Consider the following 132,949-nt stretch of genomic DNA (forward strand, 5'->3'; position numbering starts at 1 on the left):
AGACGGACGCCCTAACCACTGGGCCAAGTCCGTTTCCCTCATAAATGTTACACAAATGGAAGCATACAGTAAGTGACCTTTGGAGATTGGCTTTTTCCCTTGGCATAATGCCCTTAAGATCCATCCAAGTTGTACATATCAATATTCCATTATTTGTATTGCTGAGTAGTATTCCATTGTACAGATGAACCAAACTTAACCGTTCAATACTGAAGGCCTTTTGGGTTGATACCAGTTTGGGGTTGTTCCTGGTTACCATTAGTTTGAACTTTTAGGGAGCAGACGTGACTCAAGCAATTAGGCACCTCCTTCCCACACGGGAGATCTGGGTTTGGTTCCCAGTGCCTCCTGAAAAAAGAAGAGTGCATAATGAAGGGAGAAATAAGTAAATATAAATAAATAGTTGGAACTTTCATTTTGAAATAATTTCAAACTTACAGAGCAGTTGCAAAAATAGAGCAAAACCAACATTGAGAACCCTCACTCATATACCCAGATTTAACAGCTCTTAACATTTTCCCCATTTGTTATGTCATTCTTCCCCACCCCACCCTTTTCTAAACATTTGAGAGTAGATTCATACATCACACTCCTTGAATGCTTAAACTTCTGTGGGTATTTCTTAAGAACAAGGATATTTGTATATGTAACCACAGTAAGTACAGCTATCGAATTCAGGAAATGTAACATTGATATAAAGATTACAGTCTAAATTCCAATTTTTAAATTTGTTCTAATAATGTTCTTTGGGTATTTTTCCCTCCATTATTAGATCTAGTCAATCATGTATGTATTGTATGTAAGTATGCATGTACGTATTTATTTTCAGGAGGTACTGGGGATTGAACGCAGGGCCTTGTACATGGGAAGCAGGTGCTCAACTACTGAGCTACATCCGCTCCCCAATGAGAGTTGGGTTTTTCGTTTGTTTATTTGTTTAGTTTTTAGAAGGGCCTGGGGATTGAACTCACGACCTAGTATATGGGAAGCAGGTGCTCAGCCACTTGAGCTACATTCATTCCTATCATTATTGCATTTAATTGTCATTCTCTCTTTAGTTGCTCATTGAAAAAAAATGTAGCATATATACAACCTAAAATTCCCCATCTCAACCATCCTCAAGCATACAATGCAGTGGGATTAATCACATTCATAATGGTGCTCTACCACCATCCAAAAATTTTACCAGAATGTTTCCATCACCCTAAACAGAAACCCTACTCTCAATCTGCCTTCACTTCCCAGCCCTCCTCCTCCTGGCCCCTGGAAACCAGTGTGCTAATTTCTGGCCCTACGTATTTGCATATCCTGGTTATTTCATGTAAGTAGACTCAGACAGTATTTCTTCTTTAGTGTCGAACTCATTTCACTCAACATGATATATTTAATGTCCAAGTTGTAGAATGCGTCAGAACTTCATTCCTTCTTACAGCTGAATCATATTCCTTTGTGTGTAGATACATTTTGTTTATCCATTCACCTGTTGATGGACATTTGCGTTGCTTTCACATTTTGCTTATTGAGAATAATGCTGCTGTGAGCATTGGTGAACCGCTATCTGTTTGAGTCAAGTGGGATAAGTTTCTGTCTTTATCTGGTTTTGGAATCAGGGGTTAATGCCAGCTTTATAAAATGAATTGGGAAGTGATGCCTCTTCTATTTTCTGGAAGTAGTTGTGTAGAATTGGTGTTAATTCTTCTTTAAATGTTTGATAGACTTTTATAGTGAAACCGTCTGGGCCTAGAGATTTCTTTTATAGAAGCTTTGAAATTACAATTTAAATTTCTTTAATAGTTATAAGACTATTAATATTATCTATTTCATCTTAGGTGAGGTGTGGTAGTTTGTGGTTTTCAAGGAATTTGTCCAGATTGTTTTGGTCGTGGACTGTGTAAGCGTAGAGTTGTTTGCAGTCTTCCCTTATTTCCTTTTACTATCTGTAAGGTCTATAGTTAATACTTTCTCTTTCACTTCAGATACTAGTAATTTGTGAATTCTCTTTTTTTCCTTCTTCGTCTTGCTAAAAATTTATCAATTTTTTACCTTTTCAAAGAATCAACTTTTGATTTCATTGACCTTTTTGTTTTTCTATTTTCTGTATAATTGATTTCTGCTCTCATCTTTATTACTTCTTTCTTTCTGCATGCCGTGGTTTTATTTAGTTCTTTTTTCTAGTTTCTTTTTCTAGATTATTGGTTTGAGAACTTTCTCCTTTTTCAATAAAAGCATTTAATTTCTCTCTGTGCACTGCTGTTTGCTGCAGTTACCCATTTTTATGTGTTGTATTTTCATTTTCACTTAATTCAATGTAATTTTTATTTCCCTTGAGACATCTTCTTTGATCCTTGGATTGTTTAGGAGTGCATTGTTTAATTTCCAAATGTTTGGTGCTTTTCCTCTTGTCTTTCTGGTACTGATTTTTGGTTTTATTCCACTGTGTCAAAGAGAATAATCTGTATTATTTTAATTAACTTTGTTGCTATTTGTTTTATGGCCCGGGATACGGTCTAGCTTATTGAATGTTCTAGTGCACTTGAAAAAAAAAAGTGTCTTTGCAGTTGTTGGGTGGAATGTTCTGCAAATGTCAATTAGATTCTGTTGGTTGATGGTATTGTTCAGGTCTACTATTATACCTCCTTGCTGGGTTTCTGTCTAGATTTTTAAGTTCCCAACTATGACTGTGCATTTGTCTCTTTCTCCTTTCAGTTCTGTGGGGTTTTCTTTAACATACTTTGAAACAGGTATTTGGTACAAACACACTCAGGACTGTTACGTCTTCTTGGTGATTTGACTTTTTTATCATTATTTAGGGATTATTACTATTTAGTGTCCCTCTCTAACTCTGGTAATTTTCCTCAGTAATGTCCTAAAGTCTACTTTATTTGATATTTGTATCCCCACTTCTTTTAGTTTCCCATCTGCTGAAACAAATACCATACAATGGGCTTGCTTAACTTTGGCTCCTGGTTTTGAGGCTAGGAGAAGCCCAAAAGCAGCGCATCCACAAGGCGATGCTTTCCTCTCAAAGGCGCGGCCTTCCGGTCAGCCAGCGGTCTTTGGTCAGTGGCTTTTCTGTCACATGGCAATGCACATGGCTCCTCATTCTCACTGACTTTCACTCCACCTATAAGGGCCTGCAGTAATTCAGATGAAAGGGCAGCCCTGATTCAGTGGCGTCACACCTTCACTCAAGTACCATCCTGAAGAGGTCTTATTTACAATGCGCCTACGCCCAGCGCGATGCAAACCAAGGCCAAGAGCACATCCAGTCTGGAGAGCACAATTCAGCCCTCCATACCACTCCAGCTTTATTTTGATTGTTATATTATTTTCCAGACATTTAGTTTGAAACTACCTGTGTCATTATATTGAATTCCTGTAGACAGCATATCAGCTTTTTAAAAAACCCTCTTTTGCCAATCTGTTTTCTTTGTTTTACATAGACTATTTACATTTAATGTAATTATTGATAACTACAACCTAATCTGCCACTTATTTTTTTTTCCTGCTACCTTTGTTTTTCATCCTTCTCTTTTCTTTTTCTTACCCACCTACTTGAATCTTTTCTGTAGCCGTCTTGTCTTTAGTTTTGTTGAGTATACCTCTTAATAACAGCATTTTTTTTTCATGATTGCTGTAGGGATTACAATATGAATAAAACTTAGTCTACTAACTGACTTTTTTTTTTTGCTAATTGACATTTTACCATTTCAAATGAAATGTAGGAATCTTTTAGCTATTTAGGCACCTTTACCCTCTCTGTTTTATAAATACATAAATATCTTTTTTTATATTCATTGAGAATAGCATTAGACAATATTATAATTTTGCTTTCAAATATTTAACATTGTTTTTAAAACTCGAGAGGACATCTTCAAGACCTGGTGATAGATGGTGGTTTCTTAAACCTTACACCCAAAGCACAAGCAATGAAAGAAAAAATGAATAAATGGGATTGCCTCAAACTTAAACAGTTTTTTGATTCAAAGGACTTTGTCAAAAGGTGAAAAAGCAGCCCACTCAATGGAAGAGAGTATTCGGAAACCACGTATCTGATAAGGGTTTGATATCTATGTTTCAAGAGGTCATATAACTGCAATAAAAGAGAAAGCAATCTAATTAAAAATGAGCAGGGAAGCAGATGTGGCTCAAGTGATAGAGCATCCACCTACTATATGGGAGGACCTGGGTTCGATCCCTGGGACTTCCGGTTGAAAAAGAAGAGAAAGCGTGCCTGCATGGTGAGCACAAGCGCCCGTGCAAGTGAATCATGCAGCAAGATGATGACTCATCAAAAGAGAGACAAGGGGAGAGTAAAGATGAAGCACAGCAGAAACCAGGAACTGAGGTGGCACAATTGACAGGGAACCTCTCTCCACATTGGAACATCAGAGGTCCCCAGGATCGAATCCCAGTGAATCTTAGAGGAGAGAAAATGAGAAGACAACACAGACAGCAAAAACAGCAGGGCAGGAGGAGGGGAAGGAGGGAAAATAAATAAATCTTAAAAAAAAAAAGGGGGGGGCAAAAGACAAACAGACATCTCTCCAAAGAGGAAATGCAAATGGCAAAAAAAGCACATTAAAAAATGTTCAATATCACTCACTATTGGGGAAATGCAAATTAAAACTACAATAACATATCATCTCACACTTCGTAGAATGGCCATTATTTAAAAAAAACAAAACAGTTAAGTGCTGGAGAGGATGTGGAGAAATAGGAACACTCTTTCACTGTTGGTGGGAATGTAAAATGGGGCAACCTCTGTGCAAGACAATTTGGTGATTCCTCAGGAATCCAAATATAGAACTGCCAGATGATCTGGCAATCCCTCTACTAGGAATATATCCAGAAAAAACTGAAAACAATAACGCAAACAGACATTTGCACACGATCTTGATAGCAGGGTTATTCACAATTGCCAAAAGATGGAAAGCAACCCAAGGGTCCATCACCCGAAGAATGGATAAACAAAATGTGGTCTATACATATGATGGAATACTATGCTGCTGTAAGAAGAAATGAATTTAGGACACACATGATAACATGGCTGAACCTTGAGGGCATTATGCTGAGTGAAATAAGCCGACACAAAACGACAAATATTGTATGGCCTTACTAAAATGAACTAAATTCGAAAAACAAACGCATGGAGTTAAAGCATAGAGTATGGAGATTGGATGAGAGCTAGAAGGGGTACTGATGCTTAATGTATATAGAATTTTTAATTAGCTTGACTGTAAATGTGTGGAAATGGATAGAGGTGATGGTAAACATTACAGTGAGTATAAGTAACACATCTCGTTTATAAATGAGATTGTGGCTAAAAAGGGTAGTCTAGGGATGTAAATATCAATTGAAAGAAAACTAGAGAATAATCTAGGGACTGAATAACAGTGAACCCAGAGGTGACTGAAGACTGTGGTTAATAACTCAAATATAAGAATCTTCTTCTATGAACTAGAGCAAATGTGCCTCACTATTACAAGGTAGCAGGAATATGGTGATGCACGGGAAAAATACAATTAATGTAACTTATGGACTACAGTTAACAGCAATATTCTACTATAATATCTTGCATCAATGTCAAAGAAAAAAGCTACAGACCTTGGAGAGAACGTATGGCCTTACTGAATCCTAGATTTTGGACTTCTGGCCTTCCAAACCATTCTTGTTGTTAAACCAATCCAGTGTATGGTATTTGTCATAGCAGCCTGGTAAACTAAAACAGGAAGATTGTATCTGTATGCATAAATGTGTGCATATATAATTATTTTGCTTTCTAGGGTCCAAAGGGCATGAGAGCAGTAGAGTAAAAGTTGCCATGTAGGGTATTTTTTGTGTTTTTGTTTTTTTAAAGATTTATTTTTTATTTATTTCTCTCCCCTTCCCTGCCTCCCCCCCCACACACCAGTTGTCTGCTCTCTATGTCCCTTCACTGTGTGTTCTTCTGTGTCTGCTTGCATTCTTGTCAGCAGCACCGGGAATCTGTGTCTCTTTTTGTTGGGTCATCTTGCTGCGTCAGTTCTCCGTGAGTGCGGCGCCACTCCTGGGCAGGCTGCACTTTTTTCGCTCTGGGCGGCTCTCCTTACGGGGCATGCTCCTTGTACGTGGGGCTCCCCTACGCAGGGACACCCCTGCGTGGCACAGCACTCCTTGCGTGCATCAGCACTGCGCATGGGCCAGCTCACCACATGGCTCAGGAGGTCCTGGGTTTGAACCCTGGACCTCCCATGTGGTAGGTGGATGCTCTCTCCATTGAGCCAAATCTGCTTCCCATCATGTAGGGTTTTTAATGGGATGGGGATTGGAGATGGTAGAGACCCCACCAGAATTTGGGGGACCTGAAAGAAAGAAGGGCTGGCCATGCAAGGTGGCTCCTTTCATTGTGGGCAGTTGACGCTGGGTGAGGGTGGGAGCACGGTGGCCTCCAGGCAGTCACACTGCCCACGTGTCGACTGGCTTTCTGCAAAGTGAGAGCTTCAAGAGACCCAAGCAGAAGCTGCCTGCCTTTCTTCACTTAGCCTTCAAAGTCATGCAGCACCTGCAGTTACACATGAGCCACTAAGATCAGGCCAGATCTGGAGGGAGGGGACAGACACACTTCTCGGTGGGAAGAGTGTCAAAGAATTTGAAGACATATTTTAAAACTGCTGAAGTCTGCCCTTCGGCCACAAATTATAGACATTCCTCCCATGTGCAAAAGACGCTCATCTCTTCCCACAACCTTGAAAGTTTCATCTATTATGCATCAGGCACAGACCCAAGGTCCAGGATTTCATCATCTAAATCAGATCCAGGTGTTGTGTTGAGGAGGCCGCGCCGCTGTGGCGCTACAGGAACTCTCAAGCACTTCTAAAGGGGAGGGAAGCAGGTGCAGCTATTTGGGAGGGCAGTATACGAGTATTGAGAACTGCACTGTCCATTATGATAGCCACTAGCCTCGTATGCCTATTTAAATTTAAATGACCTTAGATTAAATAAAATTCAGTTCCTCTGCTGTGCTAGCCAAATTTTAAGTGCTCAAGATGTGGCTGGTGGCTGGTGCATGGGACAGGGCAGAACTTGAACATTCGCATCATCACGGAAAGCTCAATAGGAACAGCGCATGCTGATTCGACAGAAGACTTGGTTCCTTCACTCAGGGATCCTAAACCTGAGTCTATGTGTTCATACGGATTGTCTCCAAAGCGGACACTGAGCCAAGGACACAGGCGGTTTATTTAGGAGGTGTTCCCCTGTACTAGAAGAGAAAAAAATCTATTAAAGGGTGCTGAGTCTAGACTAGGGTGAGGCAAGTGAGGCACCAAGGGTGCAAAATTTAAGGAGGCGCTCGCTCTCAGGGTCTGCACTTGCCTGAAAAGGAGATTGAGCGACTCCTTAAATTTTGCGCCCCAGGCACCTCACTTGCCTCACCCTAGCCCCAACTTTGAAAGTGTTACCGCTATGACGAGCTCAGTCACCCTGGGGAGCCTCTGAAGTGATCAGTGATGGAGGATTTGACCCACTGAGAGAAAGAGAAGCCAAAGTTGCTGTTGCTGTTGTTGTTTTAGGTTCCAGGACCCGGAATTGAACCCGTCGGGACCTCCTGTGTGGGAAGGTGGCGCTCAACCACTGAGCCACGTGCGCGCCCCTGAGTTGTTTTTCTCGTTTGTTTGCTTATAGCTCGTTTTTTGTTGTTTGTTTGTTTGTTTGTTTGTAGGAGGCAACAGGGACCTAACCTGGACCTCCCATGTGGGAAGCAGGCGTCGACATTTGAGCCACATCCGCTCCCCGAAGTATTTCTTTGCTGCCTCTCAACCCTCATTGGTTGAGGACTGAGGAGGCTGGAGGGGCAGACATTAAATCCTAGCATTTCCCGTCTATTCTGCATGCAGACAGGAGAAAAACCTCAGACGGAGAAGCAGGACCATGCGGGCGCCGGGGCTGGGAAGTGCCAGGGCGCGGACAGGAACTGACCCCACGTGGCAGGTGGGCGCAGCAGGGGGCCCAGGGCCCTGGTGGGGGCGGGGCGCCAGCAGGGGTGCCTAGAACCCCCCCCCCAGGGGACAGGTGTGAGCATTAGGGTGGTGGGGAGCTAGAGGCCACCTAAGCGTCTCTCACTTGGGGGACAGATAGTAAGCGTGCTGTGTGCGGCCACGGAACACGCTGCAGCAGAAGCCGCGACTGGGTGTGCGCACAGCGCTCGGCGCCTGCGCAGAAACGCAGTGTTGAGTTGAAAGAAAGGGAGGGAGGGAGAAGTAGCGGGAGATTGATGGCAAAATTCCATTTATGGAAATTGCAAACACACACACAAAATCACAACTTATAAAGATACAGCTATGCATCTGGGCAGCTATGTGTCAAGTGCATTCGAGTGGGCGCCTGTGAGGGGGTGAGGTGGGAGTGGGGCTTGGAGCTTGGCAGTAAAACTTTTGAGGGTCTTTCATGGATTAATTGTGTGACCAGGTTAGGATCTGAAGAGTATAATGGATAACTTTCTGTACCTAAGGGCCAAGAAAAAAAATAAGGAATGAAAAATAAGAATACTTGCACATCAGAGCAATTTCCTACCTGCTACGTAATTATACTTACTGGCGTGTTGGGGGGGTGAGGATAGACCCACTGCCTGCCTTCTGGAAGCCTCCTCGCTGCCTTCACCCCAGGCAGCCGCTCTAGTCGCTGGCGAGTGTTTTACCCCCAGTGACTAAGGAGTTACTACCCCTTCTATGCTACCCCGAGAGAGGGAGGAGAGCCTGTGGCTTCCAGAAGATTCCCACCTTATATCGTGGCACATAGAGAATAGGGGGTAAGTTCATGCGACTCTGTTCAAACTTCCTTTCTGCCATTAACTAGCTGTGGGACCTTAGGCAAGTCACTTTACCACCCAGTGACTCAGATACTTCACCTGTAAAATGGGGGTGGTTATAATAAGTCCTCATGGGGCTTCGAGGAGGAGGAAATGGACAGGCTTAAGCCCTCCCTCCGCCACGCCGGCAGCCTCCACACATCCCCAAGTCCCTGCCCCGCCGCCAGAGTCCTCGAGCCAGTTTCACATCCCTCTACCCGATCAGGGGCTCCCTGAAGTCAACGAGCTGAAAGTTTCCCCAAGGGACCCTACACTGGAGGTTCTCCGGGCACGGAGACGTCTCAGAAACAAGGCTTCCTCCTGGACTTGAATTTTAGTTTCTCTTTCCTTCTTGGCACAGACCTGGGTTCACCTGGCCCCACCCACACCTGTACACTCATGCCATTTAACTAAAAGCAAAGATTCCAATTTCCCTTTGCCTTTTCGCTTTACACACATCAGCAGGGATTGCCCGCGCAGCCTGGCTAAAAAGCAGAGCCATGCAGCCGGGGAAGCAGTTCCGATTTGGCCATGGCTGCAGCTTGGGTCCTTGTGCTGGTGGCCGTGATGCTGGGCTTAGCCAGGGCAGGTCCTGTGCCCACCTCCAGACCCACCTCCGCCAGGAAGGGCTGCCACATCGACAGGTTCAAAGCTCTGTCGCCCCGGGAGCTGGAAGGCTTCAAGAAGGCCAAGGATGCCGTGGTGAGCCCTTGCGCCGGGGACTGGCCGCCCTGCCGCCGCGGGCTAACCTCCACCCCTTCTCCTCTGGGTCAGCCTCCAGCCCTCCTGCCGTGAGCTCACCCTTACCCTTGTTTTCTAGGAAGAGTCACTCTCGCTGAAGAACTGGAGCTGCAGCTCCCGCCTCTTCCCCAGGACCTGGGACCTGAGGCAGCTGCAGGTGAGTTGGGAGTCGCCCCTGCCCTCATCTGGTCCTTCTCCCCTGAATCTTTAGGTGGCCTCTTAACTTGCTTTAGCTCATCTGTCCCTCCCTCTCTCTGATCTCCCCTTACCTGTCCTGTGTACCTGTTCTCCTCACCTTCTTCCTCCATTCTTCATCTCCCTGCCGGCTCCCACTTGCCCGTGTCCCTCCTGTGGCCTTCTCACCACTGCTCCCTTCTTCCACACGTCCCCAGTCGATCCCTTCACCTTGTTTTGCTTTCCCTTGTCTGCTCTCAGCACTGACCCCCCTTTCCCTCTTCCCTGTCTTCCTCAATACGGACTCCCAGCCATCTCCTTCATCCTCTTTCTTTCCCTGCTCGTTGAGCACCCGCCCCTCTCTCCTAGGCTCTCTCACCATCCCCTTTCCACTACCTCCCTAACCTGTTCTCTTCTCACCCATCTGCATCCCCTGTCCCTTCAAACTCTGTGACCCTGTAAGTCCCCTTTTACCTGTCTCCTCTACGTTTCTGCTTCACCTGTATTCCCCTCATCCACGTACTTCCTCGTGTGCGCCCTTCTCACCTGGCCCATCACCTGGCCCTGTCATTTGTCTCCTCCTCACCTCTTCTCATTTGCCAATCACATGTCCCACATCACCCATCCTCCTCCCCCACTCTCCCTACCTGTCCCCACTTACTTCTTGCCTGTCCTTCCTCACCTGTCCCCCCTCACCTGTCCCCCTCACCTGTCCCCCTCACCTGCCCCCTTCACCTGTCCCCCTCACCTGCTCCTCTCACCTGTCCCCCCTCACCTGTCCCCCCTCACCTGCTCCCCTTACCTGCTCCCCTCACCTGCCTGCTGTCTCCTCTCCTCAGAGCTGGGAGCGCCCCGTGGCCTTGGAGGCTGAGCTGGCCCTGACGCTGCAGGTCCTGGAGGCCACGACCGACTCGGCCCTGGGGGCCGTCCTGGACCAGCCCCTGCACACGCTGCGCCGCGTCCGCTCCGAGCTCCAGGCCTGCGTGAGTGCTCGGGGCGCCCGGGCCGCGGCCGTGGGCTGGGACACCCCCGCTTCGCGCTGTCGCGGCCTCACCCCGCCCTCCTCTGCCCGCAGGTCGCCGCTGGGCCCGCAGCAGGCCTCAGGCCCCAGGGCCGCCTCCGCCACTGGCTGCGCCGGCTGCACGAGGCCCCAAGGAAGGTGAGTGGCCGGCGGGGCCGGGGCCGAGGTCCTGTGTGGGGGGGTGCCCGCGGCCGGGCAGCGGGAAGCCACCGCCTCGCCTCTCCCCAGGAGTCCCCGAGCTGCCTGGAAGCCTCTGTCACCTTCAACCTCTTCCGCCTCCTCCTGTGGGACCTGAAGTGCGTGGCCGGCGGGGACCTGTGTGCCTGAGAGCCTGGACCCCCGCACCCCGGCCCGCCCCGGGCTCCACACCGTATTTATGCCTTAATTTATTTAGTCTCACCTGGGATTGATGGGGCTGCGGCTCTGACTCAGACCCATAAGAAATGTTTATTTTTCTACTTTTATACAATATGCACAAATAAACTGAGGAATTGGAACCTACTGTGATAGGTGGATCCATGCGTGCGGTGGTGGGTCTGTGACTGAGTGTGGATGTCTATACGGTGTGGCTAATACGCATGGCTGATTGTAGACATTTGTGTGTGCCTGATGTCCTGTGACAGTGTGTGTGCATCCAAGTGAGTGTCTGCCCAATACCTGAGTCTAACTGTACACATACATGTCCATGGGTGTGCAAGTGTGTGTGTGTCTTGTTTAATCTGTTTTCAGGAAGTACCAGGGGTTCAAACTGGGACCTCGTACATGCAAAGCTAGGCACTTAACCACTGAGCTATACCTGCTCCCACTGTGTGTGTGCTTTTATGCACATGTCTATATGCCTCTCTCTCCCTGTCGTAGCACAGGTGAGAGTCTATATCAATCAGGATGCTTTAGGCTGCAAGTGATCAGAAAACCCAATTCAAATAGCTAAAACAATAGCAGGCTTATTATCTCACACAACAAAAATCAGTTGGCAGGGTAGTTCTAAGGCTGGTTAATCATTCATCCAATTACGTTATGGGGGAATTAGGGTCCTTCCCCTTCTCTTGGCCGATTCTTACTCTGTCTACCTCATGGTCCCAGGATGACCACCAAAGCTCCAGCTGGCACAGACAGCAATCTCCAAGCTGTAACAAGCCACCCCAACCTAATGGAGCAAAACAACAAACATCTTATTATGCTCTGTGGGTCACAAATTTGGACAAGGCACAGTTGGATAGGTTACCTCTGCTTCACAATATGTGGACCTTGATTTTCCCCCCCCCCCACAGCTCCTAAGAGCAAGGAGAACCTTTCCCAGAAGCTCCCTGTTGGATTTACATGCGTATCACATTTGCTAGACTTTAGTCAAGTGCATAAGCCTAAATCAATCACTGGCAAGGAAACTGGAATTCCAAAGATAGTCTCAGACCAAACAAGATTCACCCTGAGGCTGGGAAGACGGGGTGGGGAGTAGCGGGGCTGGCCTTCCCTGAGAGCATGGCCCAGGAACGTGAACACCTGAACAAAATTAGAGCTTGCTCAGCCAGGAAGAAGGTGGGAAATGGACCTCGGTAAGCAGTCTAAAATGGCACCCAGAGGTTCCAAGGTTGTAAATCTCTTGCAGGAGTGGATCCCCAAGGGCAGTGTTGCTTCTGTTGTTAAAATATTGAAATACTAGCCTACCAGTTGGTAAATGGCCATTTCCCAAGAGGTCCCTGAGTGATTCTCTTCCCACACACCCTGTCCCTCCCCCAGGATGCCCAGACCTCCTGACAATTCAGAAACTCAAGTGTTAGTACAGGAAGCAGATTTGGCTCAATGGATAGAGCATTGCCTACCACATGGGAGGTCCAAGGTTCAAACCCAGGGCCTCCTGACCCGTGTGGTGAAGCTGGCCCACACACAGTACTGATACACGCATACAGGGGTGCCCCCCGTGTAGGGGAGCCCCACACGCAAGGAGTGCACCCCGTAAGGAGAGCCGCCCCATGCAAAAAATGTGCAGCCTGCCCAGGAGTGGGGCTGCACACACGGAGAGCTGACACAGGAAGATGACACAACAAGAAGAGACACAGATTCCTGGTGCCCCTGACAAGAATACAAGCGGATACAGAAGAACACACAGTGAATGGACACAGAGAGCAGACAGTGGGGGAGGGGGGAGAAAAAATTTTAAATTAAAAAATTAAAATCTTTTTTTAAAAGTTAGTACCCGTAACACTGTGAATGTAATTAACATCACAGAATTGTATGTTCAAAAGTGGTTAAAATGGAAAATGTTATGTTGTATTTATGTCCCCACAATAAAATAAAATTTTTTAAAAAGTGTCTGGTACAGGTCGGGGGAGGGCAATGATGCAGGGGATAGGAAAGGTGTCCCAGGATCTGCCCCAGTGTGTGGCCAGGATGCATTCTGATTTGTCAGGATGCCAGCTGAGTTTGCATATCATCTCCAGCTCGTGTACAGTGTGTGTCATCGTGGTTTTGTCTTTTTTTTAAGCGACCACAAATTCTTTGGCATTCCTTCCATCAAGGGGTGAGGTCAATGTCCCTTCTCATTGAATCTGAACTTGTGACTTGAACTTCAACCAGTATCTTGCTGTGGAAATAAAGCTGTGTGATTTCCAGCACTAAGTCACAGAAGATTGTTGAGCTTCGACCTAACTCTCTTGGAACACTCACTCTCAAGGTGCTTCTTGGAACCCAACCACCATGCTGTGAGAAGCCCAAACCATGTGTAGAGGCCACATGTAGATGCTCCAGTTGACAGCCCAGCTGAGCTCAGTTTTCTAGCCATCCCAGCTCAGGTACCAGGCATGAGTGAAGAAGGCGCCAGCTGACTCGGCTGATTCCAGGATCCAGCTACCAGCAACAAGCCACCTTCACTTTGCCCTCATCAAGTTCCAAACCCACAGACGCTGTGAACATAATCAAATGATTTTTGTTTTATGCCATTAAGTTTGGCTTGTTATGCAGCAATGGATAATTGTAACAGTGGGACGGCCACCGGCCCATCACAATCCATTGTAGGGTACGTCATAAGAAATGTATTATCAAGAGTAGTATCCCACTGAAGGTTCTGAATGATTGACTTTTTCTCCTGTTACAGGAGTTTCAGAATCATACGCATATTCCCCCCAAGGCTCCCTCCTTTGCCTTCTTGAGTGTTTTCTTGATTAGGAGGCAAGGGGCTGGAGGTATAGCTATATACTTGGACTTACCAGCCCACACGGCCGCTCCCACCACACTCTGAGGTCTATGAGTGGCAGATTTCATGGGCTGTCCATCCAAAAGCAATTTCTCCTCTTCTCCCTTGTTAACAGAACCCCACTTTGAGTCGGGGTGGGGGCATCAGCAAAATGCCCAGACCAGGGCATGAATTTCTTTCCTCTTTGTTGGATACCTGTTTTCCCAGATTCCCTTGCAGCTTGGGGTAGCCATGTGACTACAGGACTTCTTAAATAATTTAATGTAAAGAATGTAAAACAGTACTTGGCACAGTGTAAGCCCCATATATGTGTTTGCTGTTGCTACTCTTATTATATATTTTTCCCATGTCCTCTTGTTTCTTTCCTTCCTACTTAGTTCATTAGTATGAAGATGTACCTACCTAGAATTGTGGCCACCAACCCGTAACCCTGAGTCAACGAGCCTAGGATATGAAGTTGTCATTCTAAGGAAGGTGGAACAAAAGTGTAGGTGATTGGGTCCTTGGTGATAGCCATAAGCCATTACACCAAACCCCAGAATCTCTTAACTTAATAGATGAGATAACCGAATGTCTTTAATGCTCAAGTCATGTTAATTGGGTTTACTGTTTTTTGCAGCCAAATGTATTCTCACAAATTCATCTCTTGTGTGCCCAGTACTGAATCCAGAGAAGGTGGACAATTAATATTTAATAATAAAATTTAGTCATATAGGACATGTTTGATTTCAAGCATATTACGGCCTTCATCAGTTATGAGTGTTGCGATGGAAATGAGGTTGCAAATCTCTGCTTTGAGAGGCTGAGGCCTTAGAGAAGGGATTTTGAACTGGGAATATTTTGCTTTTGCTTCCCAGCATCCATTTCTCCTGGTTTAAAAAAAAAAATGCCTCCATTTTCCTTTGGGGAATGACCCCCTTTCCCACGCCCTCATTTGGTTGCGCACATGACTCAGTTTGACCAATTAGAGCTCGCCATCTCCAGAGTACTGTGAAAAGCCTTCCCTCGTCCTTCCTCATAGGGGTTTTGTATAAGATGTTCCCTCTGTTTGGGCCATTTCCACAACTCTATCGCCATCATAATTGGTGCTTTATATACCCATCAAGGTTTCCCATCCTACTTTCCCCTGGTAACGATTTAGGTTGAACCATATGAGACTGCCAATATTCTAGCATTTTTGACCTACAAAAATGGAAAGTTCATAAGGTTAAACTTAACATTTAGCAAGCCCCCTCCCCGAAGCCATACAACCTGGAAACCTGACTTCTACTTGGCCAATGAAAGCATGCCATCCTTTTAGATGCCACGATTAGTACATGTGACCCTGGCCAGGCCAATCGGAACTCTGCACTGAGACTTTTCATTTAGAACTGGAGGAGATGCCATTTTGCCTCTGAGTTTTAGTGTCTATGTAAATGAGCATGCATTTTCGCCACTAAATGCAGTTGAAGGGAATGAATCCAAGCTGAGACAAGGAGATATGGTGGAGAGAATTAGTCTTGGTAAGGCGGATCTGGGTTCCAGTCCCTGAGGCCCTTAATTCTGTTTCCTCTCCAGCCAGGGGAGCAAACAAATGCCTCCTTTTTATGCCTAATCTGGTTGAGCTTTCTGTCACTTGCCACCAAGAGACCCTGACTAATAGAACTCCCTGATCCTCTATCCTGGGTCAGGCAGCTCCTCTATATCCCACCAGTGTGTACCCTCTCCAGTGTGGCCCCCATCCCAGCCTGATCACTGCAGCCTCTGCTCTCCCTTCTATCTGTCTGAGCTCCAGGACAGAGTTTGGGTCTTCTTGGTCACCTAATCTCCAGTGCCCAGCACAAGGCCAGGCACAGACCAGGTGCTCGAATATTCCACTTGGATGATATAAGCCCTCTCCCACAGTGAACCTGTTCCTTAGGTTTGAAGCTCTTAATTTTTGAAAAACAAAACACGTTGTTGGCATTGATAGATGCTTACCTATTAAATGAAGGCCTGGGGTTACAGAAGAAAGAAGGTAAATGGGGCATCACCCGAAGGGCTGGATCTTGGACCATGTGGGCGCCAGAATATGCTGATGGGTGGATAGCAGTTCTTGGTCTTGTTTTTAAGGTAGGCATGCCCCACCCAAAGCTGGGTCTCCACGGAAATCAAACCACATACCTTCCCTGCAAAACTCTCCCTTGGCTTCCCATCACTCTGAAAATATGATCTCGACTCTTCACCACAGTTCACGAAGCTCTGCAAAATCTGCTCCCTGCCTGCCTTTCCCACTTCCTCTCCTTCTACCTTACCCCACTGCACACTACCTCCAACGTACCAAGTACACTCCTGCCTCAGGGCCTTTGCACACACTGTTCCCTTTTGCCTGAAATGCTTTTCCCTGGTTCTTCCCACAGTGGATTTCTTCAGTTCCAATATCACCCTCCCTGACACCCCCAACTGAGAAGGCCTTCCAGTCATGCCCTGTCATGCCCTGTCCCATCATTCTTTGTATGGCACTTATTTAACATCAGACACTATTATTTACTTATTTGTTTCTGTCTCCCCGCTCTAGAATATAAGCTCCACTGGACAGGGTTTCCTTTGTTTATTTGTTTTGTCCACTACTGTACCCCCTACACAGGGCTGGGCATAGAGTACACGCTCAAATCTTTATCAAGTGAATTGGAGACCATATGGTCTAATGGTTAGGTGTGCTTTGCAGGCCTCAGCTTTCCAATCATAGTTCTACTGCTTACTGATTGTGTAATCTTGGGCAAGCTCCTTAGCCTCTCTGAGCTTGTTTCCTCATCTGGAAAATTGAGTCCACACAGTACACGTCTGTGGCAGGGTTTACATGCAATCATGCTTAGCCAAGTAACTCTATTTCATAAGGCTTATGTGCCAGGGGCTGGGTTGCCTGCTCTTCACTCGTGCAGCACAGAGGGGCTGTGAGAGGGCTGGGTGTGCTGTGAGCAGGGCTGGGTGTATCTGAGAGGGAATCTCGATGCTGGAGAGAGCTAAGCATGGCTGCGCCCCTGGGGGAGAAGCCTTCTGGCCTGTGAGTCTCCTGAGCCTCTGTCCTTGCTGCCTCCCACCCTGTCTGCCCAGCTCCATCCCCCTTCCTCCTGCTCTCTGTTTCTATTTCTGTCTTCTCTCCTCCTCCCCAGGCCTCAGGGGCCCCTGGCTGGCATGAAGCCTTCCTCCTTCCTCCCCGGGATCCAGAAGGAGCTCTCACTGCAGGGACCCCTGCAAGGGCTGGGGTGCCCCCTCAACCAGCTTCTCCTCCACCCCCACCGCTCCCCTCAGCCTCACCTAAGACTCTCCCCTCCCCAGATCACCCTCCATGCCCTTAGCAGTCCCCTTCTCCACCCAGGAGCCCTCGGATTCCAGAGCCTGGAGCAGCCAAAGAGCCTCCCTCCCCCGCCCCCGACTCCACCTGGCTGGCTCTCGTGACCCACCCTCAACTAAGGTCACTGCGCCATTTCCCAGCCTTTAGGCACAGACCTGGGGCCCACATAGCGGTGGTAAGGGACAGCGTTTGAGGCCCAACTGCCTGCTCCACTGTCTTCTCACTGGGGGCCTTGGGTGTGTGACTGCACATCTCTAGGAGTCAGTAAAATGGGACCAAAGATATCTAATGCACACAGCTGATGGACTTCAGTGGGATGAGCTGTGCTTAGCACGATGCTGGCCTGTGGAATGAACACTCAATAGCTGTTCCGCAGGGGAGTATTATGATCAAGAGGGGCAGAAGCCAGGCTCTCTGCCTTTAAATCCCAATTTTGTCAGCTTCGGGCTGTGTGACCTTGGACAAATTACTTAACTCTTCTGGGCCTCATTTTCCTCACCTGTAAAAATGGGGGAACAGTACCAACCTTCTAGGGTTGTGTGAGGGTTAAATGACTTAAGACATGAGAAGTGCTTTGACCAGTGCTTGCACATAGTAAGCACTCAGGCGGTAGCTATTATCATTTTATTTTTATTATTCCCCCACCTCTAAGTCTCAGAGGATAGGAGTCTGTCTGCCAGTCTCCCTGGCCCCAGTCAGCCGTCCTTCCTTCAGTCTCACTCAGAGTCCTTGTGCTGCGATCTAGGTCACCCTCCCCTCCAAGACACACACAGACACACACAGAGGTCACGTGGGGCGGCCTCAGACACAGAAAAAAGTTTAATTCTGCTGCGGCGGAGGGTCCCGGCTCCGTAGGGAGGGGGATTTGGTTTTGGACTTTGTTCATGTGGGGAGTTATCTGGGGGACAAGGAAGAATTGGGGAGAGTCTGGTCCTTCTAGTGGGACCTGCCCAGGAGAATGAGTAGTGGGAGGAGGAAAGCAGAAGACACAGGAGACTGGATCAAATACGGGAGGGCAGAGGGAGGAGAGGTGACAGAGGAAAGGAGACACCAGGTGGGAAGGACAGAGACATAAGACAGACAACGAGGAGCGGGGTGGACGTAAACGAGGGGAACAGAGAAAGGGGGACCCCCAAGCCAGACCTGACGGGACCAGGGAGGTGAGGGGGCGGGGTGGGGGCTCTGGAGGCCGCCGCGGGACAGAATGGGATCTAGTCCAGCCAGATACAAGAAATTGGCCCCTCGCCCCTGCCCCGGGTCCCGGGCGGGGGGAGGGGGCTCGTGTCTCAGTGCTGCAGTGTCGGGGGGGCCCTGCCCCTCCCCGCGCTCCGCTGTGTAAGGCACCGGCTCCAGCGAGGTCCGCGAGCGTGCGGGGGGAGGGGCAGGAGGGGGCGAGGAGCACGTGGGGGGGGGGAGCCCGCGGCCGCCCCTCCCCGCCGGGGGCGCGAGGCCCTGGCCTCCAGCCGCAGCCCGAGGCCGCCCCGCCGCGTCCCGGGGAGCGCAGCGCGCGGCTCGCGTCCAGTCCGGCGTCCGGGCGCTGCCTCTCCCCGGTGTCCGGCCCCGGGCGGCGGGCGGCGGGCGTCTGGCCGGGGGCGCCGCGGGGTCCCGGCGGCCGCGCGCCGCTCACACGGTGCTCTCCAGCATCCACTCGGTGCTGGTGAAGGCCAGGCGCGCCCTGGCGGAGCCCAGCCCCAGGTCTCCGTCCTCCCCGGCCGCGCCCCCTCCAGCCCCGTCCAGGTGCGGCGTGGACCGGTGGCGCTTTGTCCGCCGGGCGCGGCGCGGGTAACTGTGGCTCTGGAAGAGCGCCCCGTAGTCCCCGTCGAACGAATAGCGCTGCTGCGGCCTCGGCCGGGCCGGGGCCCCCCCAGGAACCAGGGCCAGGGTGGGAGGCGCCGAAGCTGGCGGCCCCAGGGCCCCGGAGCGGCTCCTCCGAGGACCCGCCGCGGCCCGAGGCTCCTCCGCGGAGGTTTCCTCGGACGGCAGCAGACACAGCGAGGTGGCCGAGCCACCCAGAGCGCGTCCAAGCGCCGCCTCGGGCTCGGCGCCCGCCGCCTCGGCCGCCCCCGCCGCGGGCCCCACCTCGCGCAGCGCCTCGTAGCGGTCCTGGGCGGGCGGCGCCGGGGCCTGCGCGCCTGCGCCGTTGGTCTGCGAGCACACGTGGCTGACTCGCGGGGGCGACCTGGAGGTGCCTTTCGCGCGGCGGCCGTCTCCGTCGCCGTAGACCTTGTAGCGGATCATGAGCAGGACGATGAAGACGAGGACCGAGGCGACGATGACACCCCCGATGGCGATGATCATGGTGCCGCCCAGGAAATGGGCGCGCAGCGGGCGGCAGGGCGCGGGGTCCCCGGCCGTGGTGAACTGCACGCAGCCCACCACGCGAGTGGCCGGCAGCGCCGTGGCCCCATCGTCGTAGACCGCCAGCACGCACAGGTCGTAGGCGCGGCCCGCAGCCAGGTCATTCACCAGGAAGGTCTGGCTGGTGGACGGGATCATCCTGCGGGAAGAGGCGGGGTCAGGGCGGGCTCAGTGCCACCCTAGGCCATCCCTTCATGTGCCAGACCCAGCTGTGGTAGAGAGCGGACACCAGACCACAAACCCCTACAGGTGTCTCCCCTCTGCTGAGACACACTACCCCATGTCTGCATGTTCCGCCCTCAGGGGGACACCATCTTACTCCTACAGGGACAACGGATGCCGTTCTTGTTCCTTGTTTCTACATATTCCTGCCCTTTCTGGGAAACCATGATATGGGCCACTCCCCCTCATCTTCATGCCCCATCTTTGGGTAAACCCAACCGCTAGCTGTGTCCTTTCCTCCTGTGGCAATTTCCAAGCCACTCGTCTACATAGCCCCATCCATTAAGGGAGCAAAGTACAAGTCACGCCCCTGCAAGCTCCACGCCCTGCCACAGCCACAGGGGGATGTTCCCCTACTGTGTCCAGGGCCATGTCCACCCTTTGCATGCCCTGCTCCTTGTCCAGATATTAGAGGCAACCCCTGCCCCCATCCTGTACAGGCAGGAGACACCAAGCCATGCTCCCAGGTAAGTTTCATCCGTACTTGAGTCAGCATTGCCAAGCAAGCCCCTACACGGCTACAGGCCACACCCTCAAAGGAGCGGTGTAGCGAAGGGGTCAAGCTGACAAAGTCTGGAACCAGACTACCTGGTTTTGAATCTCTCCTCTGCCACTTGCTAGCTGTCACCTTAGGCAAGTTTCTTAACATCTCTGTGCCTCAGTTCCCCCCAAGGAGGCCAATCAGGGTTCCTCCATCATAGACCTGGTGCCTGGCACTCAATAATGTCACCATTACTAGAGAGCACCCCACCCCCTGCTGGCCAATAATCCCTGCTGTGTCTCACACTCCGCTGCCAAGCACATGGATCAGACCCCCCCTCTGAGCACGAACACCACTAGACCCCTCTTCTCCTTCCTTTTTTTTTTAAAGGAGATACTGGGGATTGAACCCAGGACCTCATATAGTAAAGCAGGTGCTCAGCCACTGAGCTACACCCACTCCCCTAGACCCCTCTTCTGGGGGGCTCGGCCCTTCCACCTGGCCTCCACACTTCCAAGTGGCCACACCCAGCCTCAGCCACGGCCACATTGATTTGCCCGCCCAGCAACCACCTCTCAGCTCTCCTACCTTAGTGGGTCACCAGAGGCAAGGTGCGTCCCCTCCACCACCGCCCCCTTGTCTGCATGGGACCAGGCCGAGCAAAATCAGCCTCCTCCCAAGACCTCGCCCCCATCCCCAGGCCTTCTTACCTCTTAGGTGCTTGCCCTTCCCCTCCAGCGGGGCTACCTTCTAGTCCTGGAGCCCTATCTCAGGTACCTCATCTCCACAGGGTTCCCCCCACCCACCAAAAGTCACCCTCCAACCCAAGGACTTGATGTAAGGTCCAACCCCCGCATAAAGGCCCACCCACTCCCACGACCTTTGCTTGCCATTTCACAGACCACTGCCACCCCAACCACCCCCAGCCCCCTAGCTTCCAGGCTTCTCCCTCATCTCCCCTCTCAGGTCCCCTTGGATTCCTCTTCCTTCTTCTCCCAAAAATAACCAGTTGCTCGGGGGTCCCCATTTTCAAGGACAGAAGCTGGCTCTTTAAGAACGCTTGAGCCCATTTGTCTCTAATTGGCCAGAAGGCCCAGGCAAGCAGCTGAGTAGGCTTCTGGTTGGATGTCACCTCCACCCGTGGCAGCAGTGAGGAAGTTAACCCCTGCAGCACCATAACACAGGCATCTGCAGTGGGGGACGGAGGCCTGGAACTGTGGCCCCAAGGGGAAGGGAAGAGTCCCAAGGTCTCTGGCCCAGCTGGGGATGAGAGTCACCAACATCTGCATATATGCGCCGTCTGGGGACTGTGAACATTCTCCAGCCCCCTCCACTCACCTTCCCTTCCCAGTGTATGGTGGCCAGGGGTCAGAGAGAGAAGGAAAGAAGCAGACAGGTGGAGAGTCACAGAATCTGAGAGTTACTACAGAAATGCCTCATCCATCTCCATCCTTGCCTGGCAAACAGTAGGTGCTCAATAAATGTGTGTTCAATATAAAAAAGGCAGGATTAGGAGTTAGGAGGCAGGGTTGGAATCCTGGCTCTGCTACTTTCTGCGTGACCTTGGGCAAATGGCTTCACCCCTTGCACTTCAGTTGCCCTGTCTTGAAAACGGGAATGGGGTGCAGGTGGGGGTAACAACACGGCTTCAAGGGAGAGGTGGGAAGGGGGAATGAGGCAGCATCCTTGGGAATACCTCATAAAGGTTTTGGGTTTGTTCAAGTGCTTGCCCTAAAGGCGGGTCTCCAATCAGGCTCCCTCGGCCCAGGGCCTAACACAAGCTCAGGCATGCAGTAGGCATTTACTCAGTGTTGGATGCCCAGGAAGGAAGACAGGGAAGATGGATTAGACAGAGACAAGGGAAATAGAAACTCTTATACATTCAATCAACATTAGAAAAGCACCCACTATGGGCAGGCACATGCCCAAGAGAGCCCCGGGAAGGTGGAGATGGAGGCAGAAGGTCAGACCTCCCTGCACAGTTCTGCGCATCCCTGGGGTCGGAAGGTGGAGACCACCTCTGGCCTCTCTGGTACCTTGGAGGGGAAGTCAAGCACAGGGCGAAGCAGTCAGCAGGCATGCTTCAATGTGCAGACACAGGGAGGAGGAGAGACGCCCTCACAGCCAACAACCATTATTAAGTGCCCACTGGATGCCAGCTGTGGCCAAAAGCGATACACAAAAATATACTGAGATGAGAAGACACAGCGAGGCCGAGGCAGTAAGCAGTTATGCCATCTGTGCTTCATCTCCCTGTGCTGTCAGCTCCCCGAGGGCAGGGGCCGGGTCTCCTGGTCTCCCTATGTCCCCAGAGTCCAGTGCAGTGCCTGGCACAGAACAGAATGAGGGCAGGGAGGAGAGAAGGTGGCGATGGACACAGAGGCAGAGGCGAGAGAGAGAACTAATGGCGATGATGGGAGAAAGTACCTGTTTAATGCCTGTCTATACCACCCAGGTCTGTCCATACCAAGGCAATGGCTTCAAACCCATTGTGGAGGGTAGAAACCATATTTCAACTTTTCTCGTATTTTCCATTTTCTATTTCTATAATGTACTCTATGAATTGGTACCATAGCACTGGCATTATAATCTATAAATATAAATACAACTGTAACTATATTTCATGCTCCAAAATGCTTAACTAACAGGCTACACAAGCAGGCACCTTTGGCAAGCAGTGACGGAGACCACGTGCAGGAGAGAGCAGGGTGGTTGGCGCCCCGCTGTTGACGGTTAGAACTCCAGTGCCCAGCCCTGGCTCATGTAGGTGCTTAATGAAGGTTTGCTGAACGAATGAGAAACAGAAAGAGAAGGAGGGACAGGAAAAGAGAGGGAGATAAGGCCAATGAGGGCCCCGAGCAACTCTGCATGGCCATCTAGAACCAGGGCTGAGAGCAAGGAGGTGGGGGGAATGGGTGGACGGGAGGGAGGGTCCCTGGAACTTAAAGAGGAGGTCCTGGGACGGCGCCACCCACCTGTAGACCAGGGAGTCATCAGCCGAGCTGTTGTACTGGACCTGGTACATGCGGATGCCCGGCACAGGCCGCTGGGCGGGCCAGCGGATGAGCACGGAGTTCGAGGTAAGCTCGGCCGCCACCAGCCGGCGCTCGGCCGCCGAATCGTTGGCTACGGGTCGGCCCGGCGTGGCGATGTCGGAGGAGCCGGGCTCGGTGAGAGGCGGCGGGGCAGCGGGCGGCGGCGCCATGAGCGGGAGCGGCACCACGCACACCTCCACCGGCGCCGTGGCCTCTCCCGCCGCATTGGAGGCGATGCAGGTGAAGGTGCCGCTGTCCCGCAAGGTGGTGATGGTAACATCCAGCGTCCCATCCCCCCGGACCCGGGTCCGGCTCGAGTTCCCCAGCAGCCGCCCATCGGGGGCCACCCAGTGCACCACCGGCTCCGGGTCGCCCACCGCCCGGCACCGCAGGCTGACGGCCTGGCCCTCGACCACCAAGGCCCGGCCTCCCGCCTGCCGCGTGATCAGGGGGGGTTCGCACAGGAACTCCTCCTCGGGAATGGACCAGAAGTAGCGGTCCGTGAGATGCTCCGGGGTGGCGCACGTCTCCAGGTCGTCCTCCCGGGTCAGCCGCCGCAGCCAGAGCAGCTCGCAGTTGCAGTGCAGGGGGTTGCCGCCGAAGCTGACCGTGAGCGGCGTCGGCGGCTTGGGCCCCGCGCCCTGGGACCTCAGGAAGAGCCCGTCGGGGGGCAGTTTATGGAGGCGGTTGGAGGTCATGTCCAGGCGCACCAGTTTGTGCAGCTGCACGAAGGTGCCTTCGGCGATGTGGTCGATGAGGTTGTGGTCGAGCGTGAGCGTGTTCAGGTTCACCATCTGGCCGACCGCCTCCCACGGCAGCGCCTCCAGGTTGTTGTAGGACAGATCCAGGTCCTCCACGGTGGCCAGGAAGGCGTCAAAGGCGGCCGACTCCACCCGGCGGATCTGGTTGTTGCCGAGGATCAGGTGGCGGAGGTTGCCCAGGCCGCGGAGCTGGTCGCCGCGCACCTCGGCCAGGCGGTTGCTGTCGAGGTGCAGGGCGCGGAGGGCGCGCAGGTCGGCGAAGGCGCCGGCGGCCACTTGGCCGATGGTGTTGCGCGACAGGGTGAGGTGCACCAGGCTGCTCATGTTGGCGAAGTCGCGGCGGCGCACGGCCGCGATGAAGTTGTCGGTGAGCCGCAGCTCCACCACGCGCCGGTCGATGGCGGGCGGCACGAAGAGCAGGCCGGTCTTGGCGCACAGCATGGTCAGCGTGGGCGCCACGTTCTGGCAGATGCAGCGGCCGGGGCAGGGCTGGCCCCGAGATGCCCCCGCCCAGAGCAGCAGCAGGAAGGGCAGGGCCGCAGGCGGCGGCGAGAGGGGCGCCGAGGAGAAGGGGCCGGGGGCCATGGTGCCCCGGGCAGGCCGGACAAGTGGGAGGGGAGACCTGCAAGGCGAGGACAGGCCCTGGGCTGGCCTGCTAGGGGTCTGAGCCGGACCCCTCCTCCCGAGGACTGGGTCTCCTGGGACTGACAACTAGTTGGCAGCAGAATAAAACAGTCCCATGCCCAGGGGTAAATTGCCTCTGCCCCACCCCTGAGTGTCCTCCCCCCTGAACCCACTCCACCCCTCCTCCAGGAGCCCCCAGACACGCCACGCTTTCCCAGCTGGAGGGGTGACGCCTGGCCCAGCCCAGGTCCTCTAGCACCCACTACATATTTTGAAAATCACTGCCAACTAGGTTTCAAGGCCATGGATTTCAAAGCCATACTCTTCCCAGGGTTTAAATTCCAGCTCCCACACTTACTAGCTATGTGATCTCGGGCAAGTGTCTGAACCTCTCTGAATCTTGGTTTCTTCATCTGTAAAATGGAGATAGAAACAGGCCTTACCTCTGTGAGGATTGAATGGATTAATAAGCATGGTGGAGTTAGAATAGTACCTGGTACATATGATATTCTCAAAACATGTGAGCTATATCATCATCATCATCATCATCATCAGTGTGTAAGATGTGCCAGGCAGAGAAGTGTGCACTGTTATTAAAAGCAAGTATTGGGAACAGATGTAGCTCAATGGTTGAGCACCTGCCTCCCATGTATGGGGGGGGGAGGCAAGTGTTTTACAATCAAAGGGATCCAGATTCAAATCCTGGCTCCCCACCTGCTAGCTCTGTGATACCAAATCAACGATTTCCCCTAATTCACCTTAATTTCCCCATTTGTAAAGTAATAAAAATAATAGTGCCATCTTCCTTGGGTTGCTGTGAGGATTCAGTGAGTGCACTTCTGGGAACCACTAGGCACAGGGCTTGGCACACAATAAGCACTCATTAAATGCTAGGGGTTCCCCCCTTGGCAATGGCTGGGAGACTTTGAAGGTGGGGGTGGCGTCCGAGGAAAATCCATCAGTCTCCCTGCTTGGCCCAGGAAGCCCTTCTCTGCACCCAGCTTTCCCTGGGCTCTGCTGAGCTCCCGAGCAGGGGGCTCACCCCAGCGGGCACACACAAGGCCTGACATGCTCGGCTACGACCACACGTGCCTACACGCACACACACTCCCACTATGCCTCTGCTCCAGGCAAAACCTTCCGGCGGGGATTCCCCCTGCGGCGGCTGCAGCCCACGATGTGTCAGCTCCCATCACAACACCGGGTGGGCGGGGGGTGAAGAGGGAAGGCTGGGAAGGGGGTGTCCCTGAAACTGTTTTCACCCCACCCCGCCCTGCACCCTGGCCCCCGCTGGCCCACCTCCCAGGAATCTGCCATGCAGGGCTGTGGCCTGGTGTGCCCCGATCCTTCTGTCCAGGGGGAAAGGGGCTGTGGACACGGAGGTGGGGAGACCAGGAGAGTAGGAGAAGGTGAGGAGAGGTAGGGAGAGGCAAGGCGGAAGGAGAACAAGTTGGGTGGGCAGAAGGCAGAGAAGATTCGGGAGAAGCAGAGAGACAAGAAAAGTCTGAAAGGAAGGTGAAGGCATGGAGGGAGACTGAAGCAGAAAGAGAGAAAAGCAGAGGGAAGAAAGGGCCACATAAGGAAAAGAGACTGACACACAGAGATGCAGAGAGATGGAGGGAGGGAGACAAAAAGAGAGAGAGGGAGAAAGAGACAGACTGAGGGAGACAGCACCTGGGCTGAGAGGGAGGCAGAGGCGGGTTCAGCATCTCAGAGCGGGTCTTCACTCCCTCTAGGACACTCCTCCAGGATTTCCTAAGTTAGGGGCCCCAGCTCTGCACCTGCTGGGCTGGGGGGTCTCTAGGGGTCAGAACCCTGATCTGGGAGCCAGGGGTACAGAGCCTCACCTCCCGCAGCTGGGGTGGAACTCACTGTGTAGGACTAGTAGCAGCGATGAAAAGAGCTAACGTTTATTGAGAGGCAAGGTTTCCTCACAGGACAGAATCTGGACCCGACTGCCAGGGTTCACACCCCAGTTCTCCTGCTGTCTGACCTTAGGCGAGTGATTTTTCCTCTCTCTGCCTCAGTGTGCTCATCTGTAAAATGGGGACGCCTGCGTCTACTTCATAGGGTTGTTGAGAGGATCAAATGAGTTCATACATTGTAACCTGCGTAGAATAGTTGCTGAGGGGAGAAATGTTAGCAGCCATGAGGATGACGGTGACGAGGCCGGCGAGGATTTATTTTCCCTGGCTCTCTCTCCACCACAGCAGGCCAGACTACAGACCTTCCCAGATACATGTGCACACACAGACAAAATGCTAAACCATGTCCACCCGACTCTCCATGCAGGTGCCATGCCATGTCATGAAACTCACTTGTACCCTTTACTGAAATTACACGGAAACTTCCCTTTCCAGACTGCCTTGCCCAACCCGAGAGGGGCAGCCTCCTGCCTGGGACCCCCACCTGACCCCCAGAGCCTCCTGGTCACCATGCTAAGCATGATACTCCTGGCCTTGTTAGCACCCCCCAGCCTGAGGGGGCACCTGGCCACACCTTGCACTGAAATCCAACAGGCCAGGGCTCCAGGCCTCCAACCTGCTGAGAACAAGCCCAGTCACCCCGCTTCTCTCTCTCCAGTCACAAGGGCCCCACTCACCTCTCTTCGGGGAGTCAGGGCCTGGGCCAGTACCTGCAAAGGAACAAAACGTCCCTGTTAGCATCCTTCTGATTCCTCTTGGGGCACCAGGTTCTGCCTCAGAGGCCATCTCAGTCAAGGAAGTCCCTGGCGTGATCACTCCCTCAGCCTTCCTGCTGCAGGCTCTGCACGGTCTCGTGGGAACCAGAGAGTGGTATCCAGGGATCTCAGGACTGGTCACCCTCCAAAAAAGAGGAGCCCAGGACTTTAGCCTTTTGTCCTCTGAGGTCTAAGGAGGCCAGGGACACCAGCTCCACTTCCCTTAAGATCCTGGAGTGCCAGACTCCTGTCCCCTCCTCCCTCCAGCCCCTCCTCCTTCAGATCCAGGATTCTAGGCCCCCAGCCTCCTTCCTCACACCCAGGAATCTGGAGCAGCCCCTTGTCCTTCCGTCTTGAGGACCCAAGAGTTCAGGTTCCCAGCCCCCAACGTCAAAGCCCTGAGCGGTATAGGTGGCTGAGGAAGGGCCAGAGATCCCCATCACCACGCTGCCCACCCCAGCCCACGTGTGCAAACCAAACCCACAGCCTACAACCCAGGTCTCCACACCGGGATTTCCATGGACACGCCAGCGTGGTCTGTGCTCCCCACCTCGGTGGGCCCTGGGCCCGGGGTGTGGACACACTTGTCTCACAGTCCCCAGGCTGGACCCCAGCATACCACAGGCCACGTCACATGGGCCCCGATCTCACTGGGCCCAGAAGCGGGGCCAGCCTTGTGCCAGGGACACAGAGACATGTGTGCGTACCGCCTTGCACATATATGTTTGGACAGTCCCACTCCCCAGAGACAAAGCACTGCAATACAAACAGACTTGCAACATGGACAGACACATATCCCCAAGGTTGACACACCTGCACCCAACCACACAATACCACACTTTCCCTTGCATATTCATGCACACAACAGAGAAACTCGCATGCCCCCTTGCAGACCACCAGGTACATGCACCTATGATAGATTTACTCTTGCACACTCACCAATACACAGGAGCACATACATAACGGCTACACACTTGTACAACCAAAGATACACAACTGCACACTCTTAAATGTCCCAACACACTCATACAACTTCACAGATCCCCATGATGCTCCTTCACAAAGCTAATACATTCCTACACCAACAGATACACCCATGTGCACGCTGGCTGATACACACCTCACACACGTACACAGCAGTACACACAAGGCCCGACCAAGCCCACAGACACAAAAAGACCCACCTTTGCCCAGCCTCTCTGAGATGTTCACTCAGACACAAGCTCACACAACAGCCCAGACCCCTGTCGGGCGGGATTTACACACTTAGAAATGCTCACAAAATACCAAGCCATGGAAGCAGAGTCAACAGACAGGCACGGACACACGGACATGGACACACATCAAGGCACCCCTACCCCACCTACCTCCCAGGCCAAAGAAATCCTCACACCCTTCCCAGCACATCTCACCCGCCCACCCCCAAAGCCAGGACAGGAGCAGGCCAGAGGTCGGAGTTCAGCAGGTGGAACCTGGGAGGGCTGGGGCTGGTCCTGGGACCTCATCCCACAGCAGTCCTTCCCCCACCAGCAGCCGGGGTCCCCCAGCCCGGCCATATGCATGCGGGCAGCCCTGGCGCTATCTGTGGAGATCTGGCTGGTGGGGGACTAGGGTGAGGTGGGTGGGGAAGGGCCGGGTCCACGACCCCCCCCCCCAGGGCCCATCTGTCCATCGCTGGGCCTCTTATCCCTCCATCTGTCCACCTCTCTGCCGCCCGTCTCCCTCCCCTCCCCCAACCACCGGGAAGGGGAAGGCATGGCCGTCTCCCCCACGGATCGCCGGGGACCACTCTAGCTGACTTGGACCGAGGGAGCGGCGAACTCCCCTCCCCCAAACCTACACGGAGGCCTGGACCCACAATGCGCAGAGCCCCAGCCCCGGCCCGGAGCCTGACGTGAACGCACAGACCCACACCCTCGGAGACACAACCCGCAGACACACGCACAAATGGACACCCGAGCGGGCACACCCGGTTACACAGACCCTCGGATGGACATCGAGCCCCGACACAAACACCCAACGCAGCTAGCCGCGCGCACACACTCGCTTGGGGGGGGACCCACACCTGGGCACACAACCCACGCACACACACCTGCACACGGCCCCTCCGATGGGCGCGCGACAGCCCCCCAGACACACCGCCGGAGGGGCAGCCACTCGGGTGGACACACGCACACGGCCGGCCACACAACCTCGGCTCGACAGCCAGCACACACCCGGATGGCCACACCAGCCGGGCGCCGCACACGCCGGCGCCGGGCACACACAGGGCCGCGCGAGCGCACGCCGGGCCCGCCGCAGCGCCGCGGACACACACTCACACGCTCGCGCGCTCACACCCGCGCTCACACCGGCGCCCCCGCCCGCCGCCTCCCGGGCCGCTGCGGGCCGCGCTCACCCAGCCCGGGGGGGCCCCGGGCCCGGCCCCGCCGCCGCCGCCTCGCTCCGCGCCATGGTGGGGGGAGGGCCGGGGGAGGGGGCGCGGTGCCGCGGGGCCGCCTCCCTCCCGCCTCCCGCCCTCCCTCCCGAGCCGCCGCCGAGCTCCGCCCTCCGCGCCGCCCGCCGCCCGAGCCCCGCCGCCGCCACCGCCGCAAGGGGGGAGGGGGCGCCGACCGGAGCGGGCGGCCGCGGCGGCCGCAGACACCAGACCCCGGCCCCGAGCCCCGGCGCGGACCCCCTTCCACTGCGGAGCTGCCGGCGGCCCGCCCCCGCCCCCGCCCCGCCCCCAGACCGGTCGGCCTCCCGGGAGACCCCCAGACCACGCCCCGACTGGCCTGGAAACCCCAGATCTCCCCCACGGACACCCCGGACCACGTACCAATACCCAGAGGGACCTCAGACCATGTTCCAAACCCCCTAGGACCACACACCACGCCCGGTACTCCTTGGTGACCCCCAGACTATAGGACTATACCTCACACCCCATCAGGGATCCTGGACCATCACCCAACATCCAGCAGGGAGTGCAGACCATATCCCAGCACCCAAGGGGACCCAGACTACCCCACCAGGGACCTTAAACCGTACCTCAACATCCAGGGGGAGCCCCAGACCACGCCCTGTCCCCTCAAGGATCCCAGACCACACCCCAACATCTGGGAGGATGCAGGCCGAAGTCATCAGGGAGGACCCAGATCAGGCCTTGCCCCTTTTGGGGACCCGGACCATGCTCCCCAACTATCCAGAACCACAAGCCACACCCATTCCTTCTTGGGGACCCCCAACCATGTCCTTCTACCCTGAAAGACCTCAAACCATTCCTTGAGCCCCAAAGAGGGGCTCCAGGCAATGACCTAACTTCTAGGGGCCCCTGAAATGTCGCTTTTTCCCATGGGAGACCCCAAAGTTTTCCCATTCCCCCCAATGGACCCTAGACCACTCTCCAAACTCCTTGAAGACCTTACACCATTCTCCCCTCCCCTCCAAGGCACCTCTTGTTTCTCAGAGCCTGATTTGCTGCCCCCCCCATCTTTCCCATTCTACTTCTCCCCAGTCCTACCCCCTGGAGGGCTCTGACACTACCCTGTTCCCATTCTCTCTCAGAGGCCCTGCAGACCCTTCCCCCTCCCTGTGATTTCCATAAAGCCCAGGATTCCTGGCTTCTTCCTTGCTTGGACCCCTTTGCCCAACCCCTCCTCTTAGTGAACCCCTAGGCCCCTCCCTCAAGCCTCACTGAGTATCTCAGGCCACTCCATTTTTTTCTGAGATCCCCACGGGGCCCCCAAACCCAGCTAGGCCTCCCTCAAAATCTGTCTTATGGCAGCCCTCCAGCTCTCTGGAGTCCCTGCTGCTCCCCGCTTTTGGAACCTACTGCATCAAGGTCCTCTCCCAAACCCTTGCCCTAAACTTTTGCCAGCCACCTCATCACATGCAGGCTGCCCTGCCCACCAGACGGAGCTTACCTCCCTCTAGTGAATCCTGACCTCATTCACAATCCCACCAGTCTCCAGACCTCACCACTGTCACCACCATCACCCAGGAACCATCCCACCTTCCAGCATGGTGCCCTCTACTGGGGCTTGGTGATCCAAGACAGGGAGGAAGGGGGTGGAGGAAGGAATATGACAACAAAAGCAGACACATATTTAGTACTACTGTGTGCCGGAAGTGGTTCTTAGAGCTTCACATATTATTTCATTCAATCTTCACAATAGCGAGATGAAGAGGTTCCCTTATCCCTATTTTACAGGTAAGGAAAATTGAGGTACGGAGAGGTTAAGTCGCTTGCTCAAGATAGCAAGTGTCAGAGTGAGGTAGAGGTGAAGGAGTTAGAGGGTGGGAGCAGGCCTGGGCTGGACAGACTGGAGAGGGGAAGCGCAAGAAGAGAGAGACTAAGAGGAGAGCCAGAGATACCCAGGGAAGGCGAGACAGAAAGCACGAGGCCCCATGAGCTCCAGCCCCTCCAACCGCTTGCTCCCATCCCCAAACGTTCCCTTACTCTTGTCTTACAGCCTCACTGATGACTTTTCTATTCCTCCAACACACTCAAGATGTTCCAGCCCCCGGACCTTTGAACGCCTTCCTCTTCCGTGGCTGGTTCCGTCTTTTCATTTGGGTCTCAGCTGAAATGTAACCTCTCAGAGCAGCCTTCCCTTTCTGTCCCCAATTTACCCCACCCCCACCCCCACAAGGAAGTGTCTCAATGCCTGCAAATTACTTTGAAATATATTTAAAAAAAAAAAAAAAAAGATAGATTGATGGATGCTTGGATGCTTGTTTCAAAATTTTCATAATAAAGATTGAAATGTTTAAAAAATCGAACAGGACTCTTGTAGAGACTAAAGAGATAAGGAAAAAATAGCCCCAACATGTCTTACCATTTCTAGCTATCACATCATCTCATTTTTATTTCCCTCAAAACATTTATCACTCTGAAACGATCTTGGGTGTTACCTATTCATGGTTTACGTATTTGTTTATTGCTTATTATGGAATCATTGAAATGTAAGCCTCTTGAAGGGAGTGGTATCGGGAGCAATTTTCTCCAGAGCCCAGAACAGTGAGCGGCACACAGTAGGCACGCAGTAAACGTTCTTGAATACCTCTTGGGAGAGGGCTGAGGACCTAGGCCCACTCCCGGCCTCACTTCAGGATGCACACTCGGGAATAAACATGACCTCCCTGCCCAAGGGTCTTGAAAGGGAAGGGTATACCCCAGCGGCTGGGGAGCAAAGGGACTTGTTCAAGGTCATGTACTTACATAAGGTCAGGGGCTGGGAGTCGGCCTGAAAAATAAGAAAGTCAGAAGTGGTAGCAGAAAATGTGCTTATTTTCTGGGGCTTGTATCTTCCTGTCCGAGACTGACACAAACCTGAAACCCAGCCCATTCTTCTACAATCTAGGCTCCGCCCCCAAGCTTGGGCCCCACCCCCGTCCCCTAGGCCCCGCCCCAAAGCAAAAAACCCGGCCCTATCTGGCCTAAGCAACACCCCTCAGGTGTAAGTGCCTTCCCTCCGCCCGATCCCCGCCTTTCCACCTAAGACACCGCCCCCAAAATATGTAACCTTCAGTCTTGCTCAGCCCAGGCCCCACCCCTCCACCTAAACCCCACCCCTTCACCTTAGGCTCCACCCCGAAACATAAGCGGTCAGCGGTCCACGCTCAGCCCTTGGAGGCTGGGACCTCCACTCTCAGTTCAGATCTAAAACCTGGTTTCTGCCCATCCAACATGAGCCTTGCTCACATTCAAGGTTAGGAGAGGGAGTGCCCCAGGGGAAGACTGGGGCCTGACATGAAATACTAGGGGGCATGGGGGAGGGGATGTGGCTCAAGTGATCCCGGGTTCTACCCCGCGTACCTCCTAAAACCAAAACAAACGAAAAACTAGGGAGCATGGATGTGTGGGGACCTACAGAGAACCGTGGTGGGAAGAAAAAGGTGGTCCCCAGTTTGTACCGCCCCTCTGAGGATCCACCGCAAACCCAAAGCCACACCCCACTGTACTAGAGCCTCATTGAGTAGCACGTGTTCTAATTGGTCTTCCCACAGTCCCTCTTAGCTATACCCACTCTGCGCTGGATTTCCCGTCAGTCACCCCGACTGATCCGTGCCTGCTTTCCAAACTCCTTGTGCATTGGCTTGCTCACAATCAGGAGCCTGGATGCAGATATAAGTTCGACTTTGGGTGGTGAGAGGAAGGAGGAGGAGAAGATGGTTCCCTGGACCCCCTTCCTAAGAGAAGGGTGGCTATTGGCCACAAGATTTCCTTAGGTTTCATTTCCAACTGTACATTGACTACTGGCCCTGTGACCTCGGACAAGCATTTTTGGCTTCTGTGCCTCATTTTCCTCATCTGTAACATGGGGAGAATAATGGTACCTTCTTCCTGGGGTATTACAAGGATTAAGTGAGTTTAATACTGTAAAGTGCTTATAGCAGTACTGGCACATAGAAAACCCTCAGTAGGAGGGCTAGCCATGATTATTCATTTGATTATGTAAGTACAAGACCTTGAACAGTCCCTTTGCTCCTCTGACGTCCGCGGGCGTGGAGCCCTTGACCTATTGACTGAGTGACCTTTCCTAGCCTCAGCCTTCTTCTTCCATCTCCAGCCGTCGGCGACCAGGGCTGTGATCAGAAGCACAGCCCAGTCAGAAAGATCGGGGTGGGGATGTGCGGCCAGGCTGGCCTCAGAGAGGAGAGGAGCTCCCCCACGGAAAACTGGGGGCAGGAGGCATTTCTCTGCAGTCCAGTAGAGAGGGACTATCCTGAATCCCTCAATGGAGGGCTGGTCCTGTCTGGGGACATGGGGGCAAGGATGGCACAGGGCACCAAGGGGATCCTGTGTTATAGCTGGGAGGGAAGGAAGGAGGTGGGAGCTGGGCTTGTGGGCCCTCCCAGGGCTGGGGGAGGGACAGCTCAGGCCCAAGGTCACTGTGTCATTGTTACCATGGCAATGGCCACCTCTTTACAGAAAACCTGGAAAGTGAGGGGGTTATGAGGGGAGCTCCCAGGGCCCTGGAGAGAGGAACGACCAGAGACATGGAGGAGAAGCAGAGAGAGGAACAGAGAGAGACAGAGAGAGTGTGATTTATCTCTGGGAAGACCTAACCACCTTGTAATTCTCAGAGCCTGGTACACTGTGGGTGCTCAATAAATGTCCCTCAGAGATGCAGAGTCTGAAAGTGTGAGAGAGCAAACTCTCAGAGATACCACGAGGAAGAAAAGAGGAATCTGGAGGGGAGCTGAGTGGGGTGTCCTTTCCCTTCCCTCCCTGCCTCCTCAACCTCACACCCCTCCAGGGGTCCACTGAGGGTCCTAGATCCTCTTCAACTTTCCCAGCCATAGGCCCTCAGGCCCACCCAAGGACACAAACCACCTACCCCCAGCAATTCCTGAGCCCCAGAAGCAATTATGTTTGATCCTTCAACAACTCTTCCACCTTTAAATTCTTCCTGCCTGGGGGCTTAGCTGAGAAAAGTAGCATTTGTTGCCAGCTTACGCCTGCTGTCCCCACAGGGGAGGGGAGGAGAAAGAAGAGGGAAACAGGCTCTCTGCCTCCTTTATTCTCTGGACACAGGTGTCCTTGTTTCCCTTGGGAATGACCCCTCCGTGGATTCAAAGGATATTCTCCTCATTCCTCCAGGAGATCCAGACCACCCCACACTCCCAGGAAACCCTTACAGGCCTCCCACCCTTCCTTTCGAGATGCAGGTGTCATCCAGGCACACAGCTCCAAGTTCCACTGGGTCTGCCTTCCCTCTGCTGGCCTAAGTTGGGTACTGCAGGGACTGCTGGCTAGAGCCCACCAGTGATGGGAGAAACAGAGCCAGGACTGAGGATCTGTGGGTTCTTGTGTTTTTAATTTCTTTAGGGTCTTGGATGTGCAGATCCTAGAGGACTCAGGCATCCGGAATCCTTGTCCCCAGCCCAGGGGTCAACGAAAGAAAGACAATTTTTCTTGGAGCCAGGCCTCTGTAAGGTCATCTGTGGTACGGATTTCGAACACCTGGGCAGGGAGAGGTCACAGCATTATGATTCACTTCAAGAAACGAGATGCCATGGACTTCTGCGATGCCCCCTCCTCCACCAGGACCAAGGCGCCTGCACCACCGACCCCTGCCTCCACCAGGTCCTAGGAGTCCTGGCCCTCAGCCCCCTCCGCTCCAGGAATCCAGGCCCCCAGCCCCTCGGCCCAGGCCCCAGACCTTTGTGAGCTCTGCCGTCTGCACCAGCCTGTTTTTACTCCCCGCATACATCATCTGTTGTTCCGGCTTGCAGCCTGCAGGAAGAGAAGAAGAGAGCATAACCGGGAGAACTTGGGGGGTCTTTAGGACTCTAAGAATGTCCTGCAGGCCCTGGGGTATTCTAAGGGTCCTAGTTGCTGATAGAAGTAGGTTGCTGAAGGCTATTCTCAGTTTCTAGATTTTGAGGGGGGGGGTACTTGAAGTTATTCTAGGGTTTCCTAGAGATGATTTAGGGGGCACAGAGGAATTCGTAGGTAAAAGGCTGATTTACGGCTGACTTATGCCTCAGGACGGAGGAAGATGGGTTCTGGTGTGAACTGGAGCTCCTACTGCACCTCACTGCCCTCCCGGCATTCACACACACACACACCATCACTTACACATGCCACACACTCACATTCTCGCCCAGTCACACCCACACTCACACATATTCTCACACAGGCACTCAGGTGCCTGCACACATTCGCACCCTCAGACATAGTCACACACACTCAGACTAACACAGGCACCCCCCCACACTCACACACAGCCCCACCACCACCACACACAGGCTCACATGCCCCACAGATGGCATTCCCACAAGGATAGAGCTGTGTCTCACCCACGGGGCTGGAGAAGATGAAACACAAAGGGTAGGACACTCGGCCATCCTCATGCACGTACTTGTAGCTGTAAACCACGAATCTACACCAGTGAAAGGGAATTCAAAGTCAGGACAGCTTAGAACCCAGGTCCCACGCCCATCAGCTGAGCCACAACCTGGAAATCTTGACTGAGGCTGAGAACCTAGAGTTAGCGCCGGGGGCCCATAGTACTGGCCTCAAGACCAACAAATGATTAATAGAAAATAATAGGAAGTGCTTATTTGACTCTCCCACTAACCCTATCAGGTAGGTGCTATTATAATTCCCTTAATGCAGATAGGAAAGCTGAGGCCCAGAGCGGTGAAGCCACTTCATCAAGGTGCAATAGAAAAAAGATTTGAACCCAGGAAATTCAGTGCCACAGTGAAGTGCTCAACCACTATGCCAATATCGTCCAGTGTTCTAGAACCCAAGCTGAGACCTGGCCCAGCTACATAATTGGTGGGTCCAGTGCAAAATGAAAATGCAGGGCTTCCTGTTCAAAAAGTGGGCCAAAAGCTTTTCCCTCTCTTCTGTCTCTCTAGCCCCATCATGCTGTTTTTTATTTGCTGTTCAAATCTTGTGCTCTCTTGGGCATAGCGATACGCTCAAAGGGATTGCAGATCCCCACAGGTGCCTGTAGAGGGCGCCCTGTAACTCGTTGTGCAAGATGCACGCTAGACCCTGCCTGGCCCCACATCTGCATTTAGGGACCCCCACTCTCTTTCTGGACCAGGCAGGGAACCGGTAGCTGAGAACCCGTCCAGGGAGGCAGTGGGAAGTGGAAATTGCATGTGAGCTCAAGCTTGAAGCCCCCAGCCCACACTCCATCATCCCATCAGATTTCATTTACAAACACAGACTCAGAAATAAAATTATTAAGAATTCCAAGATGGCAGCCTCAGAGTATCATCCCCGAAGTGCGCAGGGGCAGGGGCCACTGTGCGACTGCCCTTGTCTTTGGCCCACACAGCTGAACCTGGCTGACTTGTGAGCCTAAGATTGAGGCCCCAAATCCTAAGGGTACCAAAAATTGATCCCAGTCAAGATGGAAGGGAAGTGGACGTGGCTCAACTGAAAGAGCGTCCGCCTACCATATGGGAGGTCCAGGGTACAAACCCAGGGCCTCCTGGCCTATGTGGTGAGCTGGCCCACATGCAGAGCTGCCACGCACAAGGAGTGCTGTGCCATGCAGGGGCGCCCCCATGTGGGGCTCTCCCACGTGCAAGGAGTGTGCCCTGCAAGGAGAGCTGCCCCACATGGGGAAAAAAAAGCACACACGGAGAGCTGACGCAGCAAGATGATGTAACAAAAAAGAGACACAGTTTCCTGGTGCCACCGAGGGGGCAAGTGGACACAGGAGAACATACAGGGAGTGGACACAAGAGAGCAGACAATGGGGGATGGGGGGAGGAAGGGGAGAGAAATATATAAAATAAATCTTTAAAAAAAAAAGATGGAAAATCTAAACAGACTCTTTTCCACAGAAGATAGAAAGTGTTCAAAGAGCCACACCCACACCCACACATATATACACAAAGCACCCTGCTAGTGTGGCTTCCCAGAGGATCCTACCTCAGCTTTCAAGGTTAAAGAAGTCTTTTGATACCTAAAGTATTCCAGATAATTGAAAAACAAGGAAAATTTCCTTCCAAAAAAAAAAAAAAGTAATATTGAGACCAAAACCTGACCACGTTTGTACAAAAAAGAAACTCAAAGCCAATACCACGTATGAATATCAATGTAGATACCCGCAATGAAATGTTAACAAGCAAAAAGTCCTAGGATATGAATTCTTGGTCTCAAACACAGAGGCCACGGATAAGACTGGAGCTCCACCCGTCCTTGAGTTTCTCCTCTATGGTCACCCCTCTCCCCGTGGCCTGACTGCTTCCCCTTTCCCCCAGCATACCTGGGCTGTCTCTCTGGCAACTCCCTTTTCAGTTCTTCTGGGGAAATGTTCTGGGACAAGAAAACAGGGGAAAAGAAAAGTCTGGGCTGCCTTCAAATAAGCACTTACTGTGTGCCCAGACCCTGTTCCAAGAAACACACATGGACATGCGTGGACTGAACTCCCCCAGCGCCCTGTGGGGCAGGCCCTATAATTATCCCCTCTGTTTTACAGATGAGCACGCTGAGGCCCAGAAGCGTTAAGGGACCTGTCCAAGGTTGCACAGACAGTAAGCGGCAGAGTTCACATTTGATTCTGGGTTCAAACTGTAACCACTTCATCACACTTCCTCTCCGAGGGCCTGGGGAGCCCAGCTCTTAGCCAGTCCCCAGCCCTGCTCAGTTTCCTTGGACCCCTGATAAATCCTTGCTGAATCATTATCACAGCATTATGAAGTAAGCCTTATTATCATCTCCAGTTGACTGATAAAGACACTGAGGCCTAGACAGAGTTAGGTCTACCTTTCATAAGGGATTTCTGCTAGTTTTTTGTTAACTTATCTGGAAACTCTTTCATTTAAGTGCCAAATTATTATTATTTGCTTTATTGAGCATACTGTGTGCCAGAACTTGTTCTAAACCCATTCCAAGGATTAGCTCATGGAATCCCCAAACAACCCTTTGACGTAGGTACTCTTGGCATCACCACCTCACAGACAAGGGAGCACGGGTCCAGGCAGGTAGTCTCTTTCCTAGGGTCCCACAGCTGACCTGGGACTTGACCTCCAGTCCTTCTGGCCTCAGGTGCCAAGCTCTCAGCATCTGTTCCAGCCCTTTGGGTCTCCCAGTCCCACCCTGGACTTCTTGGGGGCCCCAACCAGCCCAGCCCTCACCTGGAATTCTTCCTCCAGCACCACCATCTGCCGGTCTTTGTCCACCTTCACTGGGGAAGGATGGTACACAGGAATGAGATGCCTCTCCAATGGGGGACACTGGCCCAGCCTCCCTGCTGGTCACCACCCCCCTTCCCGTCCTACTGTGGAGGAAGATGTTACTCACTTATTATGGCCGCGTTGTCTGTTTCTTTGCGGAAGCGGAATTTCCTCAGCTTTTCCTTTAGCTCTGGGTCCACCTCACACACCACCAGGGAGTCAGACTGCCAGGGAGGCCCAGTAAGAGCTGAGGTGACCTGACTTCAGTACCTGTCCCCCTTCCCTAAACCTCCCAGTTTTTGCATTCACTAATGAAGAGAAGGGCCACACTAGCCCTTATGATGCCTTTAAACAATTAGGAAACAGCGCCCCTTCCTTGGGGCAGAGGCTGCCTCTTGCCAGGGCACCCAGCCTGGGGGAGCAGAGCCCCCACCAGCCCCCTCAGTGGAGACCCTTGCGCAATCCCCAAAGAGCCTCGGATCCGCCTGCCTGGATCTAAACTCAGAACTACATCTTTATTTCCGTAGCCAAACCCCTGGCCTCCAGTCCCACAGCCTGACCTTCAGGCAGGTGCCCTCCCCGCCCAGCCTCGGGCCCCCAGCCCTTCCCATACAACCCCTGGCCCCCTGACCATGACTTTTCTGTCCGAAGGCCTCTTCGTTTCTTAGTTCTGCTGTCTTCTAGGGGTGGGGATCAGAGCTGTGTGGGGTGGGGTGACGGGTAGGGGGAAGGTTTCATCCAACACCACATCCTGTTTATGCCCTAAATGGGACAACTGTCACAGAGGGCTCCTCCCCTCCTTCCTTCCTCTCCTGTGCTAGGACCTCCCAGTTTGGCAATCACTCACACCCGGGTTCGAATGCTGCCTTACTCTGTGACCCTCGCTAAGTAGCGTCACCCCTCTGATTCAGGATTGTGGTGAAGATAAAAGAGCTTCACACATCTCCCAGCATGGTGGACATGCTCACTAAGCAGCACCTCTTAAGAATGAGCTATTTTGCTCTTCCTTTTCTCTAGGAAGACTTCCTGAACTTACCCCCATCTGGGATATTTGAACCCCAGAATAGGAAAAGGGAATGTAGAGATTTTTGCTGAGCGTCCATTATCTTGATGGGGAGGTGGAGACCAGAAAGGAGATCCGCACTCTCTGGGTAGTGGCAAATTTTTCCCTGCAGTTGTTCAGCCTCATGGGCTTACAGTGGCTTATAAGGCCCTACAACAATGTGTTCGATCCTGTCAGACCAGTATCCCCTTTTTTTTATTGAGAATATTTTGCATTGCCACCTTTTCCATCCTGAAATGAGATTCCTAGATAATGTAACCTACTTACACCCATAAATTTTTTAAAAATCAATATAATGTCCTAACTGTCATATAAAGGAGAGATAAAAGGGACATAATTTATAAGAAAATTATACGATTTCCACTGAGAAAATATAAGCAAACAGAAGAGAATTTTCACAGGCTGCCCTCCCCACATTGACTCACCCGCTGTGCTACTCCCCTCCATACTAATGGACGAGCATTCTGGCTCCCCGCTTCCACTCGCACCTGGGATCTCACCCCCCTCACCTGCTCAAGGGCGTCACTGCAGCTATTGTCCCTCTCCCTTCTGCATTATCAGTGTCCCCATCCCTACTGGATGTTTCTCCTCAGTCTATACATGGTGTTATTTCTCCCTTCTTAAAATCTAAAAGCGCTGTCTTCTGTCCAGCTACTGCCCCACTTATTTCTTGCCCTTTTCAGTGAAGCTTCTTGTAAGAATCGTTCACACTTGCAGCTTCCAGTTTCTGCCCCCAGTTCTCTCTCTCTCTCTCTCTCTAAGCAGTTAAAGTCTTGTTTTAAGGAATGATCGATCTATATAATTGCCGAGGCCACTGGGTACAGACAAGAGAAGGGGAGCTTCTTTCTTTAACAAAGTCTTGATACTCTCCTCCTCCTCGGCCTGGAGTCACTCCTCACAGCACTTGTGTGCCTCCTTGGTCTTGAACGTGCAGTCCTCAGCCTGGTCAGCCAGGAGCTTCTTGTCGGCCTTGTCTGCTTTCAGCTTGTGGATGTGTTCCCTGAGAATCCGCTTGTTCTTGAACCCATTTCCTTTCACTTCAGATACGGGCTGTGATATACGTGGTGGTCAGTCTTCTTAGACTGACGGTATCCTCTGAGCAGCCGGCGTGGAATTCTCACCCTCCTCAGCCAGGTCACCTTTCTCAGGCATGTGAGCATTGGCAGTACCCTTTCGCTTACCTATGCCCAAATGCCTGTCCTTCTGGCGAGCCAAGGTGTTTTTCCAGCATCAAGCCCAGGAATGGACATTCACAGATGAAAGGCCCATCTTTGATCAGCTTCTGAATCTGCTGATGGGCGTTGGTATTGATGATTTCATTGGTCTCATTGGGATCCAACCAAACCTTCTTCTTGCCACCGTGGAGGACACTTCTGAGGCCTGTGCATACTTATGGCTGCGGCTGCAGTGCCCAAAGGAAAGAAGCCCCAATTTTCACTTAAACCCTCTCCAATCAGACTTTCACCCCCTCCGCCCTGGTCAAGGTGACCAGCGACCTCTATGGTGCTAATTCTCAGTCCTCCTCTTACTTGCCACTTGTCAGAGGCATGGCACCATCAATCGCTCTTTGTTCCTTGAGACGCTTTTGTCCCTTGCTTTCAGGGAAGGTTTTTTCTTACTCCTCTGGCTGCTCCTGCTCAGTCTCCCTTGTTGTCTCCTTCTTTTAACACTGGAGTCTCCCGGCTCAGTCCTTGGTCCCCTTCTCTTTTTCATCCGACTTACTCTCTTACTGATATTATTCAGTCTCTTGGCTTTCACTGAGGATGCTCAAATTACTTCTCCATCCTGGACTTCTTCCTGAACGCTGGGCTCTTACATGAAAGGCAAACTTGACATTGCCACCTGGATGTCTTAGAGTCTTCCTTGACCCTTCTCTTCCCTCTCATAAGCTACACGAGATCTTGTCAGCTCTGAACTTCAAAATATAACCAGAAACTGCTCACTTCTCACCCCTCCACAGTCCCTGCCATGGTCCTGATCATCTTCACCTTCTGCCTGAACTACCCAGCGGCTCCTCACTGTTTCCCTGCTTCAGCCCCACCCCCCACAGTCTATTGTTTACAAGTTTGCCAGAGGGATCATAATACTGCTATAGACAAATGACATTCCTCCTCTGCTCAAAACCCTACCATGGCTCACTCCAGTAAAAGCCAAAGTCCTTACAATGGTCTTCAAAACTCTAAATTTGTTGCCACCTTCTCCTCCATTGAGTCTTAGACCTTGTCTTCCACTCTCCTCTTTGCTCACTCCACTCCAATCATTCTTTTGTGGTTCTGTGAATGATCCTGCCACAGGGACTTTGCACTTGTTCTCTTTTCTAGAACCCTCTTTCCCTAATATCCTCATCATTCACCCCTTCATTCCTTCAGATTTCTGTTCAAATCTCACTTGAACAAAAAGTTCTTTTCCTATCCAAAATAGTGCTGATCCCAAGTACTCCATCCCCTTTCCTTACAGTATTTATCACCACATTACACTGTACGGGGGAAGTGGATGTGGCTCAAGCAATTGGGCTCCATCTACTATATAGGAGGTCCAGGATTCAATGCCCAGGCCTCCTGGTGAAGGCACGCGGGTCTATGTGGTGAGCTGGCCCACGCAGAGTGCTGGCCTGCGTGGTGTTCTGCCCCGCATGGGAGTGCTGCCCTGCGCAGGAGTGCTGGCCCACACAGAGAGCTGGCGCAGCAAGATGACAAAAAGAGGCACAGAGGAGAGATAATAAGAGTCTCAGCAGATCAGGGAGCTGAGGTGGCACAAGAGAATGACCACCTCTCTCCCACTCTGGAAGGTCCCAGGATCAGTTTCCAGAGCTGCCTAATAAGAATACAAGCAGACACAGAAGAACACAAAGCAAATGGACACAGAGAACAGACAATGGAGGGAGGGGGGAGAAATAAATAAATCTGTAAAAAAAAAAAAAGTTACATTGAATGTATTTACTTATTTACTGTGTCCCCCAACTAGAATGTATACTTCATGAAGTCAGGGATTTTTGTCTGCCTTATTCACTGTTGTATATCCAGCAGGTTGAGGACCCATTTTAGGTACTCAAGAAATATTACTGAATGAATGAATAAGCTGGCATCCATTGAACACAACCATTCTACACAGTGGGGAAGTTAAGTGTAGGGAGTAGTAGGTGGGATTTGTGATGTCCCCCCATTCCTGGCTTGCTATGGCCTCTCCTCATAGGGCCTGTGATGCTAAGCTCTCCTGGATTTCTTCCTCTCTCCCTGGCTCTTCCTTCTCAATTTCTGTTTTGAGTATCTATTCCTCTGCCCAAACCTTAGATGTTTCCTTTTCTCGAGGCTCTGCCGGGTCCTTGTCTCTATTCATTCCTCACACTCTCCTGAGCTAGCTCACTAACTCCCACAGCTTCAATTACCATCATTAATGATCCTCAAATCTTGCCTCTGGCTCAAAGTTCTTTCTTATGACCCAGCCCCGGGGGATTCTGCAGTCTCCTGGACACCTTTGCTGGGTGCCCCAAACTGTGCTCAGCATCTCCTGCCAACCTGCTGCTTCTCTGGGAGGCCTCACAGCCCTCCAATTTCCCAGCCAGAAGGCCTCCTCCTATACTGCAAACCCCCTCTCTTGTTGAGTCTGCCCTAGCTGCCTCCTGGACTCCCAGACTCGGGTCACACTCCCTCCAATCCCACCCTCCAAACAGAAGCCGGAGGCATCTTTCCAAAATCCTCAAATGACCAGGGCCCTCCCCTGCTTGAAGACTTTCCATGGCTCCCTAATGCCCTCAGGACAAGTGCAGACTCCCTCAAATGAACAGGGGGCCTGCGCTCATTTCTCACCACTCCCTGCCTTGAACCGTACACTCCAACCTGACTACCTTTCTTGTGGTTCCTCTATTAAGCCATGTCTCTGTCACCACAGAGCTTTCTAATTAGTTCACCCTGATTCAGGAAAGTTTGCTGAATAACTAGATTACAATAATAATAGCAACAACCCCCTTTATTGACCACCTTTGTGTTAAGCGCTGTGCACTCATTCCATCTTTCGGTCCTGGCAGCAGGCTCAGAGGGCGTGCGGTGAAGTGAGGAATCTGAGACTTCCGAATCTTGAGTCCAAACTCTTAACCTATGCGGTCAGGGGCACCGTTGGGCAAAAGCCTTCGATGGGCCTTGAGCGATGAAAGGAAGGCCTTGATCGCCAGAATAAGGAATTGTTACTTGGTTCGTGACCACTGAGGTAGACCGGCACGTGACTGCCCCCTGCGGGGCAGGAGGCCAGCTGCCCGGCTCTGCCAGGCCCGTTGCCCTTGGCAACAGGGCGCGCGCTCCTCCCCTTCCCCGCCTCCCTCCTCGGATGGCCCTCAGCCTGGCCGAGTGCCCATCACCCCCAATTCCGACCAATCCCGGGGAGGAGGGGGCGGGCCTCTCGGGCATCGTTCAACCCCCGTCCCTCCAATCTTTTCCGAGCCCCGCCTTTCGCCCCGCACACCTCCCGCCTTTCGGACTCGCCTGGTCGCCCGTTGGCTGGCACGCCGTTCGTCACCTCGGCGTCAGCTAATGGCGGCGCGCGGCGGCTCCGTCGGGGCGGGGCCAGGGGCGGTGACGCACGGCGCGGTGACGCAGCGCGGCGGCGGCGGCGGCGGTGGTCGGTGCGGGAGGAAGGAGGGGAGCTCGCGGGCCAGAGAGGGGGCGACGGCGGTGGCGGTAGCCTGCGGAGGCCCGAGCGGCGGCGGCGGCGGCCGAGGCGGTGAGTCTCAGGCAGGGCCGGGCAGACAGCGGGCGGCGGCGGGTCGGGGCGCGCGGGGATCACCTCAGGGCGACCCAGGCCGCGCGGGCGGCCCCGCCCCCTCAGGGACCCCGAGCCGCGGGCGGCGGCGGGCGCGGAGCGCGAGCCTCCGGGGTCAGGGGCACCTCGGGAGAATCCCTCGCACCCGTCCCCGAACCTTCTCGCCGGCCCCTTCAGAAGCTTCTCTCCCAATTTCTCCTCGGACCCTCAGATCCGCAAGGGGTCCAGCGGGGGGAGGGGACACTCTCATGAACCCCCCACAGATCTACCTCAGACGCGTCCTTGGAGGGCATCCCCATGGGCCCCCCAAATCTATCTGAGAGACCCCCCTGAAAACCTTCCGCATCTCTCTTGTAAGGTTCGAAAGACCACCCCTTGCATTTCAACAGTCTTTTTCAGAGACCTTCTTCTTGTGTCTCAAAATCTTCCTTAGAGAATTCCCTCCAAATTTCCCTCTCCCCTCCTTTATCCAAAAATATTTCCCAGAATCCTCCCTCACAAACCCTAAAACGCTTCAGAGTCAACCTGAAATCTCCAGATCCCACCCCCACCCCCACCACACATTCCAAAACTCTCCCCAGAGATCTGCTTGCATATCCCAACATCTTCCTCACAGGCCCTCTGCATCTCCTCAGACTTCCCCCTCATGTATCCTAAGAATTTTCATTCCCACCTGCCCCCATTCTTGGAGATTTTCATCTCATGTCCCCCAAACTTCAGAGCCCCCCTTCAAAATACCCCTGATTGTACTCCCCCCCCCCAATAAAAATATTCCTTAAAATACCCCAGATCCCAAAAATTCACCTGGAGGGCCCCACCCCCTACTACCATATTGCGTCCAACTGTTATGCACACACATCACCTCCTCCCCTGCCCCCATCACATATCCTAAAAGTCATCCCTGGGATTCCTTCCACAGATCCCAGAAGTCTTTCCCAGAAATCTGCTCGTGTCCTCCAAATATCTCCACCTTGAAATGCCATAGAGATCACCTTTACATACCCTAGTCTTCCCACAAGACTCTTCTCAATCCTAAAAACCTCTGCTAGAGACTCCCTAAAATCTCTAGAGAACTTTTCTCCTATATTCCAAAGCGTCTTTCAAAACCCGTTTTACATATCCTAAATCTCTCACAACATACACCACATATTTCAAAAGTTGCTTGTTGTCCCCAAAATTTCCCTTATAGCTCCTCTCCAATGAAACCCTTCTCTAGAACTCCCTTTACATAATCCCTCAGAATCCCTCCTTTGTAGATGAACTTTCTAAATCCCCTTTACCTCCTCGAAAGACACTAAGTTCCTCCTCATAATCCTTCTGAGATGCAGTTTTTCAGGACCCCTTCACAGATATCTTCTCAGAGACCACAGACCCTCTGAAATCTTCCTCAGCAACCCCTCCAGCTCTCCTGAAATATCCCCTTGAAATCCCTCCCAGAGACCCTCTTGATACCTCTAGAATCTCCTGAATCACCCCCTAGAGATCTCCTGCCTAACTAAGAGAACTCTCTCCTTCATCTCTCTCCCTCATCTTCTGGATTCCACTGTAGAACAAGACCCCCCCCCCCCCAATCTCCCCTCAAAATAATCCTCTGTGCTTTTGTCCCTAGAAACTCTCCCAGAATTCCTTCTGTGAAACCCTCCACTCTTCTCCATACACCCTTTTGTAGATTTCACTCAGATTTCTTCTTGTCTGAGATGTCTGCAGATTTTTTCCTAAAAGATCCGTCATCCCACTCCTGAACAGTCAAGGCCTCTATCAGAAAACCACACCTCCCCTAGTCACCCTTGAGAGCAGGGGTTCTTAACCTTTTTTGTACCACAGACCCCTTTGCCAGTCAGGTGAAATAAATAATACTGTAATTTAATTATTGCATACATTCATAAATGAAGGAAATGCTAGCTTTTCAGCTAGAGGTCAGCAAAAGAAAAGACAATTTGCTTTTTTTCAATTCAAGCTCATGGACCCCCTGAAATCTTTCCATGGACCCCTGATTAAGAACCACTGCTTTAGTGAAATTTTCCCAAAATTGCCCTGCCTCAGCAACCTACCCCCAGTGCTTCCCAAGAGTCCCTCAGAACACTCTTCAGATTCTTCCTCTGATGTCCCTAAGAAACCTTTTTCAGGACACTATCCAATTGGCTCCCTTTAGATTCCCTATTTATAGCACCTTCATTTCCCGCATTCTCTTTCCTCTAAATTCACCTCAGAGACCCTTCTCAGGTACTCTCTGAACTACCTTCAGAGGACCTTAACCATTATCCTCACAGAGGCCGCCAACGTCCTCCTGAGTTCTCACATTGAAGAGCCTCCCTATCTCCTTTCAAAGATCCTCTGAGAGACCCCTCCCCACTTGAAATCCCAATCCTCGAACTTTGTTTCAAATCATTTTTTAAAGATTTATTTTTATTTATTTCTCTTCCCTCCCCTCCCCCCTTGCCTGCTCTCTGTGTCCATTCGCAGTGTGTTCTTTGCTTGCATTCTTGTCAGCGGCACTGGGAATCTGTTGTCTCTTTTTGTTGTGTCATCTTGCTGCGTCAGTTCTCCATGTGTGCGGCGCCATTCCTAGGCAGGCTGTGCTTTTTTTGTGCCGGGCGGCTCTCTTTTAGGGGTACACTCCTTGCTCATGGGGCTCCCTTACACAGGGGACACCCCTGAGTGGTACGTCACTCCTTGCATGCATCAGCATTGCGTGTGGGCCAGCTTACCACATGGGTTAGGAGGCCCTGGGTTTGAACCCTGGACCTCCTATGTGGTAGGTGGACGTTCTTATCACTTGAGCTAAATCCGCTTCCCCAGATCATTTTTCGTAGGCCCCATCCTCATAGACCCTTCCTCTTCAGAGACCAAGAGACCCTTAACACCCTCCTTGGAGACTCCTTAGGACTCCTTTCCCCTTTCTTTTCAGAAGCTTTCCCTACTTTTCCCCTTTAAGGATCTCCTCAGTCAAGGATCCCTTCACCTGTGGCACTGGTTCTCAACGTGTGGTTCCTGGACTTCCTGGACCTGCAGTGTCAGCATCACCTGTGAACTTACTAGAAATGCAAATTCTTGGGCCCCACCCCAGACCTACCAAATCAGAAAATCTGAGAGCAGGGCCTAGCAACCTTTTAACAAGACTTCTGGTGATTCTGATGCACTTTAAAGTTTAAGAACCACAGAAAGCCCTCTGAAAGATTCCTCAGGGTATACCTTCTGTGCCCTACTAGCCACCCTCATTTACTTGGGAGTCTCCATTGCTAAGTCCACATCCTCCAGAAAGACTAATTACCCTTCCTGAAAGAATTCTGGCTTCTCTATGATTACCCCACTCTCTGAGCAGTTACTTCAGATTCTGTCTTTGAGTGGTTGCATATCAGGTTTTCCTCAGCACCTTCACTTTCTGGCCTCCTCTCTTTCTGGCCCCCGTAGCCTTTGTTTTTCTACTGCAGATTGCTGCCTCCTTGAGCACACATGCCCATCTCTTTTCTCTGTCCATCCCTCTCCACATAAGCTCCTCCCTGCTCAAGTGTTTCCCTCATCTGTGCCTTGCTGCCCAGAGCCCTTCACCAGGACTTCTCTTAGAGCACCACTCATCTTCCCCCTTGATTCACTATACCCGGAGCTCTGAAAGTTCAGGGATGTGTCTTGTTCCACTCCAAATCCTTCAGGGTGAAACCTGCTCTAACTTACTGAAAATCACTAGAGAATGGGCAGCTCTTCCTTCTGTATTTGGCCAGAACTCCCCCAAGTTTCTTATTCAGGTTCAGCAATCTTCCCTGTCTCCTCCCCTCCCCTCACCTCCTTTCTTCTCTCTATCCCTTTGCCTCTCCTCATAGGGAGGCTTCTTCCCTGCTTGTTCCTATCCATTTCTGAGCTATACCAAGTTCTCTTTCTGGTGACCCGCCTTACCCCATCCTGGTTGGCTTCTCACCTTCCCTCAACCTCTGTAAATCTGGGGTCTCAACAGGCCTCTCAACTTTATCTATGGGATTCTATTTCTCTATGGCCAAGAAGAGAAAAGGAGACCACAGGATTAATACTGGGCCCTGTTGTCAGGGGGCTCACAGTCCAGTCGAAAGGATGGGCCGGTACATGGGACAGAACATGAGGTACAAATTATATGCTGTGTAAATTCAGCATTGAGAGGGAGTCCTGTAATTGGAAAGACTTGATGGGAAAGGTGGTATTTGGTCTGGAAAGTGTTCCATAGGAGTTGGGACAATGATAGCTTTCAAAGTAAAGGAAATAGCTTAAGCAATGGTCAAAGACAGGAAAGCCTCCTTAACTCTCTCATCCATGGCATGTTTTCTCATCACCTAATGGACAAATTTGAAGGCAGTTCCTTTCCATCTGCATTGCATTGTAAATAGATTGTGACTAACATTAATAATAGTAGTGGCTATTATTTATTGAATGCTCACTATGTGCCAGACACTGTTTAAGTGCTTTACGTGTATTTTCTCGTATAATACTCACAGGAGTCCAATGAAGTAGGAAAACTAGGATTATTCTCATTTAACAGATGATGAAATTGAGAAGTGTCTCTCAAGACAATGCTGCCTTGGGTCAGAGAGTTGGATTTTCTGCCCAGATAGGGTTGGGAATAATCAGGCACCATATTATAGTAAAGTATGCAGACTCTGGGGCCAATCAGGATTTGCTTCCTGTATCACCATTTACCAGTTTTGTGACCTAGGACAAATTACTTTACCTTTACTTTTCTGGTCCTTAGTTTCTACAGCTAGGAAAGAAAGGCAATAATGATATTCTACTTCATAGAATTGTTATAAGGATTAAAAGAGTTTGTATATGTAAAGTATTAAGAACAGTGCCTTGCACAGAAGTGTTCAATGTTAGTAAAAAAAAAATAGCCTATATCAGCCAAGACTCTAAACACATAAAGTGACAGAATCTTAGCTCAAGCTGGTTTAATCATAAAAGGGAATTAATTGGCTCGTGTTAACTAAAAAGTTCAGTGCTAGGATGGCTTCAGGCCTAGCTGCTTTCAGGAGTTTAAACTGTATTTTTAGAAACTTCTCCCCATTTCTTCACTGAGTTAGCTTCACCCGCAACAGGCTAAAGATTTGTGGTGGCATAAATGGCTGTCAGCGACCCCCATTTAAATCTACCTCCTTCTCAGTCTTAAGGAAAAGAGCACTCTTTCCTGAGCGTGCTTGGGATGGGGGGACTGTTTAAAAACTGTCTTCCCTGAATAAATATGAGAGGATAACTGAAGAGCCTAACAGACATGTTTTGGGTTCTGTACTCTAGAATTCAGTCTCTTGCTTTCAGAGTCCCATAGGACTGTGATTCTATCCCATGACCTTTCTGAGTGTTGGTGATAGTTCCCTTCTGGCCTGTTCCCCAGTCCTAGTCATTCTCTGCTGTAGTTGTTTGAGTCCAAGACAAGTTTATGGCTAGTCTCACCTAACCAGACTTTCCTTTGGGATATCCCTAGGAAAGGCAGGAATGAGGTGAACTACCTGGTGTGGTAGTGGCATCAGGGCAATGAAATCTGAAAGTGCTGGTTTTGTTCCCCTTAACTTCAGCTTTGGGTTCCCAGGGCTCAGAACTTTGGAAGAAGATTAAGAAGGTTCTCATGATGGAGCTTTATTTTATTGTTTTAATGTAAACTTGTTGAGTAGAGTCTAGTTTGAGGACAAGTCACAGGATAGCAGTATACAGAATATGCAGGTCTTATATGTCTCTAGCCTGCACTCATTTAGTAAACAATTTATGAAGTACTTACCATGTGCACTCTCCTAGGTGCTGGAGGTACAGCAGTGAATAAAACAGTCAAGGTCCTGGAGCTTATTTCTGATGGGAGAGGATATACACACAAATAAATAAGAGAAATGAGATAGTGATAAGTGCTCTGAAGGAAACGAAAGAGTCATGTGATAGTGTCAGGGTGGCCACTGTAGATAGGGTGGTCTAAAGTAGCCTCTTTGAGGAGGTGACAGTTGAGCATAATAACCTGAAAGATGAGAAAGCACTGGTTGTGTGAAGATCTGGAAATTGGACATCGATGCTAAACATTGTGGCATGTGGAGAAAGGACTGCTTCAAGGTGGGGACATTTCTCACATATACATATTTTTTGAGAGTCTGCCATTTGCCAGATGTTTTTTGTTTTTTTTGGTTTTTTTTTAAAGATTTATTTATTTATTTAATTTCCCCCCCTCCCCTGGTTGTCTGTTCTTGGTGTCTATTTGCTGCGTCTTGTTTCTTTGTCCGCTTCTGTTGTCGTCAGCGGCACGGGAAGTGTGGGCGTCGCCATTCCTGGGCAGGCTGCTCTTTCTTTTCACGCTGGGCGGCTTTCCTCACGGGCGCACTCCTTGCACGTGGGGCTCCCCCACGCGGGGGACACCCTTGCGTGGCACGGCACTCCTTGCGCGCATCAGCACTGCGCATGGCCAGCTCCACACGGGTCAAGGAGGCCCGGGGTTTGAACCGCGGACCTCCCATATGGTAGACGGACGCCCTAAATACTGGGCCAAAGTCCGTTTCCCCCATTTGCCAGATGTTGTGCTAGAACTTAACTGTGCTTGGAGATGTGGCAGTGAATAATACAGCCACAGTCTTCCTTTCCATCATAGATCTTACAGTCCAGACATTTGAGGAGAGCTGCAGCCTTTGAAGAAATACCCCTTGAGGGTAATATCAAACCAGAGACTCCTATTGGGTAGAGGAGGAAGATTGTGGCAAATGTGAGCTCAGATCTTATTGATGAGAAGGAATCAGCCATATGGTCATCTGGAGGGAAAAATATTTAAGATAGAGGGATCAGCAGGTGCAGAAGCCCTGAGATATGTTCAAGGAACAGCAAGGAAACCAGTGTGGCTAGAGCTTAAGTGAGGGAGAGGGGATGGGGTTAAAAGAGGCTAACTGAAGCCAGATCATGTGGGGCCTTGTGGGCCATGGGAAGGAATTTAAAATTAAATTTACAGAATTGGAAAGCTATAATAGGGTTTTTTTTTTTTTTTAAAGATTTATTTATTTATTTAATTCCCCCCCCTCCCCTGGTTGTCTGTTCTTGGTGTCTATTTTGCTGCGTCTTGTTGCTTTGTCCGCTTCTGTTGTCGTCAGCGGCTCGGGAAGTGTGGGCGGCGCCATTCCTCGGCAGGCTGCTCTTTCTTTTCGCGCTGGGCGGCTTTCCTCACGGGCGCACGTGGGGTTCCCCCACGCGGGGGACACCCTTGCGTGGCATGGCACTCCTTGCGCGCATCAGCACTGCGCATGGGCCAGCTCCACACGGGTCAAGGAGGCCCGGGGTTTGAACCGCGGACCTCCCATGTGGTAGATGGACGCTCTAACCACTGGGCCAAAGTCCGTTTCCCTATAATAGGGTTTTTAAAAGCAGAACAGCGACATGATCTGATTGACTTTTTAGACAGTTCACTTTATTTTCTGGGAGGAAAGCAGGCAAGATTGGAAGCAGAAGACTGAGTCAAGAGGCAACCAGTGTGACCAGATGGGAAAGGATGGAGACTTGAATCATGGTGGTGACAGTATAAAGACAGAGAATTGGATGTATTTCAGCCTGGAGAAAACAACACTTGAAGGGGTATGAGAAAGGGAGAAATCCAGGATGGTCATTTATTTCTCACTTCTCTATGAGAGGTATTATTATTAAACCTATTTTACAGATGAGAAAACAGTCATGGTAAAGTGAAATCACTTGCCCAAAACTATACTGCTACCAAGTGATGATTGTATTTCCAACCCAGGCATTTTGGTTCCATAGCCACTTGGGTTTTGAGAAATAAAAAGGAGGGTATGTTTAGCTGATATTAAGAATAATCAAGACCATTGATTGTACACTTTGAATGGATTGTATGCTTTATTAATGTAACAATCAAACCTAATTGTTGGATCTAAAAGAAGAGGAAATAGTCAAAGATGACTCAAAAATTGTGAGTGTTCCGAGAGGTGGTAGTTGAATATTCAGAAGTTAATTACTTTCCTAAGTGAACAGATTAAGTATGGAGAAGGGAAAGAAAACTGAGGATAGACTTTTTTTGTATTGGAGAAGTTGTGGGTTTTCAGAAAAATCATGAAAAAAATAGAGTTCCTATATACCCCCCTAAACACATAGAGTGTTCCCTATTCTTAACATTTTGCATTAGTGTGGTTGGTACCTTTGTTACAACTGATGAAAGAATATTATTATAATTAAGTTATTAACTATAGTCCATGGGTTACATTAGCTTTCACTGGGTTGTATGATCCTGTGTTTTGTTTTTAAATTTTTATTTTAGTGGCATATATATTCATTCATCGTGTTGTGCTACCATCTCCACCATCCATTACCAAACTTTTCCATCACCTCAAACAGAACTCTGCACCAATTAAGCATTAACTCACCATTCCCAATCCCCACCCTGGCCCCCGGTAACCTATAGTATAGTTTCTGATTCTATGACTTTGCTTATTCTCATTATTCCATATCATCGTGATCAAACAATATTCTTTTGTGTCTGGTTTATTTCACTCAACATGATGTAGTCAATGTTCATCCATGTCACATGCATCAGTGAGGATAGACTTCTGAGGGATATGGTCATCACATGGGTGGCAGGGAGGAAAAGGAAGACAGAGTGATACATGGGAGTGGGAAGAGGGAACACTAGCTTCCTGTCTGCAGCAGGGGTTCCCAGTCCCCAGGAGCTCTGCCTCGCTTCTCCCCACCCTTACCTCCCTTCCTCAGGACCTTTCATACAAAAGCCTCTTTTTTGCTGAGGCAATAGTATACCTATTTTATGTACATAAAATTTTTGTACATAATGTTTTTGAAAATAATGGTTCTTAGAGAAGTTGGACTCCTGAGCTTCTGACACTTTCTTGGTTTTGTCAGGTCAAGTTAGGTAAATACCCTATTACCTTGTTCATGAGGTATGAATTCCCCAAAGGCCTAGATGGTTGCTATACAAGGTTAGTAGGACACCCTTATTTATCCGGATCTTGGCATTAAAGGGGTTATGCATGCTTAGGCCCAATTTTCTTGGCAGTGGAAAGGAGGCTGGAGTAATGTTGTTAAGAGCAAGAGAGTTCTGAAGCCAGTCTGCCTGGCCTTAAGAAATCTCAGCTCAACCATTTTCTAGCTGTATGTGGTCTTGGGTATATGACTTAGCTTCTCAGTACCTCAGTTTCTCCATCTGTAATATGAGGAATATATTTATCTTCCCTAGATTTCCTAGGGTCAAATGAGCTCATTCATAGAAAGCTGTTTGCACAGAGACTGGCACTTGGAACTTATTTAATGATGTATGAAGCACAGGCTAAGCATCATGCTAGCTATTTTTTTATACATTGTTTCATTTAATTCTTACAAACTTCACTAAAGAAGAAACTGAATTACTTGCTAAAGATCAACACAGCAAGTAAGGAGCAACAAGAGACCCAGGGTTTAGGCCAGATCTGACTAACTTCAGTAGAACATACAGCTTCTGAATGAGGAGAGCTGACCTCCAGAGGTGCTGCTTGACTGAGGGCCCCTTCTCACTGTTTGGGGCCAAAGAGCAAACATTTTTCCTTAGAGCCTCTTAGGCATTTTTTTTGGCCCCATTTCCCACCCTCCAGAGTTGGAAGATGCTCTCCAAGAAGGTTACCTGGTTTCCCCCTCAAATATGGCAGCAGTGCTGCTGGCCATTTGAAAGGGTTTTGCCCTCTCTTATCTTTCCTCAAAGGCAAGGAATCATTTTTGGTCACGTGAGGGTTCTCCAAAGGGAACTCACAGTGCTGGTGCCAAAAAACAGGAATGGATGTTTGGCAGTCAAATCCACCACTGTGAAATGCTACCACAGTGAGAGGCCTTGGGATAGCCAGGGCTGATGCCTCTTCCCCAGGTGGTTTCTCCAAGCCAGGTCTTCCTCTCTCTCAGCTGCCAAGCTGCAGGAAAGGAGGTAGTTGGGGGCCTCTGGAATAAGGCCATCCAGTTCACCTCTCCAGTCACCATCCAGATCAAATACCCAACATCTTTCTCCTGTCCCGAAGACTCAGGAACCCTTCTTTTAGGGGTGACTTTTTCTTTCTCCTTTGACGGTGTATACTTTTAAAGTGACTGTTTCTTTACAACCCTCCAGTGAGTGTTTACTCTGGGATTCTCAGGGCTATCCTCAGCCTCTTAGTTCCTCTCCACCAGTCATGTTCCCTGAGTAGTGGGGTGGTTTGAAGGTGTGATTCAGAGTGGCCTGAGGGAAAGACTTCTGGTCTTTTTGCTATTTGTATCTATTCCAGGGACCACAGGGCACAGGTTTTGTTTCTTCTGCATAATAGCTATTTAGTTGCTATGTTCATTTGAAATTGTTTCCAATATTTAAAAATACAGGTTTTTTGTGGTTTTGTTTTATTTTGTTTTAACTCTAAATTTCCAGCTCCTTTTAATTAAAACAAAATGCTGAGGTCTAACAATACTGGACCCAAGTGGCAAAGTTGATTAGAGCTGATTAGTGACTTCTCCCTTTAGATAGGGTGTGGAGTTTGCAACTTATAATATTCCCCATTGGTCTGCTTCATTCAAAACCTGGGCTTATAAGCCTGTAAGTGAGACCCTTCTCTGTCCCAAGGTTTTCCTTCTAGCATTTGGGTTGGGGGAGGAAGCTGGATTTATGTTTAGTCAACAGCTTATTTGGGGATCACAGTGCTGTTGCTTAGGAAAACTAACAACCCGGTGAAAGCATTTATGGGAAAGATCATACCTAACTTTGGCTTGTTTGTGGATTTGGTCATCTTTCTTGCCGTAAATGCTGTTTTAGCATATCAAACCTCCTGTCACAAATGTTCCCTCTGAAATAGTAACATATCCTTCTGTCTTATGAGTTGCCACCCAATGGAGGAATCCCTCCCACTCCCAAGGGATGTTCATCCAGCCTCTGCTTGACCACTTCCAGCAGCCAGGGAGCTTATTACCTCCTCACATAACATCCAATTCCATTCTTGGACAGATAAATTATTTTGAAATTCTTCCTTATGTTGAGGCAGCTGCTGCCTCCTTGGGACTGAAAACCACAAAGTACTGGAGCTTGGGAGGAAAACTGATTTTTTTCAGGCATGTGAGCCGCCCCTCATACATCTTGTATCCAGGGCAAACATTGATAATCAGACACAGGACTCTTTCTCACTGAGCCAGAAAGTAGAATGCAGCCTTAACATTTTTTTAAAGTTAAATTCGACCTTTTTTAAAAAAAAACACGAAAGCAATGTGTCCATTTGCAACTAGTGAAATAGTGCAAAGTTATATAAAGAAAATGGTAATTATTCTTCCTTATCCCCAATATAACCAGTAGGATGTATCCTTCCACACTTATCTCTAAACATATACAAACATAGATATTCATATATAAGCTATATAGGAATTTTTTATGTGACTTTCTTAAACAAAACTGGCATCATATTGTTTACATTACTGTGCTGCTTATGAATTTCCTGCCATTCTGTAGTTGTAGATCCAACACTAGTTACAGACATATAAAGAGAGATAGATGTATATTTTAAAATCTGTCAGGATCAAACATGTTTTTAATATTTATATAATATCCCATGATGTGAAGTGTGCTCCAGTTTATTAATCATTCCACCATTGGTAGGTATTCACATTGCTTCCTTTCTTAAGGATCCTTCTCACCACAGTGCTCAAGGCAACCACTACCAATTGATTGGAGTTAGCCTGTGAGGTAAACTATATGTCATGTCTGATCCAATCCAACTCCCTTATCTGACACATTTAGGAGAGTGAAGCAGACTAGATCAAAGATCAATGTGATTCAGTGTCTGGGGCAGGACTCACACTAAATTTTCTTGACTTTCAACATTTCCAGTATCCCATGTTGCCTCTCACATAGAGCAGCCTACTCTGGTTCTCTCCTATGGAGTAAAAGAATAAATCTAATTCATCTTTTGTGTGTTCCCCTTCAGATGTTTAAAGTCAGTTATGCCGTTCCCCGAGTCTTCTCTCCTCTAGGGGAAATCTCCCCTGGGCCTTGAAACTTTTCTTTTAAACGAGGTTTCCAAATCCCTTTTGCCATCCTATGGGCTGTTCCTTGTTTTCTCTTTTCCCTGGGGCTGTAGAAATCCCAGGTTTGGTTTCCATGCTTGCCTCCTCCATTTTTAGCTAGGCATTCATTCAGCAAATGTATATTGAGCACTTTCTATATGCCAGACATTGTTCTAGGCACTGAGTGACCAAAACAGACTATAGCTTACATTTTTGTGGAAAGAAACAACAAACACAGATAAGATGATATCTGTGGGTGCGAAGTTATATAAAAGAAATGAAATAGTAATAAAATAATGTGATCAAGGGAGAGACTCCTTAGATTTGATGGTCAAGGAATATGTCTGAAGAAGTGACATTGAGCTGAGACTGTGGAGCCAAGTGGGAGCCAGCCGTAGACGGGATTCCAATGAACGAGAAAGAACTTGGTACAATAATTGTTTGGAGAGGCCATAGGAATTCTGCAGAGTTTTTAGGCCATAAGAAGTTTGGGTTTAGTTTAGATTTTATTCTAAGTGCAATGGGAAGTCATTTAAGGATTTTAGCCAGGGTGATGACTTGAAAAAAAAAAAAGAAACACTAAGATTCCCTTTTAAAAAAAAAACAAACAAGATTGCTGAGAGATTTGCTTAACTTGGAACAAGATTTTTCATTTTCCCCATGGTTTGCCCTGCTTTCTTATATCTAAAGGGATTGACAGGGAAGCAGACATGGCTCAACAAATAGAGCGTCTGCCTACCATATGGAGCATCCAGGGTTCGATACCAAGGGCCTCCTGACCTGTGTGGTAAACTGGCCCATGTGCAGGGCTGCCACGTGCAAGGAGTGCTGTACCACGTAGGAGCGCACCCGCGTAGGGGAGCCCCATGCTTAAGGAGTGTGCCCTGCTAGGAGAGATGCCCCATGTGAAAAAAGTGCAGCCTGCCCAGGAGTGGTGCCACACACATGGAGAACTGGCGCAGCAAGATGACGCAACAAAAAAGAGATGCAGTTTCCCAGTGCTGCCTGACAATGCAAGGGGATACAGAACACACAGTAAATGAATACACAGAGCAGACAACGGGGGGAAGGGGAGAGAAGTAAATAAAACAAAATCTTTTAAAAAAACAAACAAATAAAGGGATTGACAGGCTAGCCACTTCCCTCTGTTCAGGACTCCCCACAGGAGATACACTAGGTGAGTCACAGCCTTTGTCAGCTGCACCTTACAGTCCTCCTCACAGGGGCATGGAAGCTCCAGGAGATGGGAGTAGCTCCCTAAATCCTGAGCCTAGCAGGTTCAGTGAGCCTTTGTATGGAATTCTTAGTCCCGGGAACCTCAGTTCTTCTGGCAGCCAAAGGGGCCTAGAGCTGAATGTGGTTTGGAGATAGAGCCAAGGGTCACAAGAGAAACAGGGAAATGTGAGTGGAGACCAGGAGCTCAAGACACTGAGAAAAAGGCTTCAAACCAGTGTCCAGAAACTAGTCAGCTGAAGAATAGGCCTGTTGTTTGCTCAGTGGAAACAGTTCCTGTGTAGTCCCTGCCTTAGAGAGGAATTTGGATTTGGACACTTTCTCCCTCCAGAGTATTTGACTTTTAATCTGTCCCCTTCCCATCAGGTTGACATCCTCTTGGCTCCCAGGCCTCTATGACAGGCTGGTGTCTCTGGAAACCAAGGGAACTTCCCAACCCACAGGGCTAGATTCTAGAGCCACCTTGAGGGGAATGAAGAAGAATGCTGGGATCAGATATTTACCTCAGAGTAAAGATAGGTAGGATCTTTGAGAACAGAGCTGCATCTTTTCCCAAGCAGGATAACTAGGTTTTAAGAGGTGGGATCCCCTTAGCCTGTTGATCTTTGAAAAGGCCCCTGTCCAGTTCCATTACTAAAGGCTGACAGGCACCTAGCCTGTTCCTGATCAAAAAGCTATCCATACCCAAGTTCTCCACTGGGGTCACCACCATCCATCCCTTTCATAGCCTGTGGTTTTTAACTTGAAGTAATATAAAGAGCCCAGAAATTCCTTTCAGCAGGTAAACAGTCACTCTGTTCAGCTGTCAGAGGAGGTGGCCAAAGACCAAGGTCAGGGGATATGCTTGTAATCACGTGTCTGCTTAGAGGTGGGCTTGGGGTCAGTTATCTGTTAATTCAGATCTTTCCCCACAGTGCTCAGCCTCTCCTATTTCCTATTTCTTACCACCTTAACTCCCTGCTTTAAATCTACTTTCTTTGGCTCTATGGCAGCCAGACCTGAAGAACACTGTCTCCTTAGTCTCTAGGATGCATCTGCCTTTTCTCAGTATCTGGAGATTGGAGGGAAAGTTTGGTGTCTGGCGTTGGTTTTGTCTTCTTTTCAGAAGCTCACTGCCACTCTCAGCCCACACTCACCAGGCTACTTCAAACCCTTTCATTCTACGACCCCTCTGTTTCCTTCTTTTCCAGGAGCCTGGAGAGGTGTGGCTGGACCAAGACCTCCTCCGATGTGAGCAGGCTTCTTTCTCTTCCCATCTCCCGTTGCCATCACGCCAGGGAACGTCCTCAAGCCCTGGCCCTCAGGGGAGAGGTGACAGAAGCCCGGAGCCGAGACCATGTGACGGCGCTGGCCCTCGCCACCGCCGTCCCCCCACCCTGGCCCCAGGCCTGGCACCATGATGTTCCGAGACCAGGTGGGCATCCTCGCTGGCTGGTTCAAGGGCTGGAATGAGTGCGAGCAGACGGTGGCCCTGCTGTCTCTTCTGAAGCGGGTCACCCGCACCCAAGCCCGCTTCCTGCAGCTCTGCCTGGAGCACTCACTGGCGGATTGCAATGACATCCACCTGCTGGAGTCAGAGGCCAACAGTGCTGGTGAGTCTCCACTCCCAGAGATGGGAGCACAGCAGGAGAGAGACCTGGAATAGGAACAGATGGCAGGCTGAGAGGCCAGTCCAACATTGGTGCTAAGAAATGTGGGTTCTAAGCTTGGGATGGGGGTCCCTGACTTCACAAGCCATCATCATGAATCTCTTTCCTGGGCTGTGTTGCCAGACATCCTCAGGCAGAGGGTGGGGAAGGGGAACACAAACTTGAAATTACCCAGAGCAGAAGAAGAATCATGTAGGGTGGCTTCTTCACCGTAGGCAATAGCAGAGTGATTTGTCTGGGAGGGTGAAAGGAACAGACTAAGTCATTACTTATGAAGGGGGGGATGGAAAGTGAGCAGTAATTCATTCTCAAGCTCCCAGATCATCAGAACTAAAAGGGAATTTTAGAACTTTTCCAAAATTCATGATTCATCCAATACTAAAAGTACTATCCAAAGGTAGGCTAGACTTAAGAAATACATGACTTCAAGAGAATTGAGATACATTGCTCTCTATCAGTATCCTAAGCAGTCAATAAAGGGGCTCTCTGTTTCCTGTGAGGCTGGCATGAGGGAAGCTAAGTCAGACTACTGGAAATTATCTCTAAGGCTATAGTCATAGACAGGAGGCAGGCCAGAGAACCATCTCAAGGAGCATTTCTGAAGCCATTCCGGCCTTCTGGGCCTTTGGTGAGCCTCCACAGGGCTGGATGGAGAGCCATTGATCCCAGTGGTGGGTGGGGATGATGGAGGCCAGAGAAGAGGAAGAATACATAAAAGTTAGCTGGAGGGAAATGGATGTGGCTCAAGTGATTGAGCTTCCACCTACCACATGGAGGTCCTGGGTTTAGTTTCCAGTGCCTCCTAGAGAAGACAAGCAGGACAGTGAGCTGGCACATCACGCAGGCACAGCGAGCTGACACAACAAGGAGACACAGAGGAAAGACGAGAAACACAACAAAGCAGGGAGCTGAGGTGGCTTAATGACTGAGTGCCTCTCTCCCATGTGGGAGTCCCAGGTTCCCTGTGCCTCCTAAGGAGAAGATAAGCACACAGCAAAAAAAACACAGAGCAGATGGTGAGTGCGAACAATGGGGGAGGGGCAGTAAATAAATAAAATAAATCTTAAAAAAAAAAAGTTAGCTGGAAAGGGAACCCAGGGATTCCATGCAGTTTGTCCAAATTAGTTTCCTGACCCTTCCCACCCTCTTCCCCATAATAATAGTTCACATGAGCCATTACAATATGCCAAGCACTATCTTTACTTGTATGTTGACTTTAAGAGCAGTGTGTTTTGGTGGCTCTAGAGCCAGACTCTCTGGATTTAAGTCCTAGTTCTGTCACTGACTAGCTGTATAACCAAGTAATTTAAACGTTGTGCTTGGTTTCCTCATCTTTAAAATCAGCATGATATTTGTGCCTTCCTTCTAGGGTAGTTGTGAGGAATCAGTGAGTTAACACATGTGTAACGTGTTAGAACAGTGCTTGGCATGTAGTAAACACTCCATAAATGTTAATTTTTTAAGTGTTAGTGACTGGTCTAGTCCTTAACAGCAATCCCATGAGATAGGTACTGCCATTGCCCCTATTTTACAAGTGAGAAAATCATCATGGACTGCTACGATTGGGATCTGGGGAGCCGTAGAGTGCCTGGCCTCCTTCATCTCCTCAGGCCACCCACCTTAGCAAAATAAAGGTGCCTTTATTTTATTGAGTTTATGTGTACAAGTCACAGAACCATCACAGTTCAGGGAAAGGTGGTCATTCAGACCAGTAGACACCTGAGTTTAATTCCCAGTCTAGCACACAGCGAGCAGTAAAAACCCAGCTCAGGAAGTGGATGTGGCTGGGGTGCTTAAGCACCTGCCTCCCATGTGGGAGGTCCCAAGTTTGGTTCCCAGTGCCTCCTGAAAAAAACAACAACAAACAACAAGCAGAACAAACAAAGAGAAAAAAAGAACTCAAGGAAGCCAGTGTTGGCTCAGTGGTTGAGTGCCAGCTTCTTACATATGAGGTTCCGGGTCCAATCCCTGACCCCTGGTACCTCAAACAAAACAAAACAAAACAAAAACCAGCTCAGCTGCAGCAGGCTCACACACCTCCCCCCCTTCCCAAAGCAGGTAGGGCTCCCCTCTGCTCTAGCACCAGCAGTGCAAATTCTGTTTGCTGTATAGCTCTGTCCCCTGGGTGGAGGTTCCTTTGGGGCAGGCCAGTGTCTTCCACTCATCACACATCTCCACAACCACATCCCAAGCAGGTACTTGGATGACTAGTGGGTACCTATCTTGACTATATGTCAGAATCACCAGTGGTGCTTACTGCTGTTTATTTCTTAGAGCATTTTTAGTTTTTGCTTTGTTTTTAAAAACTGTAGTAAAATCAGACCAAACAAAAGGTGAAAAATGAGGGCTCCCTTCCAGACTTGCACCTTCCCAGTTTAGTTTTGAGTTATTCTATTTTCTGCACATATGAGCACATGTATATACTCCTTCTAGCTTCTTCAGGGTTTTAGTTTTAACACATATGGCAGGGCACTACATATTAACTAAGTGACTTTTTTTCACTTAATATAACCTAAAGATTATTTCCTATTCAGCACAAACATATGTATCTCATGACTGTTGATGACTGCATAGGAAGAGGCATAGGTAATGTTGATTGAGTCTTACCTATGTACCAAGCAGTGGTTTACCTTTATTACTCATTCTGTAAGGTAGATCCTGTTGTTACTCCCCCATTTCCCAGATGAGGAGACCGAGGTCCAGAAGGATTAAATGACTTGCCCTGGTCATAGGACTAGTCAAGGGTGGAGAGCTAAAATTGGACTCTGCATTCTTTTTTTTTTTCTTTTCTCTTTTTTGAGGTACCAGGGGCCCAGGGATTGAACCTGGGACCTTGTATGTGGGAAGCCAGCACTCAACCAACTGAACTGTTCTTGCTCTGACTGGTAGGCTCTACCACATGGTATTCCTGTCCTCTGCTGATGGACATTTAGGCTTTTCCTGGTCTTATCCTTATAAACAGTGCAGTAATGAGTACCCTGTAAGCATCTCTAGGATAAATCCCTAGAAATCTGTGGAACTGCTAGTTTGAAGGCATGTACATTTAAAGTATTTCACCTCACTGCCCTTGAAAGACGTTATACAATTTACAGAATAGTCCCTGAGGCCCATCCTAGATTGTTTGAATTGGGATATTGGGATCGTACCTAGCACAGGTTGAGACTGCTATGGAATGAATTGAATGATGAATTGAATGAATGTGTGACTCACGATTGTTATCCATGGTCTCATGTCAGATAGAATATAACAAGCTTCTAAGACAAGGTCCAAACCTTTTGGGAGCTCACAGTCTAGTTGTGGGAAATAATGACCCCAGAAAGTATCTGCCTGGTACCAAATCAGTAATACAGGTAGAACAGCACAGACTAGTGGATCAGTTGATTAACTGATCAAATCAGTTGATTTGAAGGAGGGCTGGGTATCAGGAAAGGCTTCCCAGCAGAGGTGCCAACCCAGCTGACACTTAGATAGGTGGAGAGTAGGGAAAACTTAGAATGAGGGAAGAGAGAGAGGGCAATGTTGTATTCCAGAGTCAGCAGAGAGCCTGATAGGACTGTAGAAGCAAAGCAATACTTGAGAGAGAAGTGATTGCAGGGGTAAATTGTAGAGTACCATGAGTGCCTGGCTTTGAATGCCTCTTTCCTAGTAGAGATGGTGGCTTTAAGATTCAGGAGGCCTGAGTCTCCTATCTTACTCCCACACCTAAATAGAGCAGTCTCTGTGCCTTGTTTGGGAAGGAAAGCTGCTTCCTGGACCTGAGGCCTGCCTTTTGGGAGGAGCTGTAATTCCTTTGGTTCTCCTGTGTTCATTATGGCCTTCCTGTTCCCATGTGTTTCCCAAATTTGCCCAATTGTCAGAATCACCTGGGGATGACTGTTGACATCCTGATTCCTGAGCACCTAGCCAGACCCACTAAATCAAAATCCTAAGGGTGAGGGCCTGGGAATGAGTGCCTAGCTTATTCTGATGACCAGGCAGTTTTGAGAGATGAGGCCCTGCTGGATTTCTCACAGGACATGGGAATATGTGTTGGCATTTATAGGGGTTCTAGATCCATCTCTGCCACTAGCATTTTTGTTACCTAGGTCAGTCCCACCCCTTTTGGGCCTATGGAACCCCATCTGGACAGTGAGGGTGCTATTCTAGGTGCTCTCCAATTGCCTCTTGGATGCTGAAATACTGTGCCAACAGAAGGCAGAGCCAAGCTAAGCATATTTCTTTCTGTCTTTGGGGCCCAGCACATTCTTCTAAAGCAGCAGTTCTTAATATTTTATGGGATGAACCCCTCATAGAATCTGACTCTCTGTTCTTCCCCATCTCCTTACCCCCACCCCCCAAAAAGATGGCCACTTACCTCAAACACCAAATCTTGAATTCATTTGATCCACTGATCCCTATTATAGAGACTGAAGCACTTAAACTTTTTAAATCCCTTCAAGCCAGGAGGGCTGAACAATGAGGCAAATCTTCTGGGTTTCTGTCTACCTGTCCACCCACCCAACCCTGCTGCTTCCTCCACTTCTCCCAGGGAGGACCCTAATTACGGGTTAGGTTTGGATCAGAGCTGTGCATCTGTCTGTCTGCTCTTCAGAAAGGACAGGGAACACAGAGGGATTGACCTAGGTGAGTGTTTCCCAACCCTGGCTTCATCAGGATTGAGAAAATCTCTCTGGGACCTCATTAAAAAAAAAAAAAGTCTGAGGCCTTGGTCTTATCCCTAGAGATTCTGATACTTTTGAAGCTCTCTGATTGATCCCTGTGTGTACCCAGAGTGTTGAACCGTTTGTCTTTTTTTTTTTTTTTTGCAGGGGGAGGGGGACACCAGGGCCAGGGATTAAACCCAGGGCCTCATATGTGGGAAAGTGGCGCTCAACCACTGAGCCACATCCGCTCCCCCGAGTTGGTTTTTCCATTGGTTTTGCTTGTTTGTTTTTTCTAGGAGGCACTGGGAACCGAACCCAGGACCTTCTAGTGGAAAGCAGGTGCTCAATTGCTTGAGCCACATCTGCTTCCTCCATTTGTCTTGATGATGCTGATTCTGGGTAGGCTCAGGAAGGTTATGAGGGTACTGTCATGTGGCCTGCTGGGAGTGGGAGGTGAAGGTTTACAACTGTGGAAGGAGGTTCTGCCCTGAGCTGTCCCTTCCTCCGGAGAGGGTGTAAGGAAGTTCCCCAGGCCAGGCAGCCAGCATTAGTTTCATAGAGGCAGAATCTGAAGCAACACCCAGGAACAGAATAGCAATACCCTAGGGGTCTCTGGAATTGAGGAGAGGCTCCAGGTTTTCCCTTGTCATCCCCATTCCTTCTTCCAGTGCTTGTTTTCCCTGCCTGTTTCGAGCTATAACAGTGATTCTGGCCCACTCTTTGTCCCTGATGCTGACTTGGACCAGAGATGTGTTCTCATGGATGGCGAGTGGAGGCTAGAGCCAGAGGAGGTGAAATCCCCTTCCCACCCTGGTCCTACGGCTTCCTGGGCCATTCCCTGAATTTCTTCCCTTCACTTGTCCCCTGAGTCATAGTCCCATATACAGCAGTTTTAACTGCCTCCCTCTCTGGCTCACTGAATCTGGGTGGGGAAACTGAGATCAGGAGAGGGCCATGGCTGACTGAGTCATTAGAGTTCAACCCTGGTGCCTCCACCCTCTCATTTCAGGCTCTACTAACACAGTTCATCAAACAAAAATGTGAGTTCCCTAGCCCTCTTCCATGTCTGTGAGAGCTGGGATAAGGCAGAGAAGGGCACATTTGAAGCCAAACCCCACCTCCTCTGACTACCACCTCAGGCTGCCACGATTGTTGCAATAGCCTAGCACATAAAAATGGGTTTGCTCTTACGGCAGTCTCAAAGATATATTTATTTGGCTTCTGTGATTTGCCAGGAGGCAGGGTCATGATCTACTTAGCTCTGGTCACCTGGTCAGCCCTGTTCCTGTTAGCACTGTGGCCAGGACGGCACTCATACACACTGTGCCCTACTCCTTCCCATGTCTGTAGAGTCCAGCTCTGCAGCTTGGTGAGAAGCAGCTGGCATCACGGCATTCCCCAGCCCCTTCCCCCACCCGCCCACCTTCAGAATTTCATCATTGCTTGTTGTGCCTCCAGCTCAGAGCAGCCAGAAATATGTCTGTTTTTGGTAAATAACTGTGAAATTCCCCACCTCTGTTGGGAATCTTAAGGGGGAGGCCCAGATATGCTGTCCTACATGAACTGCTCCCCCGAACCCTAAACATCATGGACTGTAGATCCTTGACAAGGAACAACAACAACAACAATAGTTAATATGCACTGAGCACTTCCAAATGCCGGGTGCTTTGCACAGTGGTCTCATTTAATCTTTACAGAACCCTGTGATGTAGGGGCTTTTATTCCTCCATTGTACAGAAGAGGAAATTAAAGCTCAGAGAGTTTAAAGGACAGGCCTGCAATTAGTAGGTCATGGTGGCAGGGCTAGATTTCATATCTGGGCGGTTTTATCTGTCGAACTCTTAGTATAATGTGCTTGGACATGACACAAAGTGACATGGTCAGGGGATCCTAGAGAGGGTACTTATGCACCCATAGATACCACTATCTTACAGGGTATCATGTCGGCTCCAGTGTGCAAGTATTCATTGGGTCTCTTTCTTGCCTCAACTCTGAGCCAGATTTTGCAGGATACTAGTTCTATCTCCACCTGTCATCTGCAGCCCCAGCTGGGCTCACCCCAAGGGGCTTAGAGACTGCGCAAATTCCTTGGAACAGTTACAGTGCTCGCTGATGCTTCCCAGTCATTGGAGGCCCACCCTCACCATCACTACCACCACACATACACATGAGCACACATTTCTACAGGGTCAGTCTCCATTCATCTAAAACTACTCTCTCTGTTCTCTGCAGTAGAACAAGGTCCTCCATTGAGTCCAACCCTTGGTGCTGTTTTGTCACGTCCCCTGGCAGTACCAGAGGAGAAGCTGTGTCCTTAGCCCTGGAGTCCTGACAGAACTCTGGGGTGCGGGAGGGACTAGACAAGGCTTCTCTCTGTCCCAAATGCCTCTGGCTACCCTACAAGGCCTAAACAACTACAGTAGAGAAAATGAGGGTAGGGTTGAAAAGGGGCAGGCTCTCCACTGCTAGAGGAGAAGGCAGAAAAACACCAATCATTGAGGCACTTCCTGAGTGTTTACTCTGGGCAGATTCTGTCAGATGCCTTACATGTATCATCTCCCTAAGTCTCCTCAGCAGCCCTCTAATCCAGAGGAAGCATATTGCCCAAGCAATGACTTGATACAGCTGGGGTAGAAGTCCCTAATCTGGACTTCTGTCCCTAATCTTAATTTTTATAAGAAAGGATTGGAAGGTCCCGGGATAAGTTCCCAGTGCCTCCTAAGAAGAGAAGACAAGCACAGACAGAAGATTGTGCAGCGAATAGACACAGCAGACAGCGAGCACAAGCAGTGGGGTAGAGGGATGGGGGGGATAATAAATCTTTAAAAAGAAAGGAGATGAAATCACTATTTCATCTCTCTTATAAAACCTCAAGAAACTAGGGAGATCCTTCCCATGTGATCCCATTCCAGATGGAGGTAGAGGTGCAGAAAGAGCCAAGTCTCCCTGAGATCGAGCAGGCTTCCCACTTTGGGAATATCTTTAGATCCGCAGTTGGCCTAAGGGACAGTTTCATGCTCATGGGGAACTTGTTGAAGTGAAGACAGATGGAGGGGATGAGGCTTCCTAGCACTGAATGGCAGATAATGAAGGGGATTTAGAAAGCCAGTGATGAGGTGAAGAAGAGAGACTTGGCATTGGAGAGAGTACAGTGTGGTGGTTAAAAGTTCCTCCTAATTCTAGAGCCAGGCAGACGTTGGTTCAGATCTCAGTTCTACCACTTACTAGCCCTGTCACTTGGTAAAAGTTCTTCCCAAATCTTTACTCATCTACAAGATTGGGAATGCTAAAACAGCACTGAGTTGAGGATGAAAAGTGATCATGTCCTTAGCGTAGTTACCACACCTGCCCAGAGTCACAAAGTAGTGTAGGAGGGACATAAGCCACATCTCTGCCTCTTCCTTTTCATCACCCTCCCCTCTGGGGTCTTAGCTCTGTCCAGTTAAAGCAGCTCCTTTGTCTCTTTTCCAGGAACTCACCAGTAGCACCTCTCACAACACCTTGTTGTGAGATGTTTGTGAATCATTACCTTAACTGTAAGCATGAGCCCCAAGTGTTGGGGCAGAGTTGACCCCAAACCCTTGACCATGGCCTCTTTCCCCAAGTGTTGATATTCTTTGTCCCTCTTCTCTGCCTGTCAGCATTACTCCCATTCTACCCACTCTTCCATTTAGCTAGTCATTGAAGTGGTAACAAGGGTTTCAGGAGGGCCAGTCAGACCTGTAACAGTCCTTTCCAAGGTCTCCTTCTTGTGGCCAGCCTGGAGCCTTATTTTTGGGGAACTCTATCAGGACTGAGAGAGGAAATGGGGCTCATCTCCACAAGATAGACTCAGGTCCTCAGACCATGGGAGAGGAAAGAGAGGACACCAGATAACCATGGCATAGAGTAGCCAAGAGAGGTTTCCTGGAGAAGGACAGATTTAGGCAGTCTCTAGAAGATAGAGAATTTAGGTAGGAAGAAGGGTGCTCTAAGCAGAAGCCTTGAATCTTAGCCTGAGTGTGGAAGTTGGGGTGAATGTGGCATGTAGAGAACCCCAAGGAAACTGGGGTATCCTGAGCCAAGTCTTTATCTGGAAGAATAGGAAGGTGTGGGGGTGGGGAGGGAGAGTGCCCTTGTAATGAAGTTTGGGCTAGGAGTGCTTGGGTTTGATTCTGTTGATGCTGGGTTGCCCTTATAAACTCCTGGTCAGGAACATGACATCCTGGTATGGTTTAGTAAGATAAATCCATCTGGGTGTATGGGACAGATTGGAGGGGGAGCATATAGAGGCAGAGAGTCTACTTAAAAAATGAAACAAGTATTTATTATATAAGCCAGGACACTTTCCATTCTTAATTAGCTCATTGAATCTCAAAATAGCACTGTGAATTGGGTACTGTAATTATCTCCAAAATTTTGCAGGTGAGAAAATCAGTATTCCTTGAGACTCAAGACGACTTGCCCAAGATCCATCTAGTAAGTTGAGGCGTGTAGACCATCTGACTTCAAAGCCTAAGCTCTCAACTACTATATTCCACTGTTCTCCCCAATCAGGGAGGAGTCTGTTTTGATAGGGGAAAGTGGGTAGAGGCTTTGAGGATAAAGAGGAGGAATACAGCATGAGGAGCAGGCTCACATTCAGCAGTAGAAGCTCAGAGTCCAGGGTACCGAGTTTGACAGCAGGTTTTTGAAAGCAGAGGTGATAGACCCTGAAAAAATTACTCTGAAGACACGGTGAATGTGTTTGATCTCTCCTCAGGGTGTAGGGGGTGATATGAGGGACAAGGTCAAAGGTCACGAAAGGTTATGGGAGAGGAGGCAGGAGTTAAGGGAACAGGCCATAAGTAGTTCTTCTGGCTTTATCAGAGTTTTATACCCCAGCTCCCCTGACATTCCCTCTTGTCGCCTCTGCAGCCATCGTCAGCCAGTGGCAGCAGGAGTCCAAAGAGAAGGTGGTGTCTCTTCTGCTGTCCCACCTTCCTCTGCTTCAGCCAGGCAACATGGAAGTCAAGACAGAGTACATGAGGCTACTGCAGAAAGTGCTAGCCTATTCAATCGAAAGCAATGCCTTCATCGAAGAGAGCCGCCAGCTCCTTTCCTATGCTCTCATCCATCCGGCCACCACACTGGAGGACCGCAACGCACTGGCCCTCTGGCTGAGCCACCTGGAAGAGCGGCTGGCTAGTGGCTTCCGCACCCGTCCCGAGCCTGCCTACCACTCACGCCAGGGCTCAGATGAATGGGGGGGTTCTGCAGAGCTGGGCCCCGGGGAGGCAGGGCCAGGCTGGCAGGACAAGCCACCCCGAGAAAATGGACATGTGCCCTTCCACCCACCCAGCTCAGTGCCGCCAGCCATCAACAGTATTGGGAGCAACGCAAACACAGGTGAGGGGGAAGGGGTCTTGGGCGACCATGTCTATTTAAAAAGTAGTCATGCTGGGCTGCCTTGTTTTGTGGCTTTGGGCATGTCATATAACCTCTCTGGGCCTTAGCTTTGGAGGCAGTACAGAGGTGGTGAACTGGCAGCATCAGAGCCAACTGAAGACAAGTTTTATTGAACTCGTGCTTTGTTTTTGTTTGTTTTTTTAACTTTTTATTTTGAAATACATTCAAGTTTACAGGAAAGTTGCAAAAATACTATAAACCCCATGCAGAGAATTCCAACATACTCCTACTGTTCCCTCCCTCCAATTTTAACTTTTTGTCACATTTGTCCTTTCATTCTATCTCTTCATTTCTCCCTCTCGCTCTCTGTGTTCATCCGTCTATTTGTGCAACACTTGACTGTATGTTGTATGCATCATGCTCCTTAATGACTTACTGCCATCTGTATTTCTTAAGAACAAGGATATTCTCTTGTGTTACCACCTAAAGTGCAGTTACCAAGTTCAGGGAATTTAACATTGAAATAAAACTCAAAGTCTATATTCCCGTTTTTTCATATGTTCCCGTAATATCCCTTTAAGCTTTTTCTCCTCTCTTGCTAGGTCCCATCCAGGATTATATATCGCATTAATTGTCATTGTCTCTTGAGCTCTCACTTTTTTTTTTTTTTAAAGATTTATTTTTATTTATTTAATTCCCCTCCCCTCCCCCGGTTGTCTGTTTTCTGTGTCTTTTTGCTGTGTCTTATTTCTTTGTCCGCTTCTATTGTCGTCAGCGGCATGGGAAGTGTGGGCGGCGCCATTCCTGGGCAGGCTGCACTTTCTTTCGCGCTGGGCGGCTCTCCTTACGGGTGCACTCCTTGCGCGTGGGGCTCCCCTACGCGGGGGACACCCCTGTGTGGCATGGCACTCCTTGTGCGCATCAGCACTGCGCATGGGCCAGCTCCACACGGGTCAAGGAGGCCCAGGGTTTGAACCGCGGACCTCCTGTGTGGTAGATGGACGCCCCAACCACTGGGCCAAAGTCCGTTTCCCACTTTTTTTTTTTTTTTTAAATTTCTCCCCCCATTTCCCCCTGTTGTCTGCTCTCTGTGTCCATTAGCTGTGCATCCTTCTGTGTCTGTTGTATTCTCATTAGGTGGCTCAGGGAACCCATCCTGGGACCTTCAGAATGGGAGAGGAGCTATTATTCTCTTGTGTCACCTCAACTCCATAGTATGTTGCATCTCATATTGTCTCTTCTCTGTGTCTTTTTATTGTGTCATCTTGCTGCGTCAGCTCTCTGTGTGTGCGTCACCACTACTGGGCAGGCTGCATCCTGCACAGAGCAGCACTCCTTGCACGGGGTGGGGGTACTCCTTCCACAGTGGCACTCCTATGTAGGGAGCACTCCTGTGCAGGGTGGCACTCTTTGTGGGCCAGTTCACCACATGGGCCAGGAGGCCCTGGGTACCAAACCCTGGACCTCCTATATGGTAGGTGGAAGCTCTGTCCATTGAGCCATATCTGCTTCCCCTGCTCACTTTTTTTTTTAATTGTGAAAACATATATACAATATAAACTCTTCTGTTTCAATTACTCCCAAGTATATCATTCAGCAGGATTAATAACATTCATGATATTACATTACTCTCACCACATGGGAGGTCCAGAGTTCAAACCCAGGGCCTCCTGACCCGTGTGATGAACTGGCCCACGTGCAATGTGGTTGCATACAAGGAATATTATGCCACGCAGGGGTGTCCCCTGCATAGGGGAGCCCCACGTGCAAGGAGTGCGACCTGTAAGGGTTGCCGCCCAGCACGAAAAAAGTACAGCCTACTCAGGAGCGGTGCCGCACACAGAGAGCTGACGCAGCAAGTTGACGCAACAAAAAGACACAGATTACTGGTGCCGCTGACAAGAATACAAGCAGACACAGAAGAACACACAGCGAATGGCCACAGAGAGCAGACAACTAGGGGGGGTTTGGTTCCTGGTGCCTCCTAAAAAGAGACTAGCACACAACAGACAGACAAAGCAAATGCAAATAACGGGGGGGGGGGGGGGGGGGCGGGAGAAATAAATCCTTAAAAAAAAAACTTTCCTGGGGAGTGGATGTAGCTCAAGTGTTTGAGTGTCTACTTTCCGTGTACGAAGTCCTAGTTTGATCAAGCCATATCTGCTTCCTTGGGAAAGTTTTTTTTAATGGCTCAGGTGAGTGAGCTCCTGCCTACCACACGGGAAGTCCGGGTTCAGTTCCCAGTGTCTCCTAAAGAAGACGCTCAGACAGTGAATTGACGTGATGGGTTAGTGCAACAGGCTGGCACTAAGAGCTGATGCAATGAGCTGATGCAACCAAGAGACAGAACAAGGAAACATTTCCCTCCCACGTGGGAGATCCCAGGTTTGGTTCCTGGTGCCTCCTAAAGAGAGAAGACTAGCACACAACAGACACAACAAATGCAAATAACAAGGGGGGTGGGGAGAAATAAATAAATCCTTAAAAAAAAAAACCTTTCCTGGAGAGTGGATGTAGCTCAAGTGTTTGAGCATTTGCTTTCCATATATGAGATCCTAGTTTGATCCACGGTACATCCTAAAAACAACAACTAAGAAACCAACTCTCATTGGGGAATAGATGTAGCTCAGTGGTTGAGTGCCTGCTTCCCATGTACTGGGTTCAATCTCTGGTACTTCCTAAAAGAAAAAAAAGAAAGAAAAAACTTTCCCAACTCTCTAAACAGAAACCCTACATCTATTATGCATTAACTCCCATTAACTCCCTGTTTCCCCTGCCTCCCACCCCTTGCAATCTGTACTCTAATTTTTGCCTTGTGACCTTCCATATTTTTCTGATATTTTCCTTATAATTACCATAGGGCTTAAATTTAACGTATCTATAACAATCTTGTTTGCTTTGATACCACCTTAACTTCAATAGCATGCACAAACTATGTTTCCCACTTTATGTAGTTCTTGTAACAAATTATAGTTTTTTACATTATGAGTTCAGAACCACTTATTTATCATTAAATTTATGCATTTGCTTTTTAGATCCTCTAGAAAGAAAAAAAGTGGAGCTACAAATGAAAAATAGAATAGTATTGGCATTTATATTTACCCATATCATTACCCTCATCAGAGATCTTTATTTCTTTGTGTGGCTTCAATCTTTGATCTGTTGTTCTTTCTTTCCAACCTCCAGAACTCTCTTTAGCATGTCTTATAGAGCCAGGCTAGTGGTGACAAACTCCCTCAGCTTTTGTTTATCTGGGAATGTCTTAATATCTCTTTCATTTTAAAAGACAGTTTTGCCAGATATATAATTCTTGGGTGGTAGTTTTTTGCTTTCAGACCTTTAAATATTTCATCCCTCTGCCTTCTTGCCTTCATGGTTTCCAATGAGAAATCAGTATGTAATCTTACTGAGGCTACCTTGTACAGGACACATTGATTCTTTCTTGTGGCCTTATAGAATTCTCTACCTTTTGCATTCAACACTCTGATTATGTGTCACAGTATGGGTCTAGTTCCGAGTTCGTTGAGCATCTTGGATGTGCATATCTAGTCTTTTGTTAAATTCGAGATGTTTTTAGTGATTATCTCCTTGAATACTCTGTCCCTTTCTCTTTTCCCCTTCTGGGACTCCCATAATGCATAATGGTATGCTCGATGGGGTCTCACAGGTTCCTCAGACTCTGTTCACCTTTATTCATTCTTCTTTCTGCTCAAACTGGATGATTTCAGGGGTCTTCAAGTTCACTGATTCTTAACTCTGACAGCTCCCGTCTGCTGTCAAACCTTTCTAGGGAATTTTTAAGCTTTTTGAGCATATATATGTATGTATTATCTGGTATGTCCCAGATATGGTCCTCCTCATTGATGGCTTCTAATGCTTTAATCTTCTTTTTTACCTCGACTATCACTTCTTGTTTTTTGTATATTTTATAATTTTTTGTTGAAATCTAGACATTTTGGTATTTTAATGTGTTATCACTGATGTTTAGACTCTGCTGTGTCTGTTCTTTAAGCTTGTATCCAGCTAGTGTTATAACTGAGCTTTCCTTGAATGCCAGTAGACAACAAAAAAGAAAATGAGAATGCCTTTCCCAGTGTTTGCAACATTTCTAGGGACTCTAGAAACCCAAGGTATCTTGGACTTTGTCTTCCAGTCTCAGAGCATCATGGTTCTTGGGTCCAGGTTGGGAGGATATATTAGTAGTGATAATTCTAGTGGAATATATTGAGCATTTAGTCTGCCAGGAGCATTTGAAGAACATTATATATATAAACTCATTTCATTGGCTGAGGCATAGAAAAGTCACTCCATCAATGGTTTGTATGACAGTATCTCCAGATCAAAGTGAAGGGGCCTCCCTGATTCTTTCCGCGCATGCCTGTAGTCTGGGGCATGCGTGTTGTGGCCTGAGGAATTCCTTCATTTTCACAGTTACAGATGTTCCCTCTCCATAGGAAACAGTTTCTTCATAGTCCCGGGCACCACACTGTATGTCCTATAGCCAGCAACCCCTTGCCTCAGGCAGCACAACTTGCCTTCTCTCCCATGGCATTCTGTGGAAGAGTTCTCTGGGCTCTCTTGTATGTGCAGGGCAAATTCTAGGATAGCAGGTCCCCCAGGCCACCACCAGTTAGTTTGGGGCAGACATACATGCCATACATGCTCCCTCCCAGTATGTGCATGACAGTTACTCTGCTCCCCCTGGACCTGGACCTGGGATCAGGGATCTGCATTGCGTGCACAGGCTCAGGTAAGGGGTCGGGAGTTTTATATATATATAAACCCATTTCATTGGCTGAGGCACAGAAAAGTCACTTGCCCAAGGTGACGTAGACAGAACCTAAATCCAGGCAGCCTGGTTCCAGAATTCATATTATTAACCATTTTGTTCCACTGCCTCCTCCTAAAAGTGACTCTCCTAGATTCTCAAACCTCATCATGAGGAGGGGTCACCCATGCAGAGTCCCTGTAAATGACTTCCTCCCCATACCTTCAAGGCTCCCCATAATGAGGACAGCAGTTATTAAAAGACAAAGCTTAAAACATTGTTGGGTAGGAGGTTTGGACTAGACGAGAGAAAGAAATTGAGCATTACAAAAAGAGAGTAGAGCATGAATTGAAGTCACAGGGGTGTCAAATTGGAGGGGACAGTATGTAGACTGATCTGGAATGGAGAGTGGCACAGAGGTTTAAAGTAGCAGTAGTAAGCACTCGTGTTTTCTATCTGCCTGTCCCTGTGCTAAGTACTTCCACATGGAAATGGAGGCAGAGAGGCCAATGAAGTGACTTACCCAAGATTGCAGTTAGTAGGTGACAGACCCAGGATTTGAACTCAGTTCTGTCTTGTCTCCGAGACCACAGTAGTTAGGTCCACATTCAGGAGGGCCTTGAAGGACAGCATGAAGCTTTTGGATTTCAGGCCGTTGGAGGAAACAGGAAACCATTAAAATATTTTTGAGTGAGGAGCAAGAATTGGCCTGTGAGGGCGGGCAGGATGGGTTTGGGGTACTGCCAAGGACAGACCAGGATTTCTTGGAGAGTGTGAGGCACTGGATCTCCAGCCTGCGTTCCTGTTTTTATAATTCTCATGCTGTGGCCAACCTCCACCCCAGAGTGGGGCCAAATAGGACTCCTCAGGAACTGCATAATCATTCCAATCAGGGTAATTTCCTGCCCTCTCAGCCTTGCCTGTGGACTACTTGGCTGAGAAGGGAGGAAAGAGAAGGCCAGAGGGACCAAGATAGGCAAAAAGGCCTGTATTCAGGGTTTCTCCCATCCCGGTAGGGCCCAAGAGTGTGCCATCTTCTGCAAGTGTTCTAGAGTGGGGACAGAAGCCAGGACTGAGCAGTCCAGGGTCTGGGAATGAGCTCTGAGCCTAGATGGAGGCTGGCCTTAGGGGAGCAGGTCAGTCAACTGCCCTCTCCCTTAGATGATTCCTTGACTAGGAGTATAAATATCACAGATGAGGGAAGGTGCTTTGGGGCCTGCACCAGGCCGGTTCTACCTCCTGGTCTGGGTATTAGTGGAGCACTGGCAGAAATCCCATGGGAAACAAGGCTGGCCTTGCTTTTCTCACCTATCCAGCATGAGGTATTTCAGCTTCGTTTCTTTTTATTTTTCTCTAGGCAGAGTTGGGGGTATTTTTGGATTCTGTGTTGAGCTCAGAGGTCCCCTTACCACCCCTTAGGATTGTGGGTGCCCTCTCTTTATCCTTTTTTATGAAGTGTTGAGGGCTTCTGTATGTTGTGCCCTGTACTGATCCTGGGATTCAGAAATGATTAGGTGGGGTTCCTGTCCTTCATGAACCCACAGTCCAGTGGGAGAGGCCAGCTAATGGAGAAGGCAGTAAGTGCAAGGCCTTGTGGGATGTGGGAGAGCTTGGAGTTTTTAACTTTTTATTTTCAAATAATTTCAAATTTACAGGACAGTTGCAAAAATAATACAAAACCCATACAGAGAACTCCAGTATATCCCCCCATCCAGATACCCAGATTTACTTTTAACATTTCGTCCCATTTATTTTTTCCTTTCTTTCCCTTCCCCCTTCCCCCCTTCCCCTTCCCCCCTTCCTTCCTTTCTTCCTTTCTTCTTATTTTCTGAACATTTGAGAGTAGGTTGCATACATCATGCTCCTTGATCACTTAATACTTCCATGCATATTTCCTAAGAACAATTATAGTCACTGTGTAACCTCATTAAGTACAATCGTCAAGTTCAAGAAATTTAACATTGACCTAAAGCCTTCAGTCTATACTTTTTCCAGTTGTCTCAATACTGTTCTTTTGGATGTTTTCTCCTCCATTGTTAGATCCAGTCCACAATCATATATTGCATTTAATTGTCATTGTCACTTGAGTCTCTCTTTTTAAAATTGTGGAAACTATACAGCATAAAATTTCCTATCTCATCTACTCCCAAGCATACAATTCATTGGAAATAATCACATTCACAGCATTATGCTACCATCACCACCACCCATTACCAAAATTTTTCCATCATCCCAAACAAAAATCCTGTACCCATTATGCATTAACTTCCCTCCTGCCCCTGGTAACCTGTACTCTACTTTCTGGCTCTATGCATTTGCATAATCTAGTTATTTCATGCAAGTGGAATCCTCCATTATCTGTCTTTCTGTGTCTGACTTCACTCAACATGTCTTCAAGCTTCATCCATGTTGTAGCATATATCAGTACTTTATTTCTTTTTATGACTGAATGATATTTCATTGTATAGATGTACCATACTTTATTCATTTATCTGTTGATGGTTACTTGGGTTGCTTCCACCTATGAACATTGGTATACAAATATGTTTGAGTCGGTGCTTTCAGTTCTTTGGGGTATATACCTAGAAGTAGGATTGTGAGTCATATGATTATTCTATACTTAACTTTCTGAGGAATGCCAAACTGTTTACCACCGCGTCTGCACCATTTTACCTTCCCCACAACAGTGTACGAGGGTGCCTATTTCACCACATCCTAACCAACACTTGTAATTTTCCATTTTTTAAATAGTAGCTATTCTGTTGTGAGGCAAGGAGTTTGGCTTTTATTCTCAGTATGAAGGGATGCCACAGGTGCAATTTAAGCAGAGAACTGACTTGATCAGGTTTGTGTTTTTAGAAACGTTAGTATAGCTGCTGTGAGGTAAATGACTGTAGGAGGCAAGAACAAAGGGAGGAAGCTGTTATAGTAATTCCAGTGAGAGTTGCTAGTGACTTCGAACCAGAATGCTATCAGAGGAAGTGGAGTGATTTGGAGAAGAGGCTGGCAGAGCTTCTTGTTGGATTAGGCATTGGGGAGTGAGGGGATGAGCAGTATCTGGAAGGTGGTTCCTCTCAGATCCCAGGGTCTCTTTCCCTTGGAACATTCTGGGACTGAGCACAGCCATGGCATTGGCTGGGAGGAGGAGGAAGGGGAGCATGGTCTCCTGTGGTCAGATCTCTAAGCCTGACCTCCCCCTTGGCTCTCTTCTCCTCCTGCCAGGTCTCCCCTGCCAAATCCACCCCAGCCCGTTGAAGCGCTCCATGTCACTCATCCCCACGAGCCCACAGGCCCCTGGTGAGTGGCCCAGTCCGGAGGAGCTCGGGGCACGGGCTGCTTTCACCACACCCGACCACGCGCCTCTCTCACCCCAGAGCAGCGTGGCCTCCTCTGGCAGTGAGCAGACGGAGGAGCAGGGCTCCAGCCGTAACACTTTCCAGGAAGACGGCAGTGGCATGAAAGGTACAGTGGGGAGGGATCCTTTTTCAGGGGCTTCTGCAGAGCTCAGAGGAAAGAAGGGAGCCCATAGCCGCCCCTCTGCCTGCAGAGCCCTTGGTCTGAGGGGAGAAGACATTCCCTGCCCTTAGGATTCAAGACTGAACAGAAAGACTGGGGTCTGCCCTCACAGTCTGAGGCACACTGCCCTCACAGTGTGACGAGGCAGCCAGAGCAGAGATGACTCATAAGGGTTCCAGGAATACTTAGAGAAATACAGTGAGGTCATTCTAGTACACATCCAGCCAACCAGCTCAGGAAACCTGGCCAGATAGTATAGGATGTCCTTATCATGGAAAGCTACCTGTATGGATCTGACTGGGCAGACATAGAAGTAACTTATGGGCCCTTGGCTTCCTCCCACCTGCTCCTGGTTTTCTGCAGTTTTTAAGGATGCCTGTGATTTAAAACCACTCCCTCCCTACAATCCTCTCTTTGCCCTAGCCACCAGGATCAAACTCCTGACCTTTAGCCCTCTCTCTTTTTCCACAGATGTGCCCTCATGGCTCAAGAGTCTCCGCTTGCACAAGTATGCAGCCCTCTTCTCACAGATGAGCTATGAGGAGATGATGACACTGACTGAGCAGCACCTGGAGTCTCAGGTGACGCCAAGGGGACCATCAGGAAGGTGATGGGGACAGTACCACTTTGGCAATGCTCTTGCAGCGCAAGCTGCCTCTTTCTCTTTAGGCCCTGTTGGGACAGCCCCAGGTGCCTCAGCTTCCTGTTTACAGCTTCCTGTCCCCTCTGCCTCTACCACAGAATGTCACCAAAGGTGCCCGCCACAAGATAGCCCTGAGCATCCAGAAGCTGCGTGAGAGGCAGAGTGTCCTCAAGTCCCTGGAGAAGGTGAGGATGTGGTATCCCCATTTCCAGGCCAACCAGCTGCCCAGAGGAACCAGTAGACTGAAGACTCTGGGTGGGCCTTGCTGCCAGGGGCTTCCTTTGTGGGCCTCCTCATCCTACAAGTCTGACCTCCAGTAGTCCCTGGCCCCAGGAAGCCAGGCCCCAAGGTGCAAGTTGGCATCAAAGGGCTGACTTGCCAGTAGCTAAGAGACCCCCTTCCTCTCTGCCCTAGTCTGTGTCTCCTGAATCACTCTCTGTCTTTTGACTCAGTCCTTTCTCTCTTCCTCTTTTCCATATTCCTACTGATGTTTTTTGGAGAGTGAAGTGTCTCCCTAGGTCTGTGATCTCTTTCCACTTGGTTGTTTCTGATTTGTTCTCTCGTCTTCTGTATCTGCCTCTGTTTGCCTTACTTTTCCTTTCTCCCTGATGGTTACCTTCTGTTTTGTTTTCTCCCCTCAGTCTGAATCTCTGGGTCTGAATCTGATTCTGCCCTTGCTTGGGATCTAATGCCTTAGGCCACCTTTTCCTGGGTTCCACAGGATTCCACCTTGAGGGAGAAGAGGGAATGTGTGTGTACAAGTGTGTACCTACACATTTGTGGGCATGGGTGCCCTTGCCTGCTTTCTCTACATGCTGGAACCCAAGATCCATCTAGCTCTCTTAAAGCTCTGTCCTTGTGGGGTCTGCCTATGACCACAGCCCATGTTCCCCAACCCAGGATGTGCTGGAAGGCGGGAATCTGCGAAACGCTCTTCAGGAGCTGCAACAGATTATCATCACCCCCATCAAGGCCTACAGTGTCCTCCAGGCCACCGTGGCCGCCGCCGCCGCCACTACTACTGCCAAGGATGGGGGCCGGGGGGAGCCACTGCTGCCAGGTGCTGAGCCTCCCCTGGCCCACACCGGCACAGACAAGGGCACTGAGGCCAAGGACCCTCCAGCTGCAGAGAGCTACCCCCCTCCACCAGCTCCAGCTCCCACTGATGGCAGTGAGCCAGCCCCAGCTCCCGTCGCCGATGGAGACATCCCCAGCCAGTTTACACGGGTGATGGGCAAAGGTGAGACTACTCAGGACCCAGCAGGAAGTCCTCAGGCAGGGATCCCAGGGGACTCAGGCCTCACACATCAAATAAAAGATGATGGAAGCAGGGCTTTTTAAAAAAGTACCCCTTAGATTAAAACACTGCAGAGTGCCTGGGACTGAGGGTGACAAGACCCCTTTCTTCAGGGAGTGCCCAGGTGATAGAGACAGCCCTTACCCTCAAAGCGTCTCCATCCTGAGCAGAAGGTAGGACAATGTATAAGTGGAAACTGCATACAGTAAAGAATGAACAGATTAAGGTGACACCATTGATTCTCTCAAAGGGGAGCAATAACCATGGGGATAGTTTCGGCAAAGCTCTGATGGGCTCAGCGTAAACTAAGGTAGCATGATGGAGCAAGCTTAGGCTTGGACCCAGATCCTTTCAGCTGTGTAAGTGACTTAACCTCTCTGAACCTTAGGTTCTTTAAGCTAAAAATGCCCCACGTTATTGAGGCTGTTGCAAGAGTTAAAATGAAGAGTTTTATTGATTACTGACTTTATCTTTGCCTGTGCCAGGCACTGTTGTAGGTGCATCACATCTCATGTCCTCATGATAACCCAGGTACAATGCCTGGCACATAGTGGTGCCTGAGTTTCCTGTCCTTCCTTTTGCACCAGCCTGCTGGAACATAACAGAGAACAGGCTGGGGAGTAACGTCCTGCCCTTTTCCATGATCCCCAGTGTGCACCCAGCTGCTGGTGTCCCGGCCAGACGAGGAGAACATCACCAGTTACCTCCAGCTCATCGAAAAGTGCCTGACTCATGAGGTGAGGCCTTCTCTGGGGCTCCCAAGGCTGGAGAGAAGGCGGAGGATGCCCATTGTTTTCACGACCAAAATTTCTTACTTGGCCAACAGGGCACTGCCTGGCCTGGTACCCACTCACCTCTCCAGCTTCTCATCTCGCCAGTTTTGGGATTTAGTGAATGACCTAAGCTCTCCTTTTCAGGACCTGTATATATAGTCCTCCTGTCAGGAACTGTCTCCCTTCCTACTCATCCCTTAACTCTCAGTTCAGACATCTACCTCAGGGATGCATCCACTGACCCCACATACTAGTTCAGATGTCTTGTGCTTCCTGTATATCTCCCCCTCAGCATTTGTCACAGTTAAAATTACAAGTGTATCTTCCCACCAACTAACCTGTAAGCACAGGTCACCTCTGCCTCCCAGCATTGCAGGACACAGAGCAGGCAGTAGGTATGCAAGCAAATGAAGGGAAAGCAGATCTGAAAGAAGGACCCTCCCTTCCTCCTTCACCCTCTTTCTAGGCTTTCACAGAGACACAGAAGAAACGACTGCTGTCCTGGAAACAGCAAGTGCTGAAGCTCCTCCGTACGTTCCCTCGCAAAGCCACGTTAGAGATGCAGAACTACCGGCAGCAGAAAGGGTAGGTGGGTGGCCAGGGTAGAAGGACCCTCTCTCCCTCCACCCTTGCTAGTTGACAGATGAACGGATGAGAGGTGATTGATTGTATGCTAGGTTGTGTTCATTCCATCACTGGTTTGCCTTGTACAAGTCACCCAGTGAAGATAGGGTGCTTTTCAAGAATAAAGTCAGGGTGCTCTTACTGTTGAGCTGGCAGAAAACCAACAGATGTCCTCAATAGCAGATGCTTGCCTGTACCTTGTTCTCTTCTCATGTTTGCAGGGGGCTCTGAAGTCCCTTCTCACCCCAAACAAATAATACAAAGAACACACTTGAGAATTGAAGTTAGGAGAACCGCTTTGAGTGGACAGTGAAGAAACCTTTGTACTCCTCATTTCCAACCTGGGGACATCCTTGGGGCAGGAATAGAAGATGTGATGCAGGGGTTTGGTCAGATAGCCCTTGCTCACAGGAACTTCATGTTTTGTCCTGCCTTTGGGGGTTGTTGGAGGAGTGAGGAGGGGTGAACAGATGGACCTCATCCACCTAAACTGACACCCTGCCTTCTCTCTCACAGCTGGGCATTCGGCTCCAACTCACTCCCCATAGCTGGCTCTGTGGGAATGGGGGTGGCCCGGAGGACCCAGCGGCAGTTCCCAATGCCTCCCCGGGCCCTTCCACCTGGCAGGATGGGCCTCTTGAGCCCCTCGGGCATTGGGGGCGTCTCTCCCCGACATGCCCTCACCAGCCCCAGCCTTGGAGGCCAGGGCCGACAGGTGAGTAGGGTGAAGCAGAAGACCTGGTGCTTCTAGGGTTGGGGTGGTGGTGCCTGGGATTGTGAATCTGTCTGCCTGGGCCTGGCTAGGGGGCTGGGCAGGGGAGAGGTAGCTCTTTTGCCAGCTCCACCATTCCTGGGCCTTGGCCTCCTCCCCACTCACCCACTGCTTTCTCTTGTTCCACAACCTATGCAGAACCTGTGGTTTGCCAACCCTGGGGGCAGCAACAGCATGCCCAGCCAGAGCCGTAGCTCTGTGCAGCGCACTCACTCGCTCCCGGTCCACTCATCGCCCCAGGCCATTCTCATGTTTCCTCCAGGTGAGATGCTGTACTCTTCGCTCTCTGCACAACAGCACACCCTGAACTCCATGTTACTCTTCTCTGGGTTTCAGTACCCACTGTCCTTCTCAACTGCTTGAGCACCTGTCTTCATACCTCCCACCACTCCTCACCCATCTAACCCCATTGCAGGCTTTCTTGTTCTTTTTTTTCCTTATTTCCCTCTGTTTCAGTTTTATCTCTTAGATCCTGCCTTCTCTCTCTTCTTCCTTATCTCCCTCTCTTGTCAAAATTTTAGTGTCTGTGTTGGTCTATGTCATTGTCTCTTCATAGGATCATAAGATACTCAATTTAGAAGGGGTTGAGGGGATGAGACAGTAAAAGCAATGAGGTTCCTGTGGAGGGGAATCCTGCCTGACTGTTCCACTGCCTTCTTTCAGAAGACAAGAGACCAGGCAGAAACCAGGAGACTAGCTCTTGGATTGGGTTCTACCCTAAAGGGTGTTTGAAGTGCTCTTTCATCTCTGCTCACAGACCAGCCCAAAGACAGGAAATCAGGATTAGAGCTAGGTAGGCAATATGAAGATTAGAGAAGTGCTAACCATAGGTACCTTCCTTGTTCAGCAAGTGGGGGTTGAGTCTTCCACCCTGTGCTGGGCTGGAGGCTGGGCACTGGGGGTGCAGAGACAGACAAGGCTGGTCTGGAATAGGCTGCCTCTGGACAGATCTCTAGATCTGCAGGTATTCCTAAACTCTTCATCTCACAAACTGCCAAATCAGTGAGAATTCTAAATTCTTGAGATAAGGTAGATTGCAGTCTATAGAGGGCAAGAGACCCTCTCTGTCATGTTTGTCCTCACCCAGGACTTAGCACAAAGTAGGCATCTGTAAATGATCGTTGAATGAGGGGCTGGAGGAACTGCGGGAGCAACAAAACGAGAACAGCTCCTTTTGCCGGTTTACCATGTGCGGGCATTGCGTCAGGCAGCTTTCCTGCACTAGCGTATCAAATCCTCCCAACCGCATATGTGATGGCTCTTGTATTAGTCCCATCTTGTTAGTCAGGAATCAGGCTCAGAAAGGTGACTTGCCCAAGTTTAAAAATACATATATATTTTTTCTTCTTTTAAATAGGAGAGACAGGTGTTCTGACATGGCCCAAGTCGGGGTTCAGACAAGACAGTGGTGAGCGATGTGTGAAGGGTCTCCAAACCCAGGGAAAAGGCTCACACTCCTTCTGGGTGGCAGTGAGGAGTTCAGGGAGGATATTAAGCAGTGTGGGGAGGGGTCAGGTCTGCCCAGGGAGGTGAGCTGGTTCCCAGATGGAGGAGGCCCTTTTGAGAGGCAGTTTAAAGACAAGCCCATTGGTTCCTGTCCTTATTTGCCCCGCCTGCCATTCCTGTGGGGTTCACAGCCTACCCAAGTCCAAGTGGGGACAAGAAGGGTTTTAATTAAGCTCCTGCATCAAGTACATAGCAGATTACCAGTCAGGAAGCTTGGGGAGCTGCCCAGTGACTGGGGGAGATCCCCAGGCTGTGCAAGACAACGTGCAGTCTGTCAACAGTGGTCGTAGCCTGTGTGGGCTCCAGGGAGTCTCTTCTAGGCTTCCCGTCACTTCCTATCTGGGAGTCAAGCCTTCTCTGCACTGCCTCTGCAGTTGCCTTTGCCTTTGTCTTCTCTGCCTGCTTTGTGACACACCCAACCCAGGCCTTGTCTCTTTCTGTCCTCTTCCTCTGCCCAGACATCTCTTTTCCATCAGCACACATGCTAGTGTGCATGTCTTACATGCTCTCTTTCTCCCTCTCGTTTCTTCTCCCCTTCTCCCTCTCTCCCTCTCTCATGCATACTTCCTTTCTCAACCACTTTCCCAAGCCAATCCATTCTCATCCCCGTCCATTGTCTTCCCAGCTCTACTCTCCACTCCAGTCCAGTCCTCACCATTCTCCTCTTTCCCATTCAGACTGCCCGGTCCCTGGGCCTGACCTGGAGATCAATCCTACTCTGGAGTCTCTGTGTCTGAGCATGACAGAACACGCCTTGGGTGGTGAGCATTTCCTCTTCCCCTGACCCAGCTCCCACCTACCCAGCGTCTCCATCTCTGAACTGAGCAACTCAGAGTCATCCTGAGGGGGCCCTAGGGGAGGCCAGACTCCAGGGAGGGCCTGATTGGGATAACAGGCTACCTGAGCACCTTTACTCGAGCCTCCCACCAGCTCCTGATCTGCCTCCCTTCCTCCCTTTCTCGCCACAGATGGGACAGACAAAACCTCCACCATCTGACAGGACCCACAGCCCAGCGCACCCATAGGCTCCCCGGGCGGCGGGCGGGGCCAACCCCCATCGGGCTTCTCTGCAACAGCGAGAGGGTGGGCTGGCTCAGCCATATGTTCTAATATTTTTCTACTCTCTCCCCTCCTTTTAACTTTTAACATTGGCTCATGCCTTGCTCACTCCCAGGCCCGTTGAGGGATCTTTGCCAAGGCTGGGGAGGTAGGAAGAAGCCAGGATAGGATAAGGAGGGCAGGGACTGGCTAGGCTGCCTACTCCTCTCCTTCCCTTCCTTGTTTCTCACCTGGCCCAGTCCCATCCCTGCCTCCTCCAGACCACTGACCACCTGCCCCTCCCCAAGGGAGCAGACAGCTGCTCAGAAATGTTTGACATTGGGGGAGAAATAAGCAGGGTAGATAACCTGCTCCCTGGAATATTTGAGAGGAGCTGGGGAGAAGAGGGGGTTGAGAAGAAGAACCTCTTTCTCTCCTCTCCAACTTCTTCCCCTTCCATTCCTGAGGACAGGAGCCACCTTCCTCTCACTCACTTCCCTTCACTCTGTTTTATCAGAGGTTCTCTACGATTAATTTCTTAGGCCTATTTAAGACACATATTTATATAGTTCTTAACGGTTTTTCTCTCTGATCATTCCCTCTCATTTTTACAACCCTTGGGCCTCTCTCTGAGCCAAGACAGTGGCAGGGGGAGCCTGAATTTTACAGGGGGAGAGGGCAGAGCCCCCTCCTCCAGATTCCCCTAACCCCCCACCCCATTCCCTGCAGCCCTGGCTCCCCTAGATGCAGAGGTTGAAGATGGGGAGCCAGGGCAGCCAGTGAGGTCAGGAAGTCTGTTGCCTTAATGTCCCCCTCCCCCACCAACACACACCCCTCTCCACTCCCAGCTTGGCTGGTGAGACTTGGGGGTAAGGAATAAGGGAAAGGGTATTGTTTGGTTTTTGGTTTCTTCCCCCACCCCACCCGCCCCCACCCCCATGTCTCATGACCTCACTTAAGTGGAACACTATATCATAGCCCAGAGATTTGTCCCAGCCCCCATATCATACAGACCCTCTGGTCCCTGTTCCTACTGAGGGGTTGTGCTGAGGACAAGGTAGAGGGAGGAGAGTATATGGGGGTTCAGACTGTGGGGAAGCCAGGGTCCCCTTTTCCAGCTCCCTTTTCCTTCTCAACCCACCCCTCCTCACTGGGACATCCTCAAGCTTTTCACATCGAAAAGGAAAAAAAATGTTATTTTTAGATACATTTTATGAATAACTTTTGTTATGAATATGGCTGGTAACCATTGTGTATGTTATTAAAGATACAAAATGTTGGGAAAAAACAAAACCAAAAAAAAAAAAAAAAAATTTAAACCACCACCCTCCCCGCACTCTCACCCATCCCCGGACCTTCTTGCCCCTGCCCTCCTCCTGGTCTGTGGCCCTCCCTCAGCTCTGAGCCCAGGGAGGGGGAGGAAACCAGGGGGTGGGGGTGGCCCGGGGACCTGCCTCCAGGTCCCCACCTCCTCTCCCAGTGCCGGGCTGGGTGGGGTGTCAGGTTTATTTATGTACCTCTTGCACACTCATCAACCTATGCAAGTCCCCCACCCCGGCCCCTCCATGTTTCTGTGCCTTTGCTCATTCCCCTCAAGCTCCCAGGGCTTCTCCAGTCCCCTCCCACTAGCCCTGGGAAGTGGTTGGACAGGGGCCACCTTGTTTGGAATCAGCAGGTTGTCCCTCTTATGGGACCCTCACCTCCCCCCAGCCGGTCCCATCCTGTCACTATCTGTCAGGGTGAGCTGGCTCTGCCTGGCACAAGGAGATGCTGAGGGACACCCCCTCCCCAACAAAGGGAGGCAAGAGCTGGCCCACCCCACCCCCACCCCCCATCCCCTACCTGACAGCAGAGTGCGCAGGACGCAGGCGGCCCCACTCTGATGGGCAGGACCCTGACACTTTCCTGGTCCAGTCCCCCTTCCCCATCCCCAGCTCCCACCATGATTTCACCCTGCCTCCTTCTATCCTCAGCCCCACTGGCAGAATCAGCTTTGAGTAACTGTACAGTTTTTCTCGCTGTTGGAGAAGACTTATTTGTTGGAGTTTCACTTGTTTAATGGTCTGGGCTTATTTTGGAAAAAAAAAAAAAAAAGAAACAAAAACAAAACAGAATTCTGATCTTTGTCATGCTACATTTAATGGAAAGCCGAGGGGCCCTGCCCCTGTGGCCTTCCACTTCTCTGCCTTAACTGAACTTGATCACCTGGGATCGGGGGCTTGGGTGGAATGAGACCATAGGGGCTGGGAGGAAAAGTAAAGAGAAGTTGGCTTTATTAACAGCAAAGGTTTGGAGAATAAGAAGAGAATGAATAAACCACAGTAGCTCACAAACCACTAGAAAAGTACCTTCCTGCTCATAATGGTATCTGCACCAACTCCAAAGACCTTGTGACTCAGTCACTGTCACTGTCAGCTTCACTAGAATCTGAAGTTGCCGCTTCACTGCCATCTTCCTGGGCTGAGTGCTCGCTGCCACTGGGGAAGGGGCTGGCACTGCGGCTCCGGCTCCGCTGGCCACCCCCTTCACTGCCGCTGTCTGAATCATTGTCACTGCCATGAGCTTGTCCTCTGTCCTCATCGTCAGAGTCAGCATCGTCCTCCGAATCGGCATCACTGCCAAAGATCTCCTCTTTGTCCCGGGCGGCCCGGGCTTCATCCTCACTGCTCTCATCCTCACCGCTGCCACTCTTGTCACTCGCCTCGTCTCTGTCACCCTCCTCCCGTTCACTCTCGCTGCCTGAGCGCTCGTCCTCGCTGCCTTCCTTCTCGCTGCTGCTTCCCTTTTCTCGCTCCTCATCTGTGAAAACAGGGAGGGGTGAGACTAGTCTCCTTACCTGCTACCCTCCCAACTCCCAGGGTCTGGCCTGTTCCGCTTTACCTGAGCCCCCAGCTTCTTTCTCTGTCTCCATCTCCTCTTCCTCTTCCTCCTCAGGTTCGTGGTTCTCCAGCTGGGCCTTCCGTGCCTCCTGGAAGCAGCAGGATTGGGAGAGGGAAGGGACACTGTCAGGCCTCTGTCCCCCTTCCCCTCCCTGCCCCATGGGTGCTGTGGGGCATAATGGTGCTTATTACCTGTGCTTCTAATTCCTTCTCGTTCATGTCCCGGTGTTTGACCACAAGCAGGGCATTGGTACCTGACTGAACACCAGCCTTGGCCCGACGCTTACTGAGGCGGACCCTGCAAGGGAAGGTGGGGGGTGGGTGGAGTTGGTGCAGTTAAAGAACCCCCCAGTGCAGGGTCTGGTCTGACTTGGTTCTTATTTCCCCATCAGTGTTTGGGCCACAGTAAATACATATTAAGATTGAAAAGGGACATTAAACTCGGGGTTTGGGGGCAGGGAAAGAGCAAGATGATAGCTCCCAAAGTACCAGTTTGGTTGCCCTATACCCTTTCAAAAACTTATTTCTTTTTACATTTCCCAATTGACTTATAGGATCAGAATTTGTGATCCCTGCTTTAAATTACATACACATTAATAAAATGACAGCTTACATTTATCAAGGGCTTATTAAATACCAGACACAATTCTAAATACCCATTTTAACTTATTAAACCCTTGAGTTAAGAATCTCTTCTGCTTTACAGATGATGAAGTTAAAGCACAGAGAAGTTGAATAATGTGTCCAGGTCTTACAGCTGAGGAAATGTCAGAACTAGGATCTAAACCTGAGGGGTCTGGCTGCAAAGCATGCATGCTTTACCAGGGAAGCATTTTAGAGTCACATTTTTTTAACTTGGGTGCCCAGTGTTACATTTAAAACACGTTAATTGGATGTACTCTAAATTTTAGCTATTTATTTTCACATGAAATCTCATTAATATAAGTTGAAACGCAACTGTACACCCAACACAAAAGTTCTAAATGTTCCCAGCATTACATACAGCTTTTCTTTCTGGCCGCACATTGGATAAGCAGGCTTCTGCTGATGTTGCTTACAACTCCTTAGGTACAGATGACCTCCAAGGTGGCCCTTGCATGTCCCAGGGTCTTGAGAAGCACAGACCCAGGCTAACGTGGAATTTAAGTGTACTGGGTACCTGGTCTCCAGCTCGTTGTAGTAAACTCCATCACCCTCTCGGAAGATGAAGAAGTAATTTTCCTCATAGCCCTTGCTAGCTTTGTTCTTCACATTCCAGTTGTACTCCCGAGCAATCTTGTAGTCATACCTGAGGATGAAGGTATAGGGTCAGCCCCGCTGCTTCCCTATGAGAGAAAAGAGGATGCATTTCTCGTCCCCCAAACCTAACCCTAAACCACGCACACATCATCTGGCGCGTAATCCATCTCCTCTTCTTGGTCCCGCTTTCGTTTCTTCAGTGTCTCTTCCACAGGCAGGAAGTAGGCCACAAATTGGTTCCCTTCCTCATCCATCATGCCCCTGGTCGGAGGAAGAGAAGAAGCAGTGAGGGGTAAGAACAAAGGGGCAACTGATGAACAGGCCAAGGTGACTAGCAGGGCCACTCACCTGATCATGGCCTGAGACATCATCTCTAGTGCAGCTGCGCCACTTGTGTCCTTGGGGGCCGGGTCAGAATCAAAGATTACCTGAGCACATGGGTTGATCCACATCTGGGAGATGGAGGGCACTGGAGTTAGACTGGAACACACAGGCCCATCTCCTTGTGTAGCTATTCCTCTCTGCCTCCCACCCTGGAACTGACCTTGAAATCTGGGAAGACAGGCATGACCTCCACCGGTGTCACTCGGGGCTTGCTGTAATGCTGGGAGATCTGGCAGGGACGGGAAAAAAAAACAGGATAAGGAAGGCTCTAGAGTCTTATCTTTCTTTGCCTCCCCTTATGCCACTCCCTCCTTAGTTACCGATTTCTGGGCATCCTCAAAAGTTTTCTCAATGGCTGTGATCTGGCTATCCCTGTCTTTGTATATTTCTTCCTCGGTGAACTGCTGCTTTACAGAAACCCCAATCCTGTGGATGAAGAGAAAGGCCTTTAGTGGTGACTGGACATAACCTGAAGTGTATACACCTTCCCTCCCTGCTGCAACTTACTTGACCTCTGGCTTCTCGTTAGAAATACCGTAACGGTTGAACTCAGTGGAGATATATTCTGTCTTCCTCATCCACGGCACTACCTTTGCATGCTGCTGGGATCTGGGTAGAAGACCAGGCACCTCAGGACCCCTCTGCTCTCCTGCTTGGGCAGCCCATCTGAGCCAGCCCCCAATATCCACTACGCACCTCCTTACCTCTTAGAGCTGGTGGGGGCCTGAATCTCCTCTTCCAAAAGCTTCTCATCAGCTGGATCTAGGAGAACTAGAGGAGAGAAAGGGAGCAGGAGAATCACCAAGGAGGCCCCAAGCCTGGCTTTGCTCACCTAGAGCAGGCTCTCCCTGCTTCCCCACGCACCATTAGGGTCAATGCGGTAGGTGTCAGGGTTGATGAGGTCGATGGTGACCCCCAGGTCTGGCTCAGTCAGTAGGTCATGTTTGTGCTGTTTCTCCAACGAAGTTGCTTTGTACTGGACGAACCTGGGAGGGAAACATGCCCATTATAATCCCCTAATTCCATCTTTACCCCTCACATCCCGGGTTCCTAGAGGCTCAGTTTTTCCAGGGAAGAACTCAGAATGAGAGTACACCACATGTTGGAGGCCAGAGTGGCTCCCCAGTGGAAAGTCAGAGACTGTTTCGTTCATTAACAAATATTTATTGAGCCCCTACTACTCAGTGCTAGGTGCTGCTCTAGGTTCTGAGGAAAGAGCAGCTAACAGTTCAGGTAGACCTTGCCCCTGAGGGACTCATTCTAATATGAACTGTATCCCCATCCCTGCTCTCAAGTCTCACCTGTTCTGGTCAAAGGGGTAAGTGATGAACTTGGGATCAAAGGGGATGTCAGGAAGGCTGTTGCAGTACTTGACCCGGCAGACCACTCCAGACCTAAGAATACAGTGGCTCAAAACTGGCCCATACTGCCCCACTTGTGCTTTCAGCTCCCGTTGGCCCACCCCTCCTGGGAAAGTACAAGAGGCCTCACCTCTCAGGCAGAGTCCGGTGGGAATTGGGCCTGGTGGGGTAGAGAGACACATTCAGTGAAGATGGAGAGGATCAGATTGACAAGAGTAGAAGGGGCTTCTCCAAGCTTTTAAAAGGGTAGTGAAGTAATAAATGCTTAATCCCTTTTGGAAAGAGTATCTCCAAGTACTTTAATGGAAGGAGCCAAGAATTAAATCCTTTTTGGAGAAACTGTTCCCAGGTGCCTTAGTGTGCAAAGCCAAGTGCTCAATTCCTTTTGAAGGGATGTCTTCAAGTACTTTAATAAAATGGACCACGTACTCAATTATTTTTGGAAGAAGGGTCTCCGAACACTTGGATGAATGTATCTAAGAGTTTAATCCCTTTTGGAGAGAGTCTCAGAGCGCTTAATCCCCGAGTTCGACAACAAGGGGAAACAATATCCCATCCAAGAAGGAACCTAGGGACCTCGCCCCCATCCTCAAAGGTGAGCACCCCGTGACGTCACGGCGTTCACGCCGAGGGTTTGACGCCACGGGCAGACCTGGGCGCTGATGACACTGTAGACAGAAACTGGCGCCCGACCCCCCGCCGCACTGAAACCTGGAGAGACTTTAGAGGAAAGCGGAACCGCCAGGCGGCATGGTGCCTACCTATGTCCATCCTCCCTCTGGGCCTGGGTCTGGATAGTGGGCGCCATGGCGACAAGGCGACGGTGGCCCGGACGGGGTCCTTCCTGCGCCGCGGAGAGACGCGAAGGGGCGTGTCGGCTCCCGCGGACGCCTGATCCAAGGGCGAGCCCGAGTTGGTGCCAATCTGCGCAGGGAGTGGGTTGGGTGGAGGTGGACTGACGAGAAGCGCTCCGGCTGACTCGCCGAAAAACGCGCAGGCAGCGTTGAGGACGGACTCGCAGTTCCGGCTTCACCAACTGCCGCCCAGACGCTGAGGACCCGACAGATCATCTCAGGCCGCGAAGCCTTCGGGGAAATAGAGTCCGGATCGGACCTACTGCCGGATTGGCGAGCGGCTGGACAGGGGGCGGAGCGGGAGAAAAAACTCTCTTCTGATTGGTGGAAAAGTACCTCATTCCACTTATCGGGTTTGAGATTCTAAGTGATGCAAGGTGGGACTTGGCTGAATAGGCCGAATTGTGTGGAAGGCAGCGCTAACTAGCAAACAGAACCTGGAGATGTTACAGACACTAAAAAGAAGCCGGAGGAGACGCGCTTGTGATGCACTTCCGGCGCGCTAAGCCAGGAAAATGGCTGCGCCCCAGCAGCAGTCTTCAACCGCATCGTCTGCGGCTGGTGTGTCGGGTCCGGGCTCGGCTGGCGGGTCGGGTACCCAGCAGCCGCCGCAGCCGCCGACACAACTGGTGGGTCCTGCCCAGAGCGGGCTCCTGCAACAACAGCAACAGGACTTCGATCCTGTGCAACGCTACAAGATGCTCATCCCGCAGTTGAAGGAGAGTCTACAGGTGATTGGCTGGGAGCTGCGAGGAGCTAGCGGGATTTGGCACACGAAGAGGGTGGGCCGCGGAACTGTTTGGTCAGAAGGAGCCTTAGGCAGAAGCCAGAGCAAAGCTCTGCAGATTGACACTGCGAGGTGGGCCAGCGCAAATGCTGAGCCTGGAATTAGCCGGAGCTCGAGCAGGAGGGAGTTTAAAAGAGAACCCAGGCTCTAGTCGTTTAAGCCTGAGGAGAGGACTGGTCTGTACTGAGATTCTGGCCGTGATTGGTGGACAAAGGAGGCCGAGGGATGTCTGGGAGGTTGTGGTGAAATGAAAACCTCAGGTGAAGGAGAGCTTCTGGGAAAATAGGGGTGGTGAATGCTATAGAGATGGAAGCAGGCTTTACTCTGAAGCGTCAGAAGTGAAGAGAAGGCCTGGATTGGGTAGATCCAAAGAAGGCACGTAGGTCTACTAAAGGCGTCTCTTTCTGTTTCTCCATCCCGCCCTCCCCCCCTTTTTTTTTTTAAATTAGACCTTGATGAAGGTTGCGGCCCAGAACTTGATTCAGAACACAAACATTGACAACGGACAGTGAGTGCAGCCCTCTTTCTCTGGGGTGTCCTTTCTCCACCTCAGTCTTAGAAACTCATCCCCTAGTGCCTAGGCTTCCTTCTATCTTCAAGCCCCATGCCCTTCTACTACCTATCCCATAGGCCCTGCTTTTGGTTTCCCGGGCCTGTACCTGGTTTGCTAACTGAACTTGGTTTGGTGGATACTGGTGTCCCAGGGATTAGAAAGTCATTCCCCAATCACTCTCTTCTCCTGGGCTGTAGAAAGAGCAGCGATGGACCTATACAGCGCTTTGACAAGTGCCTGGAGGAGTTCTATGCGCTTTGTGACCAGCTGGAGCTCTGCCTGGTAAGAGACCTCCCACAGGTTCCACAACTGCTGCATTCCCCCAGGGTACTCAGGAACCCTTATTCGGTTAATCAACACATTCACTGGGTATGTCCTCTGAGCCAAACCTGTGCTTCAACTGATGCCAGGAACACAGCTCTTCATAGAGCTTCCAGTCCAGTGGGGTGACAGATATATCCCAAACAGTGACAGTCCAGGGCATTTAAAGCTCCTTTGAGGGAAGCATAGACAGAGGGGTCAGGGCCAGGACAGAGAATATACAGGCAGAGGGGCCACGGCTGGGATGGGGGAGGCATGGGCAGCGGGGTCAGGTCTGGGACAGGAGGCACAGGCACATAATTCAGGGTTAAAACGAGGGACACTCAGGGGACGGTGGAAGCCCAGAGAAGGCTCCTGACCCTGCCTAGGGTAGCTATGGGGGAGGGGCTCAGGGAAGAATACTGGTGGAAAGCACATCTGAGCTGAGGCTGAAAGAATGGAAGAGGGACAAGGGTTGAGAAGAGGACAAGCAGCTAAAAGTACAGCTTCTGAAATCAGACTGAATTTGAATTCCCAGTTCATCAGTTATCTTCTCTAAGCCTTGGTTCTTCCTTTGGAAAGTTGAGTTTTAGGAAAGACTTAATGGAAGTAGGGAATGGATGTGGCTCATGCAGTTGAACGCCTGTTTTGCACATGGGACGTCCCAGGTTCAGTTCCTAGTGCTTCCTAAAAACCAAACAAACAAAATAACCAATTCAGGGGAGCCAATGTGGCTTAGTGGTTGAGAGACGGCTTCCTGCATATAAGGTCCAGGGCTCAATCCCCAGCTCTGGTACCTCAAAAAAAAAAAAAAAAATCATGTATGTCGAGTATTTAATGTGGTACTAGTCATATGCTAAATGTTTCTTGTAGAATTATCATTGTTATTATTTTGAACTGGGTTTTGAGTGAAGTCTCTGAAAGGGTTGGTAGTGGTGGAATTGTGTTCCAAAACAGAGGGAACCACTTTTGCTTTAAATTTCCTTTTGGAATTTTAAGAAATTTAGTTTGGCTGGGATATGGTAGCCATTGGAGCTTGCTGGAGTTCGGACATACTCCCAAGGGCACACCAGAGCCATGGAGGATTCCAAGCAGAGAAGAACATGGACCCATTTACTTTTTTTAATATCTCTCTGGCTGCCAAATGATGGGTGGGTTAGAAGGATTGAGACTGGAGGCTGGAAGTCCATAGAGGCAGCCATGCCAGGATCCAGATGGGCTAGGACTGGGCTCAACTGGGGTAGGACCATGAAGAAGGGACGATGGGCAGATGGGAAAGATAGTTAGGCGGCCTTGAATACAGGCCATGGAACTGATGGGCAGGCCTCCAGGATGACATCCAGGACTCTGGTTGGAATGGCATGCCCATCCCTGAATTGGCAACCAAGGATGAGGAACAGTTGAAGGGGAGATTATGAGGGGTTCTGGGAATGTCAAGGGAGGCCAGAGCTGGGGTTGGCATATGGCATCATCAGTGCAGAGGTGGGACCTGAAGTGACATTTATGCCACTTGAAGGGTATGATGAGTGAGAGAAAATAGGAATTGCGGAGTTTAAGGAGTGACTGCTGGGAAGGGAATGTTGCTCAACAGATCGAGCATCCACCTACCATATAGGAGGTCCAAGGGTTCGATACCCAGGGCCTCCTGGCACATGTGGTGAGCTGGCCCCTGCTCAGTGCCGGCCGACGCTGGGATACCCCCATGTAAGGGTGCCCCCCAAGAAACCACAGCCCGCCCAGGAGGGGTGCCACACACATGGAGAGCTGACACAGCAAGATGACGCAACAAAAAGAGACACAGATCCCCAGTGCTGCCTGATGAGAATACAAGCGGACACAGAAGAACACACAGTGAATGGAGAGAGCAGACAACTGGGTGGGGGCGGGGGGAGTTACTGCAGATTCCAAGCTTGGCATTACAACCCAGTCATAAGAGTAATAACGATAGTAGCTAACACTCATGAGTTAGCGCTTAAATCTATGGCCTGGGTCTCAAAATGTTCTAACCTTATGAGGTAGACAAAGTGCGTTGTAAAGCCCATTTTCCTTTTTTTTTTTTTAAAGATTTATTTATTTAATTCCCCTCCCCTCCCCCAGTTGTCTGTTTTCTGTGTCTTCTTGCTGCGTCTTGTTTCTTTGTCCGCTTCTGTTGTCGTCAGCCGCACGGGAAGTGTGGGCGGCGCCATTCCTGGGCAGGCTGCTTCCTCCTTCGCGCTGGGCGGCTCTCCTTACGGGCGCACTCCTTGCGCGTGGGGCTCCCCTACGTGGGGGACACCCCTGTGTGGCGCGGCACTCCTTGCGCGCATCAGCACTGCGCATGGCCAGCTCCACATGGGTCAAGGAGGCCCGGGGCTTGAACCACGGACCTCCCATGTGGTAGACGGACGCCCTAACCACTGGGCCAAAGTCCGTTTCCCAAGCCCATTTTCCAAAGGAAGAAACCAAGGCTCAGAGAGGAGCCTCCACTTGCCCGAGGTCACCCAGCAAGTGATTGGTAGGGCCAGGTTTTTGACGGCAAGACCCTGGGATTTCCCAGGCCACCAGCTGGTCTTCGGGCTGGGGTTGGGAGTACCTGGAGTAAGGCTGATGCTGCACCCTTTCCTGCCTACCCACAGCGCCTGGCACATGAGTGCCTGTCGCAAAGCTGCGACAGTGCCAAGCACTCTCCGACACTGGTACCCACGGCCACCAAGCCCGATGCAGTCCAACCTGATAGCCTGCCCTACCCGCAGTACCTGGCGGTCATCAAAGCCCAGATTACCTGTGCCAAGGACATTCACACCGCCCTACTGGACTGTGCTAACAAGGTCACGGGCAAGACACCTGCTCCACCTACAGGCCCTGGGGGCACCCTCTGAGCTGGCCCAATGGGAAGTGGGGTAGGCTGGTGGTCAGAGAGGCTTGGGGAATGAAGGATGGTCTAAGCAACTTGTCTCTGACTGTTCTTCCCGTCTGGACCAGCAGAGGGCAGCAGAGGGCAGCGGGAGATGGCAGGGTGGGGCCTCCTGCCACTGCACAGCCCCCAGTGCTGCCCAGTCTAGCCTGGGGTGGACTTTGGACTCTGCCTGGTGGTGATCTCTGTCCCGGAGCCTCTCCACCTGGCTCTGGTGTGGGGCCCTAAGTGGGCCCCTGCCCCTCAGTTGTTCCTCAACTGTGTCCCAATTTGGAGGGTGGGTGCTGTGCCAGCTCCTTTTTCTAGGTCTTCCTCCCTCTGCAAGTGCGGGTCTCTCCTCTCACTCTCATGCTCTTTATTTGTCCCTGTCCCCTCTCTGCTGCTGTTTCTTTGTCTCTGCCCCTTGTGGTACTACATCTCCTCTCTCTTTCTCTCTCAGTTCCCCTTTGATTTCTTCTGCCCCCCATTTCCTAACTGGGATTCCATGTCTTTGAAGGGGACCAGATTCTGGGAACCAGGATCCCTGGGTTTTTTGGGGCAGAAGGGGCTCCATTTCCAGGAGCCACAGCCAAGCAGAGTCCCCCAGTACCTCCCAAGTAAGCCCAGCCCCCACTGTCTCTGGCCCAAGAAAGGGGAAGTACAGGGGGTCTAGGTCCTGAGCTCAGCATGCCTGGTCGGGGAGCAACGCAGGCCCCCAGGCCCCGCCTGTACCCAGGGCCCACGTCAGCGGCACAAACCAGGCCATTGTGCAATCCATGGTGAGGCCTGGCTCAGCTAGATGCCTGGGTCCCAGTATTTTTAGCCCCAAAGGAGAAGTGAAAAGGCCCCAGCATGGGTGAATCATCTGTCCTGGAGAAGGACCCAGGCGCCTGGGCCCCAGCTCCAGGAAGCAGGCCTTGGGGGAGGGGTCTTGGCAGAGGGAATGCCTCACCAAGCTCCCCACTCCACCAAGAGCTTCAGAGTGGCTCAGCCATAGCCTTCAGGCCTAGACAAGTACAGGGTGGAGCTGCCAGCCCAGGTCCAGCTGTTGGGGTGTGTGAAAGGCCCAAGTGACTCAGCCTCATTGGAGGGACTGCCCCACATAACACCTTCTGTGCCCTGGTTCCTATATCCCCACCCATCAGGACTGGTTGGCCTCCTGTCCTGGACCCCACATCTGGAAGGAAACCCAGGCCAGAGATAGTTTTTGTGATTCACCCAAGCCCAAGTCCCCATACCGGAGTCCTGGAAAATGTCCAAACTGTGTGAGTTTGTGCATGTGTGTATATGTACATCCCAGGAAATTCCTCCCCTTCTCATCCTGCCTTGAAGTGCCAGGGTGCACAGGTAGGCCTTTGAGAAGGGAACTCTTAACGCACAAACTGAAGGTGCTATCCACCAGTGGAATTTTTTCAAGGAAGCATAAACTCTGCTCATTTAACTGATGGAATCAATTCCCTCTCCATTATTGACAGTAATCTCCCTTAAAGTCAACTGGTTATGGACTTTGATGATGTCTACAAAATACCTTCACAGTAACACCTATATGAGTGTTTGATTAAATAACTGGGACTGTACTCTAGCCAAGTGGACACACAAAACAGACTACCACAGTCTACCCTTTGTCAAATTGATACCTATACACACCTCAAACCCTACTTACTCCCCAAATAAATACAAGCCAAAGTGCACCTAACATTGGATCAGCTACCCTGTGTGATAAAAAACGCACTAACCCTTTACCCAGAAGAGCCCACCCAAATTCTACCCCTGGAGGCACATACTACATGTAGGTGGAGATGTGTAGACCCACTGGCATACATAAAACAGGTACAGCTGGACTACAGGCTAGAGTCTACACTGCAACTGCACACACAGATGAGGGAAGATGGCCAGAACACATGGGGGTGTAATGGTGCCCAGTTCATCAACTGCATGCACTGTGGGAGATCTGCCCAGGAAACTATGGTCACGCAACAAACATTTATTGTGTATCCAGTATGGTCAGGCCGTGTACAGTGAAACAAAGACCCCTGCCCTCCTGGAGCTGATATTCTGATGAGAGAAAATAAACATCATTTAAGTAAAACAGTATACCAGATAGAAGTTCCAAGGAGAAAAATAAAGATGTGAGATCAGAAGAGGAGAGAAATTTATAATAGCAAAAACATTTGGTACTTGGGAATAAATATAACAAGAAATGCCAGACTTTGGATATGGAAAATTATGTCACTATTGAAAAAGTTTGAGAGCTTAGGTTGGGTAGAATTTCACAGGTATTCGTTGGTCTGTAAATAGATGTTACACATTTTCTTGTAAAGTAGATTAGGGTATTATTTTTTAAATCCTTGAAGGAGATCAAGAAAAGCTTTAGTAAGAAGGTGATATTGGAGCAAAAACTTGAAAAAGGACTGGAAATAAGCCATGTGAACCTCAGAGGCCAGCGCACTAAGGAGAGAGAGAGGGACAGCAAGTTGTGCTGGTGTCGTTAGAGAACATTGAGGCCTGGGCCTCGGTGAGAGGACAGGCATAGGAGAGGAAGTCAAGGCAGATCATGGAGGCCCTTGGTGGAGACTTGGCACTTACTAGGTTATTAGCCTCAGAGGGAGACTGTTGTACAGCCTGGTGAGAAACCACACACTTTAAGAAGGGAGGGTACATCAGACACACCACCGTGCTTCGGGCAAATTAGACAGTGGGGGTACACAGGCACACACGACATCCCCTGCCCCCAGCAGAGGACAACCATGGTGCTCCCAGGGACCCTGTCCCAGTGACATTCCCACAAACAAACTGCCCAAGGGAAAAACCCAACAACGTGAGCACACACAAATAATCCTCTGTGAACACAAATAACCCTCTAACCACCACCTAACCCGCTATCTCTCACCCCATCTCAGACTTTGCCCATCACAGCCTGACTCACTCCTACCTCAGCCCAATACTACCAGCGGCAGAGTCGCTGGGGACAGATAAGGCCAGGCACAGACGCTGCCCCCAGCTTCTGGGGTGTGGGTGTGTGCATCTGCTGTGCCCGCAGAGGCAGACATGGACCGCAACATGGAGAGGGGCACGCCAGCCGCCCTCCCCATCACGCGCGCTGTAGACGTCAGGAACCAAAGTTCACCAGTTTCACTGCCTTGTGACTGGGCCACAGAGGAACTGCACCCAGACTGGCCTACCGTACCCTCACGCACACACAACTGCACACACCTGCAGAGGAGGACACAGATACTTGTGAATGCTATTCACACACCTGAGGGTTACACAAATACACTGAGCTACAGGGCTTGTACACAACCACAGCTGTACACACATGCTAACACACACTCGGTTTAAAAGTTTGCGTTTACTCACACACTTAGTTACACTCTCACAGCCTGGGTCCCTATATGGCATGCACAGAGCTGTACAAGGCTGAGGACCCCTCCGGTGGCACCAGAGGACACATACAGTTATACTCTCACCCAGGCGTCTTCAAGGAGGTAACACACATACACTTAGTCACTCCAAACCCCAGAGTGATAAAGAGCTACACAGGTGTGACAGAGAACACATGGCCTAGGCATACTTTACACACAGTCACCTCACGCAGGCCTGTATACACGCAGCTCACTCACCAAATGGGCGCGCTCGTTCCCCAATTGTATACCCAGGCACAGCAGAACTCACACCCCCCGTCATGCCAAGGCACACACCTCGGCACCTGCACTGCACACACCACGCACACAACGTCGTACACACACACACACAGTTGGCCCACACCTCCCTCGCAACTGCACACCGCCTGCCCCACCTCGGTCACACCCGGGCCCCACGCAGTCAGTCACGCCAGGCGCACGCACGGCCCAGACCCAAGGGCCGCAAGCCGGCCCGGCTCTCACACCCCCGCGTTTCCCGTCCTCGCTTGTTTTTCTGGAAACTGCGCTCCGTTCCCCACCCCCTAGCCGGAAGTGTTCGCAGTATTTTTAGCCTCTCTGGTTTCCGCCCTTTCCCCCCTCCCCCCTCCCCCGGGACCTGTCCCCCGCGCCCCGACGGGGGACCCCGGCCATCCCCTTCCCCAACATCATTCCTGAGGGGATTCCCGGCCGCTGCTAGGGCCGCGGATTTTCCCGCTGGCTACGTGAGGCGCGGGGACGAGTCCTGCCCTGAACTTCCTCAGGGGCGGGGACGCCCGAGGCCTCCGGGGCGGGGATGGGAGGGGGATGGGAGTCCCGCTCCAGGCTGGAGGGAGGCGGGCGTGGGAGCCGGGACTCTGGTCTGAGAGTGGGGGGAGCTGAGGCCGGGGCTCCCGCGTAGACTGAGGAGCGGGCCGGGGGCCGGGGGCCGGGGCTGGAGGGCCGGGCGGAAGAGGGGGCTGGGCCAGAGCGGGGAGGTGGCGTGGAGACCCGGACCCCTGGATCTGAGCAAGGAGGGGCTGAGGCCCGGACTCAGGCCCATACGTCAGTGGGGTTTTTTTTTTCGGGGGGGGGGGGTCGGCCCGCCCGCGCGCAAAGCGCCCCCTCCAGCCTCCTGGAGAGTGGCCCGATCCCAGCGTCCCGGCTTTGGGGCCGATGACTCAGCAGATGGGGGAGGGGGAGGGGGTCAACCTGACTCAAGGGTGGGAAATGCGCCCTGTCTCCCAGGAATCGAAACTGGAATCCCTCCTCCAGGATCGCGGCCGGAGCCGGGCTCGGGGGACCCCAGGGGGCCGCCACCCCCGTGTTCCCGCCTTACAGAGCCGGGTCGGGAGGCGGGTCCCGGGCACCCCCGCCCCACTCTCCCCGCGCCCTGGACGCTCTGTTTACGGTGGACAGGAGCCATGGTTACGGGAGAAGAACCCGGGCGTCCGGGCCGAGCCTCCCCGTCACGGCTTCCAGGAAGCCCCCTCCCCCCGCCCCTCGCGGGTGAGTCACGGGCAGCGGGAGGCCGCAACCGTGCCAGAGTCGCCCGCGGCCGCCCTGCTCACGGGACCGGCCGGGGAAGGCCCCACAGCCCCTCGCAGGAGGCGCCGCGCAGGGATTCCCCCGGTGCTCCGAGGAGGCGAGTCTGCGTGAAGCCTGGCCGCGTGTCCCCGCCTCACTCCGCGCCCGCAGTCGAAGACTGAACTTTCCACCAGCACCACCGGGCTCGGTGGCAAGGACTTCTACGCCCACATTTTCGCTCAGGGCAGCCCCCTTACTGTCAGCCCCTTAAATACCCCCACATTTTCGCTCAGGGCACCCCCCTTTACCGTCAGCCCCTTAAAAAATAAGTTTTCTCTCCACATCTTAAAATGAGTTTTCACTGAGGCACACATAGCCCACCTTCAGTTGGGGGCGACCCATTTCTTCCAACTCAAGCAGCTTTCAATCAAGGCAGCCCTCCACCGTCACGAAAGAAAGATCCACCCCCTTCCACTCTTCAGCGTTTTCTCAGAGGGCAAACCCCTTAACATCATGTAAGGCCCTAGTCTTAGGCCACTGCCGTTTACTGGCTGGGGAACCAGGTGAGTAATTTAACTTCTCGTGTGTAAAGTGGGCATAATAATACCTCCTTGAGTCGTGGTGGTGACTGAAGATGTGAAGCGCTTTGGACAGTGCCCAGCCCAGAGGCAGGCGAGAAGCGCCACTGTCTGCGTGAAGCTGAGGCGCTGCAGAGGCCCAGCCTCGCCGCGCACCCCCGACTGTGCCAAACACCCAGCCCCCCAGGTCTTCGGATCTGGACTGCTGGGGTGCGAGTCCTCTCCAGGCCTGTTGGTCTCCCCTCTGCGTTTGCCCCACCCCACCCCCGTCCCAGTTTCTGTCCTTCTGTGGGGTCTGTTCCCCTGTTTTACTCCCTCTTTTTGTTTCCCTGTGTGACCCTCTCGGTTCTGCTTCTCGCTCTGAATCTGTGTCTCCCTGGGACTGTCTCTCTCATGGCTTGGTTCTCCGCCTCGGTCTCCTCCGCTCCCCTCTTTACCCAGCCTCTCCCTCTCCAGGTATGGCTCTTCCTGTGTGTCCCTCCCTCCATGTCTCTCCGTTTCTCTTATCTCTCCCCCTCTCCGTGTGTCTCCCGAACCGTGTCTGACCGTCTGTCTCTCACACACGCGGCCTCTCGGCCTCTCCCCTGGACAACCGCCCCTGGAGCCCTGAACACTGGGCTGGCGTCCCGGCTGGGGGTAGGGTGGAAGGGGACTGGCCCTGGGCGGGCCCGGGCGCGGGGGGCGCGCGTCCGGGAAGCGCCCCTGCAGGCCCCGCCCCTGCCCCCGCCCCGCCGGCGCCACGCCACGCCCCCTGCCCCTATAAGATGCCGGCTCGCAGGCCCCGCCGCAGCTCGCGAATCCGGCGCTCCCAGTCCCGCGGATCCTGCAGCCGACCGGCCGCTCGCGCCGCCATGGACCTTACCGCCCTCTACGAGGTGAGCCCCCGCCCGCCGCCCGCCCGGCCTCCTCCTCGACCCGGGCTCGCCAGGCTGCCAGCTCCAGCCGGGAGTGCCCGCCTCCCTTCGCAGACCCGCGAGGTTCCCTGGAGGCGAAAATGGAACCCCGGGTCTTTCTCCCGGGACTCCTTCCCGGGGCTCGGCCCAAATAGGGGAGGAGTGGCCCCTGGAGATGGAAAGTTGGAGGCCTCTTCTCAGGCTAGGGCCGTCTGGGGGCGGAAGTGGCCCCCACACCTGGCTTACTGCTCGGAGTTGCTGAGGGTGCGGTTTGCGGGGAGGCGTTTCAGGGGCTGAGGGGGGGGGGGCGAGAAGTGAACTTATGTTCTCCCACTCCCTGACTAGGGGAGGTCTCTGGGAACTCCAGAATCAAAGAGCTCTGGACTCCTCTAAGTTTACTTTGCCCAGATTTTCCAGTTGTGAAACTGGAGAACCCGGATTTGTGGACCAGATCCGGGGAAGCCCAGAGGCTCAAAATTGGGGGCAGCGGTGTCCCCTGACTTTGGGGCCCCGTCTCGATCCAGCCGGGCTCTATCCAGGACTGGGGAACCCGGACTCCTAGTCCCCGGAGAAGGCTTCACATAAACACAGAGTCTCCAAATCGGTATAGCTGGAGTTCGGATCCAAGGGTTTCTGCGGGCAGTTGGTGCGCAGGCCTGGAGCCCACAAACCGGGCTGGCAGGCTCTTGAGGTGCCCTGCAGCTGGGGCAGGGCGTTACCCTGCATTTTCGGTGTCTTAACCTTCCCCCCTCCCTTCCGGGCAGAGCCTTCTGTCGCTGAGCCCTGAGCTGCCATCTGCCCGCGGAGGCCCGGAGTCCAGCCTGGGCTGGGCCTCTTCAGGACCCTGGAGCCTGAGCTCATCGGATTCCAGCGCTGCTGAGGTCGCCCCCCGCCTGCCCAGCCGCTCCACCAGCCTGGTGGAGGGCCGCGCCTGTGGCTGGGTCCCCCCACCCCCAGGCTTTGCACCTCTGGCTCCCCGCCCGTGCCCTGAACTGTCACCTTCACCCACCTCACCTCCTGCGACCCCGGCCACTTCATCCCGCTACAAGACTGAGCTGTGTCGGACCTTCTCTGAGAGCGGGCGCTGCCGCTACGGGGCTAAGTGCCAGTTTGCCCACGGCCTGGGGGAGCTACGCCAGGCCAGTCGCCATCCCAAGTACAAGACAGAACTCTGCCACAAGTTCTACCTCCAGGGCCGCTGCCCCTATGGCTCGCGCTGTCACTTCATCCACAACCCCAGCGAGGACCTGGCCACCCCCGGCCACCCACACACACTGCGCCAGAGCATCAGCTTCTCCGGCCTGCCCTCCGGTCGCCGTGCCTCGCCACCACCAGCAGGCCTGGCAGGCCCATCCCTGTCCTCCTGCTCCTTCTCGCCCTCCAGCTCCCCACCGCCACCCCCCGGGGACCTTCCGCTCTCACCCTCTGCCTTCTCTGCTGCTCCTGGGACCCCGGTCCCCCGAAGGGACCCCACCGTGGCCTGTTGCCCCTCCTGCCGGAGGGCCACTCCCAGCAACAGCCTCTGGGGGCCCGTGGGCGGCCTGGCTCGGAGCCCCTCTGCACACTCCCTGGGCTCTGACCCTGATGAATACGCCAGCAGCGGCAGCAGCCTGGGGGGCTCCGACTCCCCCGTCTTCGAGGCGGGGGTTTTTGGGCCACCCCAGGCTGCCGTCCCCCGCCGACTCCCCATCTTCAATCACATCTCCGTTTCAGAGTGACAAGTGTCGGCTGAGTACAGATCAGCTGGATCTCAAAGGGGGGCCATTTCTTCCCTGTTGTGGGCTCCATATGGGCCTGGGGGGCTGTGGGGACCCGGGAGCCCCCTTACGTAATCAAGCAGCCCCCTTCCCACTTTCCAAAATGCATTAAGCCACTTCCCTGACCCCATACTGGGGCTGGTCCCCAGTGTGTAAGCCTTAACAGCGTTTCTGGTGTTGGGGATGGGGTGTTTTTGGGGTCCTTCAAAGCAAAATGTAGCAAGTTTAGGGGGACAGTGAGGCCTGCTTTCCCGGGCCCTGATCATGTCTCCTGGAATCATAAGTGCTGTGACTAATAGGCCCCCATTATCCCCTTCTCATTTTTCCTAGACTTGAGGTTCCAGCACCTGGGGGTGACTGGAGCCTCCCTGGAAGGGGAATCCTGGTGCTCATATCCTCCGAGAAAACAAAGTAGCCAAAGCCGTTGCCAAACCTCTGTCCCCTCCCCAAGCCAATGGGCTCTTTATTTATGACGACTTTATTTATTCTAATAGATTTTATAGTATTTATATATATTGGGTCGTCTGCTTCCCTTGTAATTTTTTTTCCTTTTTGTAATATTGGAAACGGAATAATTATTGTTATAAGTATACTATATCAAGTAATATATATTGTTACCAAAAAAGTCTATTTTTGCGTTTTTTGGAGTTTTTAAATAAAAGGAATCGGCGTGTAAACTGGAATCCTGGCTTTTCCGCCGTCTACAGGGAGTGAGGGCGGTGGGGATGGCGCTTCGACCTTTCTTCTGTTGTGGCGTAGAGTCCACCGATAGCTCTGAACTCTTCCGGAGCCTGAGAGCCCCGCGGCGCTTACCTGGCAGGAAGTGATGTCACCGGGCTCGGCGGCTCACCTGAGAGGGCGGGCCCAGGTGAGGTCACCCCGCTGGAAGCCGGGGAGCCGGTTCCCGGGGTGCGGGCGCTCGGGGCGCGTCTGTGGCCCGGCTGGCGAGCGAGCGTGGGCGGGGCGGAGGTCTCAGCCCCCGGGGCCGGGGCCGGGGCGGGCGCGGCGGGGAGGACGGAATGTGCCGGAGCCGAGCCCAGCGCGGGCGGCGGCGCCGGGGAGGGGCGGGGGCGTCACCCGGAAGCGGGGGCCCGGGGGGCCGGGACGGGGAGTCGCTGGGCCCGAGTAGCGAATTCCGACGCTTTCGGAACCGGGGGAGGCCACTTTCAAGCCTCAGGAGTCGAGGATCTCAACATTTTGGAAGCTCAGATTAAACTCTTGGAGACTTAGAAACGCCGAGTGCTGGCTCTCCGGGATCCCAGGACCTCGACTCCCAGACTCCTAGGCCGGCGGGTCTCCAGAAGTCCAGGATGCCGGGATCCTGGCCCTCCCGCACCACGGTTTTCCATTTCCGCGAGCCCCCTGGCGGCCGCCGCGGGGCCGGCTCTCGGCGGGCGGGGCTGCGCGCGGCGCGGGCTCGGACCAAACAAGGCAAGAGCCCGGGGCGCCCCCGCGGGCGGCGGAAGCGGCCCCGCGTCAGCGCCCGCCCCGCCCCGGGCCGCCCCCGGCTCCGCCTCCCCTCGGCCGTCCCTGCCAGCCCCCGCCTCCCCCTCCCGCTGCTCCAGTCCCTGCTCCCCTTCCCTGTCCCCCCTCTCCCCTCCCCTCCCTGGCCTTCGCGGCCGACCTTCCCACCTCCCCCCCCGTCCCGCTCCTCCCCCTGCCCCAGCCCCCCGGCTCCTCTCCCTTCCCACTCCTGCCCTGCCTTCTCACTGCCCCTCCTCCTCCCACCCCTCTGCCCTCCTCCCCCAGCCGGTGCCCTCCTCCCTCTCCTCTCCCTCTCCTGCCCTTCTATTGCTTTTCTCGTCCCCTTTGTCCCCGCCCCTCTTTCCTCCCCTCCTCCTCGTCTCTCTTCCCTTGCCCACTGGCAGGCCCTGGCCTTTTGGCCTCCTCTTCAAGGAAACTGCCCCCGGGGTGGAAAAGGGCTCAGGCCCCAGTTGCCCAGAAGGAAGAGCGTCGGGATGGGAGGGACGGACTGAAACCCAAAGACCTTGGGGAGACAGCAAGACATGTAAGGACACTTTCCCGAAAAGAGACCCCCACACTCAAAGAATAAGAAGCAGCCACTGTGGTTTCTCCTAACCCCAAGCCACTCACACACACATACACACACACACACTCTAAGAAGATGGCCACATCCCACCAGCTACCAGTGCACAGGCCGAACACCTGCAAGTTCCCCCTTCTCCTTCAAAGCCACACCCCACCTGACAGCAATCGTGTCTGATCCGCCCCCCGCCCGCCTTCCCCACTAGCTCTCCACCCTGGTCCTGTCTGTCGTCTACTTCCCGTCACCCTCGGAACTTCCCTAGGTCTCCTTGCTCCCTCTTCTGCCCTCAGTCTTGCCCCAGCCCCCCCCCCCCTCCCCAGCAAACAAAGGGAGTGTGTTAATACCTGAGTCAGATCACAGACAAAACAAAGTCCTAAGTCCTCGCCGCGGAGCACGCGCCTTGGCTCCCATCACCTCCCTGATCTCATCTCCTACCCCACCTTAGTCATTCTGCCGAGGTTACGCTGGCTCTTCCCTCTTCCCAGATAGCCCCACACCTCCCTCAGGTCTTGTTCGAATGTCACTTTCTCAGTGCCACCATCCCTATCAACCCTGTTTAATATTGCAACCCACACCCCACTTCCGAATCCCCCAGTCCCCTCACCCTGCTGTACTTTTTCCATGAAATTTATCATCACTTAACATACCAAATATACTTGGTTGCTATGTTTATTAATGTCTGCCTCCCCCCCCCCTCCCACTAGAATGTCAAGCTCTCAGGGCAGGGTGTTTGTCTTGTTCACTGCTGTACCCCCCACTCCTAGAACAGATCTAGGCACATAGTTTGTGCTCAGTATTTGTTTACTAAAACAAATAGATATAGAAACGGAGAGGGAAAGACACTACACACAACTTGCCAAAGACCCACAGCCTACAGTAGCTTCAAAAGATTCTTGAAGCCCCATTAGATGCCACGATCATCTAGGCGATACCACCCCCTGGCGGCCAAAATGGAAACAACACCTTCTCGTAATGAAGATAACTCCTCCCTCCTCAACCGAACCTTGCCAGAGTTCGAGTCTCGCGACTCTAAAAATTCCAAATATTGAAGTGTTCATTTTTCTAAGTAATGTGGATATTGCGGTCGATGGTAAAAGTTTTTAAAAACCTGAGAAGGAAAACTAAAAGTGCTCCAGGTGAGGATCGAACTCACAACCTCGGCATCGCTCCGCCCGCACTGTCATATAAGTACCGCGCGCTAACCGATTGCGCCACTGGAGCTCCGGCCGCACCCTTCTGACGTGGCACCCTTCAGTTGTTTTGAACCACATGACTTCGCCGGGCAGCCCCGCCCTAAATCCCATATGCAAATAGAAGAACTTTACTTGACCAATAGGAGAACGTGCGTAACCAGTTCCGGATTCTCACGCTTCGCGGGCCCTTGCTGTAAAAGGGAAAAGTGCGCGAGAAGCCTGGAATGTGGAGGCGTCGCCTGCCTGGGACTCCCCTCCTCGTGAATATTCAGGACCCGGGAGGGTCTTAACCCTTTGCTGGCGCGCGGCCGGAAGGCGGCCCATCCCCCCGCGGGCGGGAACAGGATATGAGCCCCAGCGAGGGAGAAGCCCCGGGCGGCCGCCCCCCGCCCCCGGCTGCAGCCGGACTCCCCCGCTCCTGATGTGGCGCTGCCGCCGCCGCAGGCGTCCCGGCCCACCCCTCCCCGGGTCTCAGGGTCCCGGTGCCGCGGACCCCGGCCTCCAGAATCCGCGCGGCATCCCGAGAGACCCCGAAGCCCAGGCCCCGCGCGCAGGGTAGAGGACCCCAGATAGCCAGGCCCCCGGCGCCCCCTCCTGGATGAGCCGGGAGTCCGGGACATCAGCCCCGCCGGACCCTTGAGGCCGAGACCTCGGGAGCCAGGACGCAGATTCCTCCAGGGGCTCCCCGAAATCCGGGCCCAAGGCCCCCGGCTTGGAAGAGCTCGGGATCCGGCCTGCGTGCGGCAGCGTCCACTTCCAGGGGACCCGGGAGTTGGGTGGACTCCCCCGCACGGTAGTTAGGAAGGCTAAGGAAGACCCGGGAAGGCGGGTCCCCAGCGCCCCCATCTGAGACTCAGGGATCGAGGCTCCCAGCGTCCCCCGCTTAGAGGACCAAGAGATTCGGACTCGGCGCGACACCGCGGAGCACGCTTCCTGGAGCCCGAAGTTGGCGCCCCTGAGTCGCGGAGCCCCGAGGGTCCCGGTCGCGCTCGGCGCGGGCGCGCGGGGCCGGCGTCGGGGCTGACTGGGAGCCGCCCCCGGCGGCGGGCGCCGGCGGCTCGGGGAGGTGAGGGGGGAGGCGAGGGCCCGGGCGGCAGGGGAGGGGGCGGCGCCGCGGCCGCGGAACAATGAGGGGGCGTGCCGGCGGGGGGCGAGCCGCGGGCGGGGGGCGGCGGCGGCCGGGGGGCGCCAGGGCTCGGGGCCAGCCGCCCGGCACAGCCCTGGCGGGGGAGGGCGCCGTCTGCAGGACCCTGGCATCCGGTCCCCCAGCCTCCTCCGCCCTCCCCTGGGACCCGCGGCCTCCCGCCCACGGCTTTTCCCAGCCCTGCCCCTCGCTCTCCGCTCCAGCCGGAGCCCAGACGTTCCCAGGGCCCCTGGACCTCCCGCCTCCCGGCGCTTCCGCGACTCTTGAGCTCCCTTCCACTCTTTCTTTGTCTCACCCTTTCCATCTCCTCAGCTCGCTCTCTCCTTGGCCCCTCTCCGTCACTTTGCCGGTGTCTTCCTCTCAGTTACGCTCAGGGGCCCGACCCTGGATTTAGACCTCCACTCCTAAGCCCCAGCCCCCCGTCTCTGAGGTGAGCGTGGTGCCGAGGCCCATGGGGTCTCCATGCCCAAGAAAGGGGTCTTTGTGCAGGCCACTGCCCTGAGCACACTCAGCCATGCCTGAGGGAGCCCGTGGACTGAACCTGTCCAGACCCAGCCTGAGCCCTGGGTGTGGCCACAGAGGTGAAGCGTGTGACTGTTCAGCTGTGTGCGAGACTCGGGCAGGTGAGTGGGCAAGGAGGCCAGAGCCTGGGGGGACACTCCCCCCTTCATGCAAGGCCCCTCTGTGGCTCTGTGGGGGTGACCAAGACAGCCCCAACCCTGCCCGCCCAGGGCTCCAGGGAGAGTCCAGAGGGGCAAGCCAGGGCAATGTGGTCAGGGCTGCCGAGGGGACAGCGCAGGGGCAACTGAGGAACGGAAGGGAAGAGCTGGGCAAAGGCAAGGAAGGGTGTGTGCAGAGGCCGAGTTGAGAGAAAGCCTGTGAACTGAAGGTCCGGAGTCTGGAATGTAAGAAGCCATGTGACCATGGGAGGCCAGCAGGCTCGAGAGCTCTGTGGAGTTTGGACTCAGGGCATGGAGGAAGTGACAGGCTCAGGTGGATGACTTAATAAAGATCTCCCTGGCTGGTGTATGGAGGTGAAGTAGAGGGAACAGGGCAGGAAGCCCAGGGAGGTGACCGGTCAGGGACCTCTGTGGGAGAAGACGATGACAAGACGACCATGACAATGACAGGACTGGACTAAGGCAGGGAAGGGGAGGAGGGAGCAAGTGGGAAAGACATTCGCCGAGTGGGGGTGATTGTGGGGGCTGAGTGAACCGGGGCCGTGGGAGGTGAGAAGTGGGGAAAGCCCCGGCCTGTTCTCCACCCCAGCCGCCCCTGCCGCCGCCTCCATGGCTTCCCCCCGAGGTTCTGGAAGCTCCACATCCCTGAGCACGGTGGGCTCCGAGGGGGAGCCGGCCCCGGGGCCCACCCCAGCCTGCTCAGCCTCCCGGCCGGAGCCCCCACCAGGGCCCCCCATCCGCCTGCATCTGTCGCCTGTGGGGACAGTGGGCTCAGCGAAACCCTCGCGGCTGGAGCGGGTGGCCCGCGAGATCGTGGAGACCGAGCGGGCCTACGTCCGGGACCTCCGCAGCATCGTGGAGGTGAGGTGCAGGCACGGGAGGGAGACCCAGGCCAGCCCTCGGCCCCCGTGACCCCAGTCCTCCCACAGGACTACCTGGGCCCCCTGCTGGACGGCAGGGCGCTGGGGCTGACCACGGAGCAGGTGGGCACGCTCTTCGCCAACGTCGAGGACATCTACGAGTTCAGCAGGTCAGGGGTGCATGGAGTGGCCAGGGGTGCCTGGTGGCGGGCAGGGGCCTATGTTCTGTCCCAACTGGTCCTTGGGGTGCTGTGGCAGTGGGCAGGGGTCCTGGTGGGAAGTGAGGACCTGGGGTGGGGGGGTTTGAGCAGCTGGGTGAGGTCCAGGTGTTGGCCAGGGTCCAAGCAGCAGGACGAGTCTTTGGACGATGATAGGTCTGGGATTGGGATCGAGCAAGGACCCATGTGGGGCCAGAGGACATGACCCTAGCTTGCCTGGGCCTTTCCCAGCTGTCGTATTCAAAGAGTCTTGTTGTGTGGAAGCGCTCAGTCCCAGGGGTCATGACCTGGCACCCCCGGGCTCCAGCCAGCTGTGAGGATGGTGGCAGGGTCCCAGGCCTGAGAAATGAGGTGTCCTTGTAGTGATCAGAGGCCCCTCCCTCTAGACATGACACCCCAAGGAGAGCTCCTGGCCCCCACTGAGCCCCCAGCCCCCGCCGACCATTGGGCGCCCCTCACTCCTCCTGTCTCCCCCACAGCGAGCTCCTGGAGGACCTGGAAGGCAGCAGCAGTGCGGGGGGCATTGCCGAGTGCTTCGTGCAGAGGGTGAGTCAAAGGGGAGGGGTCTCTCAATCCGGGTGGGTCCTGGTGGGAGAAGCAGGCCTGGGCCAGGCTAAGGGGGCTCATAGGGAGCAGGGCCTGGGGTCTCCCTGACTCCCATGTCACCCACAGAGTGAGGATTTTGACATCTACACGCTGTACTGCATGAACTACCCGAGGTGAGGGGCAAGGGGCCCCTGCTGGGCCCCCAGGCCGTGCCCACCAGCTGATATGCCAGCCAGCCTCCCCCACCCCCACCCCACCCAGCTCCAACCCTGCCCTCGACAGTGCCTGATCTCTCCTTAGCCTGCCCCTGACCCCTGCCAGCCGCCGCCGCCCCTGAACCCTAGCCATGCCCTGGCCCCTCCCCGCCTGCCTGCCCCAACTGCCAGCCACTCTTGCCCTGTGCTGTGCCCTCAGTTCCTTGGCCCTGCTGCGGGAGCTGTCGCTGTCTCCGCCAGCGGCCCTGTGGCTGCAGGAGCGCCAGGCCCAGCTTCACCACTCGCTGCCCCTGCAGAGCTTCCTGCTGAAACCTGTTCAGCGCATCCTCAAGTACCACTTGTTGCTGCAGGTCAGCCCCTGGGGGGCTGGGTGGGGGTCCAGTCCCGTTGACCACATGATGGTGCTTCTGGTGGGTGCCTGGGAAGCACCCCCTGAATGCACCTCACTGCGCACCTGGAAGGCATCTGGTCCCTAGCAACTGGGCCAGTGCTTGGCAGGGTAGAGACTAATCGCAGCTGATCCCATGTTCTGTCTCTGCATTTGTGTCTTTTCGCTTCTCTGCATCTCTCTCCTACCTTTATGTTTCTCTTTCTCCCATCCCTCTCCTCCTCCTTTCATTCCTCTCCTGTGTACACGGTGGCTGCCCGGCAGGAGCTAGGCAAGCACTGGGCCGAAGGTCCAGGGGCCGGGGGCCGCGAGGTGGTGGGAGGAAGCCATCGTGTCCATGACAGCGGTGGCCTGGTACATCAACGACATGAAGCGCAAGCAGGAGCACGCCGCGCGCCTCCAGGTGGCCCCACGGTGGTCTGGAGCCAGCTGGATGGGGGGGGGAGGACAAGAAGGCCTGGGGCAGGGGTGGGGGGCTGGTGCTTCCGAGGTGGCCTCAGGGCGGGCTGTCGCTAACCCCACCTTGGCGTGTGCCACCCACCCTGTGCCTCCATGTGCCCCGTCACCTGCGGGTTCCCGGCAGGAAGTGCAGCGGCGCTTGAGCGGCTGGACGGGGCCGGAGCTCAGCGCTTTCGGGGAGCTGGTGCTGGAGGGCGCCTTCCGGGGCGGCGGGGGCGGCGGTCCCCGGCTGCGCGGGGGCGAGCGGCTGCTCTTCCTGTTCTCTCGGATGCTGCTCGTGGCCAAGCGCCGGGGGCCGGAATACACCTACAAGGGGCACATCTTCGTGAGTTTGCAGGAGGGCGTGGGGCTAGAATGGGCTTAGAAGGGACGGTCTGTGGGCAGGTGCCTGGATACCTGAAGGGGGGGCATGGAGGGAGGGACAGGGCCGCAGGGCGCAGCGGTGATAAAGGCGTAAGGCCTGGGCACCCTGGATTTGCCCACGATGGGGCATCTTCACGGCGCAGGGGGGAGAAGGGGCCCCCCCATAGAGCTACAGGGAGCACAGCTTTGTGGTCCAGGTGGAGGGTTCCACCACACAAGTTCTTGGGGGAAGGGGTCCAGAGCCACCTACAGGGCTACATCACTAAGGCCACCAGGGGCCCTGAGCCTGCCACTGTCTGCCCCCGCGTCCAGTGCTGCAACCTGAGCGTGAGCGAGAGCCCTCGTGACCCTCTCGGCTTCAAGGTGTCCGATTTGACCATTCCCAAGCACAGGCACCTGCTGCAGGTGAGCGCAGGGCAGGGCGGGCGGGCAGGACTTCCCCAGCCCCTGGGCCTCACGCCTGGCGCCCCTCGCCCAGGCCAAGAACCAGGAAGAGAAGAGGCTGTGGATTCACTGTCTCCAGCGCCTCTTCTTTGAGAACCACCCTGCCTCCATCCCCGCCAAGGTAGGCCGCCACAGCGGGAGGCCCTCTGCATGCAGGGAGTCCCCCGAACGACCCGAGAGCTAAGGTGGAGGGGGGGCTGCCCGCTCAGAGCCCCAGCCCTGCCGGATCCCTGCCGTGTGACCTGGAGCAAGTACTTAACCTCCCTGGGCCTCAGTTTCCTCGCCTGGGCGAATTACAAGTGGACAGAACCTACCTCACAGGGTTGTGGCGAGGATTAATCGCCATGCCTAGCGGGTTGACAGCCCCCGTGGAGGGGGCTGCGAGGCCTCTGGGTGCTCAGAGACCCGGTTCCTTCAGTCCCCATCCCCGTCTCTTTCAGGCAAAACAAGTTCTCCTGGAAAACAGCCTGCACTGTGAGTTGGGGGCGGTGAGGCTTGGGTCTGGCAGGATGTGGATGGAGAGGAAGTACTTCCAGGAAAAAGTGTACTCTCAGCCCCACAACTCTCACACAGGTGCTCCCAAGAGTAAGCCCATCCCAGAGCCCCGGACACCCCCGCTCGGATCTCCCCAACCTCGAGATGCCAGAAGTTTCACCCCAGGCCGAAGGAATACAGGTAAGTGAGAGGACGGCCCCGAGGCCCCAGGCCCTGGAGCTGGGCTCCTAACGGGCTCCTGACTCCTGCTCCCGACCCACAGCTCCATCCCCAGGACTGTCCAGGACTCGCCGAGGCCGCAGACAGTCTGGTGAGCACCCATCCAGAAAGTGAGCCAGGGATTGGGGTGGTGGGATCTGGGCCCCTGACATCACTGTGTCCTCCCCCCCCAGAGCCAGCGAAGGACCCTTATGTCATGTTTTCACAGAACGGTCAGTGACTGCCCCAGCCCACCCCGGCCTGTCCCTGTCAGTCTCTCTAACCTGCCCCAGGTGCCAGGGAAAGGGGGTGATTGGGGCAACTCGCAGTTACGAGGAATAGCTCTTGTTCCTGTATCTCACTAACTCTTCTTCTCATCTCTGCATTCCCAGCTAAGCCGAGACTCAAGGTAAGAAATCTCCTGTGCCAGGCCTAGGGGCTGGTGTCGCGGTGCTGAGGGAGGAAAAGGCTTGAGTTCCAAAGTTTGGGTCAGAGTAAGAAGGGGGCTAGGGGCTAGGGGCTTGGGTTCTTCCATTTGTAAAAGGAGGGGGCTGAGGGGGGAAGGGGGTTCCTCCTGGCCCTTGCTCTCCATCCCCTTTCCCTCCCCACAGCATGCTGGCAGCGAGGGCGAGCTGTACCCCCCCTTGGAGGCTCAGCCGCCAGTTCCAGCTTCTGGACCCTCTGAGGACCTGGAGGACACGGAACCCCCAAGCCTGGACCCCTCTGGGACCTCAATCACTGAAGAAATCCTGGAACTGCTGAACCAGAGAGGCCTCCAGGACCCAGGGGTAAGCTGGGGTTTCGTCATGGGAGCCCTGGGGGCTCCAGGCTGGGGCAGAGACAGGCCAACCCACCCTGAAACTTTGGCCTCTTCCCCAGTGCCCTCTGCGGAAGTCTCCCCATGACATTCCTGAGTTCTCCGGAGATTCCCAGATGCCAGGAGACAATGAAACCTTCGCGTTCCAAGCCCTGCCCAGCCGGGACTCTTCAGAAGAGGAGGAGGAAGAGGAAGAGCTGGAGATGGATGAACGAGGGCCTTCTCCACTCCATGTCTTGGAGGGGCTTGAAAGTTCCAGTGCGGCTGAAATTCCTGACATTCCCAGCCTTGCCAAAATTCCTGATGTACCCAGCCTCCCTGAAATTCCCAGCCTTTCTGAAATTCCCAAAATTCCCTGCCTTCCCAGTCTCTCTGACATTTCCAGTGTTTTTGAAATGCCCTGCCTTCCAACCATCGCTAGTGTCCCTGACATTCCCAGTCTTTCCGGAACTCCTGCCCTTCCCTGTGACTCCTGGCTCCAGGGACCCCTGCAGGAGCTGGATAAGGCTCTAGCCACCAGGACCGAGCTGTTCCCTGGAAGCAGTTCCGGAAAGCTGGGAGAACCCCCCTCAGGTAGCGGGCCAGGACAGGAGGAGGATGAAGAAGGAGGATCATTCCCGAATTTCCAGCCCCAGGATGCCACCCGAGATCAGGGTTTCCCGGACGAGCTGGAATTCCGCTCTTGCTCAGAAATCCGGAGCGCCTGGCGGGCATTGGAGCAGGGGCAGCTGGCCCGGCCAGGTTTCCCAGAGCCACTGCTGATCTTGGAAGATTCAGATCTGGGAGGAGGCAGCGGGAGTGGGAAGGCGGGGCCCCCGAGGTCAGAGAGGGCAGCCTCCCGGGTACGAGAGCTGGCGCGGCTTTACAGCGAGCGGATCCAGCAGATGCAGCGGGCTGAGACACGGGCGTGCGCCAACGCCCCCCGCCGCCGGCCGCGGGTTCTGGCCCAACCCCAGCTGTCCCCCTGCCTGCCCCACGAGCAGGCCCAGCCAGGTGAGGACGAGGCATGTGGTGGGCAGCGGTGGCCAAGCTGGGGCAGCGGTCCTGACGTGGTCCTCCTTCCTCTGTCTGCAGGGCCCCTGCCTGCCTTCGGACATGTGCTGGTGTGCGAGCTGGCCTTCCCGCTGACCTGTGCCCAGGAATCTGTTTCCCTGAGCCCTGCTGCCCGGGTTCAAGCTGCCACACCTGTGTCTAAGCGGGGAGACTGCCTTGATGGTCAGAGTCTAAATGTCTCAAATTTGCCTGAGCAAGACCGTCTGGGACTTCAGGTTCCAGCTGCTACCCCTGTACCTGAGCAGGGAGGCCCCCAAGCTCTCCAGGTTCCAGCCAGCACACCGCTGCCCAAGCAGGAAGGGCCCCCAGACATCCAGGTTTCAGCTCTTACTACTTTGCCTGATCAAGAAGACCACCTGGGAATCCAGGGTCCAGCTTCCACTCCTTTGCTTGTGCTAAGAGGCCTCCTGGACGTACAGGTCCCATCCACCACCCTTTCTCCTGAGCAAGGATGCCACGTGGACGTCCGAGTTCTGCCCACCTCACCTTTGCCCAAGCAGGGAAGGGCTTCTGATGTCCTGGTTCCAGACACCACTCCTGCGCCCAGGCAAGAAGGTCACCTAGACGGCCAGAGCCCAGCCAGCACCCTATTAACTGAGCCAGAAGGTTCCCGGGATGTTCAGGGCCCAGTCACTGTCTGGGGCCAAGCCATCAATCCTTTGCCTATGCATGGAGGCCACCTGGGCCACCAGCTCCCAGCGGACACCTCATTGTCCTTGCCACACAGCCTCTCAGACACGCAGGCGCCAGCTGCCACACCTTTGCCTGCAGGTGGAGGTCCCCTGGATCCCCAGCTCCCAGCCGGCACTCCACTGCCTGTGCCGCAAGACCTTGCAGACACTCAGGTGCCCCAGCCACAAGGCCTTGCCGACATCCGGGTCCAAGCCCTCACGCCTTTGCCTGAGCAGGGAGGGCCCCCAGATGTCCAGGGCCCAGCTGCTGCCCTGCGCAAGCAGCAAAACCTCACAGACAGCCAGGTCCCCAAGCTCACACCCTCGTCGGAGCAGAGAAGGCTCACAAACGTCCATGTTCCGGCTGCCACACCTCTGCCTGAGCAGGGAAGCTCTCAGGACGTTCAGGGCCTGTCACCCACCCTGGTCCAGGCCACCGTGGTTCTCTCTAAGCCAGGAGGACACTTGGTCCCTCATACTGCCAGGCCAGAGTCTTTGGACTTGACTCCACCCCAGAGCCCCCCACTCCCCACCCGTCGGCTCCTGGGCCCTAACGCAGCTGCCCTCTCGAGATACCTGGCAGCTTCGTACATCAGCCAGAGCCTGGCCCGGCGGCAGGGGCCTGGGGGAGAGGGCCCCTCGGCCTCCCGGGGGCCCTGGTCCTCCTCTGCCCCCACGTCACGGGCACCTTCACCACCGCCCCAGCCCCAGCCCCAGCCCCCTCCGCCACCAGCCAGGCGACTGAGCTACGCCACCACGGTCAGCATCCACGTGGGAGGGGGTGGGCGGCTGCGGCCAGCCAAGGCCCAGGTCAAGTTGAGCCACCCTGCTCTCTTGGCCCCCACCCAGGAATCTGTGGTCCCTCGCAGGGCCCAGGGGGCTCCTGATACCCCTTTCCACACGTGAGCCAGGACGTCAGGCTTCGGGAAAAGCAAGGACTTCAACCAGATGCCACAGACCCCCAGAACCTCACCCAGAAGTCCAGACGCTGAGTGCAGGTCTCAAAATTGCTGCAGCCTTTCAACTCCAGGGATCTGCTTTGGCGAATGGCTCTTCTTACTTTGATGCTCAGCGGGAATGTTGAAGGGGATGATGTCACTATTTTGTTAATATTATGAAATTGTAATTTGCCGTTCTGGAGGCAGTGGGGGATGACAGAACACTTAGCAATGGCAGTCTGACATAGCAAAAATGTTTGGTTTATCTCAGACCCCTCCAAGTAGACTTCCTAGGAATTCTTTCCCTTAGTTGATGTGTCCAACCTTGCGTCCATGTATCTCGCCCACCAGTCTTCTCCACAACTAGCCAGCCAGCTGTCCTTCCATCTCTTCATCCACTCTCCCTCTGATGAGCTTCCAAGCCATCACCCACCATCCACCTCGTCTATTCAGCCACCTCTATCCTATCCATCCTGCCCACTCCCAATCCAGCCTCCATTCCGCCATCAATGCAATATCCCACCCATCCAGACCTCTCCATGTATCCATCCATCTCTTCATATTCATCTCTGTCCCTCTGGCCATTTTAACATCTCCGTAAGCAGACCTCCTTAACTGGGTTCTTGATCTTGGAACAAAACTTCAGACAGTTCCTTGCTGATATCAGGGCAGATCTTGTTTGGGCTCTGGAAAGTCTGCCCCAATTCTCTGATTTCCTTTGGCAACCACTCCATACCTGCACCTTCATGCACATCCCATTCTTGTGCCCACCCACTGTCCGGTTCTCCCAAGCGCAGCACAAGCAGGGAGAAGCATAGCAAGTAGCTGCTTTGGTGTTGATAACAGTATCAACTTCCTTCATCAAACACTTAACCCCTTATACTTGGCACATTCTTGTTTAATCTTCCCTGGGATTCTGCAAGGCATCCTAAGTCTTGGCTGAAAGGGTGTAACCTGGGTGGGTCTGAATACTGGCTTCCCACCGGGTGACTTCACCTTGAAGCCTTGATTTTCTCATCTGTAAAATGAGGACAATAGTACCTGCCTCGTGGGATCACTGTGGAGATTCAGCTCAGAGTCGTAAATGAGTGTGAACCTCTCGCTCCCCTTGTTAAAATCACAGCTTCCAGGATCTAGTCTCAATTTACTGAATCAGAACCTTTAGGACAGGGACCTAGGAATCTGAATTTAACAACTTAAAATGAGTACTAACTGTATGCCACAGGCTTTACACTTTATATGAACTAATTCACTTTTAATCTTCCCAACACGAAGTGAGGATGGTCTCTAACCCCCACTTTAGGGATGAGGAAACGGAAGCAGAGTTGCCCAGGTGCTAAGATGCGTCGGAGCAGGGACTCGATTCCAGCCTGGCACCAGAATGTGCCCGGGTACGTCGAGTGCCTGTCCTGCGCCGGGTGCTGCTCTTGCTCCTGGGGGTTCCACAGCACACGCTTCCCTGCCTGCCGGGGACTGACAGCCTGGTGCTCCGCGGGCCCCAGGGTACTCTCATAATTAGCTGAATAAAGTAACCAGCACAATACCTGGCTCAGTCAATGGTGGCTGCTGGCTCGCTTACTGAACGCCTACTGGGGGCCCCGCAGTGGCTGAGGCGAAGCCCTAAGCCTGCAGTGGTGCAAGACTCCACTGCTGCCTCCCCAGGTCAGAGCTCAGGCCGCCCCTCCCCGCCTCTACCCCCAGCTGCACATTCCCAGCCGCCCCCGGCTGCATATTCCCAGCTGGAGAAAAGTCATCAGCCTGGCCTGGGCTCCCAGTGGGTGCTGGAATTCCTGGTATTTGAAGAGGTGGCAGGGAGAAAGGGGGCTTTCTATTCAAGGCTCGGTTCCGGGTAAGGAGGGGTGCTCCTTTAGCCTCTCCAGATGTATCCCAGCTGTGCTGAGCCGGGAACTTCAGTAAGGGGTCTCTGGATCCCTCAGGAAAATCATGGGCACCAGGCAGCCCGAGGCCCCTCCTCCTGGTCTACCCCTAAATTCCATCCTGCCGGCATCTGCTTCAAGGCCCCAGTATGTCCGTCTCAGGAATGGCTTCCTTAAACCCAGCCTTTTAGAGCTGCAGCCAAGTCAGGCCCAGAAGGGTGAGGGTGTTCCCACTGCCCTGTGTAGTAAGCTAAAACCCGGTTCAAACTCCAGCTTCAGGGTGTGAATGTAGCTCAGTGGTTGAGCACCTGCCTCCCCCAAACAGGGTCCTGGGTTCAATCCCCAGTAACAAAAAAAAAAAACCCACCGTCTCCAATGCTATACCTGACAAGCCACAGAAGTTTGCCTCTAGGCCTGTTTTCCCTTATGTAACCTGAGGCAGCTATGTCACTAACCTCAAAGGGCTTGGCACTCATCCTAGTGCAAGTAAGGGCTTTTAGGTACTCCCTATACACACTAGCACTGTCCAAAAGAACTTTGAGGAAGGAAATAGTCTATTATATAGTACATATATATACAATGTTAAACTGGTCAGGATTGCTGTAACTTAAATCTCCCAACTCCTTTTATAATGCGTGTTTGTGAAGCTTCCCCCCTCAGTGTTCAAGTGCCATGTTTTCCCATATACCCAACAGCATGGAACCCCACTTGGAGCAGATGGCTGCAAAGGCTGCCACTGAAGCAGAGATGCCCTCCACACCTGGCCCCTCACCAGCTCCCTCACAGTCCATTCAACTCATTCAGGCCAATTTGCCCTTTTCCACTATCAACAACACTCCAGAAGTGGGATGTAGGTTGTGGTCACATAGCAAGACAGAGGGTTGGGAGGAAGCCAGTGAACAAACGAGACTGAAGCAGCGCCCAGATGTGATCCCCAGCTCACACCTACTGTCCTCTAGAGCTCAAGGATCATCTCTCCCAGAACCCACCAGTCCCTCCACGGACCCCTTACTAAGTCCACACTATACTGTGTATAATTTAATAACTATATCATACCCGTACTAACACATCCCCACCACAAGAATGTTTTTTTGAATTTCAGTTCAAGCTCTTGGACCTCTTGTTAAAACCCATTCTACCTAGGCTGGGCAGGTGCTTCCCGTGGGTCCCACGCTTCCTAGAACCAGTGAACTACTCCCCAAATTCCCCAATCCACGTGCCCTTGCGTGAGCTACTTAATTGCCTGGTACTCCTTTCCCTCTGTACAATGGGAAAACTTTTTTAAAAGGCAATTTAATCCACAAGCAACACTCAGGAAAACTGCTCTGAGCTCACTACAGATGGACAAACCCCTAGACCCATGCTGCCATAAAAAGGATGACAGCCTAACTGGGACCTGCTTGAGGCCAGGGAGGGCCTTTCCCTAGGAGGTACTGCTGACACCTGGAGAGCAAAGCCAATCAATAGGAACTGAAAACTGTGGCAGAGGCCAAGAAACCTGCCACATACAGAGACCCAGAAATGGGAAAGAACATAAAGAAGAACATAAAAATGGTCTGCACAGGGACTAGAGACTAGAGATGGGGGGGAGGGGGGGGAGCCAGATCAGTCCTGTCCACACTACAGTTCTGCATAAGGAAAAACTTTCCCAGGCCCAGGTTAGCCAGGCAAGGCCCTTCCCCACTTTCTTCATAACCATTCCTTTTAAGGAATACGGGTTTAACATATTTCTTCTGCTTCTCACTGACAAACCCTTATAAACTACAACAAAGAGACAAATCCACAAGGACTCCACTCACCACCAGCCCAGAACCAACCCTGCTCCCTAGTGGAGTCACAGGGGAGACCAGGTCTGCTCCCACTTGCCTTCCATCCACACTAACCCCAGAATAGTGGTAGCTTCTGGGGAGGACTAAATCCAGACTGGCAATGGGCAAGGGGTGTTTCCTGCATTCTGTCTAGTCAAAGTCCCAACCCAACCCAACATTACCACAAAAGACCACAGGAGTTCTTGGAACCTTAAAATCCCACAACCCTGGTTTATTATAAAGGTGAACCCTGCTCCTTGTAGTGGGCTTATCGGTAGGATTTCTGGTAGCGAGCACGGGCACCAGGGCCTCCGAACTTCTTGGATTCACAGCGACGGGGATCAGCCACCAGCAGGGTCCGGTCGTACTGGATGAGGATGTCTTTGATCTCTTTCTTGGAAGCCTCATCCACATCTGGCGATAAGAGAAGGGGTGGAAAAGATTTAAATAAAGAGAATCCTCCTCTTACTCTCTGGTGTTGAGGGCTTCCACCCATCCATCCAATGGGAAGGCCCCACTCACATTTCTGGTAATAGGCCACCAGGGCTTTGGAGATGGACTGGCGGATTGCTGTGAGGAAGATGTACACAAAAATGGGGCACATGAGCTTTGTGAAGGACCAAGACCATGGCCTTACTCCCAGGACCACCTACCACTCCAGCATGCAGTTCTTGGCACTCACCGTAAATCTGGGCCACATGACCACCACCCTTCACACGGACGCGGATGTCCACGCCAGCAAACCGCTCTTTGCCCAGAAGCAGAACAGGTTCCAGTAGCTGGAGGAAGAGGGCACGAAAATGGCTTTAGGTCACTACTGGACCCTCTATGTAACTTCCGCCACCAGTCTCACTGTGCTAGTAAAATGGAGGGACTGCCATCCTGGGCTTCTCTACTCTGTACAAAGCCAAGGAAGCAGAGGAGGTTCAAAGTAATCAAACGAGACTGCTACAGTGGGAAACCAAGTCCAGATAAAGGCAATCGTGGGGTTTTTCGGTCTGTCTTTGGATCTCTGATCCCCCATCTCTTAAGACTGAAGTCTTAGAAGAATGACACTCTAAATCAACAGTAAGGAAAACTTTTACAACCATCAGAGATGCTTCCAACAGTGGAAAGCCACACCTGGGCCGTCAGGTGTCTTGCCTTCCCTTTGAGCCTAACAGATTTCCAAAGAAATTACAATTACACTATAAACCTCCCCTTCCCGGTTCTAGCTCTTTCTATGTGTTTTCTCTGACTGGAACACTTCTGGCTTTACAAGCTTTAGGTCTCAAAAAGGTCTCCTCCCCTAGGAAATCTACCCTGGTTTGAATCCTCTGACCTGGCCACTCTGGGTCAGTATTTGCTAATGGGTCCAGTCTGCCTCACCTATCGAACTGGGAGCTTCATGAGGGCATGACCTGAGGCTATCTGGGTCACTACTGGGTCCCCAGCACCCAACAGGAGGCTGTACACAAACAAGCTTCAAGAAAACTGGGTCAGTATTAACCGCAAGCCCTTAATACTGAATACCTGTTTCACAAGACTCAGACACTTATTCAATTCTCACCATGACCCCGCAGTGTAGATGTTACTTAGGATTTAAACATTAATCCCTGTTCTCTGGAACTTACATAGACACTTTTCAGGTGAAAACACAATTGTGAACATAACAGATGCCTCACATTGCAAGAATCTAGGCCGGATAAGCTCTGGCATTCTTGTCATCACGTCCCCAGTTGGGTGGGCTTCCAAATACCCCCGTTTTCAAATCACCCCCCTAACCTTCAACATTAACTTTTTCACTCCTAACTCGGCGTTTATCTCCTGCACCCCTACTCTATCCCGATTAGCCCACTCTGCCGCCCCAAACTGTGCTTCTAAGTATTCCGTTGTTAACACCAGATCCCTCAGCTTCCGAATATCTCCGTCTCCGGAGCTCTCCACTCAACCCAAGCGGCCTTCCCCCATCACCTTACCTTGTACTGCAGCGTGCGCGGCTCGATCATCTCCAGAGGCCGCCCGTTCACCTTGATTAGGCCGTTGCCCCGTTTACAGTGCGCCACGGCTGTAGCCGTCTTCTGTGGAAAGCGAAAACGGGAGCGGGGCCGCGTGAGCACCGGACCCCAGTTCCCAAGTTGGTTTCAGACCCCTGCCTACCAGGCTTTCCTAGATCCTGGCCTCCCCTAGTCCCTCCCAGCGAATGCCCGGCCCACCTTGCGTCCGAAGACCTGCACCGACTGCAACGGGCCCTTGGACGGCATGGTTGCGGGCTTAGACGAGCTCCTCACCGCGCTGCGCCGTAACCGGAAAAGGGAAGCTCGGGGCCACCCAGGCCGCTTTTCAGGGTCTGCGCAAGCGCCCTGAGCGCTGCATCGCGACAGGAGGGAGCTTTACGACTTCTGTGGTCGCTAGGGGGCGGAGCCTGGGTTAGCGGCGGGAAGGTGGATCTTGGGAGCGGGGAGGCGGGGCCTAGGAGGTGGAAGCGGGGAGTCCTGAAGAGTGGCGTGTGCAGAGGGAGGCGGATGAGCTAGACTTGTTAGGCATTTCCTCAGTCTTCTCTGGTCACCGCCGGTTTTCTTTTGCATTCGGGCTCTGCCCTCTTTAATAATCCCCTCGGTGCTTCTCTAGCATCAATTTTCACTGGCCCCTAAAAAGGGCCCTCCCATCCCCCCGTCATGTTCCTCCCTTCTGGACTCCCCCTCTCAGAATCCCACTCAACCAGAATCCTCTCCCAATCCACCTTTCCCAGAATCCAATCCCCAGAACCCCTCTACCAGAGTTCTCTCTCAGAATCCTTTTCCTCTCAAAGTACCCTCCCTCAGAGCTTAACTTTTTCCCAGAATTCTCTTCCCTTCAGAGCCTCCTCTCCCCAGATTCCCTGTCTCCCAGAGTCCTCTCAGAGATCCACCCCCAAATCTCCCTCTTCAGAGCCCTCACCCTCGAATTCCTCTTTCCTTGAATCCTTGGGACCCTCTCCCCCCAAACATCCTCCCTAGAAGCTTCTTCTCAGGACCCACTACCACTAGAATCCCCCTCCTGAATCTCCCTCCCCTACAATCCACATTTCCCAGAATCTCCCATCACCCTCCTAGGACTACCTCCCTCAGAATCTACCTTTGAAGGGAATGTCCTTCCTCTCCCCAGCAACTGGCTCCCCTGGCATTTTCCTCTCCTTGAATTTCCCTCTCCTCAGAAGCCACACACCCCAGAATCCCCCTCTTCAGAGTACTTACTCTCGGTTCCCTCTTTCCAGAAGTCCCCGAATTATCCTTTCATTCTCTCTTCCAAATCATCCTGCTTGGTAGGTCTCCACTCCACAGAATTATCCATCCCCAGCCCCTAACTCTCTCTCAGGAGGCCCTAAGTTGGTTGTCCCCAGTTCCCCTAACAGACTTACCCAACTCAGGATGCTTCCTTCCAAGCCGGGAAGCTTCTCTCCTGTGGTTAGGGAAAGCCCTGGGTTGCCTCACTTTCACTGGCAGCACCGGGTCTGGGGGCCAAGGTTCAAAGGGATATGGTGGCTCAGGGAAGAGAAAAGGGGCCAGGTCTGGGGCCAGAGGGAGGATCTTCCAGGCCAGAATCCAGCTCTTAAAGACAGGGAGAGGGGCAAGAGGGAAGAAGGAAGGGAGGACACACAGGCAGACCTGGAGGGACAGGCAGGCAGGCACACATGGAAAAGGAGATGAAGACAAAGAAGGGGCTAACGAGAAAGAGGAGGAAGACGAAAGACACCAGCTCAGTCAGAGATGGACTCAGAAAGCGCAAGCCTGGTGACGGGAATTCAGACAGACGCCAACCCTCGGAGAGAAGAGGCACGATGATTCCAAGAGATTTGAGACAGAAATGAGAGAACAGATCCCCAGATAAGCACCTGTAGACACAGGCAAGGCCTCGAACAGGGCTTTTCCCATGAGAACACACAGCCCAGAAAGTCAGACAGACCACAGAATGCACAGACACTCACTCTAGGGACCAGGACGCCTGGTGTGAGGGTCCCAAGTGCTGCAGTCTCCCAGCCTGACCCTCACTCCCTTGTGTTTTCACTTCTGTGTTTTCCCTGAGTCTGGGGGTCAGGGAACCCTCTGACCCAGGTCCTCCCTATCCTGAGGTGACCATTTCCCGCAACTTCTTGGGACATATTCCCTGAACATCTGTGGCTTTAGGGCAGGGGAGGGAGCAGTTCCCCCCCACACTTGTCTTCCAGTGGGCTCCCTTTATCTGTACCACTTTCTCCAGGACTGTGGGCCAGGGACCAAAGGAATCTTGGAGAAGGGCAGGGTGTCAGTGCAGCCTCTCTGGACCGTTCTCTTGCTGGGGGGACCTGGGACCACCCCTCTGCCCTGGAATCCTTTCTGATTCCTGTTTGCCATCAAGAAGCTGCCGGTGGCCGCGGATTTGGCCCAGTGGTTAGGGCGTCTGTCTACCACATGGGAGGTCCGCGGTTCAAACTCTGGGCCTCCTTGACCCGTGTGGAGCTGGCCATGCGCAGTGCTGATGCACGCAAGGAGTGCTGTGCCTAGCAGGGGTGTCCCCGCTCTGGGGAGCCCCACGCGCAAGGAATGTGCCCGTAAGGCGAGCCGCCCATCGCGAAAGAAAGTGCAGCCTGCCCAGGAATGGCCCTGCCCAGGAATGGCTCCGCACACACGGAGAGCTGACACAGCAAGATGACTGACGCAACAAAAAGAAGCACAGATTCCTGTGCCCCTGACAACAACAGAAGCAGACAAAGAAGACGCAGCAAATAGACACAGAGAACAGACCCCTGGGGTGGGGGGTGGAGGGGGAAATAAATAAATCTTAAAAAAAAAAAAAGCTGCTGGTGAGAAGGGGGGAAAGGGGGGAGCCAGAAGGCAGAGACAGAGGGGTGGTGGTGGGGCACTTTTGAAGAAGGATCAGGTGCTCCCTCTCCACAATTGTATTCGCCTCCCTACCTCCAAGCTGTTGGAGAACAGAAACGATGGCACTCTCTACACCCCAGATCTCTGGGGACTTCATTGGCCTCTCAGTGAAGTTGGCAGTTTAGGGAGACCCCATTAGACTCCAGACGCATGTGCAAGCATGTCTGTGTGTGCTTGGGGGAGGAAGCAGTGGGGCTGGTGTTCCGGCTCTCCGGCTCTCCAGTCCCTGACCCAGCCCTCAGCCTCGACAGATGCATACATATATATATATATATATATATATTTTTTTTTTTTTAAGATTTATTTTTATTTTATTTCTCCCCCCCTCCCTCCATTCTCTGCTCTCTGTGTCCATTTGCTGTGTGTTCTTCTGTGTCTGCTTATATTCTCATTAGGCAGCACCAGGAACCCATCCTGGGACCTTCCGGAGTGGGAGAGAAGCGATCGTTCTCTTGCATCACCTCAGTTCCCTGGTCTGCGGCGTCTCTTATTATTTCTCCTCTGTGTCTCTTTTTGTTGTGTCATCTTGCTGCGTCAGCTCTCCATGTGGGCCAGCACTCCTGCATGGGGCAGCACTCCGTGTGGGCCAGCTCGCCATATGGGCCAGCTTGCTTTCACCAGGAGGCCCTGGGCATCGAACCCTGGACCTCATATATGGTAGACAGGAGCCCAATTGCATGAGCCATATCCGCTTGCCTTGACAGATACATTGTGTGTACTACTGTCTCCAGCATCTAGTACTGTGATAGGCAAATAATAACATCAGTGATAATGACTGTGATGATTACACTAATATACAGCTTACTCCATATCAGGTACCTGTCTAAGCACTTGAAGTATCTTCTTCACGCCAACCCTATGAGGTAGACAGGACTGCGGTGTATGGCTGTGGAGGTTGTACACTGCACAAGGATCCTTCCTCTAAAAGGACAATAGTCACGTCCTAGACAGTATAGACTTGCATATTTGTCAGTTGTCCAGTAGATGGCAGTATTCTCTAAGAAAATCAGAATACTTTGACACGTTTTCTAACACTTAGAAAAGCCTTAAGGGAGGAGTGCGTTTTTCTAACTTGCATAAGGAAGGGTACCATATGCGTGAGGGTCAGCCTTGCAGGTAGAAGTGATTCTGAGCCATGTTTCACAGATGAGGAAACTGAGGCCCAGAAAGGTGAAGGGGCTTGTCCCACAAGTGGGGTGGGGATTTGGGATGAGGCCTTTGTCCAGAGTCTCCAGGCCACTCCATCCCCACAAGTGAGTCCTGCCGAGGCTTGAAGTTGCTTCAGGCTAGAACTCTCTGTGACTGGGTTCGAGGAGAGCCTATCCTGGAGTTTTTGTGTTCTGGTTGCAGCACCTGCTGGATGCCCGGGGTCCTGGCTGTGGGTGGTTGGCCCGCCCTGTGAGCGACATCCCCAGACACCTATCCTCCTCTTCCTGGCTACACTCTTGGGGTTCCTGCAGGGATCTTGTGCTGGGCATCTGTCAGCAGCATGAGTCTTGGAGGACACAGACTCCCAGCTCCCCAAGGAACGGCTGGGTGGGGAGGAGGAAGGAGACTTGGTCTGCAGCCCCAAATTCCAAATTCCATGCCTTCTCCTCTTACTAGGCCAGTGGACCCCAGCAGGAGCCCCAGGAGACAGGGAGAAGAGGAGAAAAGGAGGAAAATAAGGTCTGAAGCCCAAAGTCTCTGACCTACTGGATCAAGGGGGTAGAAAAATTGTCCCCATCTACCCTGTCTCCTTCTCATTCAGATTCTCTTCCCTCCGTCCTCTCCCAGGAAAAGGCAGGCAGCCTCTGGCCTGGAGGACCAGGAGATTACTGTGGCTGCATCCCTGGCTGCTCCTGCAGGGCGTTCGAGTACTGCTCATGTCCAGGACCCACCCCAGAGAGTGTGATCATTGGTCTCTGCTGGAGACTGAGCATCTATATATAGATGATCTTAATTTTATTTGTTTTACTACTTTTAAAAGTTTTTATCATAGTAAAATATATACAATACAAACTTTCCCACTTTAACCATTTCTATGTGTACAACTCAGTGATATCAGTGTAATTGACAATATTATGCCACTATCACCACCATCCATTACCACAACTTTTTAAGATTTATTTTATTTCTCCCCCCTCCCCGTCCCCGGCCCCAGTTGTCCGTTCTCTGTGTCTATCTGCCGCGTGTTCCTCTTTGTCGCTTCTGTTGTTGTCGGTGGCACGAGAATCTGTGTTTCTTTTTGTTGCGTCATCTTGTGTCAGCTCTCCTTGTGTGAAGTTCCAAGAAACCACACCTACCACAAGATCTTTAAGATGCTTCCCTACATTTTCTTCTAGTAGTTTTATGGGCCTGGCTTTTATATTTAGGTCTTTGATCTCTGTTTAGTTGATTCCTGTGTAGGGAGTGAGATAGGGATCCTCTTTCATTCTTTTGGTTATGGATATTCAGTTCTCCCAGCATTATTTGTTGAAGAGACTGGTCCTGTTAACATGGACTTGGTAGGTTTGTCCAAAGCTAGTGGCCATAGAGGTAAGAATTTATTTCTAGATTCTCAATTCTATTCCACTGATCCATCTGTGTCTATCTTTATGTGAATACCATGCTGCTTTGACCACTGTAGCTCTGTAATATGTTTCTTGGTTAGGCAGTGAATGTCCTCCACATTGCTCTTTTTAAAGATGCTTTTGGTTATTTGGGTGCACTTTCCCTTCCAAATAAATTTGGTGATTGCCTTTTCTATTTCTGTAAAGGAGGCTGTTGGAATTTTTATTGGCATTGGATTCAATCTTTAAATTAGTTTGGGTAGGATTGACATCATATTATTTAGTCTTCCAATCCATGAACACAGAATGTCTTTGCATTTGTTTAGGTCTTCTCTGATTTCTTTTAGCAGGTTTGTAGTTTCCTAAATATAGGTCCTGTACATCTTTGGTTTATTGATTCCTAGGTACTTGAGTATTTTTGCTGCTATTATAAATGGAATTTTTTTCCTGATTTCCTCCTCAGATTGTTCAATACTAGTGTATCCTGCCACTTTGCTGAACTCATTTATTTTTTCTATTTATTTATTTATTTTCCCCATATAACCCACTCCCCACCCCCCGCCACATCATTTTTGTAAATTGTATTTTTTTGAAGATATATACATCACATAAAAAATGTTACATTAAAAATTATAAGAGGTTCCCTTATACCCCCCACCCCCCCCACCCCACTCCTCCCACACCAACGACCTCCCCCATGATTGTGGCACACTCATAGCACTCAGTGTACACATTTTAGGGCACTGCTGCACTACATAGGTAATAATTTACCCGCAGTTTGCACTCTCACCCAGTACATTCAGTGAGTTATGGCAGGTTGAACTCATTTATTAGCTCAGGTAACTTTGTCATAAACGTTTCAGAATTTTCTAAATACAGGATCATGTCATCTGCAAATAGTGAAACTTTTACTTCCTCTTTTCCTATTTTTCCTTGTCTAATTGCTTGCTAGAACTTCTGACACAATATTGAAGAACAGTTATGATAGTGGGTATCCTTGTCTTGTTCCCATTATTTTAAGATTTATTTTTTTATTTCTTTCCCCTCGGCCCCTCCTCATTGTCTGCTCTATGTGTCCATTTGCTGTGAATTCTTCTGTGTCTGCTTGTCTTCTCTTTAGGCAGCACCGGGAATCGATCCTGGGAACTTCCAGAGTGGGAAAAGGTGCTCAATCTCTTGTGCCACCTCAGCCCCTTGGGCTGCTGCATCTCTTATTGTCTCTCCTCTGTGTCTCTTTGTTATGTCATCTTGCTGCACCAGCTCTCCACGTGGACCAGTGGCCCAGCTTGCTGTGCAGTCAGGCTTGCCCTCACCAGGAGGCCTCAGGAATCAAACCCTAGTCCTCCCACATGGTAGACAGGAGCCCAATTGCTTGAGCCACATCCGCTTCCCTTGTTCCCATTTTATTATTATTATTTTTTAGGAGATACTGGGAATTGAACCTGGGACCTTGTATGTGGGAAGCGAGCACTCAACCACTGAACTACACAACTTCCCAGATCTTAGAGAGAAAGCTTTCAACCTTTCCCCATTGAGTGCAATGTTGGCTGTGGGATTTTCATACATGCCCTTTATCATCTTGAGCATTTTCCTTCTATTCCTATCTTTCAAAGTGTTTTTATCAAGAAAGGAAGCTGGATTTTGTCAAATGCTTTTTCTATATTGATCAAGATAATCATGTTTTTCCCCTTCAGTTTGTTAATTTGTTGTGTTATGTTAATTGATTTTTTTAATGTTTAACCACCCTTGCATACCAAGAATAAACCCTATTTGGTCATGGTGTATAATTCTTTTGAGATGATGTTGGATTCTATTTGCAAATATTTTGTTGAGAATTTTTGCATTTATGTTCATTAGGGAGATTGGTCTGTAATTTTCTTTTCTCATAGTTCTTTATTTGGCTTTGGTATTATGGGTTGTTGGTTTCATAAAATCTGTTGGGCAATTTTTCCTCCTAATTTTTTGGAAGAGTTTAAACAGGATTGGTGTTAATTCTTCTCCAAATGTTTGATAGAATTCACCTATGAAGCTATCTGGTTTTGGGCTTTTCTTTGTTGGGAGATTTTTGATGTGTGTTTCAATCTCTTTAAATGTGATTGGTTTGTTGAGTTCTTATATTTCTTGTAGAGTCAATGTAGGTTGTTTGTGCATTTCTAGGAATTTGTTCATTATATAGTTCTCTGGTTTGTTGGCATACAGTTCTTCTTGTTACCAGATTTTGTCTAGGTTCTTGACTATGCTGAAGAAAAGAATTTCAAGAGCATCTTGGGGAAGCAGATGTGGCTCAACTGATAGAGCATCCCTGTACGATATGGCGGGTCCAGCGTTCGATCCCCAGGACCTCCTGGGGAGGTGGCAGTGCTGCCACGTGCAAAGAGTGCCATGCTACTCAGGGGCGCCCCCGCGTAGGGGTGCCCCATGTGCAAGAAGTGCGCCCTGAAAGGAGAGCCGCCCCACGTGAAAAAAGGGTAGCCCGCCCCAAAGTGGTGCCACACACACGGAGAGCTGATACAGCAAGATAATGCAACAAAAAAGAGACACAGTTTCCCAGTGCTGCCTGATAATGCAAGCAGACACAGAAGAACACAGTGAATGGACACAGAGAGCAGACAACAGCGGGGAAGGGGAGAGAAATAAATAAAAGAAAGCTTTTTTAACAAAAGATTTATTTATTTCTCTCCCCTTCTCCCCGCCCCCCCCCACCCGTTGTCTGTTCTCTGTGTCCATTTGTTGCGTGTTCTTCTTTGTCCACTTCTGTTGTTGTCAGCAGCGTGGGAATCTGTGTTTCTTTTTGTTGCCTCATCTTGCTGCATCAGCTCTCCGTGTGTGCGGCACCATTCCTGGGCAGGCTGCAGTTTCTTTCACGCTGGGCGGCTCTCCTTACAGGGCGCACTCCTTGCGTGTGGGGCTCCCCTATGTGGGGGACACCCCTGCGTGGCAGGGCACTCCCTGCGCACATCAGCACTGCGCATGCGCCAGCTCCACTCGGGTCAAGGAGGTCTGGGGTTTAGAACTGCGGACCTCCCATGTGGTAGACAGATGCCCTATCCACTGGGCCAAGACCGCTTCCCTAAAATAGATCTGTAAGGAAAAAAAAAAAGAGCATGTCAGGGAGGGAGGGAAGAGAAATGGGAGAAAATAGTAGATCCTGGGTCCCAGGTAGAGAGGAAGGGGCTGAAAAGTGATAAAGTGGGCTGATTTACAGACTACAGTTCTCCATTATAGACTATAAATGCACAGGTTTACTTGTGTGGTGACTATGGCAGAGGAAAATGGTGAAAGCGGGACACAGAGGGCAGGAACAGGGGTCCAAAGGTGAGACTGCGAGTTCAGGCCTTGTGCCTGCTTTTTGAACTATTATTCCACCCCTTTGCTAATGGCAGGGAGGAGTTCCAGCTGTTTGCTATTTTGATTGGTCACCCCACCCATCAATCCCCCATGAGGGCCCAATGATGAAGTCCTTGGGGAGTATCTGGGGCTTCTCCTGGCTTCTGGAGGAAATCCTGTACTGAAAGGCAGAATCTTGGGAGGGTCTGCAGGCAGCCATCTTGGGGTTATTGATGTCCACATGGACTTCTTGCCAGGTCCAGATCTATTGATTCCCTATCTTACTAGCCGGCTTCACTCTTATGATTCTTTTTATTTCTGTGGTATCAATCATAACTTCCCCCTTTCATTTCTGATTTTATTTATTTGCATCTTCTCTCTTTTTTCTTTGTTAGTCTAGCTAAGGGCTTATTTTATTGATTTTCTCAAAGTACCAACTTTGTTTTGTTGACTTTCTCTTTTTTTTTCTCTTTCTTTTCAAATTCATTTATTTCTGCTGAAACCTTTATTATTTCTTTCCTTAAGCTTGCTTTGGGATTGGTTTGCTGTTCTCTTTTTAGTTTCTTTTTTTTTTTTTTTAAAGATTTATTTATTTATTTAATTTCACCCCCTCCCCTGGTTGTCTGTTCTTGGTGTCTATTTGCTGCGTCTTGTTTCTTTGTCTGCTTTTGTTCCTTTGTCCGCTTCTGTTGTCGTTAGCGGCACAGGAAGTGTGGGTGGCGCCATTCCTGGGCAGGCTGCACTTTTCTTTTCACGCTGGGCGGCTTTCCTCACGGGCGCACTCCTTGCACGTGGGGCTCCCCCACGCGGGGGACACCCTTGCGTGGCACAGCACTCCTTGCGCGCATCAGCGCTGCGCATGGCCAGCTCCACACGGGTCAAGGAGGCCCGGGGTTTGAACCGCGGACCTCCCATGTGGTAGACGGACGCCCTAACCACTGGGCCAAAGTCCGTTTCTCTCTTTTTAGTTTCTGCAGGTGTGCACTTAGGTCTTTGATTTTAGCTCTTTCTTCTTTTTTAATATAGGCATTAAGGGCTAAAAATTTCCCTCTCAGAACTGCCTTTGCTGTATCCCATAAGTTTTGATATGCTGTGGTCTCATTTTCATTCGTCTCAATATATTTACTAACTTCTCTTAAAATTTCTTCTTTTTCCCATTGCTTGTTTAGGAGTATGTTGTTTAGCTCCCACACGTTTGTGAATTTTCCCCTTTCCCATCTATTAGTGATTTCCAGTTTCATTCCATTGGGATATGAGAAAGTTCTTGTATAATTTCAGTCTTTTTATATTTATTCCAACCTGCCTTGTGACCTAACATATGGTCTATTCTGGAGAAATATCCATGAGCACTTGAGAAGATTATATAACCCACTAATTTGGGATACAATGTTCTGTATATATCTGTTAGGTCTAACTTGTTTATCATGTTGTTCAGATTTTGTTTCTTTATCTTCTCTCTAGTTCTTTTATCTAATGTGAGTGGTGTGTTGAAGTCTCCAGCTATATTGTAGAGAAGTCTATTTCTCACTTCAGTTTTGCCAAAATTTGCCTCATGTATTTTGGGCACTCTGGTTAGGTGCATAGATTATTGATTGTTATTTCCTCCTGGTAGATTGCCCCTTTTATTAATACATAACAGCTCTCTGTAGCTCTTACAACTTTTTTTTTTTTTTTTTTTGCATTTAAATACTATTTTGTCTGATATTAGTATAGCTACCTCTGTTTTTGTTTTTTGTTTTTGGTTGCATGGAGTACCTT

General features: G+C 51.8%; 9 protein-coding genes, 1 non-coding gene and 1 pseudogene across 11 annotated transcripts; 5 read left to right on the forward strand and 6 right to left on the reverse strand.

Moving 5' to 3' along the window:
• The first annotated feature begins 9,358 nt into the window (after window positions 1-9,358).
• On the forward strand, window positions 9,359-11,090 carry IFNL1 (interferon lambda 1). Its single transcript, XM_004481462.1, has 5 exons — window positions 9,359-9,529; window positions 9,648-9,725; window positions 10,582-10,725; window positions 10,818-10,901; window positions 10,992-11,090. The coding sequence occupies exons 1-5, from the start codon at window positions 9,359-9,361 to the stop codon at window positions 11,088-11,090; spliced, it is 576 nt and encodes a 191-aa protein (XP_004481519.1).
• A 6,977-nt stretch (window positions 11,091-18,067) lies between these two features.
• LRFN1 (leucine rich repeat and fibronectin type III domain containing 1) lies at window positions 18,068-29,900 on the reverse strand. 2 transcript variants are annotated; one of them, XM_058280229.2, is made up of 6 exons: window positions 29,826-29,900; window positions 27,350-27,382; window positions 26,620-26,871; window positions 25,106-25,160; window positions 23,303-24,745; window positions 18,068-19,763 (listed from the first exon to the last, which is right to left on the reverse strand). In XM_058280229.2, exons 5-6 carry the CDS (start codon window positions 24,706-24,708, stop codon window positions 18,890-18,892), a joined length of 2,280 nt encoding a protein of 759 aa, XP_058136212.1. In that variant the 5' UTR covers window positions 24,709-24,745; window positions 25,106-25,160; window positions 26,620-26,871; window positions 27,350-27,382; window positions 29,826-29,900; the 3' UTR covers window positions 18,068-18,889. The 2 variants fall into 2 exon arrangements, with proteins under 2 accessions (XP_058136212.1, XP_058136210.1); XM_058280227.2 differs by lacking the exon at window positions 26,620-26,871.
• Window positions 29,901-35,210: 5,310 nt separating this feature from the next.
• GMFG (glia maturation factor gamma) lies at window positions 35,211-40,742 on the reverse strand. The gene is made up of 7 exons (XM_058280230.2): window positions 39,690-40,742; window positions 39,186-39,282; window positions 39,020-39,069; window positions 38,149-38,198; window positions 36,215-36,297; window positions 35,575-35,648; window positions 35,211-35,375 (listed from the first exon to the last, which is right to left on the reverse strand). The coding sequence occupies exons 1-7, from the start codon at window positions 39,690-39,692 to the stop codon at window positions 35,304-35,306; spliced, it is 429 nt and encodes a 142-aa protein (XP_058136213.1). The 5' UTR covers window positions 39,693-40,742; the 3' UTR covers window positions 35,211-35,303.
• Window positions 40,743-40,886: 144 nt separating this feature from the next.
• LOC139436828 (uncharacterized) lies at window positions 40,887-45,521 on the reverse strand (annotated as a pseudogene).
• Window positions 44,710-85,912, forward strand: SAMD4B (sterile alpha motif domain containing 4B). The gene is made up of 13 exons (XM_058280232.2): window positions 44,710-44,834; window positions 59,273-59,674; window positions 69,271-69,741; window positions 77,732-77,971; window positions 78,497-78,606; window positions 78,767-78,853; window positions 79,569-79,908; window positions 80,617-80,702; window positions 81,205-81,323; window positions 81,879-82,077; window positions 82,273-82,396; window positions 84,318-84,401; window positions 84,609-85,912. The coding sequence occupies exons 2-13, from the start codon at window positions 59,479-59,481 to the stop codon at window positions 84,635-84,637; spliced, it is 2,085 nt and encodes a 694-aa protein (XP_058136215.1). The 5' UTR covers window positions 44,710-44,834; window positions 59,273-59,478; the 3' UTR covers window positions 84,638-85,912.
• A 1,016-nt stretch (window positions 85,913-86,928) lies between these two features.
• On the reverse strand, window positions 86,929-91,389 carry PAF1 (PAF1 homolog, Paf1/RNA polymerase II complex component). Its single transcript, XM_004481447.5, has 14 exons — window positions 91,303-91,389; window positions 90,672-90,701; window positions 90,482-90,574; window positions 90,045-90,166; window positions 89,885-89,951; window positions 89,688-89,789; window positions 89,501-89,606; window positions 89,341-89,409; window positions 89,145-89,248; window positions 88,941-89,057; window positions 88,717-88,845; window positions 87,750-87,855; window positions 87,559-87,646; window positions 86,929-87,477 (listed from the first exon to the last, which is right to left on the reverse strand). Exons 1-14 carry the CDS (start codon window positions 91,347-91,349, stop codon window positions 87,074-87,076), a joined length of 1,584 nt encoding a protein of 527 aa, XP_004481504.1. The 5' UTR covers window positions 91,350-91,389; the 3' UTR covers window positions 86,929-87,073.
• Window positions 91,390-91,910: 521 nt separating this feature from the next.
• MED29 (mediator complex subunit 29) lies at window positions 91,911-95,963 on the forward strand. Its single transcript, XM_004481446.4, has 4 exons — window positions 91,911-92,126; window positions 92,632-92,690; window positions 92,933-93,017; window positions 95,651-95,963. Exons 1-4 carry the CDS (start codon window positions 91,911-91,913, stop codon window positions 95,891-95,893), a joined length of 603 nt encoding a protein of 200 aa, XP_004481503.1. The 3' UTR covers window positions 95,894-95,963.
• Window positions 95,964-102,138: 6,175 nt separating this feature from the next.
• Window positions 102,139-104,716, forward strand: ZFP36 (ZFP36 ring finger protein). Its single transcript, XM_004481465.3, has 2 exons — window positions 102,139-102,264; window positions 103,047-104,716. Exons 1-2 carry the CDS (start codon window positions 102,154-102,156, stop codon window positions 103,998-104,000), a joined length of 1,065 nt encoding a protein of 354 aa, XP_004481522.3. The 5' UTR covers window positions 102,139-102,153; the 3' UTR covers window positions 104,001-104,716.
• Window positions 104,717-107,214: 2,498 nt separating this feature from the next.
• On the reverse strand, window positions 107,215-107,307 carry TRNAI-UAU (transfer RNA isoleucine (anticodon UAU)). The gene is given in 2 exon segments: window positions 107,215-107,250; window positions 107,270-107,307. It is a non-coding gene; the product is annotated as a tRNA-Ile (tRNA).
• A 170-nt stretch (window positions 107,308-107,477) lies between these two features.
• On the forward strand, window positions 107,478-118,325 carry PLEKHG2 (pleckstrin homology and RhoGEF domain containing G2). Its single transcript, XM_004481449.5, is given in 20 exon segments — window positions 107,478-108,345; window positions 108,913-109,046; window positions 109,693-109,964; window positions 110,033-110,133; window positions 110,661-110,727; window positions 110,854-110,900; window positions 111,142-111,292; window positions 111,595-111,648; window positions 111,650-111,733; window positions 111,914-112,114; window positions 112,465-112,557; window positions 112,631-112,717; window positions 113,037-113,070; window positions 113,170-113,271; window positions 113,354-113,401; window positions 113,484-113,522; window positions 113,682-113,698; window positions 113,901-114,077; window positions 114,169-115,099; window positions 115,181-118,325. Coding segments are annotated over 19 exon segments (4,170 nt in total). The 5' UTR covers window positions 107,478-108,345; window positions 108,913-108,937; the 3' UTR covers window positions 116,737-118,325.
• Window positions 118,326-120,653: 2,328 nt separating this feature from the next.
• Window positions 120,654-122,803, reverse strand: RPS16 (ribosomal protein S16). Its single transcript, XM_004481451.3, has 5 exons — window positions 122,649-122,803; window positions 122,412-122,513; window positions 121,136-121,232; window positions 120,976-121,023; window positions 120,654-120,867 (listed from the first exon to the last, which is right to left on the reverse strand). The coding sequence occupies exons 1-5, from the start codon at window positions 122,694-122,696 to the stop codon at window positions 120,722-120,724; spliced, it is 441 nt and encodes a 146-aa protein (XP_004481508.1). The 5' UTR covers window positions 122,697-122,803; the 3' UTR covers window positions 120,654-120,721.
• Window positions 122,804-132,949: the final 10,146 nt, after the last annotated feature.

Source organism: Dasypus novemcinctus, chromosome 18 (genome assembly GCF_030445035.2).
Source record: "Dasypus novemcinctus isolate mDasNov1 chromosome 18, mDasNov1.1.hap2, whole genome shotgun sequence".
NCBI lineage: Eukaryota > Metazoa > Chordata > Mammalia > Cingulata > Dasypodidae > Dasypus > Dasypus novemcinctus.

Bases quoted from the DNA above. Each gene is read 5' to 3' on its own strand.
- GMFG (XM_058280230.2), bottom strand. The intron at 36,298-38,148 runs GTATGCTGGGGG...TCACTGGTGTAG, and splicing joins TTGCCAGAGAGACAGCCCAG to ATTCGTGGTTTACAGCTACA. The intron at 35,376-35,574 runs GTCTGGGGCCTG...CTCCCTGCCCAG, and splicing joins AGACGGCAGAGCTCACAAAG to GTGTTCGAAATCCGTACCAC.
- LRFN1 (XM_058280227.2), bottom strand. From the start codon at position 24,708: ATGGCCCCCGGCCCCTTCTCCTCGGCGCCCCTCTCGCCGCCGCCTGCG. The intron at 19,764-23,302 runs GTGGGTGGCGCC...CTCTTCCCGCAG, and splicing joins GATGACTCCCTGGTCTACAG to GATGATCCCGTCCACCAGCC.
- IFNL1 (XM_004481462.1), top strand. From the start codon at position 9,359: ATGGCTGCAGCTTGGGTCCTTGTGCTGGTGGCCGTGATGCTGGGCTTA. The intron at 9,530-9,647 runs GTGAGCCCTTGC...CTTGTTTTCTAG, and splicing joins AGAAGGCCAAGGATGCCGTG to GAAGAGTCACTCTCGCTGAA. The intron at 10,726-10,817 runs GTGAGTGCTCGG...CTCTGCCCGCAG, and splicing joins GCTCCGAGCTCCAGGCCTGC to GTCGCCGCTGGGCCCGCAGC.
- MED29 (XM_004481446.4), top strand. From the start codon at position 91,911: ATGGCTGCGCCCCAGCAGCAGTCTTCAACCGCATCGTCTGCGGCTGGT. The intron at 92,127-92,631 runs GTGATTGGCTGG...TTTTTAAATTAG, and splicing joins AGTTGAAGGAGAGTCTACAG to ACCTTGATGAAGGTTGCGGC. The intron at 92,691-92,932 runs GTGAGTGCAGCC...CCTGGGCTGTAG, and splicing joins ACAAACATTGACAACGGACA to AAAGAGCAGCGATGGACCTA.
- RPS16 (XM_004481451.3), bottom strand. From the start codon at position 122,696: ATGCCGTCCAAGGGCCCGTTGCAGTCGGTGCAGGTCTTCGGACGCAAG. The intron at 122,514-122,648 runs GTGGGCCGGGCA...CGCTTTCCACAG, and splicing joins TGCAGGTCTTCGGACGCAAG to AAGACGGCTACAGCCGTGGC. The intron at 121,024-121,135 runs GTGAGTGCCAAG...TCTTCCTCACAG, and splicing joins TCATGTGGCCCAGATTTACG to CAATCCGCCAGTCCATCTCC.
- SAMD4B (XM_058280232.2), top strand. From the start codon at position 59,479: ATGATGTTCCGAGACCAGGTGGGCATCCTCGCTGGCTGGTTCAAGGGC. The intron at 77,972-78,496 runs GTACAGTGGGGA...CTTTTTCCACAG, and splicing joins AGACGGCAGTGGCATGAAAG to ATGTGCCCTCATGGCTCAAG. The intron at 80,703-81,204 runs GTGAGGCCTTCT...CCCTCTTTCTAG, and splicing joins AAAAGTGCCTGACTCATGAG to GCTTTCACAGAGACACAGAA.
- ZFP36 (XM_004481465.3), top strand. From the start codon at position 102,154: ATGCCGGCTCGCAGGCCCCGCCGCAGCTCGCGAATCCGGCGCTCCCAG. The intron at 102,265-103,046 runs GTGAGCCCCCGC...CCTTCCGGGCAG, and splicing joins ACCTTACCGCCCTCTACGAG to AGCCTTCTGTCGCTGAGCCC.
- PAF1 (XM_004481447.5), bottom strand. From the start codon at position 91,349: ATGGCGCCCACTATCCAGACCCAGGCCCAGAGGGAGGATGGACATAG. The intron at 87,856-88,716 runs GTACCCAGTACA...CTTCCCTTGCAG, and splicing joins TACAACGAGCTGGAGACCAG to GGTCCGCCTCAGTAAGCGTC. The intron at 87,478-87,558 runs GTAAAGCGGAAC...CTGTTTTCACAG, and splicing joins GAAAGAAGCTGGGGGCTCAG to ATGAGGAGCGAGAAAAGGGA.